Source organism: Mobula birostris, chromosome 19 (genome assembly GCF_030028105.1).
Source record: "Mobula birostris isolate sMobBir1 chromosome 19, sMobBir1.hap1, whole genome shotgun sequence".
In the NCBI taxonomy this organism is placed as follows: Eukaryota; Metazoa; Chordata; class Chondrichthyes; order Myliobatiformes; family Myliobatidae; genus Mobula; species Mobula birostris.
The window spans coordinates 26,488,455-26,632,633 of record NC_092388.1 but is presented as its reverse complement, the minus strand read 5'-3'; positions in this window follow the sequence as shown (position 1 = coordinate 26,632,633).

Here is a 144,179-nt window from a genome sequence, read left to right as displayed (position 1 = left end):
CAATGGTAACGTTTCAGATTAATGATTCACCTGAGTTGGAAATGTGAAGAAACACGGCTGTTGTAAGTTGCAAACAAAAGGACAAGGTGAATGAACAAATCCAATGCTTGTGATAAGATAGAGAATTCAGGTGATATAAAAAATTACGATTGTGCCATCAACGAAGGGAAGATAAAAGATTAAAGATTAGCTTCAATGAGCACAGCCTCAGCACAGAAGGACATTCCTTTAGAACAAAAATGAAGAATTTTGTTACTGGAGGGTGGTGAATCGGTGAAATTCGTTGCCAAAGATGGCTGTGGAGAGCAAGTGATTGGGTATACTTAGAGTGGAGATTGATAGATTTTTAATTAGTAAAGATGTCAAAGAAGGCTGGATAATGGGGGCTGAAAAGGCTAATAAATAGACCCAATGGAATGCTGGAGCAGACTTAATGGGACAAATGCCCTAATCCTCCCATTTTGTCATATGGCTGATGGTCCTTGGTTGTCATATGTACATCAAAGCATCAAAACATACTGTGAAATGTGTCGTTTATGTCGATGACCAACACAGACCAAGGATGTGCTCAAAGCAGCCTGCAAGTGCTGCCTTGCTTCTGGAACCAAATTAGCATATCCACTCACGATCCTTTGCTAACCCGTATACCTTTGGAATGTAGGAGGAAACCGGAGCACACAGAGGAAGCCCGCATGGTCACAGGGAGAATGTACAAACTCCTGACAGCCAGTGATGGGAATTGAACCCTCACCACTGGTGCTGCAGTGCGTTGCACTATCATACCATCTCATGATGAATGCTTTCTGATAGTAGCAGGTCTATCTGGAAGAGAAACAAATAGAAGGAGAGGGATGAGAGCAGAAGAAAGAAAAATAGAAGAAACAGATGCTCTAACCTAAGGTGCAGAGCATAATAGTTGCAGAATAACTGAAATAAAAGAGAAAGCTAAAAACACTCCCTAGGCAAGGTAATACCAGAACTGACTAATTCTGATGTAAGCTTGTCCACAAATAACATTTTATTTTTATTTGGCGATACAGCATGGAATAGGGCCTCCAGGCCCTTAAAGCTGTGCCACCCAGCAACGTCCTACTTAACCGTAGCATAATCACGGGACAATTTACAAAGACTAATTAACCTACTAACCAATATGTCTTTAGACGGCGGGAGGAAAACAGAGTACCCAAAGGAAACCAGAACATTTCGTGAGGAGGACGAGCAGCCTCCTTACGTATGACATTGGAACTGAGCTCTGGTACCCGACTCCCCGAGATGTAATGGCATTGCGATAACCACTATGTTACCACAGATTTTCCTTTCTCTAGAGATGCTACCTGACCTGCTGAGTGCATCACCTCGATTGTTTTGCTTTCTGTCCTGGTATAGACATTCCTTTTGTTGTCATCTCATTCTCTCTTTAGTATGACTTAAAGCACATGTTTCTTACTTTCCTGTTCTTTCCAAAACACTAACAATTGCCGTACAGTTGAACATTCAGACCTTGCATATGATGCTTTAGCTGCTAAAGGCAAGCATGCCATATAATTTCCTCACCTGCTTGTCTACTCCATTGCCATTATCAGGGTATTAGTTTATCCACTAAGGTCTCTGGTCTTTAACACTCACTATAGTCCTGGTAATTATAGCACAGTCCTGTCCCAGTTTAATTTCCCAAAATACATAACTTGGCACTCATCTGAGTTCAACTCCATCTGCCATTTCCTTGCCAACTTTCTCAATTGATCAATGTGTTGCTGGAATCACAGGCAACCTTCTTCCCTATTCACTATACCATCAATTTTGGATCGTTGGCACACCTACTAGCCACACCACTTACATACTCATCCAGAACTCAAGAGATTCTGCAGATGCTGAAAAGTCAGACAAACACAAACAAAATGCTGGAGGAACTTAGCAGGTCAGGTAGCATCTATGGAAAGGAATAAATAGTTGAAGTTTCAGGCTGAGACCATTTATAAGGACTGGAAAGGAATGGAGAAGAAGCCAGAATAAGAAGCTGGGAGAAAGGGAAGAAGTTAGAAGGTGATAGGTGAAGCCAGGTGAGTAGAGGAGAGGGGATGATATGAGACGTTGGGATATGATAGGTAGAAAAGCCAAAGGCTGCAGAATCAGGAATCTGATAGGAGGGGAGAGTGGACCATGTGAGAAAGAGAAGGAGGAGGAGCACCAGGAGAAGATATTGGTAGATGAGAAGCAGAGTGGGGAATGGAAGAAGAGGGGAGAGTGAAGGGTAAGAATTAATACAAGTTGGAGAAATTGATGATCTTGCCATCGGATTGCCGAGATGGAATATGAACTGCTGCTCCTCCAACCTAAGAGTAGCTTCATCGTGACAGTAGAGAAGGCCATGGAACAACTTGTTGGAATGGGAGTGGGGTTTAGAATTAAAATGATTGGCCACGGGAAATCCTGCTTGCTGTGAATAGAGTGAAGGTACTGGACAAAGTGGTCTTCCAATCTACGTTGGGTCTCACCAATGTAGAGGAAGTCACTCATCAAGAACAACTTTAAAGCAACGAATTCTATTTTTTTCTTTCGTCAAATGTCACCTCTGATCCCTTTGCAAATTACTTTATCATGTACCTTCAGGTAATCACTTCCTCCACCATTGGAAAGTTTCCCTTTATTTACTTAATTTAAACCTTTCAAGGTGAATATATTTTTCTCCCCAACAGGCTTCCCCCGTCAGTGTCCTTACACATGGTGCCCAACAGCAGAACTGCTCAGGGGAAATATACTGGATGAGGAGTTCAACTGCAATTCCACTGAATATAATCCTTGCTGACAAGGCACCATGCTGAGAATGTAAAATTTGAATTCAACTCTAATGTTTCATCCCGTTTCTCAATCTTAACCGTGTTACAATTTAAAAGTGCTCGAAACAATTACAATTGTAGAGAACAACCTTCCAGTGATTGCATTGTTTTCCATTCACGGGATTGAGTTAAAATGCACTAAGCTGAAGAATTCACCTGAAGTTAGTCAATACATTTCTTATTGGTTTTGTGAGGTACGCTCTGTCACCCTGCCCATTTTTGCAATATTTTCACTCTCAAGATTAAAACACTATGTTGCCATGAGGCACTCCATCAATTATCCTGTTCATTGCCCTACAAAGTGCAAGGCTGAATACTGATCCATATCTCCCTTCTGGGAAGGCTGTAAGAAAAACATTGGCAATCTGAATGACTGCTCTTGTGTGAAGAACTTGTTTACATCTTTCTAAATCAGTGTCATTGAGCAACTTGCTGAGGTAAAGTTTATGGAGGAGAAAACCAGAAACCTGTATCAGTATTGGTTTTGGTTTATTATTGTCACATGTAACAAGATACAGTAAAAAGCTTGTTGCATACTGTTGAGAAAGATCCAACCGTTATACAGTGCATTGAGCTAAAACAAGGTAAAAACAGTAACAGTGCAGAATAAAGAGTGTTACCAAAAACCTACAGTGCATAAATTAGAATCAGAATATAAATCTGAATCTGATTTGTTAATACAAACACATAGTATATTACAAAATGTGTTGTTTTGCAGCAGCAGTACAAAACAGGACATAAAGATTGTTATAAGTTATAAAAATAAATAAATAATGCAAATATGAATAATGAGGTAGTATTCCACATATAAAACAATGTTTAATGCCAGTATGTCAGTATTGATAATCATGAAACAACTATATTATATATAAAAAAAAACAACTGGCTTAATAATATAGTTTAGGAAAGGAAATCTGCCAATCTTGACTAGTCTGGTCTCCATGTAACTTTAGACCCATACCAATAAGGATAACTCTACAAAGCTTTGAGTGTGAAGCCAATTAGGTTTGAATTTTGAATGCGGACACCTTTAAAATAATTCACTCTGAACTTGCGCCTCTCCATGTCCAAGTATGCCATCCTCATTCAATTCCTTCATCCTTTCATGCCTGATGACCACCTGTATATTTTATTCACCATTTGTCACAGCTTTATAATGTGGTAAAATATATGGATATGGTTCATGCTGGAAATGCACTGAGCTGTAAACAGTGCAATAAAACAAATTCCACACTCTCCTGCTCCCAGGGATGAATTTCCTGCAATTGGAATCAGAATCAGGTTTAGTATCATGGGCATAAATTGTGAAATATGTTGTTTTGCAGCAGAGTACATTGCAATAAATAATAATAATAATTATTATTATAACAACATGTATAAATAAAAAAGTCAATTAAATATACAGTGCTAAAAGAGAGCAAAAAATAGTGAGGTAGTGCTTATGGGTTCATTGTCCACTCAAAAATCAGATGTCAGAAGAATAGAAGATGTTCCTGAAACATTGAGTGTGTGTTTTCAGGCTCCTGTACCTCCTCCTTGATGGTAGAATTGAGAAGAGGGCATGTCCTGGGTGATAGGGATCATGGATGATGAATGCCACATTTTAAAACATCATCGTTTGCAGGTGTCATTGATACTGGACAGGTTAGTTCCCATGATGGAGCTGGCTAGTTTACAAATTTCTGCAGCTTTTTCTGATCCTGTGTAGTGCCCCCTCCAGACCAGATGGCGATGCAACCAGTTAGAATGCTCCCCATGGTTCATCTGTAGAAATTTGTGGGAACCTTTAGTTACATACCAAGTCTCCCCTCAAGCTCCTAATAATATATAGCTGCTGTCGGGACAGTTTTGTAATTGCATCTATACATAGATCTTCAGAGATGTTGTCACCCAAGAAATTGAAACTGCTCACCCTTTCCACTTCTGATTTCGCAATGCGAACTGGTGTGTGTTCCCTTTCCTGAAGTCCATGATCAATTTCTTGGTCTTACTGATTGTTGTGGCACCACCCAACCAGCTGAGGTTCTGCCAACAATAGTTGTGTCATCAGCACGTTTATAGTTGGTGTTTGAGCTCCGCCTAGCCACATAGTCATGGGTGTAGAGAGTAGAGCAGTGGGGCAAAGCACACACCTGTGAGGTGTGCCAGCGTTGATTGTCAATGAAGAGGAGATGTTAGTTCTGATCTGCACTGATTGTGGTCTTCCAGTGAAGAAGTCAAGGATCAGGTTGCAGAGAAAGGTACAGAAGCCCAGGATATGGAGCTTGTTGATTAGAACTGAGGGTATAATTGTGTTAAACACTGAGCTGTAATCAATAAACAGCAGCCTGATGTAGGTGCTTCTATTGTCCAGGTGATCCGAGGCAAAGGGAAGAGCCAATGAGGTTGCCTCTGTTATAGACCTGTTGTGGCAATAGGCAAATTGCAGTGGTTTGCTTAGGCATAAGTTGAATCTGGCCATGACCAATGTCTCAAAGCACTTCATCACAGTAGATGTGAGTGCAACTTGGCAATAATCATTGAGGCAGCTCACCCTGTTCGTCTTGGGCACTGGTATGATTGTCACTCTCTTGAAGCAGATGGGAACCTCTGACTGCAGCAGAGAGAGACTGAAGATGTCCTTGAACACTCCCACAGTTGGTTGGCACAGGTTTTCAGTGGCCTACCAGGTACACCATTAGGGCTTGATGCACTGAGAAAGATGTTCAGATGTCAGCCTCCAAGGCAGAGATCACAAGCTCACTAGATGCTGAAGGGATTCACTCAGGTGTAGCTTAGTTTTTCCTTTCAAAGCATGCGTAAAAGATGTTGAGGTAATCTCAAAGTGAAGCATCACAATTATTCGTTATGTTCTTTTGCTTTGTAGGCAAATGGCCTGCAAACTCTGCCAGAACTGACTTGCATCTGATTTTGTCTCTATCTTCCATCAGAATTGCATTTTCTTTGTTTTTAAAATAGCCTTCTGAGGTCTCACCTGGATTTCTTGTATAGTTTTGGACCACCAGTCTTGAATCCCATCGAACTAGCCTTCAATAGACTGAATCTCCTGGTTCTTTCATGGTTTTTGGTTTGGGTATGTGTTGTATATTCTTGAAGGCACACACTTATCAAGACCTTTGTGGATGAGTGTCCTTCTTCACTGGAGAAGGGATCTGATCTTAAGAAATAAGAATTCAGGGTAACAAGCAGTAATTCGTAAGTGGAGTTATTAAACTTATTTCCAGTATTTGTTGTGACAATAGACTTTGGGTTATATTCAGTGGGTTAATTCAGCCATCCAGTGAGAAGCTCTCTCTCATTGGAAGCATGGGCCAGATAATCAATGAAACTGAAGTGTGGCAACATTATTTTTTAATTGCTTCCAATTTGGTTGTAGCTTTCACATTCTTGGTGTGAGAAGAGGTTTAAGGTGAATTATCCAGAATTACTAGTGAACTCCAGATGCAGAGAAATTTCATCCCATTTAGCTCTTCCATCCCCATTCTCCTCTGTCCTGCAAACTGCAAAGAAGTGGTATTAGTTTTAGAAAGGACTCAGTACCTGTTTTGTATTGCAGAATCTTGAGTACTGCAGGGATATTGCTTTGTATCTAATGAATCTCATGGAATAATTGACTATAATTTCAAGTTAATATAATTTTGTTATCTTCTGTCCAGGTAAACTTTGCAGATCTACTATTGTGCATGAAATTTACCTGCGTGCAGCTTGATAATTACTCCAACTCTGGGCCTTGAAATCAGAATATAGATGTGGTCAGATAACAGCTTTTATCATTTTCTGAATAAAGTGCAAAATAAAAGACCATCTATGAATAGTTCGGCAGATTTTTTTTAAAGTATTTAGTTTTGTTTTAGCATTGTTTTTTGCCAAAGCTTCCATGAGCAATTTCTGAACTAATGAATCTTACTCCAGGTACAATGTGGTTGATTCCAGAATGGAAAAGCAGCCTTTCATTTAGTCCTATTTTATCTTCATCGGAATCCTTAAAATTGAGATTTTCTAAAGAAATTCAAGCACTTTTAGGTTTAAAACTTGGTTTAGAATCACTCTAATATGTTTTCATTAAAGCTCATATTTAATCTTTTACAAGCAAACCTTTATGTGAGCATTAACCAAATAGCTGTAGGAGCACATTCATTTATGCTGAGATGCTAACTGTTATTTTCTTTGCTCTGCAATCAATAATGTTTCACATTTATTCAGTCCTGCTCTGTGCTTGAGATACCGATCAATACAGAATTATTAGAAGGAAATGTTCAAGTCATGCATAAAGTATCTTTAATTCAAAAAGCTATAAACTGTGATCAATTGGTAGTACTAATTTATACTGATAATCACATTCTACACTGAAACAAGTTCTAGCAGTTGTTGTTCTAACTACTAAAGGCATTGACATCAAACAGATTAAGATCTATACTCGTTCTGTTCTGATAAATGCTAGTTATTGTGAATATATTAATAAATTGTTTTATAAATAAATGACAAAGCAAACTTCTAATTTCAGATTAATTATATTACTTTATTTTAAGTTTACTTAACTTTTCTGATGTGATAAATGTGGGGTTGAGACGTTTTATTCCAGTGTGGAAGTGGGAATTCAGACTGAGCAGAGGACATAGACAGTCAGTGATGCTGACACCACTGACCCTCCTTGCTTTCTTCCTCAGAGATTCATTGTATATATTGTTTGAAGTGAACTGCTGGACACAATCAAATACGAAACATTTTGAAGATGAGATAAATACAACTCAACCGCCCAGTGACAAACTGGACTGCAAGCACACTGTTAAAATGGAGAGTTTAACAAATCCACTCATGTCCACAAACCACTGGAATGCTAATTTTTCTGGAACATGGGGCTTCTTCCTAAGCCAAATCTTCATTACATGCAGTTAATGGAAAAGTCATATAAAACTGCTATAAAATATTGATGCAGCCCTCACCTGCATATCCTCCATTTCCTGAATATCTGTTCTTCCCGCCACCTTAAAAGAGTTCCTCTTGTCCTTACCTACAACCCCATGAGCCTCCACATCCAACACATCATTTCCTGCACAATTTGCCATCTCCAAAGGGATCCTACCATCAAACATATCTTTACCTCATCCCACTCTGCTTTCTGCAGGAATCGGTCCCTCCACTATTCCCTTGTCCATTCATCCCTCTCCAATAATCTCTCTCTCGACACTTACAGTATCCCTGCAAGCAGACAAAGAGCTACACCTGCCCACTTACCTTCTCCCCCACCTCCATTCAGGGCCACAGAAAGCCCTTCCATATAAGGCATAACTTCCCCTGAAAATCCATGCCCAATGCTCTCAATGTGGCCTCCTCTACATTGGTAAGACCCGTTGTAAATTGAGGAGCTGCTTCCTCGAGCACCTCCCTCCATCCACCAAAAATGGAACTTCCCCACTCTAGCCCCTTACCTCTCCTCACCTACCAATCACATCCCTACCAGAAACCCTTCTTCTTCCCTTTCTCCTGTGGTCCACTCTTCTCTCCTATCTGAATCCTTCCTCTCTAGCCCTTTACCTTTCTTACCCACCTGCTTCACCTATCACCTTCCAGCTTTCCTTCTTCCTCTCCCACATCTTCTTACTCTGGAATCCTCCCCTTCACTGTACAGTCCTGAAGGGTCCGGCCCGAAATGTCAACCATTTATTCCTTTCCATAGATGCCATCTGACCGGCTGAGTTCCTCAAGCACTTTGTGTGCTTTGTTTTGGATTTCCAGCATCTGTAGAATTTCCTATGCTTATAAATCTACCTGCCAATCTGGTATCAGCGCAATAAATTGAGTTTACATCTGACAATGGCCATATGGCCCTGCACATACATGTCCATATACACTTAGTGACCACTTTATTTGGTACAGGTGGTTATTATATTAATTGGATTATAACTAGTGATTAATTGAAATCTCTTGCTCATACAAGTGGAAATGTTTTTGAAATGACTGTCTTAAAGCTAAATGTGTTTCTTTCAAAGTGCTTACACCATCCCATTTTCCACATTCTGCCATATGTTGTTGTTAATAGACATAGAAACATAGAAAACCTACAGGCCCTTTGCCCACAAAGCTGTGCCAAATATGTCCTTACCTTAGAAACACCTAGGCTTTACCCATAGCCCTCTAATTTTCTAAGCACTATGTAGCCATCCAGGAGTATCTTAAAAGACCCTATTGTTTCCACCTCCTCCACTGTCGCTGGCAGAACATTCCACGCACTCACCACTTTCTGCCTAAATTACTTACGCCTGACATCTCCTCTGTACCTACCTCCATGCACCTTAAAACTATGCCCTCTTGTGCTAGCCATTTCAGCTCTAGAGAAAAGCCTCTGACTATCCACACGATCAATGCCTCTCATTATCCTATAACCTCTATCAGTTCACCTCTCATCCTCTGTCACTCCAAGGAGAAAAGGCCAAGTTCATTCAAACTATTCTCATAAGGCATGCTTCCCAATCCTCGTAAATCTCCTCTGCACTTTTTCTATGGTTTCCACGTCCTTCCTGTAGTGAGGCGACCAGAATTGGGCACAGTACTCCAAGTGGGGTCTGACCAGGGTCCTATATAGCTGCAACATTACCTCTTGGCTTTTAAACTCAATTCCATGATTGATGAAGATCAATGCATCGTATGCCTTCTTAACCACAGAGTCAAACTGTGTAGCAGCTTTGAGTGTCCTATGGACTCGGATCCCAAGATCCCTGTCATCCTCCACACTGCCAAGAGTCTTACCATTAGTACTATATTCTGCCATCATACTTGACCTACCAAAATGAACCACTTCACACTTATCTGGGTTGAACTCCATCTGCCATTTCCCAACCCAGTTTTGCATCCTATCAATGTCCGGTTGTAAACTCTGACAGCCCTCCACACTATCCACAACATCCCTAACCTTTGTGTCATCAGCAAATTTACCAACCCATCCCTCCACTTCCTCATCCAGGTCATTTATAAAAACCACAAAGAGTAGGGGTCCCAGACCAGATCCCTGAGGCACCCTACTGGTGACCAACCGCCATGCAGAATATGACCTGTCTAAAACCACATTCTGCCTTCTGTGGGCAAGCCAATTCTGGATCCACAAAGCAATGTCCCCTTGAATCCCATGCCTCCTGACTTTCTCAATAAGCCTTGCATGGGGTGCCTTATCAAATGCCTTGCTGAAATCCATATACATGACATCTACTGCTCTACCTTCATCACTATGTTTAGTTACATCCTCAAAAAATTCAATCAGGCTTATAAGGCACGATCTGCCTTTGACGAAGCCATGCTGAACATTCTTAATCATATTATGCCTATCGAAATGTTCATAAATCCTGCCTCTCAGGATCTTCTCCATCAACTTACCAACCACTGAAGTAAGACTCACTGGTCTATAATTTCCTGGGCTATCGCTACTCCCTTTCCTGAATACAGGAACAACATCCACAACCCTCTAATCTTCTGGAACTTCTCCCGTCCTGATTGATGATGAAAAGCTCATTGCCAGAGGCTCAGCAATCTCCTCCCTCATCTCCCTGGAGTAGCCTGGGGTACATCTCATCCGGTCCCAGTGACGTGTCCAACTTGATGATGCACATCCTCTTCCTTAATATCTACGTGCTCAAGCTTTTCAGTCCACAGCAAGTCATCCCTACAATCGCCATGATCCTTTTCTGTAGTGAATATTGAAGCAAAGTATTCATTAAGTGCCTCTGCTATCTCCTCCGGTTCCATACACACTTTTCCACTGTCACACTTTTTTGGTCCTATTCTCTCACATCTTCTCTTGCTCTTGTTACGTACCCTGTAACTGGGTTGCCAAACCAGCAGAAGTGGATCACTCAATTGGAGTCTGGATTACTAGAACTAAGAAAGTTTTATTAAAGAAACAAGCAACACAGTAATCAAAAGGATAATAAATGCAACAGTTCAGCAATGATAAACACACATGTGCACAGAATTAAGATAACAGCATCAATCAAGCTCTATCGTTGTCTAGGGGTAAATGACTAATTTCAAAGTGACACAAAGTTCAGTCCAATTTAGTTCAGTTTGCAGTAATCGTTGCCATGGCGATGGACAACGTGGGGGGAGGGAGAGAGAGAACGAGAACGACTGATCATTCAGAACGGCTTCCATTCACAGACCCGCGATATTGCTCACAAGCAGCTTTCGGGCAGGTCCTTTGTGATGTCACCTGAGGTCACCGACCGTGACCCCTCCTCCAGATGCGGTCGATCCTCTGCAGTGAACCCGGCACCCAAGCGAGGGTGGACACACACCGGGTTCCCGCTGATCGTACCTTTCCACCCTGTGCGTTTATGGCCCGGTACTTCCCACCGACTTGTGAGAGACGCACCGCTTCCAGGATCTCGTTACCTCGGGTGTCGTGTGTGTCGCCTTAGCGAACCTGTCCCTTTTTATCCCCCTGCTGGGGTATGCCTGTTCATTACTTCAAACAGTTCAGGGTTCAAAGGGGGAGCCGCTCTAGACAATACCCAGACTGATGGCTCCTTCATTAACATCTCCAAATGCTGCTTCATTGTTCCTTATCTCTCCCTCCCCTGAGGACAGGTGGCAGACCAACTGCTGATGCCACTGGTGCTAGCCCAGGCCAGCAAACATCTTAATTTATGTGTATTCTCGTCACACTCTTCACATACTTGTAGAATGCCTTGCTGTTTTCCTTAATCCTGTCTGCCAAGGCCTTCTCATGGACCCTTCTGGCTCTCCTAATTTCATTCTTAAGCTCCTTTCTGCTAGCCTTATAATTTTCTAGATCCCTATCATTACCAAGTTTTTTGAACCTTTCATAAGCTCTTCTTTTCTTCTTGACTGGATTTACAACAGCCTTTGTACACTACAGATCTTGTACTCTACCATCCTTTCCATGTCTCATTGGAACGTACCTGCTCAGAACCCCACGCAAATATTTTCTGACTATTACCACATTTCTTCCTTACGTTTCCCTGAGGACATCTGTTTCCAATTTATGCTTCCAAGTTCCTGCCCGATAGCCTCATATTTCCCCTTGTTCCAAATAAACGTTTCCCTAACTTGTCTGTTCCTATCCCTCTCCAATGCTATGGTAAAGGAGATAGCATTGTGATCACTATCTCCAAAATTCTCTCCCACTGAGAGATGTGACACTTGACCAGGTTCATTTCCCAATGCCAGATCAAGTACAGCCTCTCCTCTTGTAGGCTTATCTACATATTGTGTCAAGAAACCTTCTTGAACACATCTAACAAGCTCCATCCCATCCAAACCCCTCACTCTAGGGAGAAGCCAATCAATATTTGGGAAATTAAAATCTCCCACCACAACAACCCCGTTATTCTTACTCCTTTAAAAGAATCTGTCTCCTTATCTGGCTCCTCGATGTCCCTGTTACGATTGGGTGGTCTATAAAAAACACCCAGTAGGATTATTGACCCCTTCCTATTCCTACCTTCCACCCACAGAGACTCCGTACACAACACCCCCATGACTTCCTCCTTTTCTGCAGCCGTGACACTATCTCTGATCAACAGTGCCATGCCCCCACCTCTTTTGCCTCCCTCCCTATCCTTTCTGGAACATCTAAAGCCTGGCACTTGAAGTAGCCATTCCTGCCCCTGCACTAACTGAGTCACTGAAATGGCCACAACATCATAGCTTCAAGTGCTGATCCATGCTCTAAGCTCATCCGCTTTATTCATAATACTCCTCGCATTAAAATAGACATACCTCAAAACATCAGTCTGGGTGCGTCCCTTCTCTATCACCTACCTATCCTCCCATTCGCACTGTCTCCAAGCTTTCTCTACTTGTGAGCCAACTACCCTTTCCTCTGTCACTTCAGTTCAGTTCCCACCTCCCAGCAATTCTAGTTTAAACTCTCCCCAATAGCCTTAGCAAACCTTCCTGACAGGATATTGGTCCCCCTCAGATTCAAGTGCAACTCATCCTTTTTGTACAAATCACACCTGCCCCAGAAGAGGACCCAGTGATCTAGAAATCCAAATCCCTGCCCCCTGCTCCAATCCCTCAGCCACACATTTATCCTCCACCTCATTCTATTCCTATACTCACTGTCACGTGTCACAGGCAGTAATTCCAAGATTACTACTTTTGAGGCCCTGCTTCTCAACTTCTTTCCTAACTCCCTGTAGTCTGCTTTCAGGACCTCCTCTCTTTTCCTACCAATGTCATTGGTACCAATATGTACCACAACCTCTGGCTGTTCTCCTTCCCACTTCAACATATCGTGGTCACGATCAGAAACATCCCGGATCCTGGTACCTGGGAAGCAAACTGCCATCCGCATTTCTTTTCTGTGTCCACAGAATCGCCTATCTGACCCCCTAACTATATAGCCCCCTGTGACTGTTGCCAGCCTCTTCCTTTCCTTACCTTTCTGAGCCAGAGTGCTAGGCTCTGTGCCAGAGGTGCGACCACTGTTGCTTCCCCCAGGTAGGCTGTCCCTCCCCAACAGTACTCAAGCAGGAATACTTATTGTTAAGGGGGACAGCCACTGGGGTACTCTCTAGCACCTGTTTCTTGCCCTTCCCTCTACTGACTGTTACCGGTGTGACTACCTGCCTATAGCTCCTCTCTATCACCTCCTCACTCTCCCTGACCAGATGAAGGTCATCGAGCTGCAGCTCCAGTTCCCTAACGCAGTCTCTAAGGAGCTGCAGCTCGACGCACCTGGTACAGATGTGGCTGTCCAGTAGGCCGGGATTCTCCAGGACCTCCCACATCTGAGCACAGAAAACCGGCCTCACGCATACTTTCTGTCTTCATTTTAAACAGTTGTTCAGTTGATTAGATGATTCCGATTCTTCTTGAATTGGGTCCATAAGGTTTTCATGGAGAGATACGGAAGCAGATTGCCAGGCCTTGTCAGGATGCTGATAATAAATATTTGCTCCACATAAAGATTTTGCCTTGAAATCATTAGATCCACTGAGAAGATAGGTAGATCCTTATTTCAATATTACATATAAAATAATAACATCAAGAATCAATTGATGAGAGAGTCTGAAGTAAGAAAATCATAGGTCAGTTCGTCTGACAGTGGTTGGGAAGATGTCGCAGTCGATCGTAAGGGTGTGGTTTCGGGATACTCGAAGGCACAAAGTCAGCATGGTTTCCTCAAGGGAAAACCTTGCCTTACAAATCTGTTGCAATTTTTTGTGGAAATAACAAACAGGATAGACAAAGGAAAATCAATGGATATTGTGTAGTTGGATTTTCAGAAGTCCTCTGACAAGGTGCCACACATGACAATTAAGAGCCTGTGGTATTACAATAAAAATACAACCATGTATAGAGCATTGGCTGATTGGCAGGAGACAAAGAGTGGGAATAAAGGCAGCCTCTTCTGATTTGGCTGCTGGTGACTAGCAGTGTTCCACAGGGGTATGTGCTGGGACCGCTTATTTTTATACGTCAATGATTTGGATAAAGGAATTGATAGCTTGTGGCCAAATTTGTGGATGCTACAAAGATGGATGGAGGGGTATGTAGTTTTGTAAGTAGAGAGGCTACAAAAGGACTTGGACCTCTCATCAAATGTAAATATTTCACCACCTTTTCAATGTGCCTTCAGTTAATTGAATAAACATGTCTTTAAAGGTCAATGCCACAGTCCTGCACAAAACTCATGATCTAAAAGATATCAATAACCCCTGTGTTTCTAAATGCTCCTGACACCTGAACTACGTCAAGACATTTGCAAGATTCCACAAATGCTACCAATCTTCTGGTATATAGTTTATTACTTGTTAATTGATTTGTGATAATACTTCTTTATGTGTTGTTTGTGAGTTGTACAGTAGATACTATGTTGTGCATTTGAAGGAACGTTGTTTCATTTGGCAGTACATTTGTGTACATTGAAGATCAATAAAATTTAACTTGAATTTGAACAAACCTTTCAAGTTCTCTGGAAGGTCTCATGACCAAAATCAGTTTACATCGTAAATCAACAATCCCAGTAATAATTTGTCAGCTCCAAAGAGATTGTATGACCAAATATGTATTCCTCTTCCACCCCTGTCAGCATTTCAAAGCAACATTCTCTTCATAACTCCCTGGTCCATTTTTCCATCCCAACCCACTGTCCTACATGATAGGACACTTTTCCTTATAACTACAGGAAATGCAAAACCTATCCTTTAATTTCTTTCCTTCCCTCCTTTCAGAGACCCAAATAACCCTTCCATCTGATGCTGTAATTTACAAACACTTTTTACGATCTCACGTACTGCAATCATTGTTCAAAAAAGAGATCTACTCCATATTGGAGAAACCCAGCAGAACATGGGCAACCACTATTTGGATCCCCTGCACTCAGTCTCTAGGAGCAAACCTGAGTTTATGGCCACTTTAATTCATCATCATTCCGGTCCTGTCTGCCCTAGATGTGTGCCACGTGGCCAAGTGGTTAGGGTGTTGGACTAGCGATTGGAGGTCGTGAGTTCAATCCTCGGTCGAGGCAGTGTGTGTGTCCTTGAGCAAGGCACGTAACTACACAATGCTCCAGTCTACCCAGCTGAGAATGGGTACCGACAAAAATGCTGGGGGTTAACCTCGCGATAGACTGGCATCCTATCCGGGGTGGGGGGGAGGTCTCGTACTCTCAGTCGCTTCATGTCGTGGAAACCCGCATAAGCACCAGCCTGATGGGCCACAAATCTCGTGGCAGACTTTAATCTGCCCTTGACGTTTGTAGCAACAAGGTCTAATAAAAGTTTGAGGAACAACACCCCATCTTCCATTCTGGGAACATTTATCCCTGGACACAATATTGAATTCTCTAACATTAGGTAGGTCACCTATTTTTCTCAGCGTCAGAACTGTCCATCTCTGCCTATCATCATTTTGTCTCAGTTTTCTATTTCTATGAGTTTAGCCTAGCTCACATTTCCCAGGCTCACTAGTAACACTGACAGAGCAGCATAATGTGCTTTTAGTTTCTATCCGCTCCTATCCACCCCAAGAATCCAATTGTTTTCAATTTATCAGAGATTCTCCCCTTATTCTAGCCATCACATTCTCTACCTTTTCTGCTAATGAAAACCAAATTGTTACACTCACTTTCCTGTACTGATGAAGCATCTGGGGACTGAAGCATTAACTGTTCAATCTTCCACAGATCTGCTGGATCTGTTGAGTGTTTTCATCATTTTTTATTCTTTCTTAATCTATTTTTAATGGCTCCAGTTACTTTCAGTTACCAAACCCGTTTGCAGACTATTGTCATGAGAGGAGATTAGAAGGTGTAAGGAGGAAAAATTTCAAGGATTGAGGTCAACATCTTCCTTCAAGAAATGTAACATTTTTATTGACTCTTGGACCATGACCACTTAAATTGGAGCAGGAACATACAAAATACTTGGGAGTGTCTTGAATCCATGAATGTGGAGCACACAGGAACCTTGTAAGCAGCTGAAGGAGTGCACTCATTAACTATCCACCTACTTGTCTAATCAGACTTGTCCTCTCCCATGTGAGGGAGAGTCCACTTCATTGGTCACCTCAAATCCTACAAAATTGGCATGGAAAAATGCAGTTGTTCCTAAAAAAAAGATGTAGATTCACCATTAGAAAAGTGAGTGGACAACATCATGCATTTTATGGTTATCAGCCTGAAGGATTGCTGCCTTCTATCATTAGTTGGTTTATCAAAAGGAATAAACATCTTGAGAATTCAATGTTCGGGATCTGATGCAATTTTCAAAAGAATTATCAGATAATTGATCTGCTGTAAACACAAATTACCTTGCTTTTCCCATAAACTGATAAAAATCAACTTCTTCCGAAGTGTAACTGTTTTATGAATGTGTGTGTTTAGATAGCTTTCATTAACAAAGCAGATAGTTTGCAGCTTTGAGACTACGCAGACAGGAAAACAATAATTTGAAGCAGGAAAAGTGCAAGTAATATGCAGACAAGGTTATTTTTAACAAAATGCAGGCCCAACTTTGTGACACAAGGGATTCTACTGATACTGGAAATCTTGAGCAGTGCATACCAAAATGCTGAAGGAACACAAAAGATCAAGTAGCATTCAGAAGAAATGATGAAGAATCCTAGCTGAAAACATTAACTGTTTATTTCTTTCCATAGATGCTCTCTGGCTTGTAGAGATCCCCCAGCATTTTGTGTAAGTAGCTTAATTCACTGATTGTTCATTATGGTTCTGTATCTTGACTGCTCCTTTGTTTACCTGCCAGATCCTTCCAGACTGCTCTACCTTTGATCCGGTTATTCAACTTCAAAATCATGTTTCTAACCCTGTAGTGATACCACCTACAAATGTTGCTCTTCCACACCTGCTCTTTGCTTCTGGTATTTGTTCCAAGTCAGTTTCCATTTCCAAGAAAGGCTTTGATACAATGAAGGACCATTAATATTTCATCTCTGGAATAAGTTGTAGCCTTTTTGTTCATGCTTCAAAGTTCTTCAGCAACTCAGAACACTGAAGCATTTGTCTGAAGTCATCATCCTTGTGACCTAATCCCTGGGAGAGGAAGGATCTTCAAAGATAGACTACACCTGGGGATAATTTGAAAAACTGGCCCAGGACAGAGGACTGTGGTGAGCTACTTTCAGTGGCTCATGCTCCTGTAGGGGTGATAGGCTTGATTAAGTAGATAAGTAACATAAGACTATAAAAATAGGTCCAGAAATAAACTACTTGGCCCTTTGAGTTTGTTCTATCATTGTTTAAAATCATAACTCATCTTCGACCTCTTCTCCACTTTCTAGCTCAATCCCATTACTATTTGGTTCTCTTAATGTCCATAAATTTATCAACCTGTACTTTGAATGAACACAATTATTAAGCCCCTGCAGACCTCCAGGTAGAGAATTCCAAAAGCTGACCACCATCTGAGTAAAGAAATATTTCCTTATTTCAGACTGAAATGGCCTATTGCTATTCTGAAACTGAACCTCCAGATACTGGGCTCATCTATCTGGGGAAGCATCTTCTTTGCATCTAATTAACCAAGCACTTAAGAATTTTATATTGCAAATTTTGCTGAGCCTCATTTCTGTGTTTCTGCAGTTTAGCTTCAGCTGCAGATAAAATCCAACCTTGCCTCTTTCTTGGATTTCCCAAATATTCCCTAAGAAGGCAGCTGGCAAAGTCATTAGATTCTCTGTGACTCTATGGTATGAATTTCTCAGATGTTCTTTTTCAGTTCATTGCAATGAAATCCCAATGACAAAATAATCAAAGTGACAGGAAGACTCTGAAATTATCTCAAAACTAGAGCTGCAACAGAGAAAATCTGGGAGAAACAAAGAAGGGCAATTTGCATCTGTGAAGGCAAAGAGATGATTGATGTTTCAGGTTATTAGGACTGTTTTTGCCTCCACAGATGCTGCTCGACCTGCTGAGTTCTTGCAGCAATTTATTGTTATCTCCAGGTTCCAGTGGCTGCAGCCTCTTGTGTCCATAGTTCCACAGACGTGTTGATATATATAAAAATCCAATACATTAAGCATATTATGTACATGCGTTATTGATACAAGCCAAAAGAGAATTGCTTGTAAATATTTAAATTTCTATGCCTGCAATCACTGAAATGCAAGATTGTAATATAATTTAAAAAATCAAAATAGCTTTTTCCTCTGGAGGAATTTGTCTCATCTTGATTTTGAATCATTTTCTGCTGGATTCTAAAGTAGAATGAAATGGCTTGCATTCTTCTAAATGTCCTTTGATAATCTTTGCACATTTTTCACAGTTTGCAACCAATAAATTGCTTTTGAAATTCACTCACTGTTGTTTTGTGGGTAAATGTAGCAGTTGATGTATATGCAGAAGGTCCCAGTGAAAAACAATTCAATCAATCAACCAATAATTGCTGGAAGATTTAGTATGGGCCAAAACACCAGAAAGACTGCCTGTTCTATATTAAAAAATGTCATGGGATCTTCTGCATCAAACTGAGCAAGCACTATGTTCCCTGATTTAATGGGCAAGATCACATGATCACCATAAGAACTTGCCCTCTGGTTGCAGAAAGTTTTACAGGAGTGTAGTTCACAATGTATGCCATTACTGTCATAATAGCTATTCCATGAGCTGCAGAGGGCTGTGAGTGTTAACTGGACCCTGCTCATAGATCACGTTGATGGCCTTCTGTCAGAAGACCTTTTCATTACATCTGAACATCTCTATTTACTCATGCTGCTTGGAAAGAGCTTTAAAGATCCTTAAGATTGCAGTTATATTAATTTTTTTTTAAAAAATGGACACATTCAAAAACTTATGTTGTAAGTTAAAACATAGGTGTGCAGTAAAAGAAGGAAAGATTCCTAGTTAAATTGACCTTTTTGAAGGCAAGTATGTGACCTCACTGAAATGAACTTAAATGTCCTAGATGTATCGGTATAGTGTTGTAATTAAAACTGAACATTCTGCGAACATTCAGTATCAGCAGTCCATTGATTTTCAAAGGTGTGTGTGAATCTGATGGATCGGATCCAATGTGTACTTGCCCCCAACTCAACAATTCACAGGAAGCCCCTGAATTCAAAGGCATATTCATGGAGGGAAAGGATATTGCCACAGTATATCCAACTTCTCATTGCAGTTCCTTACACTCTGCAGGCTTGCTAATTGTCCTCTTTAGAGATGTTGGCTAGCCAACAACATGTCCCCTTAATTACACTTTCTCCACAATGTGTCTAATCATTTTAGACTGTGAAAAGTATTTCTCTGAGCCAATTTCACTCGGTGCCAACTGCGCAAACTTGCTGACAGACCTTCTGCCTGAAGAAAGCATTCTTGGCAAAATAAAAACTAATGTTCCCTTGACAAAACATAGAAAGAAAGCAGTTCATCTTTTCAGTTATGCCGTGCCTTCCATGATCTCAAAGTATTCAAAAATAAGTTGTGCCACAAGTATTGCATTTGAATTAATGTTAGCAATGTGGTTAATGCTTCTATGGAGGGAAATATGACACTAATTTGCTCACAATAATACCACAAACAGTCTGTGACAAAGTCCCACTAACACTGAAGTTGATTGAAGATTAACAATTGGCTAAAATATTGAAAATAACTAAGCTGCTCTTCCCCAAAATATCAGAAGAGCTACCCTATTCTCCTTTGAATGTTGCCATGTTTTAAACTTGAAAAAACACCCAGGACCTTAATACAATGGAATTCCGGATTTTGTGTTCACGAGCCTGGAATGGGGTTTAAAACTTCACAAATCTCTGACTCAGAGGTGAACCACCTCCAAATGAGCTATAGCTAAAGCTTCTTAAATATTTCAAATACAGGAATTCTTCAGTGAATTGATTTATCTGCTACTTGCCAATGGAAATAATAATTACAAGGGGAAGTTCCTTCTCATTAATCCATATCAAAAATTCATGTTCATGTACACAAGGTTTATTAATAGATAGTTTCTTGCCTGCGAATATGCAGCTCACCTGCTTCCACATTTATTTAGACATAAGAAATAGGAACTGTAGTAGCTCTTATGGCCAAGCAGCTGTGCTGCTGTTTGATAATATGGTGGTTGAACTGATTTGATCTCAGTTTCACTTGCATGCCAGTTCCCTATTACTCTTGAATCTCCTGTTGCCAAAGAAAAAAACAGTAGATCTTTTGTCTTTAATGATTCAAGACTTGGCCTTCAGAAGTGTCTGGAATAAAGAATTAAAACAAAGCTTTATGATCTGAGAAGAATTTTCGCCTCATCTAATCCTCAGCACCTGTCTAAACAAACACCCTCAGAATTGTCTGTATTTTAATAAGATGACTTTTCATTCTTCTAGACACCAATGAACATTATCCTAAACTGTTTAACTTACCCTCATAAAATAGTCCTTTCATCCCACAAGCCATACAACTAACCTGCCTCAGAATAGCCTCCAAGGCAACCACATCTCACCTTAAACAAGAAGACTTCTCATTTAAGATGGCATTACTGAATGTGGGCGACAGCTTACTGGTGGTTCTCAAAGCTAAATTTTGACCAAGTCCTCTATAAATCGCACTTTGTATATGGAAAAACAATCACAGCAAACAGTGAGTAAAAGGGAGGCCAATCCGAGGGTCAAGGTGCGCAGGTGCGAGACAGGGCTGGAGTGAGGTCGAGGCATGTTCCAGGGGAAGATGGAGTTGGAGTCAGTATCAGAGATGTAGTTGGAATAAGTGGAGTGGAGAAAAGCTGTTTTTGAGCACGTCCACCTAAACCAGGAACGAGGTTTGATCCATCTAAGGACTGTACTGATTTGGAAAGGTCCAGTATGGGCATATTGATGTGGCAGGGCCGGGGCTCGGGCCCGAGATAAAGAGGTGACCCAGTGCTTGGACAATTTTAACAATGGGTCAGATGGACTGAAAAGCCAACGTGTCGGGAGCGGAAGTGAGAGTTGAGCCGCTCTGCTCCACTACATTTTGCTCTGCTCTCCTCGGCGCAGAGGCTGATGCCATGTTGTGCCCTGGCTTCTCCAGACTTAGTGTCAGCGAGCTTCACGGTGATTTGCCTCTGTGTGACAGACTGAGACTGAGACACACAATGACTTGGCCTTCACAGCTGCATGTGGCAACAGATGCCACAAATTCACCACCCTTTTGACCAAATAAATTTCTCCACATCTCTGTTTTAAAAGGGTACCCCTCTATCCTGAGGCTGTGCCCTCTTGTCCTAGACTCTCCCACCATGGGAAACATCCTTTCCACATCTACTCTGTCTAGGCCTTTCAACATTGAAAAGGTTTCAGGGAGATCTCCCCTCATCCTTCTGAATTCCAGTGATCAAATGTTCCTTGTATGTTAACCCTTTTGTTCCTTGAATCATCTACATGAACCTCCTCTGGACCCTCTTCAATGCCAGCACATCTTTTCCAAGATGAATGGCCCAAAACTGTTCACAATACTCAAGGTGAGGCCTCACCAGTGCCTTATAAAGCCTCAGCATCACATCAGCTCTTGTATTCTAGACCTCTTGAAATGAATGCTAACGTGGCATTTGCCTTGCTCACCACCGGCTCAACCTGCAAGTTAAACTTTAGGGTGTTCTGCACAATGACTCCCAAGTCCCTTTGCATCTCAGATTTTTGGATTTTTACCCCATTTAGAAAATAGTTCGCACTTTTATTTCTACTACCATTTTAACTATATATGACATAGTTAAAATACAATACTGTAATACTGCAGGTGATGTCATAAATAATGTGTACACGGTGGTAGCAGTGTGTTCAGAAGTCCCACAGTTTAGGGAAGAAGCTGTTACCCAGCCTAACAATCCTTGTTTTTATACTGCAGTACTTTCTGCCTGGTGGTAGGAAATCAAATAGTCATTGGCATACTTTATTGATCCCGGGGGAGATTGTTTTTTGTTACAGTTGCACCATAAATAATAAATAGTAATAGAACCATAAATAGTTAAATAGTAATATGTAAATTATGCCAGTAAATTTTGAAATAAGTCCAGCACCAGCCTAATGGGTCAGGGTGTCTGACCCTCCAAGGGAGGAGTTGTAAAGTTTGATGGCCACAGGCAGGAATGACTTCCTATGATGCTCTGTGCTGCATCTCGGTGGAATGAGTCCCTGGATGAATGTACTCCTGTGCCCACCCAGTACATTATGTAGTGGATGGGAGACATTGACCAAGATGACATGCAATTTAGACAGCATCCTCTTTTCAGACACCACCGTCAGAGGGTCCAGTTCCATCCCCACAACATCACTGGCCTTACGAATAAGTTTGTTGATTCTGTTGGAGTCTGCTACCCTCAGCCTGCTGCCCCAGCACACAACAGCAAACATGATAGCACTGGCTACCACAGACTCGTAGAACATCCTCAGCATCGTCCGGCAGATGTTAAAGGACCTCAGTCTCCTCAGGAAATAGAGACGTCTCTGACCCTTCTTGTAGACAGCCTCATTTTTCTTTGACCAGTCCAGTTTATTGTCAATTCGTATCCTCAGGTATTTGTAATCCTCCACCATGTCCACACTGACCCCCTGGATGGAAACAGGGGTCGCCGGTACCTTAGCTCTCCTCAGGTCTACCACCAGCTCCTTAGTCTTTTTCACATTAAGCTGCAGATAATTCTGCTCACACCATGTGACAAAGTTTCCTACCGTAGCCCTGTACTCGCCTCATCTCCCTTGCTGATGCATCCAACTGTGGCAGTGTTACAGGATGGTTGGGAGCAGTCCTTGACAATTCTGAAGCTTAATGCTGCACTTCTGGTATATGTCCTGGATGGGGACAGATACATTTGGCATCTTCATCCTTGTTGTTAATTAGGATCGTAAGTACCTCTAGTATGCGCTACCACCAAATATTAGTTAGCCATTCCAGAGTCCATATTGATCCAAACATCGAGATTTCTTTCCTTGTTTTCCTTTTCGTAAAATGCTGAATGCTCCAGATTCTCCAGTCTTTCTTGTGACTTAGTTCTGACTGATTTTCTAAATGTCACTTTGCCACTTCCTTAGGGATAAATCCTAGCAATTTCTCAATGGCAAATGTAACTTTAAGAGACCTACAGTTCCCATGGCAGGTTTTATGTTAAATAGCCTATAGTTCCCAGCTTTTCATCTCCCTTGTTTCTTGAATAGGATACGTTACATTTGCAGTTTTCTAATTCACTGAGATTACTCCAGAATATAATGAATTTTGATGAACTGTAACTAATGCATCTACCAAAATTGCATTTTTTTAATGCCTGATAATGTAGACTATCAGATTCAGTCTTTAGTCCCATTAGTTTATTAGCTCTTTGTGAGTGATGGTGATATACTTAATTCTCATTTTCCTTCTGCCCCCAGATTTTCTACTAATATTTGGATGATGTTAGTATCTTGTACCATTGCAATAGGTACAAGAAGTGTTTAAATATCCTGCCATGCCTTTGATTTCCATTATTACATCCCCATTCACATCCTCTAATGGACCAACACTTACTTTAGATACCCTTTTCCACATTCACATTCCAATAGAAGCTTTAAATTCCTGTTTCATTCCAAGCTTACATTCCCATTCTATTTTCTCCAGCATTATTAATATTTTAGTCATCCTTTACTGGGTTCTAAATTTTTTCCAATCCTCTGGCCATCCACTAATGTTTGCAATAACGTTTGGCTTTTAAGCACAATATGAATGTAATCATTCATTTCTAATATTCATGAAATTTTATGATATACAGTTTCTGTCATTTTATTCATTCAAGTATTTCTCTGAATTCTGTATTAAGAAACAAAGATAATGATAGTTGGTGTGAAGAGGAGCTAATAATTAGACCATGCCATCTATTTATCTGTCTTCTTCCAAATAGACCATTGAAAATAAGTAAACATTATACGTTTTATGGAGCATATCTTTCAGCATGGAAGATACCAAAGATTTCCAAGGTCTGTTCTGTTCTTGCTGCAATGTTGCTATATTCTAGAAATTAGCCACTATTCTCTGAATTTGTTTTTTTTTATAGCGTTAAATAAATGTGCAAAATAACCTCAGAACTGTAATGGAGGTATTCCATTAATGAACCAGCCTTGTGAACCAAAGGAGACAAGCACAAGTTCTCAACATGAGAACATCCGCAGATGCTGGAAATCAAAAGTAACACAACAAAATCGTGTAGATCGGGTAACATCCATGGAAGTGAATAAACAGTCAATATTCAGAACTGCAAAGGAAGGGGGAAGGCAACAGAATGCACATGTTCTGGCAGCAAAATTCTCTTTTTTGTACAACAGTGTTCAGCAGATATTTCAGCAGGGGAAATTTGATTGGTTTGTTTCTGCACATTTTCAATTCATGTTGTTCACAGCCAATGTCCTATGATCTGCAATTCGGGTCTGTTGATTATTTAATATTTCAGTAATATTTGAGTAATATTGTAAATACATTGTTTGATTAAGCATCCTTTGTTGCTTACATAATTCATTATGGTTATATGTACAAAGTTCGTAATTGGAATATGTCATTATGCTATTGTTTCATAAGTGCTCACCTCACTTGGAGTAAAAATGAATTCAAACATGTTTTCCCAAGCTGCTGTCATTTTCTTGCAATTAGTTTTTGTTCTGGAGTTTTAAAAAAACATAATATGGGCAATGGGAAAATGTTAAACAAACCTGAGATGAATACCTACGATTCGAAGCGCAGCAAGACAATCAAGTTTTTATAAAAGTGCAGAGATTTTTTAGTTTAAAAAAAGCACAGCAAGAAACAATTGAGTTAAAAAAAAACAGTGCAGCATGCTTTCTTCACAAGAAGAGAAGACTTTTGAGTTAAAAAAAGCAGGATATAGACAAATTTATGGGTTCGCAAATAGTGAATCATAAATTTAAAAAAGAGCAGAAATGGCTATCTACATCTGAAAGATAAAGACATTCAATTTCACAAGATATAACTGGAATATGAATGCAAAACAAATTGAGCAGTATTTAGAAGCAAATGAAATAACCAATAAGATGTGAGTATCGATTTTGCCGAGTGCATTGGGTTGAAAAGCATACCATTTCCATAGAAGTTTGACTGCTCCAACCAAACCAGACAAGATGAGCTTGGCTGGTATTGTGAAAGTAACACATGAACATTTAGAACCAAAACTATTGTTCATTGCAGAATCAAAAGGAAGGGGAATCTATTTATGTGTGCGTGGTTGAATTGAAGAGATTGTTTAAGCATTGTCAGTTCCGTAATGCAGTTAATGATGCATTGAAAGATTGCTTAATATGTGGAATCTTACAAAAAAGCATTTTCAGAATGGCTTCGAAGTGAAGCATAACTTGTATTTACATGAGCAGTTGAAATAGCTGTATCAGTGGATACAGCAGGTAGAGATGCAATTGAGTTGCAGTCAGAATAAAAATGAGCATCAACAAAATTGCAGCGTCTAAGCAGAAACCAGCCTGAATGAACAAATTGTATTACTGTTGTGGCAGCGGCTCACATACACCAGACCAATGCAGAGTTTGAGGCAAAGCTTGCAGAAAATGCAACAAGGAAGGAGACATACAAACAGCATGAATGGGCAGACAAGAATAAATAGACTTTACAGGGAAGAGAAGAAAATAAAAAAGTCAAGTCGTGGGTTTAAATAGAGCATTAATCTGCATGCTGTTGATGAAAGATTTGATAATGATGATAGTGATGCTGTTCTGGATAGCCTTGAGATTTACAATAGATAAGCAATATGCTTACAACAGAAGTGAATGGCCAATTAATTACTATTGAATTAGACATTAGCTTGGCTGTTTCAGTTATTCCACAAAATAAGTTTGAACGGTATTTCAAAGATACTGATCTGAAGCCTGAAGATATCCAACTAAGTACTTATATTGAAGGAAAAATATTTTCTGTGGCAATGACATTCGTAAAAGTGACATACAGCAACCAACAACCCACATTCGGCTTGTGTGTGGTGAAAATAGGAGGGCCAGTATCTTAGAGTCATAATTTGATTGGCGATCTATCCATCATTTCCATGCCACATTCCCTGCAATAGAGTCAAATCAAAGTAAATTAAGAAAGGTACTGGCTGATGCTACAACCACCTCCGTTCTGTACACCTTGACCCATTATCCAACCGAGGGCAAACAGGTGCTGGTGCCAACCTCTGTGCCTCTTGTTGGAAAGCATATCGGCTGATCTTATTGTAAACTCAACCACAATTCCTGTCTCTGTGAACCTTTCATTCCCTTGTTGATCAAGAATCTATCTGCATTTCCCTAAAAAGTATATCTCACTCAAGTAAACCTTTTCCGAACTGTTTCCAATATATTAATATCTTTTATTAAAGATATATGCTGCATATCATATGCAGAGCTATATATGTGATCAGAGCAATGATTACCACTCTCTGACTAGTGTATTCGATCCCTCAAATAATAAAGAATACTATTCTATTAGTTTTCCACTTACTTGTTATATCTTCAAATTATCCTTTTACATAACTTGCAGTAAAATGCCAAAATGAAATGACTCTACATTTCCCCACATTATACACATTTGGAGATCTTTATTCAGTCAATTATGTCTTTAACTTCACCCACATAACCTACTTACTATCACTCCTTCCACCTATCTAGTGTCTTTATTCTAGGACATACTTTCTTTAAAATATGTATTATAGAGACAAGTGGTAGATTCCCTCTTATTTGTTCTTCGTCATATTGAACTTAAATTTCTTAAGTTCCTAGGCTTAGTTTTGCATTCCAATGCATACAAAAATAAATTGAGCTACATAGAGTTATCAGATATAATCCATTTCTCTCAGCAAAAAATGAGGATGTGGGGATTAAGGGAAACTAAGAATTTTAATTTCATTTAAAAGGGTGATGGAAACTGGATGTACTTGTTGAATGGATGATGAAGGTAACTATTCTCATTGCATTTAGAAAGTCTTTGTCAATTCCTCAGGATCCACAGGAGCAATGACTTGCTTCTAATGTTCTAAGGTGGGGGTGGGGGGGAGTGGTTGGTGAGACTAATTTGGGAACCACAGGCCCTTTCACAGTGTGCAATAAATGCCAGATGAGGCAAATGCATGAGTAATATTTGAAGAGGGCACTCTTCCCACCAATTAATTTAGAGTTCTTTGTTCTCCCAATACATGTAATCAGCATTCTTAATGTCACCCAGCATTTTCCTTCTTTACTTCACACAGTCTAGCATTGAAGATTCCAAGGAGTTAGTAGGGATGTTGCATTTCTTCTAGAAAGCTTTGAACAGACCCTAGAATATCTTCATCTGTCCAGCTGGTAACCTCTTCCCATGAGAGGACTCAGAAGAGAAAATGTATTTCTGGAATCTAATGTTGGGCATATAAATGACATAGCTTGCCCAAAAGAGCTAATTGAAAGTAGAAAAATATTGTGCTGCTTGCATCTTAAAATACAAACGTAAGATGTCATCTGCAAACTGGAGTTTGAGTACTGAGGCCAAAACAGAAAATACTGGAAGCGCTCAGCAGCTCGGGCAGCACCTTTGGGGAAAAAAATAGAGTTAAAGTCGTAGGGTTTCATAGCCAGATGTACCATTTTCACTTATTTGCTCTATACATTATGATTTTGAGCAACCTCTTCCTTTTTGGCAGGGCTTAAAGGCTGTTAGCTCTTACAAAGTGAAACCAAGTGGCATAGGTGATAACAAGGCTTCACTTCCAGATAAGGTCAATGCTTTCTATCCTTGTTTCGACCATCAAAACGTGGTGGAGCCTTCACAAACTCTCACAGTCCCTGATAACTCTGTGATTTCAGTCTCTGAAGATGAGGTGAGGGCATCCTTTGGAAAGATGAACCCACAGAGAACATCCAGTCCAGATGGTGTACCCGGCCAAGTACAAAAGACTTGTGTGGATCTACTGGCTAAGCGTTCACTGATGTCCTTAATCTCTCATTTCGGCCATCTGATGTACCCATCTGTTTCAAGAAGCCTTCATTTATCCCAGTGCCTAAGAAGAATGTGGTAACCTGCCTCAATGATTATCATCCAGTGGCACTTACATTCACTGTGGTGAAGTGCTTTAAGAGGTTTGTGATGAAACTTATCAACTCCTGCCTGAGAGGTGATTCAAACCTGCTTCAATTTGCCTACTGACACGACAGGTCCACAGCAGATGCCATTTCATTGGCTCTTCACACAGCCCTGGAGCACCTGAACAGCAAAGATGCATACAAAAAGATGCTCTTTATCCATTACAGCTCAGCATCCAATACTATCATTTAGTTAAAACAACTACTACTACTAATAATAACAGTAATAATAATAATAAGTACTTTATTGATCCAGAGTGGGAAATTATTTCAGTAAAAGCTGATCAATAAGCCTCAAGATTTTGGCCTCAATGCGCTCTTGTGCAAGTGGATCCTTGACTTCCTCACTTGCAGACCCCAGTCAGTTCAAGTTGGCAACAACACCATCTCCATCAGCACAGGTGCACAACAAGGCTGTGTGCTTAGCCCCCTGCTCTACTCACTTTATACTTATTACTGTAGGGCTAAGCATAGCGCCCATGCCAAGTTTGTCACTGTCATTGGTGGAATCAAAAGTGGTGACAAATCAGTATATAGGAGGGAGATTAAAGACCTGGCTGCGTGGTGCCAGAACAACAACCTTTCACTCAGTCAGCAAGACCGAGGAGCTAATTATTGACCAGGCAAGGAAACCAAAGGTCCATGAGCCAGTTCTTATTGGAGAATCAGAGTTGGAGAAGATAGGCAAGTTTGGATTCCTCAGTAACACACACAAAATGCTGGAGGAACTCAGCAGGCCAGGCAAGATCTATGGAAAAGAGTACAGTCGACGTTGCGGGTGGAGACACTTCAGCAGAGAAAAGGACATGAGGAATCAGAGTTAGAAGACAGGGGAAAGGGAGGGAGAAACAAAAGGTGGTAAGCGAAATGGTGGGGGAGAGGGGTGAAGTGAAGAGCTGGAAAGTTGATTGGTGAAAGAGATACAGGGCTGCAGAAGGGGGAATCTAATAGAAGAGGCCAGAAGGCCATGGAAATAAAGGCGAGGAGCACCAATGGGAGGTGAAGGGCAGACAAGGAGAATAAGTGAGAGAGGGAAAAGGTGATGAGGAATGGTGAGGGTGGGGGGGGGGGTGCTATTACCAGAAGTTCAAGAAATTGATATTTATGCCATCAGGTTTGAGGCTATCCAGATGCAATATAAGGTGTTGCTCCTCCAACTTGATGGCATGAACATTGATTTCTCGAACTTCCAGTAATTGCTTCCTCTCTTCATTATTCCCATCCCCTTTTCCCTCTCTCACTTTATCTCCTTGCCTGCCCATCACTACCCTGTGGTTGATTGGATAAAGAGATAGGGGGCTGGAGAAGGGGGAATCTAATAGGAGAGGAGAGAAGGCCTTTTTAACTTCGGTAGCCTTCTGTCCTCTTCTGATTCCCCTTTCTCTAGCTCTGTATCTCTTTCTCCAATCAACTACCCAACTCTTTACTCCTTTTCTGTCAGTAGTGCATATTAGTGTTCAAAAAGCAGTTTTTTTTTTGCTGATAGGTGGCAAGAAATAAGCAGTATGATAATTCAGAACTGTTTTGCTCATTGTGATTTCAAGCATTCAGCCTTGGAGTTGCTAGAAACAGCCAGGAGTGAAAATGAAACAATTTCACTATTTCAACAAGGACTATGAAGAAGTTGAAGGTAGTGACAATCTTCTTGAGTGTTACAGTAAAAATGAAGATTTGAAGGATGCATTTGTTGAAGGCATTGTATGAAGGCAGTCCATTAGCTGCTGTAGATGTCTGCACTCATATGTTCACAGTCAATCAAATGAAAGTGGCAGCATACACTGTGGATGAATTCCTCTATCAATAACTATTAGTAACTGCAGTATTATAGTAGTGTTAAGACTTCTAATTTGTACTGCATTTCACTTAAATACTTAACTTGTTACAGTTAAATGTTAGTTTGTCTTTTTGTTTATGCGTTTTTAACTATTTCGCTAACTGGGGCAGCCAAAATGTATTGTTCCCAATGTTTCCCAATTAACTGGAATCCACTGTATCTACTTTAGTGTCTGACAGTCTTAACTTATGAATCTGACTATCTTGCTTGTGCAAACACCACGTCTCTGGCAGCTCACTTCCTTTCACTTTGGAATATTTCTGTGTCTGTGGTTTGACTGGCCATTCTTTTCTCAAGACATTCTGGGTTTCATGATAGTCTGTTCTGCTTGTCTGATAATGCATGTAGAACTGCAAGTTTTAATTATATTTTGGGAACCCTTTCTCTGGACTGAATTCTGAAGGTCACGTTATTTCCAGGAGAAAAGGAAAAACTGAAGATGCCTATATCATGAGATTTCAATAAAAAAGTGCTGATATGATCCTCTCTGATTGGATTACATAAACTACCTAACTTGTTCCCAAAAAGTTGAAACTATCCAAGATGCTTGCCCTTGACAGTGTATTTTTCAGGAACCATTGTTTTTGTTTTTTTTTTTTGCAGCTTAACTATTTGCCTGAAATTGGGTCAGAAACTATCCACTTGGCATGTCAAAATGCTTAAGGGCATACTTATGGTCTTTTACACATGTTCATAATTTGTTATGGAAGAGATGCTTACAACTAGCAGTGATCTAGGTACAAGGCAGATGGACTGAATTTACACACATCCCTCTTTGTCTGTTTGTGAATGAGCTGCATTGTTGGATATGATGGTACTTTTGAATTACATAAATAAAATTTATTTGCTCAGGTTGTCTATTCTGTGAGTGAATGCTGAAAGCTTGTTGGACTGAGATTTGTTTTCTAATGAGATGAGGACCGCCCATTTATAAATGTTAATCTTTCTTATTAATCTGGTTTCTCAGTGGTCCTAAACTGGTGTCAGTTTCAAGTGCTGCTTGCTTTGGTAAACCTGTTTGCAATCGGTTCAATGACTGCAGGATCTATTGATAGTGCACTTCTCAGTAAAGTTGTCAATCATATGGACAAGATGATTAACAATTGATTCATATGTACAAAGAAAAGAAACAAGAGCAGGAATAGCTTCTTTTCTTGCTCTGCCATTCAACAAGACCATGACAGGTCTTCAGCCTCAGCTCTACACTTCCATGTTGTCTCAATATTCACACATTGGCCAATGATTTGTCAGTTTCAATCCTGAATGTACTCATTACCTGAACATCCATTACCCACTTAGGTAAAGAATTCCAAAAATTCACAACCCCACCAATAATAAACTTATTAAAAATAGCATTTCAAAATAAAAGATCTCTTATTCTGACTCTGAAGCCCAGTACTAGATTTTTTTTAAACAAGGACAGTGTCTTGCAGTTCAATTTGCCATCTTACCCAGGATATGCTTATGCTTTATCAAAGGTATCTCTCATTCTTCTCTCCCCAAGGGAATGATGGCCTAGTATACTTAGTCTCTCAGAACAAACAACTCACAGGAAAGGTTAAAATTGTAATCGCTCCTGAATAAATGAGTTGTTCTAATTATGTATCAAAATTTCTTTGGTTGATAAGAAAGCTAAAGCATGAACTTTGAAACTGCTGTCTGTGCAATCATCAAGAAGTTTAATTGGTTGATGGAATCAATTTGCAAAAGCAACAGTTTAGGAATTGATTGCTTGAAGTTACGTTGCAAAAAGCATTCTCACTGTCAATTGTAATAAGGAAGGTCTCTGAGTTGACATTCAAATATTTATCAGAGTTATAAGATGTATTTTATAACAAGCATTCAATCTACAAATAGCCTGTTCACATCTCCTCGAAATGAAACGTAATAGCTCATTATGATGCTCTGGCAAACATGAGCTGAATGGACATTTGACCCCGTGAATATCATTGAAATGCTAAAATCTTTCCATTCAGTTCACAAAAATGATCTAAAATGATTGAATGAGAATAGCACATTATTAGATTCAGTAAGCAGGCCCTTTGACTGTTAAGGTCAGTGTACAGGAATAAGAAAATGGCCTGACAATTTAGTTTTGGAGTTTAGCTCTGAAAATAACAGTACACAGTTTGAGGAGCTCAGTGTTTTTAAAGAATAGCCAGATCTTGAATTCCATTTATATTTAATATCTTCTCATACAATGCACACATGTATAGGAGAAAAACTTAGGCTCATTGTTAAGTCCCTGGGGCCAAATGAGATACCTGGGTTATTACGGAAAGCGAGAGAAGGAAGTACTTTTGGCAATGAACTTTGCGTCCTCACTGGCCACAGGGTAGTACCAGATGTTTGAAGAGTGGCAAATGCTATTCTTTTGTTCAAGAAAGGCAACAGGGATAATCCAGGGAAATTAGACCAGTGAGTCGTACATCAGTGAGGCCCTCTGTTTGTTGGGTTCAACCATAGCTGCTGTGTCCTAGCTGTCTAAGTTGCAGACTAGTAGGCAAGTCAGGACAGTAGATTAGGAGAGCAAGCTGTTGCGATGCAGCAGGCTCCCCCTCTCCATGCAGCTGATGAACCTAAAGGAGTGGCAGTGACTGATACGGCTTGGCATCAAAGGACTCACGGGAGTCGCCAGTCAGATGACTGCCTTAGGGACTCCAGCTCTGGATTTTTCATCAGCGTTTATTCACTAAACCTTCCCCATGAGTGGGTATAGCTACAAGGTAGCAGAGATTTGAGATCAGTGTTTTCCTTCTCCGAGAGGAGCTGCCAACCCTATAACCTACCTTCAGTAGAAATGGTTTCACAAGGCACAGTATCTAAGGGCAGAATAATAGACTTTTTTTTGCCAGAGGCTATTTGAGACATGCACCACTGGGAGCAGATAATAAATTGTAAACTTATCCCCACTAATCCCACCCCCCAAGCAATGACACACGTAAGGAACATCAGTGGCAGGCAAACTATTGAAGAAGATTCTTAGAGATAGGATATATGAGTATTTGGAGAAGCATAGTTTGATTAGGGATAGTCAGCATGGTTTTTTGAGGGGCAGGTTATGTCTCATGAGCCTGATTGAATTCTTTTGATGAAGGAAGAGCAGCGGATGTGGTGTATATGGATTTTAGTAAGGCATTTGACAAGGGTCCCCATGGTAAGCTCATTCACAAAATCAGGACTCATGGGAGTCAAGGACACTTGACTGTGTCATACAGAATTGACTTTCCAATGGAAGTCAGAGGGTAGTAGTAAATGGAGTATATGTGCCTAGAGGTTGGCGACTAGCAGTGTTCGGCAGGGTTTTGTTCTGGGACCCCTGCCCTTTGTGATTTTTATAAATGTCTTGGATAAGGACCTGGAAGAGTGGTTAATATGACACAAAAGTTGATGGTGCGAATAGTGTAGTAGTTTGTCATAGGTTACAACAGGACACTGATAGGATGCAGGGCTGGGCTGAGAAGTGGCAGATAGAGTTCAGTCTGGAAAAGTGTGAAGTGACGCACTTTGGGAAGAAAAAATTGAATCAAAATGCAGGGTTAATTAGGATTCTTCGGAGTGTGAAAGAACAGGGGAATTTGTGGTCTATGTCCATTGATCTCTCTAAAATCTCCCCAAGTTAATAGGGTGGATGAGAAGGCATATGATGTGTTGGCCTTCAGCAGCTGGGAGATTCAGTTCAAGAGCCATGAGATAATGTCACAGCTCTGTAAAACTGTGATTAGACCACACTTGGAGTTCTTTGCCATTTCTACATTAGCACTTTGGTCCATTGTGTGAATCGAGGAGCCTTTGGGTCTGATCATTGTATCTGTATCTATAGCTGTGTAGTGCAGAGTACATTGATATTGACTGGCTGCATCACAGCCTGATATGGAATCCATAATATAATCAATGAAGGACCGCATCAATGAAGGCATTTAACCAGCGTGCAGAAGACAACAACCTGTGCAAATGCAAAAAGAAAGAAATAATAGTATTAAATACTAGAAACATAGAAAATAGGTGCAGGAGTAGGCCATTCGGCCCTTTGAGCCTGCACCGCCATTTATTATGATCATGGCTGATCATCCAACTCAGAACTCCACCCCAGCCTTCCCTCCATACCCCCTGATCCCCGTAGCCACAAGGGCCATATCTAACTCCCTCTTAAATATAGCCAATGAACTGGCCTCAACTGTTTCCTGTGGCAGAGAATTCCACAGATTCACCACTCTCTGTGTGAAGAAGTTTTTCCTAATCTCAGTCCTAAAAGGCTTCCCCTTTATCCTCAAACTGTGACCCCTTGTTCTGGACTTCCCCAACATCGAGAACAATCTTCCTGCATCTAGCCTGTCCAATCCCTTTAGGATTTTATACGTTTCAATCAGATCCCCCCTCAATCTTCTAAATTCCAACGAGTACAAGCCCAGTTCATCCAGTCTTTCTTCATATGAAAGTCCTGCCATCCCAAGAATCAATCTGGTGAACCTTCTTTGTACTCCCCCTATGGCAAGGATGTCTTTCCTCAGATTAGGGGACCAAAACTGCACACAATACTCCAGGTGTGGTCTCACCAAGGCCTTGTACAACTGCAGTAGTACCTCCCTGCTCCTGTACTCAAATCCTCTCGCTATAAATGCCAGCATACCATTCGCCTTTTTCACCGCCTGCTGTACCTGCATGCCCACTTTCAATGACTGGTGTATAATGACACCCAGGTCTCGTTGCACCTCCCCTTTTCCTAATCGGCCACCATTCAGATAATAATCTGTTTTCCTGTTCTTGCCACCAAAGTGGATAACTTCACATTTATCCACATTAAATTGCATCTGCCATGAATTTGCCCACTCATCCAACCTATCCAAGTCACTCTGCATCCTCTTAGCATCCTCCTCACAGCTAACACTGCCATCCAGCTTCGTGTCATCCGCAAACTTGGAGATGTTGCATTTAATTCCCTCATCCAAGTCATTAATATATATTGTAAACAACTGGGGTCCCAGCACTGAGCCTTGCGGTACCCCACTAGTCACCGCCTGCCATTCTGAAAAGGTCCCGTTTATTCCCACTCTTTGCTTCCTGTCTGCTAACCAATTCTCCATCCACATCAATACCTTACCCCCAATACTGTGTGCTTTAAGTTTGCACACTAATCTCCTGTGTGGGACCTTGTCAAAAGCCTTCTGAAAATCCAAATATACCACATCCACTGGTTCTCCCCTATCCACTCTACTAGTTAAATCCTCAAAAAATTTTATGAGATTCGTCAGACATGATTTCCTTTCACAAATCCATGCTGACTTTGTCCGATGATTTCACCGCTTTCCAAATGTGCTGTTATCACATCTTTGATAACTGACTCCAGCAGTTTCCCCACCACCGACGTTAGGCTAACCGGTCTATAATTCCCCGGTTTCTCTCTCCCTCCTTTTTTAAAAAGTGGGGTTACATTAGCCACCCTCCAATCCTCAGGAACTAGTCCAGAATCTAATGAGTTTTGAAAAATTATCACTAATGCATCCACTATTTCTTGGGCTACTTCCTTAAGCACTCTGGGATGCAGACCATCTGGCCCTGGGGATTTATCTGCCTTCAATCCCTTCAAATATTGAGCACATTAGATGAAGAGTCCTTGAATGTGAGTCCATGGGTTGTGAGAGGATTTCAAAGATGTGGAAGTGAAATTGAGTGAAGTTATCCCCTCTGGTTCAGGAGACTGATGGTTCAGTGGTAATAACGGCCCTTGAATGGAAAATCCTGCAAAAGTAGTGGATATGGCCCAGTCCATCACTGGCACACCCTTCCCACCAATGAGCACATCAGGAATCACGGCAACCATTATCAGGGAGCACAACCCCCCACCCCTCCAAAACATGCTCTCTTCTTGCTGCTGCCATCAGAAAGAAGGTAGTGAAGGTTACTCCACCATGTTCAGTAACAGTTATTACCCCTCAGCCATCAGGTTCTTGAACCAAAAGGTGATAGCTTCACTCAACTTCACTTGCCTCATCATTGAAATATTCCCACAAGCTATGGATTAAGTTTTAAGGACTCTTCATTTCATGTTCTTGATATTTATTATTTATTTATTATTAATAAATAAATAAAAAGTACTCAAGAGTACTCCTGAACAGATTGCTACCCATCATTGCAGAAGAACACCTCCCAGAGAGCCAGTGTGGCTTCAGAGCCAACAGGAGCACCACCGATGTGGTATTTGCTCTCAGGCAGCATCGAGAGAAATGTAGGGAACAGAACAAAGGGTTGTATGTGATGTTTGTCAACCTTAACAAAGCGTTCGACACCGTGAGCAGGGAAGGTCTGCGGCAAATCATGGAACGACTGGGATGCCCCCCAAAGTTCGCCAGCATGGTCATCCAGCTACATGAAGATCAGAGTGGCCAAGTCAGACACAACAACAACCTCTCAGAACCCTTCCCAATAGACAACGGAATAAAGCAAGGCTGTATCCTTGCACCGATTCTCCTTACCATCTTCTTCAGCATGATGCTTGAACGGGCCACAGAAAACCTTGATGACGAGGATGGTGTCTACATCCGATACCACAACAATGGCAGCCTGTTCAACCTGAGGCTACTACAGTCCTACACCAAGTCATTGGAGCAACTCATCCGAGAGCTACTCTTCGCCGACGATGCTGCCCTTGTTGCCCACACAGAGACAGCCCTGCAGCATATGACATCCTGCTTCGCAGAGGCTGCTAAGCTCCTCATTCTTCCAGAAGCTCTTCATCAACCGGCACCTCAGGAAGATTACCAACCTCCCCATATCACCATCGGTGAGGTAGAGCTGAAGACAGTCCACCAGCTCAGCTACCTGGGGTGCACCATCTCGTCAGATGCCAAGATCAACAAGGAGATTGACAACAGCCTGCCAAAGGCAAACAGTGCATTCGGTAGGCTGTACAAAAGAGTCTGGAACAACAAGCATTTGAAGAAAGGTACAAAGATCAGCGTGTACACAACCGTTGTACTGACCACCCTCCTGTACGGCTCCAAGTCATGGGTCACCCACCATCACCACCTTGAGCGTTTCCACCAGTGCTGCCTCCGTACCATCCTCAACATCCAATGGAGTGACTTCATCACCAACATCGAAGTCCTCAAACAGGCGGAGGTCACCAGCATAGAGGCCATGCTGTTGAAGATGCAGCTGCGTTGGCCAGGGCTCATCTCCAGGATGGAGGATCATCGCCTGCCCAAGATTGTGTTGTATGGTGAACTCTCCGCTGGCCACCGTGACAGAGGGGCACCAAAGAAGAGGTACAAGGACTCTCTGAAGAAATCCCTTGGTGCCTGTCACATTGACCATCGCCAGAGGTCTAATCTAGCCTCTGATCACAAGGCCTGGCGACACACCATTCACCAGTCTGTCTCCTCCTTCGAGAACGCATGCGGGGCTGGCATTGAGGACAAAAGGAAAAGGAGGAAGAACCGTCACACGGCAGCACCAAACCCAGAACAAAATTTCCCTTGCAGCCGCAGTGGCTGGACCTGCCTGTCCCGTATTGGCCTCGTCAGCCACCAGCGAGCCTGCAGCAGACGTGGGTGGCCCCCTTCCTAAATCTTCGTTCACGAAACCAAACCATGATGATTTATTTTTATTATATATGGTTACACATTATAACTATATAGAGTGACACATATGTATTTTGATAATAAATGTATTTTGAACTTTGAATTCTTGTGAATCCATTTGCTTAACATTCAAGAAATCCTCCTATTAGATTTCAATATTTCTGTATAGAAAACACTTATGTCCATGGTGCATCGTACAAATACATATCTGTCTGAAAATGCGGACACACGTTTTCATGGATGATTGTTTTCAGCAGTCGAGATATTGAATTTATTTTGAACTTTGAACTTTGGAGTGCTATGTTCATTTCTGGCCATCTCATTACAGAAAGGATGAGGAAGGATTAAGACAGGGTAATTTACCAGGCACTGCCTGCCTTATGATGCATTCTCTTATAATGATTGCTTGAGTAAACTAGAGATTTTTAGATGGATGATGAGAGAGGACTAGATAAGGCCATAAGGTATAGGAGCAGAAAAAAGCCATTTGGCCCATCGAGTCTGCTCTGCCACTTCATCATGACTGATGCGATTTTCCTCTCAATCCTAATCTCCTGCTTTCTCCCCGTAACCATTCATGCCCCAACCAATCAAAAATGTATCAAACTCTGCCTTTAATGTACATAAAGACTTGGCCTCCACAGCTGCCTGTGGCAAAGAATTCCACAGATTCACTACTCTCTGGCTAAGGAAATTCCCCTTCACGTGCATTCTAAAATGAAACCCCTTTATTTTGACACTGTGTCCTCTTAGACACACCCATCACATGAATCATCCTCTCCACATCCACTACATAAAGGTCTTTCACCATTCTATAGGTTTCAATGAGGTCACCCCTCATTCTTCTGGATTCTGGTGAATACAGGCCCAGAGTAAAAAAAAAAATCATATGAAAAGCCATACAATCCTGGAAGCATTTTTGTGAGCCCCCTTTAAATCCTCTCCAATTTCAGCACATCCTTTCTAAGACATAGGGCCCAAAACTGCTCGCAATGCTCCAAGTGATTCCTCACCATTGCTTTGTAAGGTCTCAACATTACATCCTTGGTTTTATATTCTAGTCCTCTTGAAATGAATGCTCACCTTTGCCATCCTCACCACAAACTCAACCTGCAAATTAACCTTTAGGGAATCTGTACAAGGACTCCCAAGTCCCTTTGCACCTCAGTTTTTAGTATTTCCTCTCCATTTAGAAAATAGGCAATCTTTTCATTTCTTTTACTAGATTGCATGACCATACCCTTCCCAAAATTGTATTCCATCTACCATCTCTTTGCCCATTCTCCTAATCTATCTAAATCCTTCCACTGTTTCAAAACAATCTGCCGCTCCACCTTTGTATCATCTGCAAACTTTACAACAAAACCATCAATTCCAATGTCCAATCATTGTCATATGATGTAAAAAGAATCAATCCCAACACAGACTCCCATGGATCAACACTGGTCACTGGTAGCCAGCCAGAAAATGCTCCCTTTTTTCTCACTGCTTTAAGCAGCCTCATGTGTAGCACCTTGTCAAAAGCCTTCTGAAAATCCAAGTACACAACAACAACCAATTCCATTTTGTCTATCCTGCCTGTTATTTCTTCAAAGAATTCCAACAGATTTGTCAGGCAAGATTTTCCCTTGAGGAAACTATGCTGACTGAGGCCTATTTTATTATGTACCTCCACGTACCCCAAAACCTGATCCTGAACAATCGACTCCAACATTTTCCCAACCACTGAGGTCAGACTAACTGGCCTATTGTTTCCTTTTTTCTGCTTCTCTCCCTTCTTAAAGTGTGGAGTGACATTTGCAATTTTCTAGTCTTCCAGAGCAATTCCAGAATCTAGTGATTCTTGAAAGATCATTACTAATGTCTCCACAATCTCTTCAGCCACCTCTTTTAGAACTCTGCGGTGTATGCCATCTTGTCCAGGTGATTTATCCACCTTCAGTTTCCCAATAACCTTCTGTCTAGTTATGGTAACTTCACAAAATTCATGTCCTGGGAATTCCACCATACTGCTAGTGTCTTCCAGAGTGAAGATTGATGTAAAATACTTATTCAGTTCATCTGCCATTTTGTTCCCACATTATTACCTCTCCAGCACCATTTTCCAGCAGTCCAATATCCACTCTTGCCTCTCTTTTTCACTTTATATATCTGAAGAAACTTTTAATATCCTCTTTAATAGTATTGCCTCGCTTACTTTTGTATTCTACCTTTACCTTCTTAATTTCTTTTTTAGTTGCCATCTATTGGTTTTTAAAAGCTTCCCAATCTCTAACAACCCAATAATTTTGGCTCTATTATATGTCATGTGTTTGCCTTTTATGTTGGTTTTGACTTTTCTTGTTAACCATGGTTGTGTCATCTTTTCTCTAGAATTCTTCCTCTTTGGGATATATATATCCTGTACCTTCTAAATTGCTTCTGGAAGTTCCAGCCACTGCTGCTCTGCTGTCATCCCTGCCAGTGTTCTTTTCCAGTCGATTCTGGCCAATTCCTCTTTCATGTCTCTATAATTCCCTTTACTACACTGTAATACTGATACATCTGACTTTAGCTTCTCCTTCTCAAATATCAGGGTGAATTCAATCATATTCTGATCACATCCCCGAAGGGATCTTTCACCTTAAGCTCTCTAATCAATTCTGGTTTATTGTGTAGCCCCCCGAGTGACCCTGAGGGTGGCCGGGGGGGGGCTACAATTGCAAAACACCCAATCCAGAATACCTGATCCCCCAGTGGGCTCAACCATGAACTGCTCTAAAAAGCCACCTCATAGCACTCTAGAACTTACCACTCCTAAAATCAGGCACCAACCTGATTTTCCCAATCTACCTGCATATTGAAACCCCCCCATGACTATTGCAACATTGTCCTTTCTGTATGCATTTCCTATCTCCTTTTGTAATTTGTAGGCCACATCCTTAGTACTGTTTTGGGGGATCTGTATACAGCTCCTTTCAGGGTCTTCATACCTTTGCAGTCACTTAGCTCTATCCACAATGATTCAACACCTTCCAACTCCATGTCACCTCTTTCTAATGATTTAATTTGATTTTTTACCCTTTTAGTTTCCTGCCTATCCCTTTGATACAATGTGTATCTTTGGGTATTAAGCTCTCTGCTATAATATTTCAGCCATAATTCAGAGATGCCCACAACCTCATACCTGCCAATCTGAGCAAGTGCCACAAGTTCATCTACCTTATTCCATGTAATGTGTGCATTCAGATGCAACACCTTCAGTCCTGTATTCACCCTTTTTGATTTTGTCCGTTGCATTGCAACTGATCCTGTTGGAATTTTGTCCTGTCACAGCCTCTCCTCACAATAGTGGTGTTTAAAATGACAAGAGGCATAGATTGACTGAACAGCCCAAAACTTTCATCCAGGGTAGAAGTGGATAATATGAGGAACCATAATTTTAGGGTGACTGAGGAAAACATGGGGATAGGTCAAAGGTAGTTTTTTTTATACACAGAAAGTGATTGATGTATAGCATTATCTGCCAGGGGTGGTGGTAGAGGCAGATAAATTAGGAACAGTTAAGAAACCCTTAGATAGGCACATTTATGAAAAATGAATGGAGGGCTAGGTGGGAGGGAAGAGTTAGATTGATCTTAGAGTACATTAAAAGGTCAACACCACATTGTGGGCTGAAGGGCCTGTACTACACTATATATTTTATGTTCTATGTACTATAAACCTGGTTGTTTGAGGTTATTCTGCTATGTGGTGATCCGTTGTTGACTCACGATAAAATATACCTCACAGGCAATAAGCTCCTTATTTTTGGAACACACAGTTACAGCTCAAATTCTTGTCTCCTCTCAAAGCTACAGATATGGTAAGCTGGGAAAATATATATTCCAACATTTCAATGTCTTGTAAGTACAATTCTTCTTTAAGAGGGCAACATTAGTGTTGCATTTAGGTATCAAAAAAGAGGAAATATTCAGTGTAACATGAAAATCATTATTTTTTATTTAATTTGGCTTTTTTTAAGCACAGATCAATGGAAATGGACTCTTTTGTGTCAAAGTGCAAACAGATCTCTCCAAAGTAATCTAAAATAATTACAAAATATAAAACAGAAAGTCATTGATTGCAAAAGTATTCACTCCCTTTAATATGACACACCAAATCATCAATGGTGCATCCAATTGGTTTTAGAAGTTACATGATTAGTTAAATGGAGATCACTTCCACATCTCCAAATGAACAGCCAAGGTGTTTCAATTGATTGTAATAAATTACACCTGTATCTGGAAGATCCAGCTGCTGGTGAGTCAGTATCCTGGTAAAACCTACACCATGAAGACAAAAGAACACTACAACTTCAAGAAAATGTTGTTGACAAGTACACGTCAGAAGATGGATACAAAAAAACTTCCAAGTCACTGAATACCCCTTGGTATACAATTAAGTCAATCATCAAGAAATGGAAAAATATATGGCACAGCTGTAAATTTGCCTAGAGCAGACTGTCCTCAAAAACTGAGTGACCATGTAAGAAGGGGGCTAGTGGGGGATGCCAGCAAGAGACCCATGACAACTCTGAAGGAGTTACAAGCTTCACTGGCTGAGATGGGAGAGACTGCACATACAATAACTGTTGCCCGGGTGCTTCACTAGTCACAGCTTTATGGGAGAGTGGCAAAGAGAAAGTCACTATTGAAAAAGAACTCACATGAAATCTCAGCTAGAGTTTGCCAGAAGACACGTGGGAGAATCTGAATTCAACTAGAAGAAGATTCTATGGTCTGATAAAACCAAAATTGAGCTTTTTAGCCATCAGACTCTATACAATGTTTGGCGTAAGCCAGAACATTACGCATCATCAAAAACACAACATCAAAAACACATCATCCCTACTGTGAATCATGGCGGTGGCTGCATCGTACTGTGGGGATGCTTCACTGCAACAGGCCCTGGAAGACTTGTGAAGGTAGAGGGTAAAATTAATGCACGGAAATCCTGGAGGAAACCCTGATGCAGTCTGCAAGAGAACTGTGACTTGGGAGATGATTTGTTTTCCAGCAAGGCAATGACCCTAAGCATAAATTCAAAGCTACACGGGAATGACTTAAAAACAACAAAGGTAATGTCCTGGAGTGGCCAAGTCAGAGTCCAAATCTCAATCCAATTGAGAATTTGTAGCTGGACATGGATAGAGCTGTTCACTCATGATCCCCATGCAATCTGACAGAACTTAGGCAGTTTTGTAAAGAAGAATGGGGAAAAATTGCTGTGCGCAAAGCTCATAGAAGCTCCTAAATACTGATGAAGGGGGTGAATACTTATGCAATCAGTTATTTTGTGTTTTATTTTTGTAATTCATTTAGATCACTTTGTAGAGATCTGTTTTCATTTTGACACAATAGTTTCTTTTCCAGTTGATCAGTGTCAAAAAAGCCAAATTAAATCCACTGTGTTTCAATGTTGTAAAACAATAAAATATGAAAACTTCCAAAGGTTAGGGGGAGTACTTTTTATAGGCACTGTACTTTACAACTTCAAATAGTTTCAAGATGGCATATCTGCTATCAGCTGCTCTTTTGCTAATACAGTATCACCAGTCTTTTTGATTTCAATTGCATAAATAGAAATCAGTTTTAGAAACAAATGCTCTGCAGACTTTCATAGTGTTTGCCTATAGTCTGCAAAAACAAATATCGTCCCCTGTACTGGCTGAAGTAATTTTCTACAAGTATTTTGATCTATGAAAAGTGACATAAGACATAGGAGCAGAATTAGGCCACTTGGTTCATCAGGTCTGCTCTGCTATTCCATCATGGTTGATTTACTATCCCTTTTACCCCATCCTTCTGCCTTCTCCCCATAACCTTTGCCCCTAACTAAGAACCTATCAATATCCGCTTTAAATATACTCAGTGACTCAGCCTTGACGGCCATCTGTGCTAATGAATTCCACAGATTCACCACATTCTAGGTAAAGAAATTCCTACTCATCTCAGTTCTAAGTGGACACTCAGAATTCTGCAGTTATCCCTCTGGTTCTGGGCTCACTCACTGTAGAAAACATGCTCTCCACATCCACTCTATCTAAGCCTTTCAATATTCAATAGGTTTCAATGAGATCCCCTCCACCTCATTCTTCTAAACTCCAGGGAGTAGAAGCCCAGAGCCATTAAACATTTCTCATTTGTTAAACATTTCATTCTTGGAAGCATTCTCGTGAACCTCCTCTGGACCCTGTCCAATGCCAGCATGTCTTTTCTTTGATGAGATACCCAAAACTGCACACAATATTCCAAATGCAGTCTGAGCAATAGCTTATAAAACCTCAGCATCACATCCTTGCTTTTACAGTCTAATCCTCTCGAAATGAATGCAAAAATTGCATTTGCATTACTTAAGACTGACTCAACCTACAGGTTAAGCTTTACATAGTCCTGCACAAGGACTCTCAATTCTAGTTACACCTCTGATTTCTGAATTTTCTCCTGATTTAGAAAATAGTCTATGCCTTTATTCCTTTCTCCAAAATGCATGACCATTCACTTTATTTCACTATATTCCAACTGCCACTTCTTTGCCCATTGCCCCAATCTGTTTCAGTATTTCTGCTGACTCCCTGCTTTCTCAACCATCCCTGACCTTCCACCTATCTTCGTATCATCTCAAAACTTGGGCAGAAAGCCACCAAATCTGTCATAGAAATCATTGACAGAAAAGAACCTGCCTCAATACTGACCCCTGCAGAATACCATTTGTTACTGGCAGTCAACCAGAATAGGCCCCCTTTATTCCAACTCTTTTCCTTCTGCAAGAAAGCCAATCTTATACTCATGCTAGTATCTTTTCTGTAATACCATGGGCTTTTATATTAAGCAGCCTCATGAACCTTGTTAAAGACCTTCTGATAATTGAAGTAAACAACATCCCTGGACTCTCCATTGTTTATTCTGCCTGTTATTTCTTCAAATTATGTCAACAGATTTGTCAGGCTAGATTTCCTCTTCAGTAAACCATGTGACTTTGGCTTACTTCATCATGCATTTCCAAGTACCCCAAAACATCATTCTTAATAATGGACTCCAAGATCTTCCTAACTAGTAAAGTCAGGATAACTGGCCTATAATTTCCTTTCTTCTGTCTCCATCTCTTCTGAAAATGTGGAGTGATATTTGCAATTTTCCAGTCCTTTGAAATCATTCCAGAATCTAGTGATTCCATAATCTCTCCAGCTACATCTTACAGAACTCTATATTGTAATCCATCTGGTTCCAGGTAACTCATCTATTTTCAGACCTTCCAGATTCCCAAGAACCTTCTCTTTCATTTTATCAACTATACTTCCTTCTGCCCCATGACACTCTCAAATTTCTGGTATACTGCTAGTGTCTTCCACAGTCAAGACTGACAAAAATGCTTCTTATGTTTGGCTGCCATTTCTTTCTTGCCCATTACCACCACTCCAGTGTCATTTTCTGTTTGTCCAATATCCAGTCTTACCTCTCTATCTAGTCTTTATATCTGAAAAAAAAAATCTTTTGGTATCCTCTCTAATATTGTCTTATTTTCTAGTTTACTTTCATATTTCACCTTTTTGTTCCTTATGGTGTTTTAGTTGGGTTTTGTTGTTTTTTTTAAAGCTTCTAAATCATCTAACTTCACACTAATTTTTGTGATGTGATATGTTCTCTCTTTTGCTTTTATTACTGTCTTTGAATTCCTTTGTCACCCATGGTTGTCTCATATTCCTTTGAGAATACTTCTTCACCTTTGGGATGTATCTATCCTGCATTTTCTTAACTTCTCCCGAAAGTTCCAGTCAGTGCTGTTCTGCTATCCCCCGATTATGTCCACTCCCAATCAAATTTGCTCAGCTCCTCCCCCTGCCTCCATAATTCCCTTTACTCCATTGTAATATGGATACGTCTGACTTTATCTTCTCCGACTCAAACTGCAGGGTGAATTCTATCATATTATGATCACTGACTCTTAAGGGTTCCTTTACCTTAAGCTCTCTAAATAAATTTGGTTCATTACACAACACCCAATCCAGAATTTCCTTTCACGGAGTGGCCTAACTACAAGCTGCTCTAAAATACCATCTTTTAAACATTCTATAAATTCCCTCTCTTGGGATCCAGCACCAACCCGGTTTTCCCAATCAACCTACATATTGAAATCCCATGACAATTGCAACATTTTCTGTATTACGTGCCTCTTCTATCTTCTGTTGTAATGTATATCCCACATCCTGGCTACTGTTCGAGGGCCTGTATATCACCCCTATTGGGGTTTTTACCTCTGCAGTTTCTTAACTTGACCCACAAGGATTCTACGTCTTCCAATCTCATGTCACCTCTTCCTAAAGATTTGATTTTTTTTTTTTTTTTTTTTTTTTTTTTTTTTTTAAAACCAACAGAGTCACAGTATCCTCTCTGCCTACCTGCCTCTCTTTTTGATACAATGTGGATCCTTGGATGTTAACGTCCCATTAATTTTCTTTCAGTGATGCTCACAACTGTGCTACAAGATCATTTACCTTATTTTGTAATCTGTAAACTGCAAGCATTCAAATATAACATCTTCAGTCCTGTATTTATCACCCTTTCAATTCCCCCAACTCTTCCCACCTGACTGCAAGTTTGCCCTGTCATCTGCCTGTACCTCCTCAGTCTCAGTACTCACTGCAATGACTTGTATACCAGTTCCCCCATCCTCAGCTTTATCACTCCAATTCCCATCCCCCATCAACTTAGTTTAAATTCTTCCCAATAGTTCTAGAAAACCTGTCCACAGACCCCCTCGGGTTCACGTGTAGCCTGTCCTTTTCATACAGGCCATACCCAGAAGAGATCCCAATGATCCTGAAATCTGAAACCCTGGCCCCTGCAACACTTCTTCAGCCACTCATTCATCTATATTATCATCCTATTCCTGCCCTGATTACCCTGTGATACTGGGAGTAATCCAGCAATTACTACATTAGAGGTGCTGCTTTTCAGCCACTTTCCTAACTCCCTAAACTCATTCTGCTAGACCCCTACCTCCTTTCTACTTATGTCATTGGCACTGTGCACCACGACCTCTGACAGGTTTTAAGTATTCCAGTTTGTTAACTTGAAGCATGATGAATGTAATTTTAGCATTCTAATTGGAAAATGAAATAGTTTGACAAACAGAAGATTTTAGGAGCAAGTATTTATTTCTGGGTGGAAGTTACTTCTTTTGGATAAAAGTAATGAATAACTAAATTCAGATTTTGTTCTCCTAGGCTGTTTCAATCACATTCTCTTCTCTGGTTGTATATTTCATCTCAACAGAGCCCTCTGCTATATGTCTCTGCCTTTCAATTCTATTCTTCTTCTCTTGATTTGAATTAGGTTGAGCTTTAGATTTCCTCAACCTATTTATCCACTGTCCTTAAGTTCCTGTCCTGCTTTCCTGATCTGTATTCTCAACTGTTATACTTTCTGCCTCAGCCTTTATAATTGTGAATCCAAACTTTTAATTTCCAACTTGGTTCTGCCCAATTTGTTTTGGAACTATTTCCCCTCTGGCCTGGGTCTCTGCTTACAAAGCATTCTGGGTTCAAGATTCTGGATTTTTTTTTGTTATTCCTCACTACACAAGCATGAAAGAGAACAAAGTGCTTGTTACTCCAGATCTGATACATAAAAAACACAATAACATTGAGAATACATCAGAAGCATGTAAGATAAATATAAATACATTATATAGTTTACTGTATATACATATACCAAATGTCACTATGTACATACAATTGGTCTAGGAATATCTATACATAAGGTGACTCTGACAGGGAATGATAAAATAGTGGAGGTGGGAGTATGGTGGTTTCGGTTAGTGGGTGAAGGTGTTAATCAGCCTTACAACTTGGGGAAAGAAACTGTTTTTGAGTCCATCGGTCCTGGTGTGGACGTTGTATGGCCTCTTCCCTGCTGGGAGTGAGACAAACCATGCATGAGCAGGGTGGGTGAGATCCCTCATGATATTCCTGGCATTTATCCAGTACCTTCCTCTATATCTGTCCTTGATGCCAGGTAGGCTAGTTTTAACTACCCATTGAAGAGCCCTCTTATCCGCTGCAGTTCTCCAGCATGTTAGCATTCTCTCCACTACACATCAGTAGAAGTTTTGTGAGTAATTCAGCTTGGTATGCTGCAATAAGGAGCTTGTAGGTAGAAATTGAAATGTTATAATATACATCAGAGTGTGGACGACGAGAAGTTTAAACAAAAGGTGATGCAGCTAATGAAAGTGTTGACTGGTGTCAGCAATTACTCATTTTAAAAGATTTTTAATTCCCTTTATATTATGTCAATCATGTATAGATCTAGTGACTGTTTCTTGTTTAGAACTCCATTAGCTATAAAACACCATGAATATCCAGAAATCAAGAAAGGTTTACATAAGGGAGTATCTATAACTTCCACCACCCAGACCAAAATTTTTCAAAGTAAGATGAAAAGTCAAGCAAAGAATAGTACTTAATTATTACATTTCAATTATATGTTCTGAGATAGGTATATTCACCAATGATTACAAAATGTTGAATTTTATTTGAATTTCATTTCAATCTGGCAGGGAGGAGAAGATGGCAACGCGATGCAGCATGCTGCCACTCCGAAATGATATCAGTATTTGTTAAGTAGGTACCGTGCACCATCCTGATTTGATGAAGACAGACGTGAGGAGCATGGAGGAACATCTGGAGAAACCTCTGAAATGCCTGCTTCGCTGCTGCTGTGCAGTCGAGAATCTCCAGAGCGGAAGGCCCCAAATCCTCGGCTTTGCCTATTGCTGGGGCTGGGGTCAAAGCGCTCGGCAGAGATGGTGCTCGGTGTCGGAGGCTCGAAGTTTTCGGACAGACTCAAGAGTCGGCTGTGGTCGGGTGCTTCCAGGTTGCTGCATCGGCAAGTTTGCAGCGCTGGAGGTTCATGGCAGGGAGAGTTTCTCCCTTCTACCGTCTGCATGAGATGATGGGACTTTCGAGACATTGAGACTTCTTTTTACTGTGCCCATGGTCTTTTCTTTATCAAATTACGGTATTGCTTTGCACTGTTGTAACTATGTTATAATAATGTGTTTCTTGTCAGTTGTTTTTTTTAAGTCTTGGTTTGTCTTGTGTTTCTGTGATATCATACTGGAGGAACTTTGTCATTTAGTAATGCATGCATTAAGAAATGATACAATAAAAGAGGACTGTGTGTCCTCAATCTAATCATCTAAACTGATTTGTCTTATCTATTGAAATATTCCATATGCACATGTAGCAGTGATATTCAGGACTTGGCTGAGTGAAATTTTTATGCCATTTAATTTTTGTCATTAAAATTCCAGCCAACTATCTTCTCTAATAAGACAAAGTCTAACATCTATTTTTGATATTCAGTGACATCTACCATTGCCAAATACCCCACCATAGTCTTATTTAGTGATCACTACTGACCAGAAACTCAACTGGACCAGTCACCCAAATATGCAAACAGATCAAAGGTAGGGTATCCTGCACATTCTTTTCATCATTGTCAAATGACTCTTCAGCAGCGTGATAGAATATTCTCCACTTGCCAGGGTGAAACTAACTCAGACTTCTCAAAGATATCAACAACATCCAGGGAAAGCTCTCCTCTTAACTGATGGACTTTCCAGCAGTCTTAACATTTATTTTCAACATGAATTGTGCACATTGGCTCCAGAGTGTACCACTCATAGCAGTTATTACAGTTCTTAAATTGATTGCTCCAACAACACATTCCAAACCATGTCTGAGTCTTTGAACTTCATGGATGTATATTGCAATGAACGGCTTTATTGTTATTCAGTCTAAATCCTGAAACTACTTCTCTAGCAAAATACAATGGAAGAACCTTCACTGGAAGAACTGCAGTGGCTAGAGTCATGGCAAGGAAAAGAGGCCTTTTGACCCAACTCATCAATGCCAACCAAGATTCTCATCCAAGATTGTCCCATTGGACTCAGATGCCACTAAACCTTTCCTATTCATGGACCTGTCCTATAGTCTTCTAAATCTTGTCATTGTACCTATATTAATCACTTCCCCTGGCAGCTCATTCTGTAAATCTAACCCCTTTCACATTAGAAGGCAATACACCATCACCTTCTCACGAGCAATAAGGAATGAATAATAAATGCTAATCATGTGAGCCACATCCAAATCCTGTAAAATAAATAAATTATCCCAGTGAAAGTTATCATCTGTCAAAAGTATGAAGCAATATACCAGCACTAAATATGCAATTAACTGCAGAAGCGATTTTCCCTCTTTATATGATTACACAGTAAGTAATGCAAATACAATTGTTTTTAAAGGATAGATTTTTTTTTTACCTTTTGCTTTCTGTGCTTGTTGATTTTATTCTTACCTTGTCACATTACAAGGCAAAAACAATCTTTGTTTCAGGTCATTTCTCCTTAATGATTTGCCTTTTACTTAACATTTTTTTTAATACTATGTGTAGGGAATTTTTCAACAGTTAAGATAATATTTCTAAATCAGGAGTGTACACATTCATATATGTTCATATTGCAGTATACTTATAATGTAATACACAACCAGCAGTGTATTTGCCCAATGGTGAGTAGCAATGTTTAGGGATTTATACAGGTAAATAATCTGTATACATACAAGGGGTGATTGATAAGTTCATGGCCTAAGGTAGAAGGAGTCAATTTTAGAAAACCCAGCACATTTATTTTTCCAACATAATCTCCTCCTACGTGTACACACTTAGTTCAGCAGTCATGGAGCATATGGATCCTTTCTTTGTCAAAGTGGTCCACAACAGGGGTGATTGATAAGTTTGTGGCCTGAGGTAGAAGGAGATGAGTTATTAACTTCAAACTTTCTGCATTATGACTCAAAGTTGAACTGCACGTGCATGTAACAAGAGTGTCTTGGACCTCCAGGTGGTCCATAGTAGGGGCGATTGATACATTTGTGGCCTAAGGTAGAAGGAGACGAGTTACACCACTGTCGTTACATGCACATGCAGTTCAACCCTGAGTGATAATGCCAAAAGTTTGAACTTAATAACTCATCTTCATCTTCTTCTAACTAAGGCCACAAACTTAGTTTCCCCTGCTGTGGACCACTTCTGGAGGTCCAAGATGCCGACTTCTACAAAGAAGGGATCTGTATGCTTCACGACCACTGGACTAAGTGAGCAAATGTATGAAAAATAAACATGCTAGGTTTTCTAAAATTGGCTCCTTCTACCTTAGGCCATGAACTTATCAATCACCCCTCATTGTCACAGAGGGGGTGCTGGTAATGGACTCAAATGCGAGACAGAGACATTGAAGTACAAGGAACAGGACTTGACAGGATTCAGGCAAGGAGCAGGGACAAGAACGCAGACTTGGGCTATGGAAAGCAGGACCAGGGACTAGGAGACAAGGCTTAGACTCCGAGCCCGAGACTGGACAAGGACCCAGAACCTCAGTCTTGCCTCGGGCTTGGACCCCAGAACCAGGCAAGGACATGACATGGCTGGGGGCTAGAGGCCTAAGCTTGGAGACAGGTTGGGGTCTTTGCCCTTGAGCTTAGGTTCTTGAGTCTGGAGTCTGGAGCTTGGCTGCGGGATCCTCAAGGCTTGGGTTCTTGGAGCTCAGAGACAGACTGGGAACCAAAAATCAACATAGAGCCAGGACTTATCCTTCGACAAGCCGGGACTCATCTTTGACACAACACTAACATGAGACAAGACAGGACATAAGACAAGCCAGGACTCAACTTCTCCACAGCAAGGTGGGACAGGTCCACCTGTTGGGTAATGGCAGGACAGCCAGACTTACCCAACAGAGCCAATGATAAGACATGTCCCCCCACAAGGCAACAGCAAGACAGCCTGACTTACTCCACAGAGGCAAGGACAAGACAAGACATGACACACCCTCCCCCCCCCCCCCACAGGGCAACAACAAAACAGCCTGACTTACCCCATGGAGGCAAGGACAAGAAGAGACAAATACCAAAGAATAACAGACAGTTCCATCTCTGCTTCAGGGTAGCTACAAGTCTCAGTTCCGCCAGCAACCTCAGCTGGCTATGGAAACAGCCAAATTCCTACCTAGCTCAGAGGGGCTGGCAGCCACTCAGCTAGCCCAGGAAACATCCAAATCCATACCACAAAGACTACTCCAACAAGTGGCAACAAGGCTCTATGAAGCAGTGGTCCTCCAACCAGGCCTAGAGATCATGAATGGTTTCACTAGCCTTCCATTGCAGGTTGCTCCAATGGGGACTGATATTGCAAGCCCAAAGATGGGAATCAGGTGCCAATGATTAACTCAAACAAGGGACATCTGGAAGACCCAGAGTCCTGAGTCCATGGACTGGACTGTGAACTGAAATGCGGACTCACGGACCGGACCATGACACATAGAGGTATTCAAAGACAATTGTACCATCCTGATATTTACAGGATTGCAATGAAACACGATTTAAAATCAGTCTATCAAGTTATTCAAGGAAAAGACAAAAAAAAACTGGTTTGATAATAGAATTTATGAGGCATCTCATTGTAGATGCGCAGAATTGAAAGGCTATAGGTCTCGAGAAGGACTTTCTGAGTTGAGACTCTTGACAATTTAAGAAAATGTCCTCAGTTTATCTTTGCACACTTAAATTCAAAATGAACTAATACAGCATGCTCAAAGGAATGCAGATATCCCATAAACCTTTCAGAAAATAACACATGCTTAGTGGCTACTCTATTAAATATACCTGTACATCTGCTTGTTAATGCAAATATCTAATCACCCAATCATGTGGCACCAACTCAATGCATAAAGGCATACAGGCATGGTCAAGAGATTCAGTTGTCATTCAGACCAAACATCCAAGTGGGGGAAGAAATGTGATCTGGTGCCAGACGGAGTGGTCCAAGTATCTCAGAAACTGCTGATCTCCTGGGATTTTCACGCACAATAACTTCTAGAGTTTACAGAGATGTTGCAAAAAACAAACAAAAAAATGCAGTGAATGGCAGATCTGTGGGTGAAAATATTTCATTAATGAGTGAGGTCGGAAGAGAATGGTTAGACTGACTCAAGCCGACAGTAAGGTGACAGTAACTCATATAACAATGCGTTACAACAGTGGTGTGGAGAATAGCATCTCTGAATGCTCAACTCATTGAACCTTGAAGCCGATGGCCTTCAACGGCAGAAGACTACAAACATACACTCAGTGGCTACTTTATTAGGTACATGAAGTACTACCCAATTAAAGTTGCCAGTGATCGTAATTCTATGATTACATCCCTACAGATTTAAAGATGAAGGATGTTATTGCCAGTATACCTCTGCAACAATTCCATTGTTTCCACAGATGCTTCTTGAGCCACTGATTACTTCTACCAATTTATGTTTCTGCTCCAGATTTTGCTGCATCTCATGTAGTCTCTTGTACCTCATTCTTTTCCCTGCAGTTGCACATCAGTTAATCTATGTCATTATGTTGCTAATCCTTGACTTGAATCTGCAATCTTATAGTAAGGTCAGAATCAAGAAGTGAACAATTCCAATCATACCCAGCACTGGTGAGAACTGGCATTTCCTGAAGTATTAGTAGGAAGATTAGATCCAGACAGAAAAAATGACTTTGACACTCAGCCAACTCTTGAAGAATTGTAGAGGAGCTTTCTTTCCATCTGTGGGGACAAGGAAATGGAATGGGGAACTCAGAATTTTCCTTGTTGTAAAATCAAGGGAAGTATTCCTGCTTTGCCTTATCTCCTATGGTAATTTGAATGCAATTTGCCCAACTCCAAGTCTTTATTCTCTACTTGGTTCATCATCAAGCAACATTCTGCACAAGCCAATAGTAAGAACAAAGATTCAGTCCCAAATGACACATTTGGAATCCAATATATGTACTTATTTAAAGATCCCTGGTACCTATAGTAAAAAAAATTGAAATTCAAAAGGGAGAAGGCATCAAGGTATTTTTTTTTTTCCCAGAGTGAATGCTATTGCTTGATCACTTTCCACTCTGTGGACAGCTTTAAAATAAACCCTTGAGCAATTCAAAAGCAGGTGTTGGAAATCTGAAAAAGAACTGAAAATGCTGGAAGCAATCAGAAATCTGCACAAAGGAGAGACAAATTTTCCTAACCTTGTTCATTATATAAAGATTCAAAGATTAGTAACAAGCATTTATTTGTTTATACTTACTGTTTTTTAGTTTGTGTTGTTATTACTTCACCTGTTTGAGCTACTTTGTATACTAACTTGGAGTCAGTATCAATGCAGGGATTCAAGTTTGTACATTTTCCACTGACAACTCAGTGCCAAGAGAGTGCAAAATGTTGGAGCATAAAGCCTGACCAAATCTGCCTAATCCTGGAGCTTTAATGAGAAGATATTGAAATAAGCATGTTAATTATTTGTCTCTCCACAAAACCTGCCTATCCTGTTGAATATTTGCAGTATTTTGGAATTTCATTTTAGATTTCCAGCTTCTGTAGAATTTTGTATCTATTCTCATGCTCCATAAGGATACTTAAGAATTTACCACACTCTTTGAAGAAAAGCTTTAGTTGATACTTCCTTTTCAATTGACAGATTCATTAAGAGATCAACAATTTATTGATTGCTTTGCTTGTGATGTATTTCCTTTATGAAATGGATGTCAATGGAGGTAAAGTCTGAGGGAATGCAACACAGGAATACTACTATCTTGCTTGTTTAATGCATGCTACTAAGAATGTTTTTTCTTCACTTCATTGACTTCATTTGAAATTAATTGGTTATGACACATTTTAGAATATTGTTGTGGTAAGGTGCAATTCAGATGCAAATCTTTATCAAAAATTGTGTATTGTGATACAACCGTATTTAGTAGTGATAAATAAATACTCTTTCAACCAGGGAATTTTATACAGAAAATCCACTTTAATTTCAAGATAATTCAAGCTGTTGAATGTATTGACTATGAGATTGACTTTAGGATTACTGAGCAACAGCCACAACCTGAAAATTGCAGCATCTTGAGCATTTCCTCTAATTTTAATACTCAATAATGAAGTAAAAGATGTTACCGATGTCCTGTAGTAATACTGTGACTGAAATGTGATTCAACAATACAAGTATAACATCCACAGTGAACTCCAACAGAGATATTTCATATAGTGATAAAAATGAGACTACAGATTTAAGCATGCGGTGGTATTTAACTAACTTATTAGACTGAGGGGGTTATAACTGGCATTTGCATGAGATAGAGATGATAATCCATTGAAATTTAGTATTCATTTGTAAAAGAGATAGCTTGCATTTTCTTCAGGATACAAAAAAAAAACTTCTGAAGAATACTAAATCATGTAAGAAAAGAAACTGCTGTGCTCCACCTGAAGCTATGCATTTTGAACTTCAGGTGGAGTTTTAAATCAAGTGGAATTTAATTGCTTTCTGTCAGGGGTAGTATTTGCTTTATGGCAGAAGTGAGTCATTACTACTAGTGTGACATTATGTAGGTCATATACAATAATAAATCATTGCTGTTGGCAAACAAATAGTCATTTAACACATTGCCTAAGTTTGTATTTCAATGACGATTCACCTCTACCATTTGTATAGACTAGAGCTGGTGATGCGTTGGACAGTTTTAACTACTTGTAGTGGTGCTCTCCTGTTCACTGTAGTGCAGTTTCGGTACCAGACAGTGATGCAGCAAACTGCTCAGTGCAGAACAGGTGGGCTCAGCAGATAATTCAAAATACTCAATGCAGCACGGGCACCATTTTGCCATCAAGGGCATATACAGAAAGGTGCTACAAAAAGGGCAGCAATACCATGAAGGATGCCACCCACCCAGGTCATAGACTCTTTGTCCTACTCCCATCAGGGAAGAGGCTACATATCATCCATGCTAGGACCTGTAGACCCAAAAACAGTTACTTCTCCCAAGCCTTCAGGATGATCAACACCTCCATCTATTAACCCAGCACTCCAGACTCGCTAACACCACTACTTTATCATTTCCCATCAGTCATCTTATGTACAGATACTCCTGAACCACTTCATGTACCTACAGTAAGTCTATGTTAATATGCTAATCTTATTTATTTATATTTATTGTTTTGAATGAGTTTTATTTTATGCTTCATTGGATCCAGAGCAGCAATCATTTTGATCTCCTTCATACTTCTATACAGATAAATGACAATTAACCATGTCAATTTTGAATCCACCATCTAAAGGCAACGTCATTTCATTTACATTTAGGTTGGTTGGTTGCATCAGGCATATGAAATAATCAGAATAAATAGACCTATTAAGTCACTAGGATTCCCCTATTGAGTCATAAGGAGTGAAACAAGGAGAAAAGACCTGTACCCAGCTATACAAGTCAGCATACCAAATCCCCAAGCAAAAAAAAAATTAGAAGTTAAAGAGGAAAGATGGGTCCCCATTGTTCAATCAAGTGTGAGTGTTTCTTGACAACCATGGATGTCAAAATGTACTGAAAAGACTGAGATGTTCAAAAAACAGTTCAGGTGATTAGGAGGAGATGATCAAATAGTCAGCAATATCCTGCAAAATCTTTCATATATTTTTCTTTAGGCGTTTAACAAACGACTGAAATCTAAGCAGAATATTTTACATCTATCTTACTACTTTCAATGTTAAAGTCTTGAAAGCAGGCTACCATATGGACTCGGCAACTAGCCAAAATGAAAATCAGTTCTGAAGAGAATAGTGAGCACTCATTTTATTCACAGGAAGCACACAAATGTATTAACTGCTTTTTAAAGCAGATGCTCAGTTATGCATGAATGTCTGTTGCACTTACAGACTTCTATCAAGCTCACACACTCATAAAATCTTTTGAATAGTTCTATTGTACTTCACCAATACCATCTGTACAGTAACATCCAATTGTGTATGAAGCATAGTGATTTTATGAATTGATATTCCCGTGGAGGTTTACAAAATGATAGTGCCATTTGGCTATCTGGTGCACAGATTAGCATGACACTTCGACATTAGTCATTCCAAATAGAATCTTGGCCTGTCTAGCCAAGTACCCAATACAGATGCCCTCACTGTAATCCATCCTATCTCTGTACATCTAATCTTGTAACATAAGCATTAAAACACATATGAAGACAGCATCTATAATGTATCAATTTTATTTTGTGAAGTTCTGGAAAGCACAAGTACAGTCACCATCAAACCTGCAGATAATGGGGGTGCTGTAGTAGTCTGCCGGGCTGACCTCTGCCTTGCTGAGGCCCAGTGACAACTCTCAGACATTATTTAGCCCTCGAACAGGATCCCACTAAGGAGCACCAGAACATTGTCTCCTACACCATCCTTATTAGCTTTGGCGATCTCTCATCTACAGTCAGCAAACTTATAGTTCCCACACCCTGCACTTCTCATTTCTACCTCCTACCCAAGATCCACAAAACTGATTGTCCACATAGACCCATTGTTTCAGCTTGTTCCTGCATCACTGAACTCATATCTGTATACCTCTACTCTGTCCTATCCCCCTGACTTCATCCCTTCCTACCCAACCAGTTCCCCTTGCCACCGCACTCCTCCATCTCATGGACCTTGTCCTCATTCTCAATAATTTCTCCTTTGGCTCCTCCCACTTCTTCAAACAAAAGGTGTAGCCATGGATACTCGCATGGGTCCTAGGTATGCCTGCACGTTTGTCGGCTATGTAGACCTGCCCGTGTTCCAGACCTATACTAGTGTCTGTCCCCCACTTTTCCTATGCTACATCAATGACTGAGTTGGTGTTGCTTCCTGCACCCATGCTGAGCTCGTTGACTTCATAAACTTTGCACTCCAACTTTCACCCTGCTCTCTAATTTACCTGGTCCATTTTCGACACCTCCTTCCCCTTTCTCGATCTCACTGTCTCTATCTCTGGAGACAGCTTATAAACTAATGTCTATTATAAACACACAGACTCTCACAGCTACCTGGACTATACCACTTTTCACCCTGTTACTTGTGAAAATGACATCCCCTTCTCTGAATTCCTCGGTTTCAGCCGCATCTGCTCTCAGGTTAAGGCTTTTAATTCTAGAAGGAAGGAGATGTCCTCCCTTTTCAAAAAAGGGGCTTCCCTTTCTCCACCATCAACGCTGCCCTCAACTGCATCTCTTCCATTTCACACACGTCTGCTCCTACCCCATCCTCCTGACACCCTATCAAGGATAGGGTTCCTCTTGTCCTTACCTACCACCCCACCAGCCTCCGAATCCAGCATATAATTCTCCAGAACTTCTGGCATCTCCAACAGGATCCCACTGCCAAGCACATCTTTCCCTTGTGATTGAATCTTAAGTTTCGTTCGTTATGGACTGTCACTTTAAAATGCCCAGAGAATGAGACTCACTTTTGGTTTTCTACTGACTGCAAAATTGCCTGGTTACTATGGTGAGAGAGGTGGAGTTACTTGATGGACAATGAATGCTTATGGTTTCTCGCCGTTTGTTTCGAATAAGCAAGGTCGGATGATTGTCTTACAGACAGACACACAGACACACAGTTCAGAATCAAGATGGATCCGGTCATTGGAAGGCACCAGTGAGTCAGTGGCTGGTTTAAATGTTCAGTAACCCAAAAGGAGTGAGTTGAGATCGACCCAGAGTATTGATAATTGACTCTCACGAGTGAAACAACTAGAAGAAGTTTGCAGAGAGGAGAGGAGAGGAAGGTTTGAAGCAGAAGAAACCTAGTGACAAAGAGATCACTGTTTGGACTCTCTCTCCAAGTAGACCGTAAGGGGTGAGTTTGATTCCATTCGAATACAAGACTGTGATTGTCACATAGTTAAGCTACAGGAGTGGGTTCTCTGGTGAGGGGAAAACCTTTGTGAATACCACATGTGTGTTTACCCTTTGTCTGGGTGTGGTAGTTCACTGGAAGACGGTATCCCTGTGGCAAATCACTGTTGGAGTTATTTCACATGTCGTGGAACTAGATAAGTGGCTATCACGTTGTGTGTTTGGAGTAATCGTGTGGAATCTATCGGTGTGCCAACCCTTGCCTGGGTGGTGGTTCCCTTGAGGATGGCCCCCTTTGTGATAAGCTACTGTTGGTGATACCTCGTGTGTGGAGTGGAACAACTTTGGGGTTAAAACCTACTACTATTGTTATTTTGTATTGTTGTCATGGAATCTGTGGAATATCGACGTAATTGCCTTCTCACAACATTTGCTTTTGGATTACAAATATCTGGCATTAATTAACCTGAGGATTGAACTGAACTTTCTTACATACCATCGTAAGACTGTAACTCTTGCCACCTGATTTCGAATGAGTTTGAGAACTCTGTCTATACACTTAAATATGCATAACCCTTAACTCTTGATTGATCTGGTTTAAGTTACTCATAAAATAGTGTTTTGTTAACAGCAAAACCAGACTCCAGGTGTGTTAATTTGCTGCCGATACTTTTACAGGGTTGCGTGTACATGATACCCTCCCCCCACCACTTCTGCTTTCGGCAGGGACCGCTCTCTACGCGACTCTCTTGTCCATTCGTCCCTCCCCACTGATCTCCCTCCTGGCACTTATCCTTGCAAGTGGAACAAATGCTACACCTGCCCCTATACCTCCTTCCTCACTACCATTCAGGGCCGCAAACAGTACTTACAGGTGACATGACACTTCACCTGTGAACCTGTTGGGGTTATATACTGTGTCCTGTGCTCCCAGTGTGGTCTCCTTATATTCCAGCTAGGTAGCTTTCAACCTGATGGCACGAACATCGATTTCTCAAACTTCCAGTAGTGCCCCCCTCCTCCCTCAACTTCACCAGTCTCCATCTCCTTTTCCCTCTCTCACCTTATCTCCTTGCCTGCCCATCACCTCCCTCTGGTGCTCCTCCCCCCTTTTCTTTCTTCCATGGCCTTCTCTCCTCACCTATCAGTCTCCTCCTTCTACAGCCCTGTACCTCTTTCATCAATCAACTTCCCAGCTATTTACTTCATCCCCCCCCTTCCTGGTTTCACCTATCCCCTTGTGTTTATTTCTCCCCTCCCACACCTTTTTAAATCTACTTCTCATGTTTTTTTTCCCCCTCCAGTCCTGCTGAAGGGTCTCAGCCTGAAACATCGACTATACTTTTTTTCCCGTAGATCCTGCTTGGTCTGCTGTGTTCCCACAGCTTTTTGTGTGTTTTGCTTAGATTTCCAGCATCGTTGAGGTCCATGAGCTATCCATAAAGTAACAGTTGAAGTGAAATTGTGAACTAGTTCTATTTCATGAAGTCTGTGTGTTGAACAAACTTGTAGCTGTTACACTTTATTTTGCATTGTTATTGTTTCACCTTATTCAACCTCACTTGACTGATCTATATGAACAACATGAAGAGATGTTTTGCACTGTATCTTGCCTCATTTGATAAAAATGAACCAATTCCAAAAATTAATATTCATTAGCAATAACTTCACAATTCCAGAAGAAACCCAAGCAATATGTATCTGAACTTACACAAAATGCTAGAGGAATTCAGCAGGTTAGGCAGCATCCATGGAAATTAAAATGCAGTTAAAGTTTTGGACTGCGACCCTTCAGGACTGGAAAGAAAGGCTAGGAGGGAAGACCCCAGAATTTAAAATATGGAGGAAGGGAAGGAGGATAACTAGAAGGTGATAGATGAAGCCGGGTGGGTAGGAAAGATAAAGGGCTGGAGAGGAAGGAATCTGATTGGAGAGGAGTGAGTATGATAGGAGGAAGGGTAGGAGGAGGGGCACCAGATAAGGCAATAGGCAAGTGAAAAATAGTGGAGGGGGAAGGTAATTTTCTTCTACTGGAGGGAGAAATTGACATTCATGCCGTCAGGTTGGAGGCTACCCAAATGGAAGATAAGGCGTTGCTTCTCCACCCTGAGGGTGGCCTCATCATGGCACAAGAGGTAGCCCTGGATTGACATCTCCGAACAGTAATGGGAATCATAATTAAAATATTTGGCCGCTGGGAAGTTCCACTTTTGATGGATGGTGGAGCAGAGATGCCCGACAAAGCAGTCTTCCAATTTACGACGGGTCTCACTAATGTAGAGGCCACCTCGAGAGTTCTGGACACAATAGACAATCCTGGCAAAATGCCTCACCTGGAAGGACTGTTTGGGATCAGGAATGGAGGTGAGGGAGGATTTGAGTGAAAATGTGTAGCACTTTGGCTGCTTGCAGGAATAAGTGCCGGGAGAGAGATTAGTAGGGAGGACTAATGGACAAAGGAATCATGGAGGGAGCAATCCCTGCAGAAGCCGAGAGAGTAGGTAAAGGTGTGTTCGGTGGTAGGATCCCATTGAAAATGGCAGAAATTGCACAGAATAATCTGTTGGATACAAAGGCTCTTGAAGTCTTATATCACTCGGAAAGTGCAACTAATTACTGCACTGAGCACTAAAGTTTTGGCATAAGACCTGCATGAGAAAGGCTGACACAAGAGAGACTGCGGATGGAGCAAAAACACAGTCTGCTGGAGGAACTCAGTGGGTCAGCTGTTATGGAGGGAAATGAACAGTCAATGGTTCAGGTCGAGAGTCTTCATTGGGGCTCGAAAGAAAGGGAAAAGATAGCCAGTGCAAAAGGGTGGGGGGAGGGCTGGAGTGAAGGGTGGCAGTGAATAGGTGTATTCATTTGAGAGAAGGGTGACAAGTAGGTGAAGGAGGGGAGAAGTGAGAATGATGCAAAAATCTGATTGGTAGAAGTGAAATAACAGTGAAGAAGATGGAATATGATAGGAGAGGACAGTGGACCATGGAATAAAGTGAAGGAGGTGAGGACGGATACAAGAGGGAGGAAGTTGTGGGTGTTGGGTATATTGAGGGGGCTGGGGAGTGGAAAAAGTAAGGATATAGACACTAGTCGGATAAAGGAAAAATGAGAGGGGACAAAGGGGAGTGGTTACCTGATGTCAGAGAAATCAATTTTCATGCCCTTAGGTTAGCGTCTATCAAAGTAGAATAAAGGATGCTGTTTCTTTAATGGACATCTAGCCTCAACTTGGCTATGGACAGACATTTTAGTTTGGGAACGAGAAGTGGAATTAAAATGGCTAACTACTCAAAGATCATGGTGGTTACAGAGGATAAAATGAAAGTGCTTGATGAAGTGATCCCCCAGTCTGCCTCGGGTCTCATGAAAGTAGAACATGCTGCACTAACAACACTGAATAAAATAAATTACACCAATGGATTTAGATGTGAACTCCCTCTCCTGAGAGGACTATTTAGGGCCCTGAATGGTTGTGAGGATGGAGGTGCAGGGGCAAGAGCAGGATGGTTGTAGGGAAGTGTGGCTGGAGAAGGATTTATTGAGAGGGACAAGAAAGCAAGAGAGTCACTGAGAGAGCTTTATCCATAGAAAGCAGAGATATAAGGGACGGGAAGATGTGCCTGGTGGTGAGATTCTATCCAAGACGGCAGAAGTTGTGGAGGATAATATGTTCGAAGCTTAGGCTCAGAGGGTGATTGCTGAAGACAAGGGGAACTTAGTCCCTGCTGTGTCTGAGGTGGTGAGATGGGAGATAGAAGATTTGCAGGTCAGGGCTGCATCGATGGCAGTGGGGTGGGGGGAGCCTTGTTATCTGAAAAATCAGGACATCTTGGAAGTCTTGCTTTTCATCATAAGAACAGATGTAGTAGAGACAGAGGAATTAAAATAAGGGATTTGATTCCTTCCATGTGACAGATTGGGAAGAAGTGTAGTCAGAGTAACTGTGTAGAAGATGTCAGTGGATAATCTGTCTCCCAGAAGACGGAGAGATCAAACAACATGAGAGAATTGTTGGAGATGGACCAAATGAATGTAAGGGCAGCTTGCACATCGATAGCAAAGTTGATGAACTTGGTGAGCTTAGTACGGTTACAGGAAGCAGCATTAATGCAGTCATCAGTGTAGCAGATAAAGTTTTGCGGAGAGGGACGGAAAATGGATTGCTCCACATGCATTAGAAAATTTAAGATCAGACAACAATACATTCCACCTACTTTGCAAACTAAGTAATTTAGTAAAATCCTCAAATTAACCAGCTGTTGGATGCAAGCTCAAAGCATTTGGACAGATGTAGCTTAATGTTTACTGTTCACTATGTACAGTAGTTGAATGTTTTGCAGCAAACGAATGAAAAGAATATCATCATGGCATTACTGAATAGGCGAAAAAATAGTGCAGGCTCTACCAGCGACACCTCCCTCCCCGACACCCTGAACAACATTAATGTATGCTTCGAGGCGTGCAGCACATTGCCAGCCACGAAAGCTGTCCCCTTCCAGGAGCAGCCAATATCTGTAACAGCAGCATGCATGAGAAGGACTCTGCCGAGAGTCAACCCTGTAAGGCTGCTGGGCCAGCAAACATCCCAGGCCGAGTACTCAGGGTGTGTGCACACCAGGTCACTGATGTCTACATGGTCACCTTTAACACTTCACTTATCCAGGCATTTGTCCGCACGTTTCTCATCAGTCACCATCACCCCGGCACCAAAAAAAAATCCATAGCTTCAGGACTAAGTGACTACCATCCGGTGGCACTGACACCAATCATCATATGAGGGGGGATTGATAAGGTAGAAGGAGTCAATTTCAGAAAACCTAGCACATTTATTTTTCAACATAGTCCCCCCCTACATGTACACACTTAGTCCAGCGGTCGTGGAGCATACGGATCCCTTCTTTGTAGAAGTGGTCCATAGCAGATGTGATTGACAAGTTTGTGGCCTTAGGCAGAAGGAGATGAGTATACAGCTCTCGTTACATGCACGTGCAAGTCAACTCTTTGAATGAAAATGCAGGAAGTTTGAAGTTAATAGCTCATCTCCTTCTACCTTAGGCCATGAACTTATCAATCACCCCTGCTGTGGACCACTTCTGGAGATCCAAGACGCCAACTTCTACAAAGAAGGGATCAGTATGCTCCACGACCGCTGGACTACGTGTGTAAATGTAGGAAGACAGTATGTACTGTTTGAACAGTAGGTAATGGCACATATCAAAAACTCCATTCCTGCAATACTGGACACTCACCAGCAGACAGAACCGGTTTAAGACAAATGCCATAGCATCTGACATCTACCTTCTCCTAACACACATAGAAAGCAAGGTCACCTACTGTATGTCAGAGTGCTGTTTATGGATTGTCTAAATGCACCACTGTGAAACTGAGTGTTAGACGTCCTCACTAGCAGACCTCACACTCCTCGTTCCCCATCATCCTCTGCACGTTTGCTGAGCCCACCGCTGTACACTCTGCTTATAAATGACTGTAACGTAAATACTCAAGGAAACACATTGTCAAGTTCGCTGATGGCACAACAGTAATGGGGCTCATCACCAACAATAATGAAACAGCCTACAGAAAGAAGGTGGAAGAGCTTAACTCCTGGTGCTAACCTTATAACTCCTTCCTCGATGTCAACAAGACTAAGGAGATGGGTATTGACTTCAGAAGAACTTGTACCTTTCGCGCCCCCCTTTACACCACCAGCACTGCAATGGAAACTGTAAGCAGTTTCAAACTCCTGGGATCATACATATCACATAAACTTTCATAGTCCTGGTACACATGCTACACAATCAAGAAAGCTCACCATTGCCTCTACATTTTGAGGAGGCTGAAGAGACCTGCACTATGCATATCAACATTCACGACTTTCTACATTCGTACAGTAGAGAGCATCCTGACATGCTACATCATTGCACGGTAAGGAACCTGCACTGCAAAGGAAAGGAAGGCTCTACAACAGGTAGTCAAAACTGCTCGATGCATCATGGACACTATCTTATATACCATCAAGAAGATACGTACAGAAACGTGCAAGAAAAGTGATCAGCAAAATGATGAAGGGTGCCACGCTCCACACTCATGGACTGTTTGTCCTACTCCCATCAAGGAGGAGGCTATGTAGGATCCACACCAGTACCACTAGACTCAAAAAACATTTACTCTCCCCAAGCAGTAAGGCTGATGGACACCTACACCCACCAACCCCTCCACCACACCCCCAGCATCACTACTTAATCATTTCCCATCAGACTCATCTTATGTATGCACACTCCTGTACTTAGCACCAGTTTATGCATGTACACTCAGTCTATGTAAATTAGCTGTCTAATGTATTTAAATTTATTGTGTATTCTATTATTGTGCAATTTATCTTATTGTGTTTTTTATGCTGTATTGGATTTGGAGTAGCATTTTATTATCCTTTACAGTTGCGTATTGTGTGACGGGGTCCTGAATTACCCTTATGAACTGTGTTTTTGGAAAGAGAGAGAGAGAGAGAGGTGTCCAACACAGACACTTTGTTTAAAGAGAGAGAGGCGAAGACTGCTTTGAGATGGTGTTATGGTTTTTCGGCAGCCGGTTTACACTTTTGCAAGGACACTAGCAGCTTCCAAGCTCTTACCGAGAGAGGAGGGAGGAGCTGCTTGATGGACAGTTGGTGTTCAGCACGGTGAGATAAATAGAAGGTCAGCTGTTAGACCTACAGACACATGGTTTTGGACACTGAATGAGCTTTGTTGTGCCCACAGAAGAGGTGGGTTTTGGAGGATCGATCAGGCGGATCAATCAGTGGCTCTCGCAGTGTGAAAAGTGTGTGGCCGGTGGGGAGTTTTTCGTGTGTCCGACCCTCGCCTGGGTTGATAATTCCACTACAGAAGAACGGTCCCCTTTGTTGTGGTCACAGTTGGTGACTTCTAAAGGATTTCGGAGGACAACGGGAAGATCGATGGCGTCAGCTCACCCGAAGGCTCAAATCTCTCCCTCTCTCTCTCCATCACTACTCAACTCAGTACCACGAACTGAACTGAACTTTACTCATCATTGTAAGACTATCTATTTACCCCTAGACTCGAAGAAGCTTGGTTTTCATATATATTTCCACACTTACTTATATATAATCATTGCTAACCCATTTTATAATTCTGATTTTATATTAGTGTATTGCGTAGTTACTAATAAATACAATTAGTTAATAGCAATACTGGACTCCAAAATGTTTTCCATTTCTGCTGGTTCTTTAACCCGTCATGAGGTACATGACAACTGGAAGTGATATTAAACAATCTTGAATCTTGAACCTTGATTCTTGAAACAACTTGCTTCCTATAAATAGCATAGGCTATATAAATTCTTAACATAGGAAGTTCAATGCAAGGCAGCAATGTAAATTATAAAATATAATGATTTCCACATCTATGCAAATCAGCATTTTTTTAATGGACTATACTTTCCCGGTTGTTATTAGCACGAAGCATCACAACATCCGACTTCATGGAGTCCCGAGTGAAAACTGAAATGCAGTCAAATGCACCTAAGCCTTGCATTTATCAGACTACTACAATGTTGAGTGAAATGTTCAATTTTTGGGATAGAGTTTACCATGGGATGGTGAGGAAAGGGTGATAGGTTATAGGAGAAATTCTACAATGAGGCTAATACTCCGCTTGTGTATGGACAACTTTTCCAACTATGACACGGAATGAATAAATGCACAAAGCTGAAATAAAAAAAGAAATTCTGGTAATGCGCATCAGAAAGCTTAACACCTGAAATATAAAGATAACTTAGTACAGTGAATGTGCCTGAGAGCCAAAAGCATGGTTTTGCCTGAAACGTTAATATTTTCTTACAGCTTCTGATAAATTTAACGTGCATCTCTTTCATTCAGTTTTCTTATTTATAATCTGCTGTTGGGATTCTGTCTAACAATTTTCTGTTCTTTTATAATCAGAAATACTGGCAGTTTCTCATTGATGCCGTTAATTGGAATATTTTTGTGACAGTTTGCAAATCTCTGTCCTTCAGCACCAACGTTAGAATTGTTCAAGATGAAAGCTCACTCTGAAAATGCTAATGTCCTCCATCCATTTTTCTTTTCGTTAATGAAACTGCTTGTTTTGTTTAGAAATGTTTAGTGTGTACCAGCTGATACTTGCTAGCTGAATGTTCAGTCTAGTTTTGGATAGTTAATCTTTTGGCTGGAAGGTCTTAGATAGTTTCTACAGAGAAAAAAATATTATCTCGTGTCTGCAGATAATCGATGAAGGTCTACCTCTAGCCAATGGGCATATTTCTCCAGCTGACTACTCAGCTTGTACTTGTTTCCCCAGAGCACTGTGTTCCTCCTATTTGTGAAAGGAATTGAACGATGTTGTTAAACCTGTATAGATGGTGATTGATCATAGATGGTTTCTCAAGAAATAACTCTGTGAAGCATCCGAAGCAGCAATGGGTGATTGATCATGATTATCAAGGACTAAGGACTATGAACTAAACACCTGCAGCACAAAATGGTTTGAGTTCCATTTTTCATTCCAATACAACCCTTGTAGAGCCACAATGTTGTGATGTCAACAACACTGATGGTGGCAGCAGCTATCAGTATTAACTCAATAAGCAGGAGAGTATCTTGGTCTGTCATGAAGGATAATCATACAATTTTGTGGCCAAAATCCAACCATTGAATATACCCCATATTTCTTTTATGTTATGACTTGCGAAACAACTTCTTGCATCACTATAAATTGTACTAGAGCCTCTTTGTATTCTCTTCCCGGATTCCACCTTTCCAAAGATTGATATCATTTGCAAACTTATAAATGTTACACCCAGAATAATTTCTCCAGGGCTTTCCTATAATTTTTCTTCAAATTGGTTTAAATTTGTAACTGTAAGTCCAAGGGGGATGGAAGAAATCTCATTAAAACCTTTCGGATACTGAACAGACTGGAGAGCAGAATTGGATAGGTACAGAGGGTAGCGTCCGAGAGCACAGCTTCTGAAGAGTCGGATGTCCCCTTAAAAATGAGATGAGGAGGAATTTCTTCAACTAGATGGCGGTGAAGCTGTGGATTGCACAGCTACAGACGGATGAGGAGGCCAAGTTCTTCTTATTTTGAAGTCCTTCATCCCTATTGGGGCATAGACCACCAACGGTATTTCCCCAGAGTCCTCTGTCCTGGCCAGTCTTTCAGATTGTCTCCAGGTGTAGCCCATCTTTGAAGATCCTTCCTCTCCCACGGATGAGGTCTTTAAAGCTTCTGTTGGCATTTTTGTTGCTCTGGGTTTCTAGGGAAAGGTATTGCTAGCCCCAGACCAACCCTACTCATTGCACAGCTGGATTTGGCACCATCCATGGCAGAGTTGAAGAGACCAAGTCACTGAGTACATTTAAGGCTGGGATTGATAGGTTATTGACTAGTTAAAGAGATGAAGGATTACCAGGTGAAGGCAGGTGAATGGGGTTGAAAGGAAAAAAAGATCAGCCATGATTGAATGGCTGGGAAAATCCATGGGTTGAGTAGCCTAATTCTGCACTTACTCTATATCTTATGGTAACATGGTAACCTCAGTTTGTTGTCCTCTTGGTTAAGACATTGGGTAGAAATTTATTCTCAGGTTACTTGGGCTAAATATCCAAGCAGTAATGGATGCATATTGTACTTTGTTTATTAAATATAGTCAGACCATGAAACACAATATTACACATTGAAGACCTGTCATTCTGCCCAGCCATTCATCTTTTTATATGCCTTGATTAAATCTCATATCAGCTATGTCTTCTACACAGAAATTATCTCTAGTCTCTCAAATCTTTTCTCTTGAGTACAGTTTGGAGTTTCAGCTAAAGGTATAGGTGGAGAAATTAAATGACTGTGATACAATAACATAGTTATTAAGTTACTAGACTAGCAACCAGAGCTCCAGGCCACAGATCCAGAACATAAGCTGATTCCTATCATGGCAACTGGAAAATGTAAATTCAAATAAATAAATCTAAAAATACAAAGAAGAAGAGTTTGTCCCAGTAATGGTAGCATTAAAACCATTGGATTTATATAAAGGCCCATCCTATCCTATCTGACAGGTATGAGAGTCAAACCCCAATGACATGGTTGATTTTATGCAGTCTAAAAGCAACTTGAAATGGACAATAAATACACAATTTCTGGAAATCTAGCCCCACATCCCCCAACACATTGCATACCCATACTCATTCCTGCACACTGAACAAAATAATAAAGTAAAAACAAGCTGAGATTGGACCATTTATTATTTGTTTCATTTGTTACATAGCCAAAGCTGGCTTTGCTTGGTGTGATTCTGGGATTGAATAAAACGGGAAATTGGAAAAGAAGTATGCTGCTTCAAATTTTTTTTAAGTGTGTACAAATAATTGTACTGATGGCTTTGTTGAAAGGTTTCAACCTACTAGATCCAGGTAATGAATAAAAAGGAAAATAGAAATATGTGAACAATATCAGGGGCATTTGTGGGGCAGTTAGTTGCAGGTCTTGCTTCAGAGTTTTAGCATTTCAAGTTCTGCTGAAGAAACTTGGGATACCTTACATTGTAGCCAAGAGAAAATGTTTATTTAACACCTTTGATATTATATCCTATGCTCTGAATGTTTAGGTGAAGCAGCCTTGGTTAAAGTATGAAATTTAAGATATAGTAGACATTTATACAAACGTGAACCAATCTTCACAGCTATCTCATAATGTAAACGACGTGCAGCAATCAATTGAAAAATTAAAAGCACAACCTAATGGATAAACACAGCCATTTGAAGAGGCTGACAATTGGCTGACAACAGGAACTGCTTGAGAGGCGCACTCAGTGGCCTTTTCATTAGGTGTTGGAGGTATCTGCAGTATACCTAAGTGGCTAGTGAGTATATTTCTATATATTCATGGTCTTCTGCTATTGCAGCCCATCCACTTCAAGGTTTGCCATGTTTTGCATTCAAAATGGTTTTCTGTACACAACTGTCGTAACACGTGTTTATTTGAATCACCGTTGATTTCCTGTCAGCTTGAACTATTCTAGCCATTCTTCCCTGACCTCTCTTATTAATGAAGAATTTTTGCCCACAGAACTGATGCTCACTGTTTTTTATTTGTTTTTTTTTACATTCTCTGTAAACTCTAGAGTTGTTTGTGTGTCAAAATCCCAGAAGATCAGAAGTTTTTGAGATACTCAAACCACCCTGTCTGACACCAACGATGATTCCACGGTCAAAACCACTTGGATCATATTTCTTCCCCAATCTGATGTTTGGACTGAGTAACAACTGACCCTCTTGACTATGTCTGCATGATATTAGTCATTGATTTGCTGCCACATGATTGGCTGATTAGATATTTGCATTAATGAGCAGCGGTTCAGATTTACCTTATAAAGTAACCACTGAGTGTATGTCTTGTAAGGTGACTTTGCAATAAGACATTCTTTGCATTGTATGCATTAGCTGAACTTACAGACAATTGGACCATGTTAATTTGTCTATATCAAATCAGGCATCAAACAACTTCATCTAAGTGACCAGTAACTGGGGGTACTTCTGTTTCCACATCCCCTCAACCCTCATTTCCAAGTGTCTGTGGTTTATGTCTTCAGAAGCTTTTAGAACAACCATATAAATTATTTTTTTCCCAGCTACTGTGTTTGAATATTCAGAAATGTTTTGTTAATTGTGATACATTCCTATTGTAAATATATAATCTGATGGAAGCACTCATCTGCACTCAAAGTGCTGAACTAAATTATGCATTTGTAACTTTTCAAACTGTATTCAACCACCTTCTATTATCTTTGTTCTTAAAAGTGTAAAAACTCAAAGTGCTTTGAGTTCAAGAAGATTCTTCTAAGAGGTTGTCCCTGGACAGAGCCTTTCATCAAATGTTCTGAATATCTACTTGTGCTGTAAAAAGATCTTTTTGCATCTACAACTGCAGTATCAGTGTGGCATATTCAAAGTCACTACACTTCCTTATGAGCCTAGAATTGCATTGCAAACACCTTCATTACCATCCTATCCACCTGTGCTGCTACTTTCATAGACCTTGCGATTTGCACTCCAAGCTCCCTCCCAAAGGCCCTACCATTCATTGTATACGCCCTATCCTTGTCTGAACTCTCAGAATATATCACTCCACATTTTATTTATTTATCGCGATACAGTGTGGAACCAGCCCTTCTGGCACTTTGAGCTGTGATGCCCAGAAACCCCCCAATTTAATCCTAGCCTAATCACAGATCACTTTGCAATGACCAATTAATCTACCAATCAGTAGGTCTTTTGGGCTGTGGCAGGAGACTGGAGCACCAGGAGGAACCCATGAAGTCATGGGGAGAGTGTACAAACTCCTTACAGACAGCAGTGGGAATTGAACCCATGTTGTTGGTACTGTAAAGCTTTTTGCTGACTACTGCACTACCATGCTACCCTAAATTTATCCTGCAATGCAAAGCAGTACATCAAAAGAACAGGCTGTTCAGCCCACCATATCGCCACTAACCATATGCCAATCTAAACTAATGCTACCTGTCTGCATGTGGTCAAAATTGCGCTATTCTCTGACTGTCCATGTTTCAGTATAAATGTCTATTAAATGTTGTGATCATATCTGCTTCCCCACCTGCCTCCCACATCCAAAGCGCCTCTCACACTTTTAATTAAAACAAAAACTTGCCTTGAAAATCTTCTTTAAGATTCCTCCCTCATCTTAAATCCATGTTCTCTTATAATTAACATTTTCACATTGGAGAAAAATGATGCTGATGAATTACCCCATCTCTTTCTCTGATAATATTATATATTTTTATTAGATCACTCTTCATCTTCTGACAGTCCTGAAAAAAACTAAGTATGTTTATCCAATCTTTGCTTACAGCTAATGCCCATCAATCCTGTCAACACCATGGTGAATCTCTTCTGCACTCTCTCCAATACCTACACATCCTTCCTGTAGTGTAGTGAGTAAAACTATATAATATAGATGAAGTCTTGCCAGCTGCAATGTGACTTCAAAATACTGTAGGGTCCAGGCAGGAGGTTTCCTCAGCACAGGCATCCGAGCCGTGACTGAGGGACTATTACTATGATCTCCAGACACACTGTGGCTCTGCACCCTGGAATAGTCTTGGTTCTTTCCCTCTCACTGAGCCCCACAACCTGTGCCACATCCCTGGGGAGCTTTCTGCTGATGAGCAAATGTGCTGGCACCATGTCTGTGATGCATGCACATTATGGGCACCACGGTGGATAGATAGGTCTCTCATTCGTGGGAGTTTCTGGGTAAGGAGGCAACCATGGGTGACACTAACAGCACTTTCCCAGCTAGTCCGTAGGGCATATGGTGAGGTAGGTGCTAATGTAAGTTAAAGAGAAAGACCTCAGGTGTTGTGATATCAAGATTGCTGGTGGTGCCTTGTGTGCTGGTGAGGCCAGAAATAGGAAGATTACGGTTTAGTGCATGGCTAAATAGTTGGTGTAGGAGAGACGGAGAAACAGATCGAAAGGCTGCAAAATCAACTCTCAGCTCATAGAGGGGTGATATGTACATTCAGTGTGAGGACTGTCAATGATGGTGATGTGGGTCAGAGTGGTTTAGCTTATGAGAAGACACACTATAATAGTGAGGATGATTGGGGAAGTCACCTCCCTATGGATTTTTCCAGGAGGGAGATTCTTGATTGGTCAGCTTATGAACGGATACGGGCAGGAGTTTGTGTCTGAGTGGGAAAATGGATCAGCCGTGATGAAATGGTAAAGCAGACTCAATGGGCCAAATGGCTTAATGATGCTCCTATATCTTACGGTCTTATTATTATCAGTTCTCTAAATGAAGAAGGCGAATGTACTATCCACCTTCATTACCACCCAATTCCTGATACTCTGTCCGATTTCCCAGCAGATCAATATCTTTCTGTAGCCTGTGACTATCATATTCACTATTCAAAACACCACTCATTTTTAAGTGATGGGCAAAATACTGACTTTATCTCCGGATACCAATAAATAGGTTTATACAGATCATGGTATTCATGCTATACTCATGACCATCAGTGAAGAACAAACAATGATTCAGCAAATTGACTTTGGAGGCACAGATATCACTGGCTCATCACATTCTGTGTGAACAGTATATGTCTGACTTATATGACATAAAATTTGTTGTTTCGTAGCAGCATGAAAGAGCAAAGATATAAAATTACAAATAAACTACAAAATATGTCGGCAGTGGTAAAAAAAAGAATAATGAGGCAGCATTCTTTGGTTTATGGACGGCTCTCGATACTGACAGCCAGAAACTTGAAGCTCTTCACCTTTTCTGTTACTGACCCCCTTAATGAGGGCATGTTTTCCTAACTTACTCTTCCTGAAGTTCACAATCAATTCCTTGTTCTGGCTGACACTGAGCGTAAGGTTATTGTTGCGACGCCTCTCAAAGAGCTAATCTTTCTTTGTCCTGTATGCTTTATCATTGCTTTCTGAAATTTTACAAACTGTGGTCATCTGCAAGTTTAAGGATGGAGATTGAGCTTTGCTTAACCACACAGTCATGAGAGTAGAGAGAGTACAACATAGCTAAGCATACATCCTGAAGATGCACTTGATTTGATTATCAGCAAGGAGATGTAACCACATTACTAATTGCACCCAATTGATCCGCACTGTTTAATTCTATTCAAGAAATACTAGGTATGAGACAATGGAGACTAATTTTGTATTGTAAGAGATCATATCACTTTCTTAAAAAAAACTAAATCTGTACTTTTCAGATCTCAGGATGTCTTAAATTGTTTTACAGGTAATGAAGTATTTCAGAATTACAGGGAGCACCATGATTTCAGAAATAAACTGGCACATTGGCATGGACTAGATGGGTCGAAGGGCCTGTTTCTGCGCTTTACTCTATGACTCTATATGTATGTGAACATCATGTACACACAATCCACAATGTGAAAATAACTAAATCACTCTTTTGTAGCATTGAATAATGAATGAATATCACAGGTAATTTCCGATGATCTTCTTCAAAACGCTATCAATAGAAGATTGTCCAGATGCCTTATTTCCGTATCCTTTAAAATGTGATTTATATGCTGCCCCATCATAGAACTTAGATCACATTTTACCTGCTTCTGGCCATTAATCAGGCTTTAGTGGTGCTAGCATTGGAAATTGGCTCCAATGAACAGACTATAGACTGGAATTGGCACAATACCAGTTGCTGGCATTGGGTAAGTGCCAACATCCTCACCGAGTAAGAGCACAAGTAACCCTGATTTTGAAGGGAAGAACCTGATGACACTGGGACAAAAGAGACTTCTCTTGTACAATGTATCATCTGGCAGCTCCTGTCACACATTGTTTGAGTTTTCTATCATGCTTGTCCCAAGAGTGCTCAAATTTTTTGTGTCCTAAATTCACACCGTTTAGTCAGAAGTAGACTCCTAACTAGCAAAGAATTCTTTCATAAATTAAGCTATTTTAAGGAAGAAAAGGTATTACCCCATTTTGCACTTCACAGTCATTTCTCTCATCTTCTGGTGATGTAAATCTTTTTGTCAACCTTTGGTGTGCTCCTGAAATTAGAACATATTTCCTTTTGTATAGTAATTAAAACTATCTGGATGATCAAATTCTGGATATCCTAAATAAATTTAGAATTCACAGATAATCAAATAGGCATTACTTACATAATCCCATTAAATAAACTGTAAGGAAACAAACGTCGGCCCATCAAGAAATTGCCATTATTCATGCTAACTCATTTCCCCCTCTCAACCCATTAAAATTTCTTTCTGTTCTGTATTCTGCTGGCGTGTATCAAGAGTATCCATGGTATTTGCCCAACTACTACTTGTGGTAATACAGTTGTTTGTATTGATGCTTCTGTTTGTATGGATTATTAGTAGCCATCTTACATTTATAACTTCTAACTCACGTCTTCATTTCAACTGGAACTTTTCTACCTATGTCTAGCCCATCAAATCCTTTCATAATATGACTATTAAATCATAAGACATACAGTAGGAGCAGAATTTGGCCATTCAGACCATCGTTCTGCTTTGCCATTCCATCATGGCTGATTTATTATCCCCCTCATTACCTTTGACACTCTTATTAATTAAGAAACTGTCAACCTCCACTTTAAATATACCCAATGCCTTGGCTTCCACAGCCATCTTTGGCAGTGAATTCTACACATTCACCACCCTCTGCCTAAAGAAATTCCTCCTCTACTCTGTTCTAAAGGGACATTTTTCTATTCCGAAGTTGTAACCCTCTGGTCTTAGACTCTGCCACTATAGGAAACATCCTTCCCATGTTCGATAGATTTCAATGAGACCCCATGCCCCATTCTTCTAAACTCTAGTGAGTACAGGTCCAGAGCCATTAAATGTCCCTCATATGTTTGCCTTTCGTTCCTGGATTATTCCCGTGAACCTCCTCTGGACCTTTTCCAACGCCTGCACATTCTTTCTTAGATAAAGGGCTCAAAACCACTCATAATATTGCAAGAGGAGTCTGATCAATGCCTCATAAAGCCTCAGAAATGTTATAATGTTAAAGACATCTCTCTGGTTTACTGAAGAAAGGTTTGACATCCACCTGAGCACACTTTAAAGGGGACAGACTTCTCTGGCTTGGAAAATCTAGAATAGGAGAGTCATTAAGACCAGTATTTATTGTTCAGCAATAATGGAACTTGAGAAGGAGCCACTTAAACTGCTGCAATCCTTCTGGTGACGTACTCTGGAGGATCTATTGGCGAGAGAGTTCCCAGATACTAACTCAGCGATAATGAAGCAACAATCAGGGTGCAGTCAGACCTGGAGAGGAATTTGCAGGTGGTGACGTGCTCCTAAATGTAATCTTTTTTTGTTGTTTTGGTAAGAGCCTTCTGTGATTTGCAAATGGCACAGACTGGCAGAATTGTGGACCAGTGCCAGTGAAAACAAATGTTTAGAAGCATGGTTCAGATGCTGAAAAATTAGCTCTTTGTCCTGAAAGATGTCGAGCTTCTTGAGAGTTGCTAGAGTATAATCATCCAGGCAGTTTAGGCTAAGATAAATGGAAAGTGTTCACACCAAGGACTTAAAACCTTTGGAAATTTCTAATCAGGTATGGTGTTGTTGAGGTTGGGTGGATGCAGATGCCCAACTATTACCTACATATGTACTATATTTTTGGTGTAAGAGTAATTAAGTTATTGGGCTGAAAGAGCACTTATAGTATTAGCATAGCTAGAGTAGACAGTCAGAACCTATCCGGTAGAATTGTCTGATAGTAGAGAACAATCATTTAAAGTGAGATGGGTCAAGTTTAATGGAGGTTGCAAGTAAAGTGGGGTGTGCTTGAAGAAATTATTCTAGATGGTGGTGGAGGCAGACGTTATAGCAATATTTGAGAGGCTGTTTGATAGAATATTAATATGCAGGGAATGGAGAAATATGCATAATGTACACGCAGAAGAGTTTTAGTTTAATTCGGTATCATGCTCAGCACAGACATTATGGGCTAAAGAGCCTGTTCCTGTACTGTACTATCCTAATTTCTATTGATGAATGCTAGAATGGGCCATAGGGGCTGAACTGCCTTCTCCTCCTTTAGTTCTGTACATCTATGTTTTTAGCAAATAATAGAATTTAGAAATTCCACCCTGAATTGATGCCTGAATTGGATGCTGTGTTTAGCAACAGTGTTGACTCTCTTTGCTAAAAGTGTTGCAATTGAAAAAAAACATTAAAATATGAATGGTGTGTTTCAACCCAAAAACAACCTTACAAGCTGTATGGTCCTTAATGGCAAATGCCAGCCGGAGTCAGTGCTACTGGGAATCATGACAAAAGAGTCACAGCCTTAAAAGATCCCTTCATGGCAGCAACAACAGAATAAAAGACCAAAATGAACATAAAAAAATGACTTCATTCTGCCCACAGCACCCCATCCAGCGATCATCCTTCCAGACTGATTGCTATGTCATGAGTGTCCTCAGGCCTCTTCAAGGCAGCATGGAGTCAATACCATGACAAAGATCACAGCATGCCCGTGTAGTGCATTGCTTTGAATATGAACAGTAAGTGCTATATTTCCTCAAGATAAAATGAGCATGCACACAACAGTAAACTCAGCCAAGCACATGCAGATGCAGAGGAAAATACTTATGTCACAGTCAAAACCTTTCATTCGCATGTCTCATCAAATTGCTGCATGCTTTGCTCAGCGTTATGACATGTACTTATAAATCAAGGTTTAATCTTGTACATTATTGTTCCAATTTTTGAAAGTAATTTAGTGATGAGAATAGAAGTTAATAATTATGTCATCATAGAGTTACAGAAAACTACAGCACAGAAACAGGCCCTTTGGCCCATCTATTTCATGCTGAACCATTTAAACAACTGAATCTGATTGATCTGCACCTGGATCATAGCCCTTCATACCCCTCCCATCCATGTACCTACCCAAATTTTTCTTAAATGTTGAATCGTAAATGCATCTACCACTTGCTTGTTCCACACCCTAAGTGAAGAATTTTCTCCTCATGTTTCCCTTAAACATTCCATCTTTCACCCTTGACCCATGGCCTCCAGCTATAGTCTCACCCAGCTTCAGTGGAAAAAGCCTGCTTGCATTTACCATATCTATACCCCTTATAATTTTGTATAATTCTATCAAATCTCTCCTCAATATTCTATGTTCTAGGGAATAAAGTTCCAACTTATTCAATCTTTCCTTATACCTTAGGTCCTCCAGTCCTGGCAACATCCTTGTAAATTTTCTCTGTCCTCTTTCTCAATTTTGTTAAAGTCAGAGGACCAAAACTGCACACAACACTCCTAATTAGGCCTCGCCAATGTCTTATGCAACTTCATGTGTGCAAACAACACTGTAAAACCCATCAGTCAGGCTAAATTGACTAATGTTTTAATACAGCCTGGCCCAATTTACCAAGATACAGTTCACCTTAAAATGTATGTGAAACATCTTTTGTGTGAATTGCAAATTAAAACCGGTGCAAATGAAACCAATTTCTTTGCAGATGTGTCATGCTCTTCAAACTTTAATTTATTCTTTCTAATTGGAGATTCCTTTTTATCTGACAGAATGACAGCCAAAAGATTTGTATCCTCTAAATGATGCAAATTATTTCCACTGAGGTAAAAATTTTAGAGGAGCTGCTCTTGTGTAACATTAGGTCTACAGAGAAGTCCATTAGTGAAAATTCAAGATCTACTTCCATTGAAATAAAGCTCAAAATCAACTCACTATCTTCCGAAATATCACTTCCCCCAATTATACAGCATATGAACAGTTTGTGAACCCCCTCATGAAACAGAAAGAGAATCCTCACGAGCAATAATTTTCATAACTATCTTAAATCATTTGAGACAGTGGAGAAAATAAATTACATCCTCATCAAACTGAATAAAATACCTGTTTGCATATCCTTTTTAAAACAAAGCAAGTTTTTGCATTTGAAGTACGTAGCTGAGAGTTCAAGACGGAAAATGAATTGTCAACTCTCCTCAGAGAAACCATTCATCTCTGTACATTTTTGGGTTGATGATATATGCTGGCTGCAAGGAAAACTGTTTTTAATCATTGATTTTGTTTCCACCAAGCTGCAAATGAACATTGTTTATGAGAAGCCAACCATATCCCTTGGTCTTTCAGAGGGTACTGGAATGAAACGATTCATAAGCCACACTCAATTCTGTTTGCATAACACTTACAGCTGGCATAGAGCTCAGGGAGGGAAAGGAAAGAGGGTGAACTATGCAAGGAATCTGTTTATAAGGATCAACAATAAAGGCTACAAAATTCCTATAAGCTATATCCTGCATTTTGGGGAATAATGCCCCAAGGTTTCAAACATGTAGTTGTAATGTCTGCTTCGATTTATTGCAATTCTGGTAGATTTTGCTCAGCTCTTGGGGAGAAATCACCATGGAAATGTGTCCATGATTTATTTATCTCCATTTCTTGTGTGACAATAAGCTATTACAATCAGGGAGAGCCATAGCGTTTTGGGGAATCTGATATATCAAAATCATTGGCAAGGATTGGACTGGATTAGTTAGCTTAGCTGTGAAAATCTCAAGAATTTCAGAAACCTCCATCATAACAGAAAATATTACCGTTGCCATTTCATAAGAATGATTTTGTACAACACTTTACAAAACTCCCTGAAGTATTCTATAGGCAAATAAGAACTTTGAACATATATCTATTGTCATAACACAAAACAATACAGAGGGAATTTGCACAAAGCAAGATCCTGCAAATGGTAACATGATAATAAAAATCAAAAAGCAAGTTCAAGATTCAGGATTCATATTCATGATTCAAGGATGTTTATTGTCATTGTTCAGTGCACGTGTAAAAGGAGAACAAAATGATTGTTACCCTCCAGCTCTGCTGCAGTACAATAAGGACAATAAAAAAACCACAATAAATAGAAATATAAAAGCAATCCTATAAAATGCAATGTACAACTGTTTTTATAAAATACATATATATGTACTGTATGTATAAACTGATTGTATGTATATAAATCAATACTAGGTGACGTGTATGATGTAATGGTGGAATTTGCACTAATTAAATGGTCAAATATGACAAAAAACAAAAGATACCAGAGATATTTTGCAAATGAGGCAACATATGCTCTATAGTATGTGCAGAAAGAAGGAAGGACTAACGTTTCAGGTGATGTCACAAATGTTATATCTGCTTCTTTCTCCATCGATGCTGTCTGATCAGCAATATGAGAATGACCAGATCAACTTAGTTTAATAATATTCTATGAGAGTTATCTATTAACCTGTGTACCACATAACCTGCCCCTGCTTCTCCTCTAGAAAACAGCATGGAATCTCTTACATCAGCAAGAGCCTTTTGTGTAATCCCTAATTGAAAGACAGAGCCCTGACAGTGTGGCAGTCCCTTAATGCTTGCTTAATGGGCCACCCTTTATGTTCAAGCTCAAATCTGTGTAGTATAATTTGAAATCACAACCATCTGACTCAGTGATAAGATGTTTCCAATTATGTCACCACTGACACTAAAAAAAACAGGAGGAAAGTCTGGAACAAATTTAAGAGACTCTCCAACCAGAATGAAATCCTGCCCTACACCCTTCAATTGGCTGATGCAGTAGTGATGGAAACATATCACTACTATTTCTACTGCACATGAGCAAAACTAACCATTATGATACAGAGCATGGTGAACAATATCCTAGGAAACATTGGATCTGTGATCAAAGCAAATAATTCTATTTTCAGAAATATCATGAATCAGAAGACATTGTCTATACTGCTATGTTCCTTCATATTTTGTACACTAAGTGTTTCATGATCAGGCAGCTGGAAGTTCTATTTAAAGTGGTAAGAGAGGCTGGAAGATGCACAGTCGTTGTGGAAGAATCAAGGATTATTTATTTGATAGCACCAGAGCTGCTAAAAATTTTCCAATACGACCCTTAAAATTATGAAGATAATAAACTTCCCTATTCTTCTGGTGTTGCCAAAATTTTGCATGTAGTTAGCCATAAACTCAGTCCAGACTAGCTGATTGAAGTGATAGCAAAAGGATTAATGGACTAAGTGGTTAACTTGCGTTTTTCTCTTTGAACTTTGCAACCTAATAACCCACTGACCTAAATTTAGACTTACAGCAGACAGTCTTTCACAATCAGGATGCAGCTCTAAGTGTGGAAAAGAGGAACATACATTCATATGACTTAGTTGCTGTCTATTCCATGATAAAAAATACCTTCAGCTATGGGCATACCTATTTTCTGTGTGGTTAAAGACTAAAATTATGAACATCTTGAGTCTGCACTGTATAAAAGAAGGAACATTCCACTGGTTATTTGGAATCCAGGATGCCCGGATTGTGTGGTGGACTCCTCGTGATATATCTCAAAAATAAAGTGGGTTTGATTCTAGTCTTCTTGGAGTCCGCACTTATTTGTCTGATCAAAATAATTTGTTTTGCTAACAGTAGTGAATGCACTTTGATAGTCATGAGCTTATAAAGAAATACAAAAATATTCAGTGTTTCATTGTGTATTCACCATACTTAAGCAGTTGTCTTGATAATCAACATTAATAAATGCTGGCTCTTCATGGACAGCTTCCTTGCCCCAGATGGATTTGGAGTATGGCCTTGTAGCACTACATCAGCCAATTAAATGGGAGTTGGCAGGATATTGGATTGAAAACAATCATGCTATTTTACAGCAAATAATGTTAAATTAAAAAGAAAACATTTAAAAGAAATTAGAGCAACTTCTGCTAATTTCAGGAAATTTCACCAGAAGGAAAATGTGCCTGAAGGATAGCTCCTCAAAAGTTTCATGCATAATATCAACCTCAATCACTACAGTGACTGAGAGCGTTATACACATTCCCTGATTGACAAGAGGATCACCCAACATTCTTCACCCTGGGGGAGATATTATTTTCTCTTTTTTCCCTTCTGGTAACCATAGGGAAAGGTTAGGCTTCCCCACTTGCACATGGTCTCCTGAGTCCTTATCACAGGCTACAAAGCATCACCTGCAGTTCTTCCAATCTCTGGCGAAATCCTCCACATTGGAGAAACCAAAAACAGACTGGGTGATTGCCTTGTGGAATGACTACCTGTTTTCATTCTATAGAAGTGATTTTGAATATTTGGTGCCCTGCCACTTAAATTCACCATCCCACTCTAACAAAGTAACTTATGACCTCCTGTACAAGGCCTCGTGGAAATTTGAGGAAGACATCTCATTGTCCTTTTGAGCATGTCACAGTCTTTCAGGTCTAATGTTGAATTCTTTAAACTTAAGTAACTCACTTTAAAAAAAATTTTTGGCTGTGTCAGAATTTGTCTCTTCTGCTAATCATCTATTTGTATCTTTGTTTTTTTTTAATGTTTGTTTCTTCTGTGTTGGCTGGGCTACTGACAAAGTCTCACAATCCTGCTATGGACAAAACAAGAAAACAGACAAAAAACAACATCTATTGTTAATTGCTACACTTGCTATGCATCTTTTTTGCTACTAAAACAATTACTTTCTCTGTTTCCAGGTTCTGATGAAAAGCCTTGTAATCAAAACCCTAACCTTGTGTCTCTTTCCACAATTGTTGCCCGACCTTTTGAATGTTTCCAGCACTTTCTGTTTCTGCTCAGATTTGGTTTAATTTTATGTATAGCAGCACCAACAGCTTAGAACACCATTTGTGATATTCCAGTCCTATCTGTGCGTTACTTTGGAAGACTGAGAAGGGAAATATCTCATGGACCTTGAGTTAAAACCACCCCTTCCTCTTGCCATGAAAACTAGATGGTTTTCTTCAGTCCCTGACATAATAATTAATAACTCTGGTTAAACAACAGGAATTCTGCAGATGCTGGAAATTCAAGCAACACGCATCAAAGTTGCTGGTGAATGCAGCAGGCCAAGCAGCATCTGTAGGAAGAGGTGCAGTCGACGTTTCAGGCCGAGACCCTTCGTCAGGACTAACTGAAGGAAGAGTGAGTAAGGGATTTGAAAGTTGGAGGGGGAGGGGGAGATCCAAAATGATAGGAGAAGACAGGAGGGGGAGGGATAGAGCCAAGAGCTGGACAGGTGATAGGCAAAAGGGGATACGAGAGGATCATGAGACAGGAGGTCCGGGAAGAAAGACAAGGGGGGGGGACCCAGAGGATGGGCAAGAGGTATATTCAGAGGGACAGAGGGAGAAAAAGGAGAGTGAGAGAAAGAATGTGTGCATAAAAACGAGTAACAGATGGGGTACGAGGGGGAGGTGGGGCCTAGCGGAATTTAGAGAAGTCGATGTTCATGCCATCAGGTTGGAGGCTACCCAGACGGAATATAAGGTGTTGTTCCTCCAACCTGAGTGTGGCTTCATCTTTACAGTAGAGGAGGCCGTGGATGGACATGTCAGAATGGGAATGGGATGTGGAATTAAAATGTGTGGCCACTGGGAGATCCTGCTTTCTCTGGTGGACAGAGCGTAGATGTTCAGCAAAGCGGTCTCCCAGTCTGCGTCGGGTCTCCTTCACCTTCACAGCGATTGCGCAACCACCAACTGTGACGCCAGCCTTGAACTCCAGGCCGGGTCTTTATGTGCTGCTGTTGTGACTCTCGTCTCCCTTTCCCCCACCAATACTCTGCGATCCCGTCGTCTTCAGATCCCACCGTCAGCTCCTGGGTACTCAGAGGCTCCATCTTCCTCTCACCCCAACCCTCCCCTCTCCACTGACACCCCCAGCCTCCCCCCTCCCCCCTCTGATCCCAGCTCTCATCCGTGCCGGGTCTTTACCGTCCTCTCCGACCTTCAACTGTCGGAGGCAGAACGCTCTGTTCTCAGTAAGGGCCTCACCTTTGTCCTCCTTCGCCCACACCTCAGCGAGTTCCGTGTTCACCATGATGCGGAACTTTTCTTCCGCTGTCTCCGTCTCCGAGCCTACTTCTTCGGCAAGGACCCTTCCACCCCCACCGATGACCCCTTCTCCCGTCTTCAACCCTCCTCTTCTTCATGGACACCCCGCTCTGGTCTTCTGCCTGCTCTGGATCTCTTTATCGCTAATTGCCGACGGAACATCAACCGTCTCGACTTCACTGCACCTTGTCCCCATTCCAACCTCACTCCTTCGGAACGCTCTGCTCTCCACTCCCTCAGCACTAATCCTAACCTTATTATTAAACCCGCCGATAAGAGGGGTGCTGTTGTAGTCTGGCGTACTGACCTCTACCTTGCCGAGGCACAGCGACAACTCGCGGATACCTCCTCTTATTTACCCCTCGATCGTGACCCTACTAAGGAGCACCAGGCCATTGTCTCCCACACCATCACCGACTTTATCCGCTCAGGGGATCTCCCATCCACTGCTACCAACCTTATAGTTCCCACACCCCACACTTCCCGTTTCTACCTCCTACCCAAGATCCACAAACCTGCCTGTCCTGGCCGACCTATTGTCTCAGCTTGCTCCTGCCTCACCAAACTCATTTCTGCATACCTCGACACTGTTTTATCACCCCTTGTTCAATCCCTTCCAACCTATGTTCGTGACACTTCTCACGCTCTTAAATTTTTCAATGATTTTAAGTTCCCTGGCCCCCACCGCTTTATTTTCACCATGGATATCCAGTCCTTATATACTTCCATCCCCCATCAGGAAGGTCTTAAAGCTCTACGCTTCTTTTTGGATTCCAGACCTAATCAGTTCCCCTCTACCACCACTCTGCTCCGTCTAGCGGAATTAGTCCTTACTCTTAATAGTTTCTCCTTTGGCTCCTCCCACTTCCTCCAAACTAAAGGTGTAGCTATGGGTACCCGTATGGGTCCTAGCTATGCCTGCCTTTTTGTTGGGTTTGTGGAACAATCTATGTTCCGTGCCTATTCTGGTATCTGTCCCCCACTTTTCATTCGCTACATCGATGACTGCATTGGCGCTGCTTCCTGCACGCATGCAGGACTCGTTGACTTTATTAACTTTGCCTCCAACTTTCACCCTGCCCTCAAGTTTACCTGGTCCATTTCTGACACCTCCCTCCCCTTTCTAGATCTTTCTGTCTCTGTCTCTGGAGACAGCTTATCCACTGATGTTTACTATAAGCCTACTGACTCTCACAGCTATCTGGACTATTCCTCTTCTCACCCTGTCTCTTGCAAAAACGCCACCCCCTTCTCGCAATTCCTCCGTCTCCGCCGCATCTGCTCTCAGGGTGAGGCTTTTCATTCTAGGACGAGGGAGATGTCTTCCTTTTTTAAAGAAAGGGGCTTCTCTTCCTCCACTATCAACTCTGCTCTTAAACGCATCTTCCCCACTTCACGTACATCTGCTCTCACTCCATCCTTCCGCCACCCCACTAGGAATAGGGTTCCCCTGGTCCTCACCTACCACCCCACCAGCCTCCGGGTCCAACATATTATTCTCCGTAACTTCCGCCACCTCCAACGGGATCCCACCACTAAGCACATCTTTCCCTCCCCCCCTCTCTCTGCATTCCGCAGGGATTGCTCCCTACACAACTTCCTTGTCCATTCGTCCCCCCCATCCCTCCCCACTGATCTCCCTCCTGGCACTTATCCATGTAAGCGGAACAAGTGCTACACATGCCCTTACACTTCCTCCCTTACCACCATTCAGAGCCCCAAACAGTCCTTCCAGGTGAGGCAACACTTCACCTGTGAGTCGACTGGTGTGATATACTGCGTCCGGTGCTCCCGATGTGGCCTTTTATATATTGGCGAGACCTGACGCAGACTGGGAGACCGCTTTGCTGAACATCTATGCTCTGTCCGCCAGAGAAAGCAGGATCTCCCAGTGGCCACACATTTTAATTCCACATCCCATTCCCATTCTGACATGTCCATCCACGGCCTCCTCTACTGTAAAGATGAAGCCACACTCAGGTTGGAGGAACAACACCTTGTATTCCGTCTGGGTAGCCTCCAACCTGATGGCATGAACATTGACTTCTCTAACTTCCGCTGAGGCCCCACCTCCCCCTCGTACCCCATCTGTTACTCGTTTTTATGCACACATTCTTTCTCTCACTCTCCTTTTTCTCCCTCTGTCCCTCTGAATATACCTCTTGCCCATCCTCTGGGTCCCCACCCCCCTTGTCTTTCTTCGCGGACCTCCTGTCCCATGATCCTCTCGTATCCCCTTTTGCCTATCACCTGTCCAGCTCTTGGCTCTATCTCTCCCTCTCCTGTCTTCTCCTATCATTTTGGATCTCCCCCTCCCCCTCCAACTTTCAAATCCCTTACTCACTCTTCCTTCAGTTAGTCCTGACGAAGGGTCTCGGCCTGAAACGTCGACTGCACCTCTTCCTACAATAACTCTGGTTACCTTGGTCTCAAAGGTGCAGATGGAAAGAAGTAAAACAAAGTCTAGGACTTTTTTCAGACTAAACTTTTACAGTTAACGGTTAAAGGGAAGTCACTCTTTCTAGAACGAGTATTTCTGTATCCAAAGTTTCCATAATTCTTACATAATTTCTTATCTGTTTTGTAGCCTGGGGAAAATACACTTGCAGGACAACAAATACTTGTTGGGTCTTAAATCTTAAATTCCTTTATCTGTTTTAGATGTTTTATTGCAGAAAGAGGGTACCAAAATAAAAATGCTGGCTTTGGCCTATCTTGTCATGTGCCTCCAGATATTCTGTAATCTCATCCCTACTAATTGATTCCAACAACTTCCCAACCACTGATGTCAGGATAACTGGTCTATAGTTTCCTTTCTGCTGCCTCTTACCCTTCTTAAAAAACGGAGTAACATTTGAAATTTTCCAGTCATCCAGTGCAATGCCAGAATCTATCGATTCTTGAAAGATCATTGTTAATACCTCCGCAATCTCTCCAGCTACTTCCTTCAGAACTCAAGGGTGCATTCCATCAGGTCCAGGAGAAATATCCACCCACAGACCATTAAACTTCCTGAGCATCTTCTCAGTCGTAATTTTCACTGCACATACTTCACTTCCCTGGCACTCTTGAATGTCCGATATACTGCAGATGTCTTCGACTATGAAGACAGATGCAAAATACACATTGAGTTCCTATGTCATCTCTGCGTCTCTCATTACAATATCTCCAGCATCATTTTCTATTGGTCCTATATCTACCTCGATCTCTCTTTTACCCTTTATATACTTAAAAAGCTTTTAGTATCTTCTTTGATATTAGTTGCCAGCTCCTTTTCATCGTTTGTCTTTTCCTTCCTAATGACCTTCTTACTTTCCTTCTGTAAGTTTTTAAAAGCTTCCCAATCCTCTATCTTCCCAGTAGCTTTGGCTTCCTTGTATGCCTTCTCTTTTGTTTTTACTTTGGCTCTGACTTCACTTGTCAGCCACGGTAGTGTCTTTCTTCAATTTGAAAATTTCTTCTTATTTGGAATATATCTGTCTTGCACTTCCCTCATTTTTCGCAGAAACTCTAGCTATTGCTGCTCTGCTGTCCTTCCTGCTATTGTCCCTTTCCAGTCAACCCTGTCCAGTTCCCCTCTTCTGCCATTATAATTTCCTTTATTCCACTGAAATAATGACACATTGGAATTTAATTTCTCCTTCTCAAATTTCAAAGTGAACTCGATCATATTGTGATCACTGTTCCCTAAGGGTTCCCTAAACTGAAGCTCTCTTATCACCTCTGGATCATTGCACGGCACCAAATCCAGCACAGCCAATCCTCTAGTGGGCTCAACAACAAGCTGTTCTAAAAAGCCATCTCTTAGTTATTCTACAAATTCTCTCTCTTGAGGTCCAGTACTGGTCTCGTTTTCCCAATCCACTTTCATGTTAAAATCCCCAATGATTATTATGACATTGCCCTTCTGACACACCTTTTCTATTTCCTGTTGTAATTTGTAATCCACATTCTGACTGCTGTTTGCAGGCCTGTATACAACTGCCATTATGGTCCTTTTACTCTTGCTATTTCTTAACTCAACCCATAGAGACTACACCTTCTGATTCTATGTCATCACTTTCTAATAATTTAATATTATTTCTTATACACAGGGCCACACCACCCCTTCTGCCTAATAACCTATCTTTCCGATGCACCGTATAACCTTTGACATTCAACACCCAATGGCAGCCATCCTTTAGCCAAGTTTCAGGAATGGGCACAACATCATACTTGCCAATCTGTATCTGAATTTCAAGATCGTACATTTCTTATGCTGCGTGCATTCAAATATAACACTTCTAGTCCAGTATTTGTTACTTTCAGTTTTAACTGCACTGCACCTCTATTGCCCCATTACTCATCCCACTGGCTGTAATTATGCCTCATCTCCTACCTGTCCTTTCTATCTTTTCTGTTGTGCGCTATCTATGATTTATTTTTGTTCTCCCCTTCCTCAGCCCTATCACTCCAGTTCCCGTCCCCCTGCTAAATTAGTTTAAGCCCTCCCTAACAGCTCTATTAATCCTGCCTACTAGGATATTGGACCCCTTTAGGTTCAGGTGTAACTCATCCTTTTTGCACAGGCCATACCTCCCTCAGCAGATGCCCCAGTGATCCAGGAACCTGAAGCCCTGCCCCCTACACCAGTCTCTCAGCCATGCATTAATATGCCCAATCATGCTATTCTTGCTCTTGTTAGCACGTGACACATGCAGCAATCCTGAGATTACTACCCTGGAGGTCCTGCTTTTCGGCTTCCTACCCAACTCCCAGAATTGTCTCTTTAGGACCTCCTCCCCTTTTTCTACCTATGTTATTGGTACCAATGTGTACCGAGACTTCTCGCTGTTCACCCTCTCCCTTCAGAATACTCTGCACCCGATCGGAGACATCATATACCCCGGTACCTGGGAGGCAACACACCATGCGGGTATCTCTATCAGGCCAATAGAACCTTCTGTCTGTTCCCCTCACTATAGAATCCCCTATGACTACCGCATTACTCATCTGCTTCTCTCCCTTCTGCACCACAGAACCAGGCTCTGTGCCAGAGACCTGATCGCCATGGTCGTCCTCTGTCTGGTCACCCCCCTCAACTGCATCCAAAATGAGATAACGATTACTGAGGGGGATGGCCACAGGGGTGCTCTCTACTATCTGAGCTCTTCCCATCCCTTCCCTGACAGTCACCCACTTATCTAACTCCTGCAACCTCGGGGTGACTAACTCCTTGTACCTCCTATCTATCTCCTGCTCACTTTCCCCAATAAGCTGTAGGTCATCAAGCCGCAGCTCTAGATCCCTAACACAGTCTTTCAGGAGCTGCATCTCAGTGCTCCTGGTGCAGATGTGGCCATCTGGGAGACTGGAAGTTTCCCAGGATTCCCAGATTTGACACCCAGAACAAAGCACTGACCCTACAGACATGCTCTTTATTCCATTATTTTAAAAAATGGAAAGAGAAAAAAAACAAAGTCCAAAATGACATCACCTTTTTCTCTTAAAGGCACGGGCAGCAATTTTAGCATTACCAAGATGAAGACATAAGTGTACTTTAACAATAAAAAAATTATATTCAACCCTCACCTGGTTACATCTGCTTCACCAAACACATCAATCCCACTATCTGTACTCTGCATGTGCTGTGTATAAGTAGAGAGAGTTCCAATATGAAGCTTCAGAGCCAGTATGTTATGTAAGCCTTCAAGCTTGGGCACTTAGTATTCTACATAAGCCATGAGCAGTTCTGTCTTTATCTTATACCTACAATGGTAAGCTTCCATCCTAGAGTTTATGGGATTGTTATAAGGCTGATAATGAGGAATAAAGTTGAATCAGATTAATTATCATGGATATATTTTGTGATTTATCCTTTGTTTTGTGACAGCAGTATAATACAAGGCATTTACTATCCAGCTTCAATAAATCAATCAATCAATCAATCAATAAATAAACGGTGCAAATGAAGAAGAGTAAATGTTCGTGGTTTCATGGACCATTCAAAAGTCTGATGGCGGCGGGGAAAAAGTTCTTCCTAAAATCTTGAGTGTGGGTCTTTAGGCTCCACACATCCTCAGTGATGGTAGTAATGAGACGAAGTCATGCACTGAATGGTGAGGATACTTAATGATGGATGCTGCTGTCTTGAGGCACCACCTTTAGAAGATGTCCTCAGGGGTGGTCTGTGGCAAGATGGAGTCCTCTGCATCCTCTTTCGATCCTATGCATCCTGCGCTCCTCACCAGTTATTGATGCAATCAGGTTTTGCTCTCAGATGAGCTTAATGCTTTTTATGCTCGCCTTGACTGATAGAACATGGAAGCACCTTCATGAACTCCCACAGCCCTCATCAACCCTGTGATTTCAGTCGCTGAGGCCAATGTGAGAGCATCCTTCAGGAGGAGAAACCCATGGGAAGTATCTGGCCCAAATCTGGTCACCCTTTCCACCATTGATGCCTCAATGAGGACTGATGTGTGTACTCCAGGCTTCCCCTTACTGAAGTCCACAATTAATTCCTTGGTCTTGCTGATAGTGAGTGCAAGGTTCTTGTTGAGACACTAAGCAACTGATCCAGCTCACTCTTGTACACCAGCTTATCACCATCTGAGATACTGTCAAAAACATGGGGGTCATGAGCAAATTTAGAGATGGCATTTAGGATATACATAGCCACACATTCATGCAGTGGGGTTCATGCGTCCTTGAGTTGTACCTGTGTTCATTATCAGCAAAGAAGAGATATTATTATTGATTGACACCAACTCTGGTCTCCTGATGAGCAAGTCAAGGACCCAATTGCATAGGGAGATACAAAGGGCCAACTTTTGATGCTTGTTATAGTGAGGGGACGATGATGTTGCATGCGAACTGTAACTGGTGAACAGCAGCCTAATGCATGTACAATACCTATAAAAAGTATTCACCGCTTCCCCTTTGAAGTGTTCATGGTTTATTGTTTTAAAGCATTGAATCACATTGGGTTTAATTTTGCTTTTTTGCCACTGATCAACAGAAAAAGACTCTTTCATGTCAAAGTGAAAACAGATCTCTGCAAAGTGATGTAAATTAATTACAAATATAAAACTCAAAGTAAGTATTAACCCGCTTTTATTATGACACACCAAATCATCACTGATGCAGCCAATTGGTTAAATGGAGATCACCTGTGTGCAGTCAAGGTGTTTCAATGGATTGTAGTAAAAATACACCTGTGTCTGGAAGGTGTACCTGTTAGATCTGCACTTGATTTGAAATTATATGATCAAACTCTTGAAGGAGTGAAAGTGGTAAGATTTCTCAGCATGTAGCAGAATAACAAACTGACATGGAAGTACCATATCAGTAAAATAAATGATAAATGTAAAGGGGCATTAAATATCCTCAGGTGTTTGTGTGGGTATTCTTAGAGTGCTACACAAAAATCTTTGTTGACCATTTATATTTGATTAATTAGATCTGTACTTGATTATGGTTGTGTGGCTTATGTATCAGCTTGATCTTCAAAATTGAAATGTTTGGTTGTGATACAAGCATAGGCTTTAAGACTGTGCTGTGGTGCAGTAAGGTCATCTCCTGTTTCAGTTTTACAGGTTGAAATGGGGTAATTACCCTTACAGTTGCAGAGGTTGAAATTGATGTTAACATACTGGATTAATATGAGGAGGCAGACAAAAGATGACCCTGTTAAAAGTATATTGAGAGCCTGTTGGGAACATCACAAAGAGTGTTATTAGTTTAGGTGGATGAATTCCTATCGAACTAGGAATTTGGGTTTGTTGTAATATGCAAGATGTCCCAATGTAGCTTTATAGGTATTTGCACCTTTTTTTTCCCAATGACTTTAGTTGATTTTAGGTTACATGATTTAACGAAGTCCAAGGACCCTTCTATGCTTGTGGGTCTGTTGGTTTATCAATATGTTTATCCGCTCAGGGGATCTCCCATCCACTTCTACCAACCTTTTAGTTCCCACACCCCGCACTTCCTGTTTCTACCTCCTACCCAAGATCCACAAACCTGCCTGTCCTGGCCGACCTATTGTCTCAGCTTGCTCCTGCCCCACCGAACTCATCTCTGCATACCTCGACACTGTTTTATCACCCCTTGTTCAATCCCTTCCGACCTATGTTCGTGACACTTCTCACGCTCTTAAACTTTTTGATGATTTTAAGTTCCCTGGCCCCCACCGCTTTATTTTCACCATGGATGTCCAGTCCTTATATACTTCCATCCCCCATCAGGAAGGTCTTAAAGCTCTACGCTTCTTTTTGGATTTCAGACCTAATCAGTTCCCCTCTACCACCACTCTGCTCCGTCTAGCGGAATTAGTCCTTACTCTTAATAATTTCTCCTTTGGCTCCTCCCACTTCCTCCAAACTAAAGGTGTAGCTATGGGCACCCATATGGGTCCTAGCTATGCCTGCCTTTTTGTTGGGTTTGTGGAACAATCTATGTTCCGTGCCTATTCTGGTACCTGTCCCCCACTTTTCCTTCGCTACATCGATGACTGCATTGGCGCTGCTTCCTGCACGCATGCAGAACTCGTTGACTTTATTAACTTTGCCTCCAACTTTCACCCTGCCCTCAAGTTTACCTGGTCCATTTCCGACACCTCCCTCCCCTTTCTAGATCTTTTTGTCTCTGTCTCTGGAGACAGCTTATCCACTGATATCTATTATAAGCCTACTGACTCTCACAGCTATCTGGACTATTCCTCTTCTCACCCTGTCTCTTGCAAAAACGCCATCCCCTTCTCGCAATTCCTCCGTCTCCGCCGCATCTGTTCTCAGGATGAGGCTTTTCATTCTAGGACGAAGGAGATGTCTTCCTTTTTTAAAGAAAGGGGCTTCCCTTCCTCCACTATCAACTCTGCTCTTAAACGCATCTCTCCCATTTCACATACATCTGCTCTCACTCCATCCTCTCGCCACCCCACTGGGAATAGGATTCCCCTGGTCCTCACCTACCACCCCACCAGCCTCCGGGTCCAACATATTATTCTCCGTAACTTCCGCCACCTCCAACGGGATCCCACCTGCATTCCGCAGGGATCGCTCCCTACGCAACTCCCTTGTCCATTCGTCCCCCCCATCCCTCCCCACTGATCTCCCTCCTGGCACTTATCCGTGTAAGCGGAACAAGTGCTACACATGCCCTTACACTTCCTCCCTTACCACCATTCAGGGCCCCAAACAGTCCTTCCAGGTGAGGCAACACTTCACCTGTGAGTCGACTGGGGTGATATACTGCGTCCGGTGCTCCCGATGTGGCCTTTTATATATTGGCGAGACCCGACGCAGACTGGGAGACCGCTTTTCTGAACATCTATGCTCTGTCCGCCAGAGAAAGCAGGATCTCCCAGTGGCCACACATTTTAATGCCACATCCCATTCCCATTCTGACATGTCTATCCATGGCCTCCTCTACTGTAAAGATGAAGCCACACTCAGGTTGGAGGAACAACACCTTATATTCCATCTGGGTAGCCTCCAACCTGATGGCATGAACATCGACTTCTCTAACTTCCGCTAAGGCCCCACTTCCCCCTCGTATCCCATCTGTTACTCATTTTTATGCACACATTCTTTCTCTCACTCTCCTTTTTCTCCCTCTGTCCCTCTGAATATACCTCTTGCCCATTCTCTGGGTCCCCCCCCCCGCCCCTTGTCTTTCTTCCCAGACCTCCTGTCCCATGATCCTCTCGTATCCCCTTTTGCCTATCACCTGTCCAGCTCTTGGCTCCATCCCTCCCCCTCCTGTCTTCTCCTATCATTTTGGATCTCCCCCTCCCCCTCCCACTTTCAAATCCCTTACTCACTCTTCCTTCAGTTAGTCCTGACGAAGGGTCTCGGCCTGAAACGTCGACTGCACCTCTTCCTACAGATGCTGCCTGGCCTGCTGCGTTCACCAGCAACTTTGATGTGTGTTGCGATATTTTAACCATTTTTACTGATGGCTCAGAAGATAATTTAACTGGGAATGTTGGTGTGGCTGTTTTTGTACCCGAATTACAGGTAACAATAAAGAAACACCTTAGTAACCATTTTTCAGTGTATATACAGCACAGCTGGTTGCCATCGTTTTAAGTTTAGTGTGTTGAGGAAATTTGTCCTTAGATTATTTTTGGGTTTTGAATAGTCTTAAAACAGGTCATTCTAGCAGTAGGTCGAATTTACTGTTGGATACTTTTCAAACTGTATTTCATATTCAAAGTATTGGTTTATATGCCTTCTTCTTAAGGGTTCCTGCACATAGAGGTTTTGAGGGGAATGAGTGGATTGATTGTTTGGCCAAAAAAGCTGTGAACAGTTTAACAGTGAATATGGACCTTACACTTAGCAAATCATTAGTTAAAGGGTTGGTGGGGCTAAGAATTAGGGGATTATGGCAAGTCTTGAGAAATAATGGGCATAAGAGGAGACCCCTTTACAGAATAAATAAAACTGTTCGATTGATGGGAGAAGGGGCTAAAACAAGAGGGGGAGGAATTGTATTGTCTAGACTTGTGCTTAGTTATTCCTGAACTCTTGTTGGAAAACATCACTGTGGAGTGTATGGGTCTTGTTATCATAATAAAACAGATGTACACATTCTTTTACAATGTGAAGCATATAAGGTTGAAAGAAGTAAATGCAAGCTGCACTATTACATTTGGGGGTTGATATTTTTCAATTTAATACTTTAGGTTATAGAAGTGACTTTAGTTTAATTCACAATATTGTCTTTCAATATTTACAATCTCTATTGCTTTTTAGCTTAATTTAGTTTTCATTAATTAAAGAACCAGCAGATGTTTATTTCCCAGTTCTCTCCACCACACTCCAGTCCAGTTGGTGGTGGTAATGCACCTTTAAGTTGGAAAGAAGAAGAAGATTAAGATTCATCGCTGGTGAGTCTGTATCCTGGCAAAAACTACTCCATGAGGACAAAAGCACAAACCAAGCAACTCCATGGAAAGGTTATTGAAAAGCACAAGTCGGGTGATGGATACAAGAAAATTTCCAAGTCACTGAATATCTCTTGGAGTACAGTTAAGTCCATCATCAAGAAATGGAAAGTATATGACACAGCTGTAAATCTGCCCAGTGTTGGCCATCCTCAAAAACTGACTGACCTTGCAAGAAAGGGAATAGTAGGAAGGCTACTAAGAGACCCATGACTACTTTGGAGGAGTTATAAGCTTCAGTGGTTGAACTGGGACAGACTGCGCAAACAGCAGCTGAATGTGGCAAAATACAGGAAAATTTTGGAGAAAAATCTGATGCAGTCTGCAAGAGAACTGCAACTTGGGAGAAGCTTTGTTTTCCAGCAAGACACTGACACCAAGCATAACACAAAAGCGACACAGGAATGGCTTAAAACCAATGAAGTTAATGTCCTGGAGTGGCCAAGGTAGAGTCCAGACCTCAATGAAATTGAAAATTTGCAGTTGGACTTGAAGAGGGCTGTTCACTCACAATTCCCATGCAACTTGACAGAGCTTGAGCAGTTTTGTAAAGAATGGGGATAAATTGCAGTGTCCAGATGTGCAAAGCTGATAAAGACCTATCCACACAGACTCAAGGCTGTAATTGCTGCCAAAGGTGCATCTACTAAATACTGACTTGAAGGGGATGAGCAATTATGCAATCAATTACATTGTGTTTAATAATTGTAATACATTTAGACCAATTTGTAGAAATTTGTTTTCACTTTGATATGAAAGCGTCTTTTCTGTTGATCAGTATCAAAAAAGCCAAATTAAATCCACTATGATTCAATATTGTAAAAGAATAAAACATGAAAACTTACAAAGGGAGATGGAGGCATACTTATAGGCACTGTATTTCTGTTGAGCAATTGTTACAAAGCCAAGAGAAGACTCCACGCGATTGTGTCTGTTGTAGACCTGTTGTTGCAATATGCAAATTGCAGCATGTCTTTGCTCAGGCACAAATTAATTCTAGGTATGTCCTACCTCTCAAAGCACTTTATCGTACTAGATGTGAATGATACCAGGTGATAGCTATTGAGGCATTTCACCCTGTGCTTCTTGGGCACTGGTACAATTGATGCCCTTTTGAAGCAGGTGCAACAGTGAGAGATTGAAGATGTCCTTGAACATACCACCCAACTGGTCAATACAGGTATTTTGGACCTTGCCAGGTACATCATTACGTCCTGTCACCTTGCATTCACCTTCTTCAAAGATGTGTTGACATGATTCTCCAAGATTGGCATCACATGGTCATCAGATATGTAGGGATTCAGAGAGTTGTTGTTTTATTCTCCATTTTAAAGTGTGTATAAGTGTTGAGCTCATCAAAGAATGAAACATCACAACCATTTGTGCAATTAGGTTTCACCTTGTAGGAAATAATAGCATGCAAACCCTGCCATAGGTGTTATACATCTGATTTTGTCTCTAACTTCGCATGGAATTGTTTTTGTGCTCTCACAATGACCTTCCTTAGGTTGTACTTGGACTTTTATAGAACTCTGCATCACCAATTTTGAATGCCAGAGATCAAGCCTTCAGCAGACTACAAATTCCCTAGCTTATCCAGGGCTTCTGGTTTGGGTATGTTTGGAATGATCTTGAAAGCACTCACTCAACCACACAGGTCTTGATGAAGTCAATGATGACTGTAGCATATTCATTCAGGTCTGAAGGTGAATCACTGAATATAGTCTGGTTCACTGATTCTAAGCAACCCTGCAAGTGTCCTCCCACCTCCCTTGAGCACACCTTTGTGGGCTTCACTGCTGGTGCTGTGGTCTTTACCTATAAGCCGGGAGTAAAATTACAGTCAGATGATCAGACTTGCCAAAGTGTGGGCACGGGGTGGAACGGTAAGCACCCTTGATGGTGGTGTGACAGTGAGCTGTTGTGTTGGCTACTACGATTCCACAGGTGACATACTGGTGATAGTCTGTCAGAGACTTCAACAAGTTGGTTTGGTTGACGTCCCCCTTGATGATTGGGAAGGCATCAGGACGTGTTGTCTTATGACTATTAATCCAGCAAAAACGTGACACTTGCAGGTGACGGAAGTATTTTACTATACTTCACTTCAACCAGCAGTTTGACGTTCAGGCCAGTTTGAACCATTTGAAGTGTTTCTCTGCCTTCTAGCAACCCTGCAGCATCCTCCTTTATTTCTCTGTGCTGCATGATCATCCTATTTTCTCTGCTACAAAGCCATTTCATTGTTCTGTCCTACAAAGCAATCCAAAGGTATTGTTCCAACTGATTTAAACCATTTCAGTGATAATAATGCTTGAATCAATGTTTAGTATACAGCTCTTCCAATTTACTGAAATTGTCTGTAAACCTCCCATTCAAAAATATAACTATTCTAATACTTAATTTCCCAAAAGCAAAGAAAGACATCTTTTTCTGAATGCAGTCAGACCGCAACTGAAGCCCATTCATGGCAAAAAGGATCAAAGCTTAAATGTCAGATCTTCATAACGTAGCAAGGTTCTCCATTCTATAAGCTTGAGGACCGATGAGTAGATAAATATTAAGAATTATGGAAGACAATTCCTCTTCAGATGGCTATCACCATTAATTATTCACGTTACCATATCATTGAATGTAGTCTGGAAGACCAGATTGATAAGTTTTGGGTTATAATCAGTTGCCACAAAGTAGTTTAGCTCTATGCCAAGACCTACTTACTTTAAATAATTTAGCAACAAGCAAGTGCTATCTGTACAAAATTGAACGCAGAACTTCGAAGAAGACCGCACAGTGAAAGGTCCTTCAGCCGACAATGTCAGTGCCAAACATGATGTCAATTTATACTGTTCGTCTGTCTGCCCATGCTCTATATCCCTTACTTCCTTGGCTGTTCAAGCAAAGCATGGACTAGGCCTATAAGTGACCTAATATAGTGTAGGCACAATCATGTTTAAGCAGTGAATAAGAAGTTTATTAAAAATGATGCCATTATTTATGTGCTTATGTTCACATTGTCTGGGGCACATGGCAGGAGATTCCACCTGCAAACACACACACAATTTTCAGATACATATTTGCAGACTAAAATTGTCCCCCATGCATTGTCACTTACCATTATTCTCTGCAGGAAGCAGTGCAAAACTAATGCTAGCATATTAAATTTAAAAACAATTAGAGATAAATTAATTGAATGAGCATAATCTTTAAAAGTAGGAGGACTACTTGTTCCTTCATTATTCCACATGTCATTGTGGATCCCCATGGTCCCTGAGTTGAAATGGCATTAGTGCAGCATTGTTGTAATAGCCCTGGTATCACTCAGTGATATTGAAGTTGACATGATTATAAGAATGTAGGTTCCAATCTGTATTACCCTAATTCTCCTCCATGTACCCAGTAACAAACCTAAAGCTATGGATGCACAAGAGACAATCTCAGGATTAACACAGGCGATCTGTTCATATTCTATACCTTCACAGTACGGTCCGGATCAATTTTGACCTGGCCCAAGAATCCCCTCATAACAAGTGTCTATACCAAATTTTGAACCACAGATCTATTTAGAATGTATAAATAGCCTATCTGACATTAATAAATGGGTGATTAATCCTTAATTAATGTTGCAGAGATCTAAAATCCATTTCAATAGATACAGGTCAAATTTGACCTGGAACAGCCACAATGTACAAAAATTTGTAGCACCTGTACAAAAGTATAACATTTTAAAATATTTTCATTTTGGCGCATTTTGGGTCACTTTAGGAAAAGTCATAAAATTTCGGCTTTAAAAAAATGGCATTTAGGGTGATTTTACTGCTGTCAAATGTCAAAAGGGGTCAAATTTGACCCGAACAGTACGTAAGGGTTAAGGACCAGCCACTCAGCATTCAGATGAGAAAAAAACTTTCTACTGTAAACGCAGTGGAATACAGATCTCTGGAATTTTCTGCTTCAGAAGGCTGCAGTTACTCAGTTACCGAAGATTTGCAAAGGCTGAGTTTGATAAGACTTTGAAGCTGAGCAAATCAATTTCAATGGGGATAGTTTTGAAGGAACAGGTTCCAGAATATTGTTTTACCTCCTCTAACTTCCACTTCTAACCTTGTTTTTATGACTGACAGACTTTACAAGATGAGCAAGTTGCGTACAAGGTATAAATCGGGCAAACTGCTGATTAGTTTATCACAGTTCTTATGCTACCAGCTGTTGCTCAGTGGGTAGCGCACTCAATGAGTCAGAGGGGTTGAGGGTTCAACTCTTGCTTGAGAGACTCAAGCATAAAGAACTAGGCTAGCATTTGTGCGCTTGATAGCAAAAGTGCCAGCCTGTGAGAATTGCCATCATTAAGTTGATTCTTTCCTCTCTGAAGGGTGTAATACTATACATGGCACTATTTCATCCATAATAGGAGAGCTATTCCTGCTCTTCTGTGGAACATTTAACTCTCACTCAATCTTAAAAACAACAGATTGGCAAAGAAATTCTATGACATAGCATTATGTTTATTTGTAATTTGTAAGAGAACTTCCTCAGAAAATTTCCCACACAGACTATAAATTTAATATATTTCCTATGTGTGTTACTCAAGATTTCCAACATCTTAAGAGTTTCTTGTATGTGGCTGAAGACCTTTTCTATTGTGGGTGACTCATTGTCCTGCCATACACTATATTTTTAACACATCTTGATATGTATAATTCATTGCAATACTTTAGAAATACTTCATTGGGTAGGATATAGTGCTTTCCCAGTGTATATGATGAATAAACTCTTCTCAGACTTCCAGCAGGGTACAGGTATCAATTTTAACTGACATTCCAATGACAAACACTGCCTCCTTCATCAGGGATGATGCCTAGGCACATTAAGTCTGGTGGCATACTGTATATACCTCTGTCGTCCATCCCTCTTGAATGGTTAGTCCTCAACCAATTGGGTTTTCCCTGTCCACCTAGTTTACAATCATATTCCAGTTCTTACTTAGAGCGAGACCATCGTCTTTGTTGAAACTCTTATTCTCTAGTCTTATTTCAGTGGCTTCAAATCCCTGCATATGTGGGTCAAAGATGACCTTGGCCCCAAGGCAGCTGATGCTAATAGAATTCCCCGTGAATGTGGAGCAGTATATATTGGCCGGAAACCCACATCAAGGGGTATAGGAGGTGTACCCATTTGGTTACTCGGAGAACATATTGTACACAATGGCCGTAGGATTGACTTCAATGACACAGAACTACTGTGCTATGCCAGTGGCTTTTGGGACCGCCTGGTAAGGTAAGCCATTGAAATAAGACTAGAGAATCTGAATTTCAATAAAGGTGATGGTCTCCCTCTAAGTAAGAACTGGAATATGATTGTAAACAAGCTGGGACAGCAGGAACATGATTGGTTGTGGAGTAACCATTCAGGAGGGACGGATGGCAGGGTATTTATACCACCAGACCAGCCATACCTAGGCAACATCCTTGATGAAGATGGTGGAGTTTGTCATCAAAACATTGGTTAAAATCGATGCGTGTGTCCACCTGGAAGCTTGAGAAGAGTTTATTTGTTTTGGAAACGCAAGTAAAGGGAGTAAGATATGTTTTACATGGGCAGATAGGGCTGGAAAGAAGCAGTTCTGAAATCATGTTGTTATTGAACTTGCTGCTACCATTCTACCATGAGAGAGAGAGGGAAAAAAAACAAAATTCAGAAGACACTTAGGTTAGTACATAGATAATAACGGTCTAGAGGGATATGGACCAATTGCTGGAAAATGGGACTAGCTTGATGGGAAACATAGTATGGTAAAGTTGGGCTGAATGGCCTGTTTCCCTCTATGACTATAACTTAACCACAAGCTACAGTGACCGATGTGAAAACCATATTTGGATACTATATTTAAAAAAAAATCTTATAACCTCCAGGAAGTGCAGCAAACTATTGCACATATAAGGAGAAAGCAGAAATACATCCGGCTCATACAACATGCTGGGTACTGAAGCTTTGCATTGAAAAGCAATTATCTTGTTCTTTGAATTTATCGGGCATGTGTGGTAGAGCTATGGGGGAGATAGGAAAGAAATTTGTTGTTATTGAAAATTTGTGTTACCCATGCACATGCACAGTATATCCAATCCATTACCAAATTCACATTATATCAGTTTGCTTTCAGTCAGTAAAAGCTAGGTTATTTTTAGAAGACTCTGTGGAGGTGAGACGCAGTGGATATCTAGTGTGATGAAACTACTGAAGCAATAATATATGCATTTTTGAAAGTAGGTTGGATGATCCAGTTGCACTTGCTATCATCAAATTGAAAGTGAAAAGAAACCTGCATTTAAATGGCGGCTTTCAGGTCTTCTGTATGGAATTTACAGCAAATGAATTACTATCTTAAGTGTAGTCACTGTTGTGAGAAAGACAATACGACAGCCAATTTGACCACAGTAAGCTCTCACAGACAAAAATGCAATAATACAAGAATCTGCTTTGGTATAGCTGGTTGAAAAATAAACATTGACCAATAAAAAGATTATTGTTCTTAAGAGTTCTGCATAAAACTTTATTTCTATCTGAAAAAATTATAATATCTATTCTAGTATTTTGTCTGAAAGAAGTTATCCGCAAGATTGTAACATTCCTCCTATATCACACTAATGCTTCAATCTTGCATGTTTTTTGCTTGGTTTTTATGATTTTATTAATTTTGCTTACTATTCAAGTGGTGGGTCCCATCTCCCTCCCCAGGAGAAGATACTTCCAGTTAACAAAGTAGTTCATTTATTTTCAGTGATGCATATTTAAATCCAAACAATGTCCAAAAAACACATTTAAAACTCAGAGGATTGCTCTCTTATAAAACATTTCCAAATTAAAAATTATTTCTAAAACACGAAGGATTTCTGAAAACACAAAGCACAAAGGATTTTCAAAACACAGGTACAATTCCTAGTGTTTCTTACTTAGTCAACTTAGTCAAATTTGACTGTTTTGAAACAAGCCAAATTAAACAGCTCATTGACCTATGCTGCCTCTTTCAAGCAAATATAAACCAGGTGTAGTGAGTTATATCTGGTTGACTCTGTGGTTAAGAAGGCATATGGTTATTGGCCTTCATTAATTGTGGAATTGAATTTAGGAGCAGAGAGGTAATGTTGCAGCTATATTGATCCCTGGTCAGACCCCACTTGGAATACTGTGCTCAGTTCTGGTCGCCTCACTACAGGAAGGATGTGGAAGCCATAGAAATGATGCAGAGGAGATTTACAAGGATGTTGCCTGGATTAGGGAGCATGCCTTATGAAAACAGGTTAAGTGAACTTGACCTTTTCTCCTTGGAGTGACGGAGGATGAGAGGTGATCTGATAAAGGTATATAAGGTGATGAGAGTCATTGATCATGTGGATAGACAGAGGCTTTTTCCCAGGGCTGAAATGGTTGCCACAAGAGGATACAGGTTTAAAGTGCTGGGGGGTAGGTACAGAGGAGATGTCGGGGTAAGTTTTTTATACAGAGAGTGGTGAGTGCGTGGAATGGGCTGCCGGCAACGATGGTGGAGGCAGATATGATAGGGTCTTTTAAGAGACTTTTGGATAGGTACATGGAGCTTAGAAAAACAGAGGGCTGTGAGTAAGTTTAGTAATTTCTAAGGTAGGGACATGATCGGCACAACTTTGTGGGCCGAAGGGCCTGTATTGTGCTGTAGGTTTTCTATGTTTCTTCCTGTTTTGATTAGACAGCATCTGTAAGGTTGCTTTATAGAAAACTCTTTGCTTTGACTTCAAACCAATTACTGCCTTCAATTTACATTTCAAAAAATGAAGACTGACCCCATTTACAAATCAGGATCTAAACAAAGCATATTAGTTGGAGGTTTACATGCAACTGTTTGTGATTGAACTAGTGGCAGCTGCTGTGCTTAGAAAGAGAACTAGGAAGTGAATATCCATCACACTTGCTGGAACTGAACTTATGTTCATGTTATCTGGACACAGAGCTGAGAGTGTTGCCTACTGTGGCTTGGAGGACAATGAATTGCTGCGCTCCAGAAGTTGATTGCTGACCTTGAAAATTCCCTTAATACAATACAATACCTATTTTAGTCTAAAGGTCCATGTGTTCTGTATCAAGCAACTAAATAAGAGAAAGGTTCTGATGGGTGATCTTGAGATGAAATAGTGCTTAGCTCCAACTGCACAAACTCTTTCTGCCATATATAATACATAAGTTAGGACTCTGATTCAAGTTCTTTGTTTGCTTGGGGAAATCCAGCTCCAATAAAACTCAAGAAGCAAAATATCACCTGGGAGAAAATAGGCATCTGAATACTTGCCTATATATACATTCCCTCTGTTTGCAGTACACTATGTCAATGTATCCACTGTCCACAAAATTAATTGCAGTTGCTTCCTGAAGCTATTTCAATAGTATTCCCAAATCAAAGACCTCTACCAACAAAAATGTGCAAGGGCATCAGGCACAGACAAACAAGATAACTACAGCTTTTCTAAAGTCAAATTCCTAAATTGAGAACATATCACTGTGTCTAAATCCTGGAACTTAATTCTTAACAGCTTTGTAGGAGTATCCTGACCAGAAGGACTACAGAAATCTATGTCAGTCACTCACCACTATGTTCGAGAGCAAAAGCTCACCAATACCTCTACCTCCACTGGTGGCTAAAAGATTTGTAATGTTGTTGTCACTTCTGACCAATTTTTATCAATGCATCATGGAAATCATTCTGTCTGGATGCATAATTGCTTAGTACGGCAAGTGCTCGGCATGTGACTGCAGGAAACTGTAGAGAGTTGTGGACACAGCTCAGAACATCACAGGAACTGGCCTACCTTCTATGGACTTTGCTTATACTTCTCATTGCCTCATTAAAGTAGCTGCATAATCAAAAATCCTATCCACACCAGACATTCTGTTCTTCCTTCTCCCATCGGGCAGAAGATAAACAGAAATATCCTGAAAGTACGTACCCACTAGGCTCAAGGTCAGTTTCTATCCTACTGTTATTAGATACTTGAATGGACTTCTTAAGTGATAAGAAGGACTCTTGGTCTGACAATCTACCTCATTATAATCTTTCACTTTGTCATTTACCTTCACTGCATTTTTTTCTGTAGCTTTTACACTTTAGAATAGAATAGAATATCTTTATTGTCATTGTTGTGGAGCAATGAAACACAGTTTAGCAGCTCAACGTTTTGCAGCATGACAAAGAATATATACATAAAATAAACTCTAAAACCTCAGGAGTGCAGTCCAAAATTAATAATATATGGGGGGGGGGGGGGGTAGGACTATTGCACACCTGCCATTGCTGGATGCATTTAGCTGTCGCCGTCTTAGGAGAGGGGCAGGAGAAGGGAAGGGGGTGTTATACATTGCACTGCTTGTGGGTAGAAGCTGTTAGGAGTCTCTTTGTTTTCGTCCTTAATGCTCTGTATCTCTTCCCAGAAGGTACAGGGGAAAACAGATGATGTCCAGGATGAGTAGGATCCTTTGAAATACAAGTAGCCTTCTTTTGAAGTCTGCCAGTATAAATGCCTCTGAGGGAGGGTAATGTTGTGCCAATAACCCGCTCTGCTACCCTCACCAGCCGCTGCAAGTCCTTCCTGTTCTGTTCTGTGCAGCTGACAAACCACACTGCCCAGCAATATGTCCAGAGGCTCTCTATAGCTGTCCAATAGAAGTTGATCAGCAAGTGATGAGGGAGGAGAGCGTGCTTTAGCTTCCTTAGGAAGTAGAGCCTCTGTTGGGCCTTCCCCACCTGGTAAGAGATATGGGCAGTCCAGGTGAGGTCAACCGAGATGTGGCCGCCGAGGAACTTGAAACTTTCTACTCTCTCCATCTCTTTCCCGTATATGTGCAGAGCAGAGTGCTCAACGCACTTTGATTTCCTGAAGTCCACTATCAGCTCCTTGGTTTTTGTGATGTTTAAGTCCAGGTTATTATGACAACATCATTCTGTCAAATGCTGTACCTCCTCCTTATAGGCTGTCTCATCACAGTCTGATATGATACCTATTAGGGTGGCATCGTCAGCAAATTTGACAATGGTGTTGGTGGAGTGACTGGTAGAGCAGTCATGGGTGAAAAGAGAATAGAGGATGGGGCTGAGAACACACCCCTGTGGTGTACCGGTGTTCAGGATGAGAGTAGATGATGTGTGTTCTCCTATCCTGACACTTTGGGGTTTGTTACTCAGAAAATCCAGTATCCATGAGCACAGTGAACTGCCAAGGCCCAGGATGCTCAATTTCTGCACCAGTTTGCAGGGGATGACCGTATTAAAAGACTATTTTATTCTGCATTGCTATTGTTTTACTTTATTCAGGTTGAATGCACTGTGTGATGATTGATCTGTATAAACGGTTTGCAAGGCAATCTTTTTCACTGTGTTTTGGTACATTTGACAGTAATAAACCAATATCAACAATACTAATGCAATGACTTTGCCTGCATCACCCAGCCCCCAATGAATACAAATGGAATGAAGTGTTGCCAGACTATGAGAATCAAGTTACTTTCAGAACTAGCAGCAGCATTCTTCTCCAATATGTGATTTGAAGAATGGAACATCAAGTTTTGTGAGCAATTGCGGAAAATAACGGGAAGGGAAGTGGATAATGTGTGGATGGAGGTATTTGACGTTACTACAATATCAACCTTTAATGAAGTAAACAAGTTTCATAGCAGCATAATCCAATAAAACTGGCAGGAGGCACAAAAGGTAGTATCAGGACACATTACAAATGCCATAGTTGAAGGGGTTATAGGCTTTAGAGGAAGGGTGATGTAGGTCATAGTGAGAAGGTATGATGGAGGATTTTAAAATTGAGGAAGGTGATAGACTGCTTCAAAACATTCTGTGTAAGATTAATGATGTAATGCAAAAATGTCATTGAAATGTAATTGCTCAGGTCACATCTACACTGCTCCCACCCTCTAGGATGATGGAGAGTTGAAGACAGGTATCCAAGAAGGATCCAAGAGCAAGTAAACTGCTTTACAGCAAACAATAAGCAAATAAATTCAGTCACTGTATCTTAAGATAATACTTAATAAAGGTCATCACAATCTCCCAATGAAACAGGAAATATTGTGAGCTCTATTAAAACCACTGTATTCATAACTATCTGGACCAGAAAGGTAGCATTGTGATTTCTGATCCTGATTTCCTCTGTCCAAGTGGGAAAAAGAATTAGATGTTTTGTTTGGTATAAACAGATCTTGTGACCTTCCTGATGTCTTACCCTCTTCCTCAGCTTGCCATTAAATTTTATTTGGTAATGTACCAGTAGGGTATGTTTATATGGAAAAGGTATCATATTAATACAAGCTGTTGTTAATGTCTTTGTGAAATATGAACCGTAAAATGTCACTGGTGAGACCTTTAGTAGCTCAGAGTAGGTTAAATTCCATAGTGACCTGAGAATGTTGCCAACATCTTGGTTTGAGTCCAGACTGGGACAGAAATTCGTGCACTGTGGCCTTGTCCTCAGGTCGAGGTGAAGTCAGCAGAGCTGAACATGAGAAGCAGAGTACAGTGTGCAGATTGCACACAGAAAAGAATGCAGAATTTAGTTCAAACAATAAAGGAAGAATTTCAACCACAGCAGATTTCAGATCTGCTGTGGGCATGGCCTCCAGCATATGATGCTTCTAACCCTTCCTTACATTCTAGCTATTCCTTCTTCTTGTTTTACAGATGGATCTCCCTCATTGTCTTGCCCCGAAGTAATTTTTAAACAGAACATAGCTGACAATATTTGCTGGTAACTTGAATAACCCTGGACAGTCTATGGTGAAGTGAAGGCAGGTTTGACCTCATAGATTCATAAAGCAAACTTTCTCTCACTAGATTTTCTATTTTTATTTCAGATTTCCAACTTCTGCAGTATGTTATTTTGTGCTTTGATGAAAAATAAACAGACAAATGTTCCCGTTCTGTTGGCTAGATTTTATCATTTGTCACAAGAAATTTAACCAAGATCATATGACAGTGAGAGTAATATAGAAAAAATCACATAAAAGCACAGTATACTGAAGACAGAATAGATTCATCTGGGGTTGTATTCCAAAAGCATTACATGACAGCCTGCTACTAGTCACCACCCTGGGTTTTCTCACAAAGAATAGACAATACAACTGGATCTTACAATGTAAACAGGATCTGTAAACATCAGGAACTGTAAACTGTAAACAAACTGTGCAAGTGCAGATAATAAATAATTAGCGATAAATAATGAGCATGAAATAACAAGATAAAAGAGTCCTTGAACGAGTGTAGTTATCCCCTTTTGTTCAAGAGCATGATGGTTGAGGGATATTAACTGCTCTTGAACCTGGTGGTGTGAGTCCTAAGGCATTTGTACCTTCTACCTGATGGCAGCAGCAAGAAAAGAGCATGGCCTGGGTGGTGAGGATCTTTGATGATGAATGTTGCTTTTCTATGGCAACGTAGATGTGCTTAATGGTTGAGAGGGTTTTACCTGTGATGTACTGAGCTGAATCCATTATTTCTTGTTGAATTTTCCACTCAAAGGCATCAATGTTCCTATATTAGGCTGTAATGCAGCCAGTCAGCACACTTTCCACCACTCACCTATTGAAGTTTGCCAAGGTTTTCGATGACATGCTGAATCTCAACAAACTCCTGAGGAAGTAGAAATGCTTTTTCCATAATTATATTTATATGATGGCTCCAAGACAGGCCCTCTGAAATAGTGACACTCAGGAATTTAAGTTTCTGACCCTCTACATCTCTGATCCTCTGATAATACTGGCTCATGGAAATCTGGTTTCCCTCTCTTAAAGTATACAATTAGTTCCTTGTTCTTGCTCACACTGAGTGAGAGGCTATTGTTATTACACCACTCAGCCAAATTTTCAATCTCCTTCCTGTATGCTGATTCATCTCCACATTTGATACAGCCCACAACAGCAAATTTGTTTACGATGTTGGTGCTGGTCTTAGCCGCACTGTAGGGGTAAAGCGAGTAGAGCAGGGGCTAAATACACATCCCTGTGATGCTCCTGTGTTGATGGAGATAGTGGAGGAGATATTTTTGCTAATCCGACCAGACTGGGGTCTACAAGTGAATATGGTATTTCAATATAAAAGAAACATTAAATTGAAGCTTCAAAGGGTATTCTAAATTTCTTCAAGTCATACTATAATGTTGACACAGCAAATAGATTTTGGAAATCAGAAAAATAGAGGATTAGATACTCCTAATGAGCTCCAAAGTCTAATAACTATCTTAATTTGTATTTCTTACATCATAAATGATAATGCACTGCTTTTGTATCGAGAATTAACTTGGAAATGCAATCTATTAATAACATCACTAAAACCCTCTGTTGTCAGGAGTAATTATTTTCTAGTCAATAATGAGCTGACAGTAACAGTTTTACTGATCCAAAAATAGTTTGCTACACTCCATCCCTACTGCCTGCTCCCGGCCTTTGATACAACTGCTGTATGTTGTTGACTGCTCAATTACAGTACAATTAAAATCTGGATAAGTCCACATTTGTACTTTTGCTTAAAGGCAGATAAAAATCAGAAACATATTTCATGGGCTGGTACATGCTTACTCAGACGACGTCTGTTATCTGGCTGATTGAAGCTTCGTAAAGGTAGGAGGTCAAAAGAAAAAAAATATATATACCTTTTCTATTTCCAAAAAAAAACAAAATATAATTTAGTTTGTCTACGAAGCAGCTTTGAGAAAAGACAAATCATAAACACAAAAGATTCTGCAGCTGATGAAAATCTTGAGCAACATATATAATGTGCTGGAAGAACTCAACCAGTCAGGCAGCATCTATGGAGGGGAATAAACAGATGACATTTTGATCTAAGACCCTTCATGAGTCCTGATGAAAGGTCTAAGCCCAAGATCTTGAGTGTTTATTCCCCTTTATAAATGCTGCCTGACTTGCTGAATTCCCCCAGGATTTTGTGCGTTGCTTAAAAAACAAATCAGGATCTTAGCAACCCTTAGTTACCCTTAGCAACTTTTGAAACTAATTTATAACCAAGGTGGCCTAAATAACTTTGGGAATGAAGTCAGCTAAAATTTAGATTTGATTGAACCATTAGCCCCCAAGAGGCACTGGTAATCCAATAAATGGGATTGCAAAGGGAACTGGCATGTGATAAGGGCAATGATACAATTGTAACTGGGGATTTCAATATGCAAGGGGATTGGGAGAATCAGATTGGTGTCGGATTGCATGAGGGAATTTGCTGAATGCCTACGAGATAACTTTTTAGAGCAGCTTGTGTTTGAGCCTGCTCGGGGAAAGGCTATCTCAGATTGGGTGCTGTGTAATAACCCAGATCTCATCAGGGAGCTTAAGGTAAGATTTTAACTCCAAAGTTGGACAGGAAGGGGTCGATAACATCATAGGACCTTTTGGATTAGGGGAGAAAAATGAAAATGGAGAAAGGTTTACTGATTGGTGTATCAGAAACAACCAAGTGACCAGCAATACTGGGTATAAAAAACATCCACATAGATTGTGTACTTGGATTAACCCTGAAGACAGAACAAGGAATCAAATAGATTTCCTTACCATGTATGAATGCTTTAGAAATGATCACAAATTCTAAAGCCTACCCAGGAGCAGTCTGTGGTTCAGATCACCGCCCAGTAATAGCTACCATCAAAACAAATTTAAAGAAACTGAAACGTGGAAAAAAGAGAGAGAAGTATATGTTGGGAGAACTTAAAAATGATAGCATACTTAAGCAACAATTCAAAACAGCTGTAGAAGAACACCTCAATGAAAATGAAACAACACCTATTTGGGACAGATTTAAATATGCTGTACAACAATCAGCAGAGGAGATAATCCCAGTACAAGAAATCCAACACACCAACAAGGGGTGGATAACCCAAGAAATTTTAGATCTGATGGAACAAATATGGTTAGTGAATAATGAAGTACAATACAGAGAGCTAGACAGACAGACCAGACAACTGTGCAATATTGCAAAGGAAGAATGGCTGAATCAAAAATGCGATGAAGTAGAAGGCCATATTGACAACAGCAAAGAAATACACAAGAAAATTACTGGAATTAAGAAAACCTCCTCTACAGGATGCATAAGATCAGCAGACCGATCCATACTTACAGATCCAGATAAAGTATGTGAGAGGTGGATTCAGTATATAGAGCAGCTTTTTGAAGATAATAGAGGGGAACCCCCAGATATTAAACACCCTAATTCTGGCCCACCTATTACCAAAGAAGAAATAACTAAAGCAATGAAAAGCATGAAACATGGTAAAGCCACTGGACCTGATGAAATTTCAGTGGAAATGATACAAGCCCTAGAAGATCTGGGCATAGATATTCTTTTTGAAATGTCTGATGGCATATATGAGTCTGGCGTATTGCCTGATGATTTCCTGAAATCAGTATTTATAAGTCTGCCAAAAATTCCTGGAACTATTGACTGTGAAAATTATAGAACAATCGGAAACCACATTTCTGTTGCTTCTAAGTTTCTTTGGAGTTCTGGTGTTATAGTCCATGTTTCGGAAGCATACAGCAAGATTGAGCAGATGTATCATTATAGTAGCCCAAGCCATGTTATCATAGAAATGTGTCTGTTGGTAAGAATGGGTTTCAATTTTTGGAAGTTGGTTTTGGCAATGACAATTCTTCTTTTTATTTTTACTTTAATTCCAGCATCTTGTGATATAGAGCTACCAAGGTAATTAAAGCTGGTCTTTTGTTCAATCTCATGGTTACCAATGTACAATTGGCAGTTGGGAGTATCCTGCTGTGTTGATATTACCATACATTTGGTTTTTTTACAGTTGATGGTTAGACCAAAATCTGCACTTGTTTGTACTAACTTTGTCTGGGAGGACTTGTAGGTCTTCTGTAGCACTTGCTATTAAGGTGGTATCCTCTGCATATCTTATATCGTTGATGTTAACACCTCCAATTTTTTTCCCATAGTTATTAACTTCAAACTTTCTGCATAATCACTCAAAGAGTTGAACTGCATGTGCATGTAACGAGAACTGTATAACTCATTTCCTTCTGCCTTAGGCCACAAACTTATCAATCACCCCTGCTGTGGACCACTTTCTGGAGGTCCAAGAAACCGACTTCTACAAAGAAGGGATCCGTATGCTCCACGACCGCTGGACTAAGTGTGTAAATGTAGGATGGGATAATATTGAAAAATAAATGTGCTAGGTTTTCTAAAATTGACTCCTTCTACCTTAGGCCACAAGTGTACCAATCACCCCTCGCATTATCTATCTAACCATCCATCTATCTATTTATTCATTTATTATTACTATTACTTGTTTTTCTTAGTATTTGCAATTTGCTTTTTTTGTGCATTAATTATTTGTCCATCTTTCTGAGTAGTTTCTCAGTGATTCTATTGTGCTTCTTTATACTGTATCCACTGTGAATGCCCACAGGAAATTAATTTCAGGGTAGTATATGATGACACATACATACTTTGATAATAAGTTTATTTGGAACTTTAAACTTTGAGTTCCATGTATTTACCTGAAATATTAATCTCTTCTATTATCACATTAATAAAGCCTGGTCATTGTAGGTGTGATAACTGCTTTTAATTAATGGTCACTTTCTGAACAACAATTAACAATTTACTGCCTGATAATCCAATGGGGAACTTCTGTATACACCTGCATCATTATCTTGCATCACAGGATCGGTGCAAGAGTAAAAAACAATCACATTTCGTGTGTAGTGCTAAAGATAAAGGCATGGCAATTTCAATTTAGTCATTTACTGATCTATGTTGGACCTAGTTGTGCTGGAAAGAAACAGCATGACAACATCAAAAGTCTTGCTTATTATATTCTTTCCATCTCAGACCTATTTTAAAGATTGCATGAGTGTTTTTGAAGAGAGTCTGAGTTATCCCCAGTGTTCTGACCAATATTTATTTCTCAATAGACAATATTAAGCAGTTTATCTGGTCATTATTATGGATTCATTTGATTCCTCTCTGTGTGCAAATGGACTGCTGTCTTTCTAAAATTAGAACAGGGGTCATAATTCAAAAATATTAATTGGCTGTAAAGTGTTAAGTGATTCCCTTGAGACCCTGAAGAGGCAACAGATCAATGCAAGATCTTACTTTCTATATCAGGTACAAAATCTTACAAATTAATGACAGAGCAGGATTGCCTCCCAGAATTTTCCTTTCCACATATGAAGCACTTTGCCTCTATGTAGTAGGTAATTGGCCAAACAGGGAATTGAGAAAAACACATTCAAGTCAAGTGAACATCAGGGACTTAAATTGCCTGACTTGTGATTGAACTACTTCAGTAGCTGGTTCTTCTGATTCAGGTCTTCTTTCCTCAAATTTTACTGAATGGTTTTCTTGTGTATGTCATACATCAAACCCTGTACTGAGTCCAGGGTCAAAAGTGGATGAAATACAGTAGATTAACCTAACTAATCAGGATCAGTGAACTGTCACACACTGCTTGACTTGTTTAAAATAATATGCTAGCTGGAAAAGTAAGTCAAGTCAGTCAAAGTACAGTAAATTTCATTGGTCTATGATCAAAAATATAAACAAGAATTATGCTAAACTCCTTTAGTTTCTGCTCATACAAGTAGGAAGAGAACAATCAAAATTTGAAAGCAAATAAATAAATTTTAGTTACATTAAAGTTCAAATTTCAGAATTCAAAGTAAATTCATGATCAAAGTACATATATGTCACCGTATACTACCTGGTGATTCATTTTTCTTGCAGGCATTGACAGTAGATAAAAATAAGCATAAAATCAGTGAAAACTACACACAACAAAGACAAACAAACACCAATGAACAAAAGACAACAAACTCGTCAAATACAAAAGAAAAGAAAATAATAATAATAAATAATTGAGTAACAAATATGGAGAAAATGTGTTGCAGAGTCTTTAAGAGTGGAATCAGTTCAATGTTGGAGTGAGTAAAGCTATTCCCTCTGTTCAAGAAACTTATGGTTGTGGGGCAATAACTGTTCCTGAACCTGGTGGTATGGGACATGAAGCACATATACCTCCTTCCTGAAGGCAGCAGCGAAAACAGAGCATGGCCTGGATAGTGGGGATCTTTGATGATAGATTCTGCTTTCCTGCCACAGCATTCCTTATATATGTGCTGAATAGTGGGGAGGGCTTTGCCGGTGTTGGACTGGCGATATCCACTACTTTTTGCAATTTTTTTTTTCTCTCTGTTCATGTACAATGGTGTTCACAAAACAGGCTGTGATGCTAATAGTCAGTATACTCTCTACCATACATCTGTAGAAATTTGTCAACATTTTAGACGGTGTGCCAAATCTGCACAAACTTGTAAGAAAATAGAGGCATAGCTGTACCTTCTTTGTAATGGCAGTTATATGCTGGACTCAAGGCAGATCCTCTGAAATGATAATGCTGAGGAATTTAAAGTTGCTGACGCTCTTAATTTCTAATCCCCTGAGGAGAACTAGCTCATTGACCTCCAGTTTTGTCCTCCTGTAGTCAGTTGTTTGGTTTTGCTTACATGAAGTGAGAGGTCCTTGTTGTGGCTCCAGTCAGCCAGATTTTCAGTCCCCTCCTATATGCTGAGTTATAACCACCCTTGATTCAGCCCACAACAGTAGTGTCATCAACAAACTTAAATATGGTATTGGAGCTGTACTTATCCTCACAGTCATAACTCTAAAGTGAGTAGAGCAGGGGAGCTAAGCACAGCCTTGTGGTGCACCTGTGCTAAGGGTGATTGTGGAGGAAATGTCATCGCTAATCCAAACTGCCTGGGGTGTGCAAGTGAGGAAACCTAGGATCCACTTGCACAAGGAGGTATTGAGGCTCAGGTCTTGGAGCTTACTGGTTAGTTTTGAGGGGATAATAATTTTGGATGTAGAGCTGTAGTCAATGTAAGCATCTTTATGTTTGTATTTTCACGGTCCACATGTTCCAGGGTTGAGCGAAGAGCTGATAAAATGGCATCTGCTGTTGACCTTTTGTGATGGCAGGCAAATTGGAATGGATCCAGACCACTTTTCAGTCAGGAGTTGATGTGCTTCATCAGCAACCTTTCAATACACTTCATCACAGTGGATGTACATGTTACTGGAAGATAGTCAAATGCGATTGGTAGGTCATAGAGAGCTGATTTGCAGTCACTACGATATTTTGCATTGTCATAAGTTAGCTAAATTATTTCTTCATAATTGTTCCAATTTCAGCATACTTTATGTGTGGCAAGTTTCAAAACATGCCCACATAACAGTGAAGTATCCTCGCCACTTATCTTTTCTCATGAACTTTGTCCCCTCTCGTGTTGGGTATAATTCCGTAATCACTCTCTGATCTTCTGTTCAGTTGCCACATGTGACCACAAAGAGCAGTTGTTAGCAGACAAACCAAAGGAGGACACAGGTTCAAGTCCCAGTCTGGAGACGCAAACACAAAAATCTGGCCTGGCACTTCAGAGCAGTACTGAGACAGAGCTGGCTTCTTTCAAACAAAATGCTAAACTAAGGTTTTATCTGATCTCTCCAGTGGCTGTGTTTTTTTTAAAGTTACATGACTCTATTTTAAAAAAAATAGACACTGAGTTATTCCCAGTGTCTTGGCCATTACTTGGTCCTTGATCAACATCATTAAAGCAAATCTTTCTGTTAGTATCACCCTGTTATCAGTAAAATCTTGGTCTGCATGTATTTGCTTCCCTAATTAAAACAATAACTACATTTTAGAAAAATACTCCGTTGGCTGCAAAGAATTTTATGATATTATGGGGTCACAAAAAAGCATGTAGAATCATAGTTCTTTCTCTTTGAAGACTGATTTTGTCCTTTTGTATATTTAGCTGTAAGTCAGATGCACTTTATGTCAACTTGAACACCTATAGACTTTTCTATTACCTGTTAATATTATTGTGTTGATATTATTTTCAGTGCTGCATGTGATATATGTACTGTGTTTTACAACTTGGTCCTGGAAGAATGGTGTTTCATTTAGCTGTATACACGTGTACAGTTGAATGACAATAATGTTGAACTTAAACTAATCTCAATATTTATTGAATCATAGAAAACAAGACTATTCATCTTATTATTTCTGTACTGATTAAGAAAGTGTTACCAGCCTAATCCTATCTTCACCACTTAGTCTATAGCAGGAGTCGGCAACCGTTTTGCTTCGGTGGGCTGGATCACATATTAATGAGCGGACGGTGGGCCAGATGCATGCCATAAAAAGCTTGAAATATGGGAATTATCCATTTGAATACATCTAGGTATGTCTGGACTCAAACTAACGAATAACGCATGCTAGAAAATCATTTGTGCTTAAGGTTGCCTACCCCTGGTCTATAGCTAAGGAGACAAAAGCTGATCAAGTACATATAAGTTAGATATGGCCCTTGTGGCTACGGGGGTCAGGGGGTATGGAGGGAAGGCTGGGGCGGGGTTCTGAGTTGGATGATCAGCCATGATCATAATAAATGGCGGTGCAGGCTCGAAGGGCCGAATGGCCTACTGCACCTATTTTCTATGTTTCTATGTTTCTATATTCATGTAAGATTCAAGGCAAAGAGATCAGAAGTGAAACCTGTGCTTAGTTTTATTGTTGTGCTGAGTTGAAGCAACTTCGTTGCTGCCTCGCTCAACTCAGAGTAAACAGTATACAGGATCGGTGAGCCTGCATATTCTACAGCTCAGCTCCTCTCTGTTACAGCCTGCTGAGCCATTGGAAGAACTATGCAATGCCTAGCTCATTTCATAGTCACAGAACTGTTCAGCATAACCAATCAATTTGGTTAAATATGGTTATAATATGTTTAAAGCAGTGGAATGATAACATTCTAGTGGGAATAATCCAGTGAGGCTTTATGTGTACAACTTAGAAACAGGAATGGGAGGGTCACTGTAGAGGAGATGTAATATGGACTTCCCAATAGTCAATGGGAACATGAGGAGTAGTTGTTTATAGAAATTGCTCATAGTAGTGAAAAAACTCAGATTGTCTTAATGAGAGATTTTAATTTCCTGACCATTGACTGGGACACCCAAGTTGCTAACCACCTGGGCGAGAGGAATTTGTGAAACATGACCAGGAAAATTTCCAGAGTTAACGCATAGAAGGCCCTACTTCGGAGGGTACAGTACTAAACCTTCTCTTAGGGAACGAGGCAGGGCAGGTAACTGAAATTCCAATCAGGTAGCTTTTCCCCTCTAATGACCATAATTCTATTAGATTTACAGTAGTAATGGAAAAGGAGAGGGCTAATTTTCTGGAAATTTGACAGGACCTAGCAGAAATCAATTCAGATAACCTGTTTGAAGGGAAAGGATAGAAAAAGCATGCGGAAGGCTTTTAAATGTGTGGCATCGAGAGTCCAGGAGCAGATTGTTCTGTTTAGCATGGGGGTAAACGTGGCAAGTTTATGAATCTTGGCCAATGAAAGGTATTGAGAAAAAGAAGGAAGCATACATTGAGTTCAGGAGGTCAGGGTCAAGTGAAAATAACTGGGTTTTCTCTGGAATGGTGGAGGCTGAGGGTAGATCTGATGGAAGTTTGATAAGATTATGAGAGGCACAGATAAAATAGACAGACAGTATCCTTTCCCAGAGTTGAAAGGACTAATAACAGAAGGCATGGATTCAAGGTGTGAGGGGGTAATTTCAAGGAAATATGAGGGACAAGTTTTTTTACACAGAGTGGTGGGTGCCTGGAATATGCTGCCTGGGGTGGTGGTAGAGGCAAATACTTTAGGGACTTTTAAGAAACACTTAGATAGGCACATGAATGTGACAAAAATGAAGGGATATGGACGTTGTGTAGGCATAAAGGATTGTTTAGTTGGCCGTTTGATTGCTAATTTAATTGGTTTGGCACAACATTGTGGGCTGAAGAGCCTTTTTCTGTGCTCTGCTGTTTTATGTTCTGTTCTATGAATCCCATGTTGACTATGAAACGATTAGAAATACTCGTAAGAGGGAAATCAGGTGGGCAAAAAGTGGCATGAGATGGATCTGGCCAGTTGGTCACATAGCTATATTAAGAGTAGAAAGGTGACTAAGGAGAGAGTAGATGTCATAACCATGGACTCTGCCATGGAGTCCCCTCTCTTCTTGAGAAATAGGCCCCGTGGCTGGCTGACTCAAGTTGTGAAGGACCCTAGCAGGGTAAATCCATGTGAAGCTGCAGGGCTGGACAACATACCTGGTCAGTTACCAAGGGACTATGCAGCCCAGCTAACAGAGATCTTAATGGACATTGTTAATATCTCTTTGAAATTGTCCACTGGCCCTGCAGATTTCACAACAGCCACCATCATTCCAGTGCCCAAGAGAGCAACAGTAACTAGTCTAACTGATTACTGCCCAGTGGCACTGACTTCAATAATTATGAAATTCTTTGAGAGGCTGGTAATGAATCATAAAAAATTCCACATTCCAGCCACGTTGGACCCTTTCCAGTTTGCTTGCTGCTCAAACCAGTCCAGTGATGATACCATAGCCTCAGCTCTCCACTCCATCCAATGTCTCAAAAATTATGGCTCATATGCCAGGATGTTGTTCATCGACCAGCTCAGCGTTTAACATGATCACCCCTCAGAGGCTGGCGGGTAAACCATCCTCGTTGGGACACAACTCCCCTCTCTGTAACTAGATCTTGCACTTCTTGAAGTGAAGAACCCAGCCAGTCCAAGTTGGCAGCAACATTTCAAGCTCATTGTGTTGAGCATTGGTACCGCCCAGGGTTGTGTGCTCATTCAGCTGCTGTTCACGCTGCTGGCTCACGGCTGCACTACCAGATCCAGCTCAGACCGCATCATCAAGTTCACTGATGATACTACAGCGGCTGACCTAATCAGCAACAATGATGAGTCGGCATGCAGAGATGAGGTATTGAAGGGCTTGTTCGAAAGATACGAGAACAGCAACCTGAGTTTCAATGTGGAGAAGACAAAAGAGATGATTGTGCACTTCATGAAGGTATAGTTTGATCCACCGCACACCAATGGAGAGAGTGAAGAGCACATAACAGATGATCTTGGTATGCACATAACAGATGATCAAACTTGGACCACAACACCTCCTTACTAATCAAGAAGCCACAGCAGCATCTGCGCTTTGAGGGGAATGAGGTATGCAAGGCTCCCTACCACCTCCCCATTTTAACAACTTTTCACAGGAACATTATTGAGAGTGTAATGTTCTGCCTGGCTGCATCATTGTCTGGTACTGAAGCTGCAAGGCATCAGTGTGCAAAACCCTACCTATAAAAACCACTGAGAGGATTATTGGAGTGTCTCTCCACACCAAATGTGAAATTACGCAATGTGTTGATAAAGGACCCAAAGCATTGTTGAGGATCCCTACCATCCATCCCACAATCTCTTTGACCCACTCCAGTCAGGAAGGAGGTACAGAGGTATCAAGACTAAGACTGCCAGACTGGGTACACTTCTTTCCGCAGGAATACCCTATCACCATCGAGATTTTGTCAGTGGTACGGCGAGTTGTTCACTGTGCTGTTTACTGTTTTCCTGTGCCGTGGTTTACTACATGCATTTTGACTTGTATTTATTAACTTATTTATAGTAAAATACTTTGATTAATGAGCTGTATGTGATATATGTTGGGCTGATGCACCATAGTTTGGAGGATCATTGTTTTATTTACATTGGTTGTATATATGTACAGTCAGATGACATGAACTTGAGTCTGGCTATCCTTGTAAGTGGGCAGCTGCGTGGGATCAGCAATCACAGTCATAAGGATGCATGTTCCAGCTATTTAGTGTTTCATTCTGGTTGCATTTAACCCCACTCCTTTCACATCAGTCTTGTTGAATCTTAACCAAAACACAATGACACAACACTCCCTGCTTACCTTAGTCCTCATTCCAACTAAGAAGTCTACATTCTAGATCAACACTGTAAAGGAGTGGAATTCATTCAGAATTAAGTTACTGCTGCTGAGCGGCAGTGTTGGTGTAGCTTTCAGTTTGAGAGTTTTAGTTAATGGCCCTTTAGTTTAGTTAGTTTAAGGCTGATCATTTTCCTTTTGTGCTGCGCAGTTCTTGTTAAAATTCAGTGAACTGTTGATCCACTTTTGTGCCTCTCCCTTTGCCCTTAGATCGTCATCGCACATTCTTGTCAGCAAGACTCAACCAATAAAATGGAAGCCAGTGGAGAGAGAACAGCTGACCAAAGCCCTGATGTTTATTGGTCAGATAGGAGAGAAGTCACAGTCAGAGGAGGCTGGGTTGGGAGAGGTGTCTCATACCTGCATTGCAGGGAAACAGGTCATACAGGTGTCTCAGGCAGTTGCTCACGGAATGATAAGACCAGCCCATACCGAAGTTCATGGAGGAAAATTTAAAGTCAGTAGAGACTGGGTTGGCAGAAGTATCTTTCACACAGTGCGAAAACTACTCCCAGTCCAAGCAGGGAAAACAGGTGTCAGCACTTGCAGCAACAGTTCAGTCACTCACCATTGACAGGTACTAGTTATTACTGCTCTTACTGTCATGGTTCTGCAGCTTAAGACTGACAGCGAAAATCTGGTGGTGGCAATTACCACCCTCACTTCTGCAATTCAGCCAGGTTAGCCCCACTCCCAGCATCTCCCACATCCTTTTTAACAGTCTCATCAGCCTCTGCCACTAATGCTCTGATTCTCTAGGCAGTTTCTGGATCAGAACTGAATATTCCTCTATTAAGCAGGTACTCCGGTAACCTCGACGGCTGGAGAAACTTCATTTCCCAATGTGGCCTGACCTTCCAAGCCCAGCCAGGTCAGTTGAATGAAGATGCACTTAAACTGGCTTAGAAGGGCCCCCACTCAGCCAGTTCAACACTATGTGAGAATGAAGTTCCCCTGCAGCCCAGTCTTTCGAGAAATTCAGAGTTGAGTTCAAAAGAGTGTTTGATCTTCCAGTACAGGGTCAGGAGGCTGACACCAACTCTTGGACCCGCACCAAGGGAAAGGGACTGTGAAAGATGACACAATAAAGTTCTTCATGCTTTCAGTTGAGACAGAGTATAAATAGGCATCCCTCTTCACCGTTATCCAGCATAAGCTGAGCACAGGAGTCTGGCATGAGAACACAGTGCATGATGAACAGAACAGCTTGGACAACCTGATAATTCTGGCCATTATAATTGACAACAGGGCAACTGAGTGGTGCAGAGTAAGAATGCCCAAGCCTCCCACCCTTTAGATCAGCATTTGTCTTCACGTTCTCACTCATCACCTAGTATGCAATCCACAAAGGAGCCTATGCACCTATACCAGGAGGAATGAGATTAGCACAGGAGAACAGCTTGCTGCCCCTTAGCCAGTCCACGATACTTTTGGGCATCATGTCCTAAGCGCCTGGTAAAAGAGGATACACATCAACAGCAAGGGGAATTCTAACAGGTTGATTCTCCCTGCAAGAAAATCACATAATACTGTCAGTTTCCTTGTCATGGGGTCTCAGACCCCATGTACTTCAGGCATCTGTTGACTCCAGGGCAGCCTGGATATCACTCTGGCTCAAAAATGGGGAGTTCCAGTGCAACAAATGAGAGAGAAGACTGATGTCAAGGCTCTAGATGGTCAGCCTCTGGGCACCAGCAAGATCCACCTTTCCACAGTATCCCTCCAACTTGTGCTAGAAAACAACCACCAGGAACATTTCTCATTCCATTTTATTGATTCACCTGAAATGACACTGGTTATTGGCCTTTCCTGGCTATCTCGACATAACCCATGGTTTGATTGGTCCCTGAAAGGCCCTCCAAGAGTGGCAGCCAGAATACCTATCTACCTGTCTGAGTCCAAATCTAGCCCTTGTCAGCATACCCCCTCCTGTGATAACTGCTACTGAGGACCTGTCTGGTGTTCCAGCTGAATATACTGATCTCGAAGTCTTCTGTAAGGAAAAGGCCAACTTCCTGCTTCCACACTTCATATGACTGTGCCAATGACATTACCCAGTAGGTCGGATCTCTTCCCTCTCTTATCCTGAAACGGTGGCCATGAAAGAATACATCAAGGAAGCACTGGCCTTAGAATTTATTCATCCGTCAACATTGCTGGCAGGGGCAGGCTTCTGTTTTGTCAGCGAGAAGGATGGCATGCTCCACCCCTACATTGATTACCAGCCCCTCAACAACATCACAATGAAAAACTGTTAACTCTTGCCTTGGCACTTCAACATCTCCCAGGGAGCAACCATATTCTCCAAGCCAAGTCTATGCAAGACATACAACTAGGTTAGCATCTGAGAAGGGAACAAATGGAGGAGACCATTCAACACCTCCATTGGTGTGTCTGAGTACTATGTGATGCTCTTTGGTTTGACCATTGCTCTAGTTTTTTTTTCAGGCTCTGGTCAACAATGTGCTCTGGGAAACGTTGAATGAGTTTGATTTTGTATACTTGTTCAGCATTCTTATCTATTCCCGTTTTTGCCAGGAACCAGTCCAGCATGTCCGGAGTGTTCTCAGATGGCTCCTCGAGAACAACCTTCAGTGTTCTTCTGCAGTATTCCTATGGACAAATGAAGCAGACCACACAGTCTCGGAAGTAAAACAATATTTCACCACTGCCCCAGTGCTACAATGTCCCCCAGACCCATCCCTTCCATTCGTCTTCAAGGTTGATGCATCAGATGAATGGCATTGGAACTGTACTCTCCCACCACTCTTCTGTAGATAATCAGCTGGATCTGTCTGCTTTTCTTTCTCATCACTTGACTCCTGCAGAGTTTAACTGTGATCATGAGGACTGAGAACTCCTGACTGTCAAGGAGGCCCTGAGGGAATGGCGACACTGGTAAGAGGGGGCAGAGCACCCTTTCTGGTATGGACAATTTTCGGAACCTCTCCTACATCCATGACACCAAGAGAAAAAACTCCCATCAAGCACGTTGAGCTCTCTTTCTAACCGGTTTTAGTTTCATTCTTATCTACCATCCTGGCAGCAAGAATACTAAGGCTGATGTTCTCTCTTGCCAGTTTGACATCACTGAAGACATGCCCACTCTAGATCCCATTGTCGCTCATGCATTGCTGTCCCAGTGATTTGTGAGTAGAAGCAGAGGTGAGAGTTGCCTAGCAGTTGGATTGAGGCCCAGGTGGGGGACCTCCCAACCAGCTGTTTGTCCCTGTCATTGTGTGATGCAGACTGTTGGAGTGTGGTCACTCTTCCCAACTGGGAGGGCACCTGCAGATTCAAAGTACCCTGGAATTGATTAATTATTTTTGTGGCTGTCTAAGTCCCAGGAGGTCCACATGTTCATCTCAGCCTGCCCCACATGCCTGGATCTGCTGGTGTGCTCTGCACACTACTCGTGCCTTCGTGTCCCTGGTCCCACCTTGGTGGATTTCATCACTGGCCTGCCTCCATCAGATAGAAACACAACCATTCTGTTGGTTGTAGACTCATTCTCCAAAGCTTCCCATTTCATTGTTCTTCCCAAACTCCTGTCGGCTCATGAAACTGCCACCCTCATAGTTCAATACATGTTCAGGCTGCACAGCTTCCCTCAAGTCACAGCGTCTGATCGAGAACCTCAGTTCTCGTCCCATTTTTTTTTAAGGCTTTCTGTTCTCCTTTGTGAAGCGCAGCCAGCCTCTCATCAGATTTCCACCCCCAATGTAGTGGGCAGTCTGAGAGAGTGAATCAGGCGGTGGAGCCAACCTTGCACTGCCTGGACCCTTCCAACCCAAAGACCTGGAGCTCTCTACTGGTTTGGGCAGCGATTGCCCACAATAATCTCCAGGCACCCTCCGCTGGGATCTCCCCATTTGAATCCTAATAGAGTTTTCAGCCACCACTCATCCCTAATCAAGAGACTGGCATGGGAATTCTCACTGGTGAGCAACTGGTCCAAAACTACAAGCACACGTGGAGCTGAGCCAGGGTTTCTCTCCTGTGAACTCAGGAACAATATGCCTGGCATTCTGATAGGCTCCGTTGACAGGTGTGGCCACTTAAGCTGGGGAAGTAAGTTTGGATGTAGTCCAGAGATTTTGCTTTGACAGCCGCAAGTTGGCCCCGTGTTACATTGGTCCACTCGTAGTGGGGAAAGCAATCAACAGAGCCTCATGTAGGTGCATCATTGAAGATTCACTCAGCAATGCATGTTTACCAGCTCAGGCTCGGGGCTTACTACCTGCTTGGGCCAGTTCTCTTCCCTCCCCCTCCTCCCAGCTTGGAGGATGGATGTCTGGTGCATTCTGTGCTGGGTCCCCTGGCATCTCACTGGGTGCGGGCAGGGTCCAGTATCTTGTGGATTGTGATGGGTATGACCCTAAGGTGTGTTCTTTGGTTCCAGCTCATGACGTTGTGGACAAATCTCTTATCCTGGACTTCCAGCGGGTTGAGGTCTCTGGCACCTTGGAAGGTGCACCTAGAGAGAAGGACCCAGTCACAACTATGGACTCTGCCACAGAGCCTGGGTACCCTTGCAGGTGGGCAGCTGAATGGGGGTTGACAATCACACTCATGAGAATACATGTTCCAGCCATTTCATTATGGTTGTATTTGATTCCATAACTTTCATTTCAGTCTTGTTGAGTCTGGACCAAAGCACACAACAGCGATGCTTCCTGCTTACCAAGGTCCTCGTTCAAGGAAAGAAGACTACATTTTAGACTGACACAGTAAAGGGTAGTGCAGTGGAGATACATCTCTAACAAAGAAGGTGTAAGGTGCTCGTGCCTTCCACTAGCCTAAAGGTCACCCTTGGGCAACATGTAGCCCCCTGATCATGGATAAGTGAAGCCATGGGATCAGGTGGTGGATGATTGTATGAGCAGCTTGTGCACATCACAAGTGCTTGTAATGTGACCACTGATGCTGGGCATAAAATCTCTGAAGAGTATTGACCATGGCTGGGGTCATCAATTTTGTAAAGACACTGCCCAGTAGAAGGCAGTGGCAAATCACTTCTGTAGAAATATTTGCCAAGAACAACTATGGTCACAGAACGATCATGATCACCTATATCACATGACACAGAACATAATGAAAGAGTGAACAAACGGTAAAGGAGTGGAATTTATTTAGTATTATGTTACTTCTCCTGAGCTGCAAAATGCCGGCATTAGCTTTCAGTTTGAGGGTTTTAGTTAATGGCCCAGTTAGCTTAGTGTTTATTATTTTCCTTTTGTTCTGAACAGTTCTCATTAAAATTCAGTGAACTGTTCAATCTGCTTCAGTGTCTCTCCCTCTGCACTGAAGCCATCACCACATATTTTTGTCAGTCGTTCCCATTAGAGATCAGTAAGGCCAATTATGTCTCAAGCAACATAAGATGTTTCAGATTTTTAATAGATATTTCTCTTCATTGTTTACTGGGGAGAAAATAATTATTGCTCAAGAGGTAAGGGAGTCAAGTGCAGATGCACTGGAGAACGTTCATATTATCGGGGAGGAGGAATTTACAGTCTTATAACACATTAAGTGGATAAATCCCCAAGCATGAGTCAGTGCATTCTTGAACTTTGTGAGAGTCTAGAGAAGAAATTGTGGATATCCTTGCAGAGATATTTGCTTCAACATTAGCCACTGGTGAAGCTGCCGTACACTGGAAGGTGCCTACTGTTCCATTATTTAAGAAACATAGAAACATAGAAAATAGGTGCAGGAGTAGGCCATTCGGCCCTTCGAGCCTGCACCGCCATTTATTATGAACATGGCTGATCATCCAACTCAGAACCCCGCCCCAGCCTTCCCTCCATACCCCCTGACCCCCGTAGCCACAAGGGCCATATCTAACTCCCTCTTAAATATAGCCAATGAACTGGCCTCAACTGTTTCCTGTGGCAGAGAATTCCACAGATTCACCACCCTCTGCGTGAAGAAGTTTTTCCTAATCTCGGTCCTAAAAGGCTTCCCTTCTATCCTCAAACTGTGGCCCCTCTTTCTGGACTTCCCCAACATCGGGAACAATCTTCCTGCATCTAGCCTGTCCAATCCCTTTAGGATCTTATACGTTTCAATCAGATCCCCCCTCAATCTTCTAAATTCCAACGAGTACAAGTCCAGTTCATCCAGTCTTTCTTCATATGAAAGTCCTGCCATCCCAGGAATCAATCTGGTGAACCTTCTCTGTACTCCCTCTATGGCAAGGATGTCTTTCCTCAGATTAGGGGACCAAAACTGCACACAATACTCCAGGTGTGGTCTCACCAAGGCCTTGTACAACTGCAGTAGTACCTCCCTGCTCCTGTACTCAAATCCTCTCGCTATAAATGCCAGCATACCATTCGCCTTTTTCACCGCCTGCTGTACCTGCATGCCCACTTTCAATGACTGGTGTATAATGACACCCAGGTCTCGTTGCACCTCCCCTTTTCCTAATCGGCCACCGTTCAGATAATAATCTGTTTTCCTATTTTTGCCACCAAAGTGGATAACTTCACATTTATCCACATTAAATTGCATCTGCCATGAATTTGCCCACTCACCCAACCTATCCAAGTCACTCTGCATCCTCTAAGCATCCTCCTCACAGCTAACACTGCCACCCAGCTTTGTGTCATCTGCAAACTTGGAGATGCTGCATTTAATTCCCTCATCCAAGTCATTAATATATATTGTAAACAACTGGGGTCCCAGCACTGAGCCTTGCGGTACCCCACTAGTCACCGCCTGCCATTCTGAAAAGGTCCCGTTTATTCCCACTCTTTGCTTCCTGTCTGCTAACCAATTTTCCACCCACACCAATACCTTACCCCCAATACCGTGTGCTTTAAGTTTGCACACAAATCTCCTGTGTGGGACCTTGTCAAAAGCCTTCTGAAAATCCAAATATACCACATCCACTGGTTCTCCCCTATCCACTCTACTAGTTACATCCTCAAAAAATTCTATGAGATTCGTCAGACATGATTTTCCTTTCACAAATCCATACTGACTGTGTCCAATCATTTCACCGCTTTCCAAATGTGCTGTTATCACATCCTTGATAACTGACTCCAGCAGTTTCCCCACCACCGACGTTAGGCTAACCGGTCTATAATTCCCCGGTTTCTCTCTCCCTCCTTTTTTAAAAAGTGGAGTTACATTAACCACCCTCCAATCCTCAGGAACTAGTCCAGAATCTAACGAGTTTTGAAAAATTATCACTAATGCATCCACTATTTCTTGGGCTACTTCCTTAAGCACCCTGGGATGCAGACCATCTGGCCCTGAGGATTTATCTGCCTTCAATCCCTTCAATTTACCTAACACCACTTCCCTACTAACATGTATTTCGCTCAGTTCCTCCATCTCACTGGACCTTCTGTCCCCTACTATTTCTGGAAGATTATTTATGTCCTCCTTAGTAAAGACAGAACCAAAGTAATTATTCAATTGGTCTGCCATGTCCTTGCTCCCCATAATCAATTCACCTGTTTCTGTCTGCAGGGGACCTACATTTGTCTTTACCAGTCTTTTCCTTTTTACATATCTATAAAAGCTTTTACAGTCTGTTTTTATGTTGCCTGCCAGTTTTCTCTCATAATCTTTTTTCCCCTTCCTAATTAAGCCCTTTGTCCTCCTCTGCTGAACTCTGAATTTCTCCCAGTCCTCAGGTGAGCCACTTTCTCTGGCTAATTTGTATTCTTCTTCTTTGGAATTGATACTATCCCTAATTTCTCTTGTCAGCCACGGGTGCACTACCTTCCTTGATTTATTCTTTTGCCAAACTGGGATGAACATTTGTTGCAGTTCATCCATGCAACCTTTAAATGCTTGCCATTGCATATCCACCGTCAATCCTTTAAGTGTCATTTACCAGTCTATCTTAGCTAATTCACGTCTCATACCTTCAAAGTTACCCCTCTTTAAGTTCAGAACCTTTGTTTCTGAATTAACTATGTCACTCTCCATCTTAATGAAGAATTCCACCATATTATGGTCACTCTTACCCAAGGGGCCTCTTACGACAAGACTGCTAATTAACCCTTCCTCATTGCTCAAAACCCAGTCCAGAATAGCCTGCTCTCTAGTCAGTTCCTCAACATGTTGGTTCAAAAAACCATCCCGCACACATTCCAAGAAATCCTCTTCCTCAGCACCTTTACCAATTTGGTTCACCCAATCTACATGTAGATTGAAGTCACCCATTATAACTGCCATTCCTTTATTGAACACATTTCTAATTTCCTGTTTAATACCATCTCCGACCTCACTACTACTGTTAGGTGGCCTGTACACAACTCCCACCAGCGTCTTCTGCCCCTTAGTGTTACGCAGCTCTACCCATATCGATTCCACATCTTCCCGGCTTATGTCCTTCCTTTCTATTGCGTTAATCTCTTCTTTAACCAGCAACGCCACCCCACCTCCCCTTCCTTCATGTCTATCCCTCCTGAATATTGAATATCCCTGAACGTTGAGCTCCCATCCCTGGTCACCCTGGAGCCATGTCTCTGTGATCCCAACTATATCATAATCATTAATAACAATCTGCACTTTCAATTCATCCACCTTATTACGAATGCTCCTTGCATTGACACACAAAGCCTTCAGGCGCTCTTTTACAACTCTCTTAGCCCTTATACAATTATGCTGAAAAGTGGCCCTTTTTAATGCTTGCCCTGGATTTGTCGGCCTGCCACTTTTACTTTTCTCCATAGTACTTTTTGTTTCTACCCTCACTTTACACCCCTTTGCATCTCTGCACTGGTTCCCATCCCCCTGTAGTGAACTAACCTCCTCACGCCTAGCCTCTTTAATTTGATTCCCACCCCCCAACCATTCTAGTTTAAAGTCACCTCAGTAGCCCCCGCTAATCTCCCTGCCAGGATATTGGTACCCCTAGGATTCAAGTGCAACCCGTCCTTTTTGTACAGGTCACGCCTGCGCCAAAAGAGGTCCCAATGATCCAAAAACTTGTATCCCTGCCCCCTGCTCCAATCCCTCAGCCACGCATTTATCCTCCACCTCATCGCATTCCTACTCTCACTGTCGCGTGACACAGGCAGTAATCCTGAGATTACTACCTTTGCGGTCCTTTTTCTCAACTCCCTTCCTAGCTCCCTATATTCTCCTTTCAGGACCTCATCCTGAAGAAGAATGACAAAGACAAGCCATGTAACTACAACTCAGTTAGCCTGACATCACTGGCAGGGAATTTAGTGAGTGAGTTCTGAGGGATGGGATCTACCAGCATTTGGATAGGCAGAATCTGATTGGGAGGAGTCAGCATGGCTTGATTCATGGAAAGCAAATCAATTTGTAATTTTCTGGAGAGGTAATCTAAAAGATAGGTGAGGGTGGAGTAGTGGATGTTATCTATTTGGGCAATAGCAAGGTCCCACATGGTAGTCTTTACTGGAAGGCTAGATCCCATGGAAATGAAGGAGAGACAGTAATGCACAGAGGGTGGTGGGAAAGACTGTTTATCACAATGGAAGACTAGTGGTGTGCTACATGGCTAGTGTTAGTCACTGATCTTTTGTTATTTCAACAAATGATTTGGATGCAAATGCTAAAATGTGATCAATAAGCACGTGGATGACACAAAATTAGGAGGTGTCATTGACAGTGAAGGAAGTGTGATGGTATTAAGTTGCCAACCACGAAGTTCTAAACTCAAATGAAGATTTAAGCCCTATCTGATATAAATAACCACGAGTACTCTCACTGATGTGAGATTATACTTTAACTACCCAATCTTCAAAGATTAGTTCACTTCCCTGTATATTCTCCATTCAAGTTTAGCTACCAATACCCACTATTTGACTGGTGGGTCAACTCTCTCTACCAAGGAGAAGATACTTCCAATTAACAAATTTGTTTAAAACATGGTTCATTTATTTTCATTGATACACATTTAAATCTACACATTCTCAAAAAAGTTTAAAACTCATAGAGAATTTCTATATTAAACATTACAAACAATTTTGAAAACACAAACCATGTCCTAAAAATAAAATATTTCCTAAACATAAAGTGTAAAGGATTAAGCACAAAGGACTTCAAAAACACAGATACAATTTCTATAAACTAAAACAACAATAAATTGTTGGTAGCAGAAATCAAAGCTGGAGGAATAGATTCTTGTTCATCTTGTGCTTCTTGCAGCCTTTTTTTTTAGTTTCTTTTTTACCCATTCCTAATAATCCTGAACTGCTTGTTATTTTTATACCCCTTTTCTCCCACTTGAGTGGCTTCACACACAGATGATATTTCCTCAGATATCCTTTTCACATAAATGGACTAATTGCATCTTTTGTAAACATAAACCTTAACTCAGGGCCTAAATACTACAAAGCAAACTTCCTTGAGCACAAAAAACCTTCCAAACCATAAACACATAACTTATTGATATGCTAAATGATATGATTATTCCATTCTTCAAGCTTCCAAGAACTAAGAAACTTAAGAGTCAGCTTATCTTTTTGAAACAACCCAAATTAAACAATCTACTGTCTTATACTCTACTTTTGAGCAGTAATAAAGCAGGTGCAGTGACTAGTATCTGCTTCTACACAGAGTCTTTTATCAATAAAGCTTGTTTGCAAAGCTGTTCAAAAGACAGTGCTTTTAACTTCAAGCTGATTACTACTTCCCACTTGCATTTTAAGAACTGATGACTGTAGTCCAAGTTCAATTCAAGTTCAGATTTAATTGGATTCAGCCATACACAGGAATATAGCCAAATGAAACAGGAGTTCTCTAGGGTAATGATACAAAACACAGTACCAACATCCATACATAGCACCCAGCACATTTAATTATGATACCAGAAAAACATACAGTTGCAACAAAAATAATATTTTAAAATGATAATAATATAACCCAAGTCCCTAAGTGTAATGGCCTGTAGATCAATGGTGTATGGATGTTCTCCAGGAGCCATGTTTCTGCTCAAACAAGCCACAGCAGCTCCTCATCTTGCCAAAGTGCAGCTATAGAATAATGAAATCCAATAGGATTGAACACTGGACAGAAGCACTGATGGGAGTGTCCAGCGTCCCATTCTAGAACAGAATCCAGTGACACATAGCCAGATCTGACACCTCCTTCACTGACGGCTGCATCCAGTGACCCTGAGACCTTGTCTGCACAACAGCTGAGGCAACCCAGCTTACCTGCTATTGGTCTCACCAATGAACCAGTGAATCAGACTTACAGTATTCTATATTGCCAATATCCAACAGGGTCTTGTGATAATAAGAAAAACATCCAAGCCACTATATGTTGGATTGTGCACTGCATTTGACTCCTTCTTGCCTGGATAGCAGAAGCAGGATTCAACATGGTCTCCAATAAGGCCAACTCCATCGCTACCCAGCAACTCGCTATTGGGGTAGACCTCGCTCTACTTGATGTTCTTAATATCCAGCAGTGTCTTGTAATTGTAAAAATGATGTAAAGAACAAACAATTGCACCTTTGTTTTGACCCAGAGAGGCCACTGCATCTGAGCGTGCTGCCATCTTACTGGAAGTTCTCTGACTCTTTTTTTGGAACCAGAATCTGAACAGACTGTTAGCTGGAAGTTTAACTTACAATTGTTTTTTTTTATCTTCCCTGTGGCAGCTATGTTTAGAAAACAGGCTTAGAAAACATGAGGAAGGAGGCTTAGGGCAGTGAATATCCATAAAAAAGTTACAGTAAATTGCAGGGGGATCTTGATCATTTAAGGAAGTGGACTGAGGAGAGGGTAATTGATTTCAATACAGATATGTAGAGTGATTTTGGAAAGTCAGATCAGTGTAAGACTTATGCTATGAATAGAAGGTTACTAGGAGGTATAATGGAACAGAGGGACTGTGAAGTACAAGTGGAAGGTCCATTGAATGGCAGGGTGGTGATAAAGGCATTTAGCAGTCGGTCTTTATTCGTCAGGACATTGAGTATTGGAGTTGGACATCATGCTGCAATTGTTTAAGAGTTGATGAAGTCACACTTGAAGAACTGCATACAGTTTTGTGCACCCTGTTGCAGGAAAACATGGTTAAACCTGAAAGAGTGGGAAAAAAAAGATTTATATGGATGTTGTCAGGATCAGAGTGATTGATTTGTTGGGAGTGGTTGGCCAGGTCTCTATTCCTTGGAGTATAGGAGAATGAGGAGTGACCTTATGGGGTTTTATATTATCACGAGGGCATATAGATAAAGAAGATGGTAGCAGTCTTTTCTCTTAGGTAGGAGAATTCCCAAACTAAAGGGTATAGACTTAAGTAGAGTGGAAAGTTTTACAAGGAACTTGGGGGCATCTTTTATGAATATATGGAATGAGCTGCCAGAGGGAGTGGTTGAGGCAGCCACAGACGTGCCAGGTGATAGAATTTGTACATGCAGGGACAGGCATGAAGACCAAATACAAGAAGTTGGGACTAGCTCACTGGACTGATTGGGCCAAAAGACCTATATCCATGCTGTATTTCTCTCTGACTCTTTGACTCTGTGCAGATGTAGAATTTTACTCTTGACAGGCAATAGATAATGGATCAAATCTTATATGTGTGAGTATTAAACAGACCATCACAGGAAAAGATTACTGAAGCATTCGCAAATAATATAGCTGAGTGGACATCAGATTGCACTCATTTTCATTTTAGTATTGAGTGGTCTTATTGAGCTCAAAACAGTTAACAGAAAATATTCTTTAGGCAAGGTTCTGCAAAGTAAATCTAAAGAAAAATCACAAAGTAGAAAATTAGTTCAGGTTGAAGAATATCTCGCATTTGTTTCTTGCTTTCTTTGTAATGAAATCTATCACCTTCTCTTTCAAGTATTTAGCTACATTATAAATGCACCTAGGGTTCAAGCTTCAAATATCTAAAATAACATACCATGTCAACTGATAAACTGTGTTAAGAAACTCTCTATAATTTCATTTTTAAATATGCCCTTGAGAACATTGAATTTGGGTCATCTTGAATTATTGCCATAGCATATCTGAAAGTAGGTTTGTTTTTGGGGCACTTTCTTAGACAATGTTTAGAAAAAAATGCAGATCACTTTAGGCATTATTCTGGCAAACTTTCTAAAAGCAGCATCTAAAATACTTACATCCATACTTAAACAAGGAACCCACAATGTACACAGTACCCCTGATGTGGTCTCAACAAACCCAATAACATTGAAGCATGACCTCACTACATCTGTACACTTGCCTTTTGCTAATCCTGCATTTAGGTACCCCTCCATCTTACCTCTCACCATTTTTTAAGATAAAATGCCCCATTGTTTATATTATCTTACCAAGTAGAAAATAAAATAATGACCTGTGGAATTACACAGTCTTTGTCAAATTTTTACTACATCACTTCAACCTATCTACCTTCCTTTCAGTCTCCTGAGAAACTCTACAAAACCATGTAGTGACCAAGCAAACACCAAATAGCATGTATGGTCAGCTCCCTGAGGCTGTGTGGCAACAGTTGAATCTGTTGTAGGGGTATGCCACCTGTCAATGGGGATGATTACTCCTCAGTCAGTTTTAGGCCTAGGGAAGTGTCAATCATATACAGTAATTGTTCCCATTAGTCTAGGGCACATATATATATATAAGCATCCGTTGGTCTCATGAGACCATGGATTTGCGCCTTGGAAAGTTTCCAGGGCGCAGGCCTGGGCAAGGTTGTATGGAAGACCAGCAGTTGTCCATACTGCAAGTCTCCCCTCTCCATGCCACCGATGTTGTCCAAGGGAAGGGCATTAGGACCCATACAGCTTGGCACCGGTGTCGTCGCAGAGCAATGTGTGGTTAAGTGCCTTGCTCAAGGACACAACACGCTGCCTCAGCCAAGGCTTGAACTAGCAACCTTCAAATCACTAGACGAACGCCTTAACCACTTGGCCACGTGCCAACACAGGGCACATATAACCTGGTGAATAATGATACATCAGGATCTCTGGTGAATAAAGACTAGTTCTAACCTTACCATTTCACTTTATAGGCTCTGGCCCAATATACCTCATGTGGCTGTCCATGAAACTTTCTGAGCTATCATTTTTTGTTGCTACGTTACCCCTGTCTTAGTGGTTGCAATTGAAGCCCAAGTCCTGTTTTTACTCCTAAAGCTCCAGTTTTTCATACAAAAGTAAAACACTTTCCATTAGTCATTCCAGATGGTTATTCTGCACAGTGGCTTACTAACGTCCAAATTGACCTGGGAGTTTCTATGATTAATGTGCATCCCGTGTGTCACAATTCATATACAATTGCACATCTTTTGTTGAGAACTGACTCGTAATCTGAAAGTATGCATTCTTTATGTTCCTTCTAACATCATTCTGTATGAGCAAATGTATTCTGATAAATATTTCTGGTTAGTGTTATAAATTAAATTATAGCAGATGAAAATACAGCAGGGAAGTACAGATGAGACAGTAACCTTTATGTAGCAGAGAATAGACTAAGTGACCACTTTATTAGGTACACTTCCTTGTTAATGCAAATATCTAATCAGCCAATCATGTGGCAGCAACTCAATTCATAAAAGCATGCAGACATGGTCAGGAGGTTCAATCGGTATTCAGACCAAACATCGCAATAGGGAATAGGGAAGAAATATGTTTTAAGTGACTTTGACTGTGCGATAAATATTGGTGCCAGATGGGGTAGTTAGAGTATCTCAGAGCATGCTGATCCCCTGGGATGTTCATGCACAATAATTTCTGGAGCCGGGATACTCAATCTGGAGTTCACAGACCCCTTGCTTAATGGTATTGTTCCATGGCATAAAAAGGGTTGGGAACCCCTGCTCTAGAGTTTACAGAGAATGAACAAGCAAATAAACATCCACTGAGTGGAATTTCTGTGGGCAAAATCACTTGGTTAATAAGAGAGATCAGAGTGACTAGACCGTTTCAAGCTGACTAGAAAGATGATAGTAATTCAAACGTGCATGCATTACAACAGTGGTGTGCAGAAGAGTATCTCAAAATGCAGAACACCTTGAACCTTGAAGTGGAAGACCACGGACAGACATTCAAGAGGTACCAAATAAAGTAGCCACTGTGTATAAACACTCCACATAGGAACATTAAACGGTTCCCTTAAATAGAACAGGAGGTTCTTTTCATCTTCCTTGTGCTAGCAATGTACTCCTCCTTTCCTTTACCCTTTTTCTCCTTTAATAGGTCTGGTTTTTCATCTTAGCTACTTCATATGAAAGCAAGTTGCACATGCTAAAATAAAGAGGTTTCTTTTAAACTCTCATGTGGGTCTATTAATGACTGCTTCTATTCACAGTCCTGTTTAGCATCGTGGACAGTAGTGAACATTACCTTTACTTCAACCTATTCAAACATTTTGATAATCTTAAAAACTACCATCAAGTCAACCTTCACAACTAAGAGAGAGAGGGAAGCTGGTGAACTGCCAAAGGTCAATGAAGGACATTCAAGAGACCAGTTTTGTTTAGAAAATTTCCCAGCACAGAAAAGGCTAATATGAGATGGCATGATTTTAAGGTGAATGGAGGAAAGTATAGAGGGGGTGTTAGAGGTATTTTTTTACATGGAGTCATGAGTGTGTGGCATGTGCTGCCAGAGGTGGTGGTAGAGGCAGATGAGGAGCACTTAGATAGGCACATGGATGATAGAAAATTAAAGCACTATGTGGGAGCACAAGGTTAAATTGATCTTAAAGTAGGTTAAGAGGTTGGCACAACATTGTGGGCCAAAGGACCTGTACTGTGCTGTAGTCCCTATCTTCCATGTAGACCAGAACTTTACTGGAGCAGGCCATTGGGGTGGTGGGTTGGGAAATGGGACACATATGGTAGAGAAAGATAAAAAAAAAATGTAAAATACTGGATACAATCATGTATATGTCACTGAGCATGGAAATTATAAAGACACTTATATAATTGAATATGACAACTATGGCTCCTGAATTACTGTGGCATTGCAGAGTTTGCAAATGTCCCTCTGGTTTTCTTTTCTCTTTCTTTCCCACCATTGCTTCAAGTTACATAAAGGGATAACACCACTGTTATTTCCTTTAGACTTTGTCATTGTGTCATATAACATGTAACATGTCTAACACAAATAGGAAATGATCTTGATAACTGGGTGAATTGATAATTTCAACCTGCAGCACAGATTTCACACCATGTTAAAATCACATCAGACAATGACAACTGGCATTAAAGCTCCGAGAATGCAATGGAACGATTAGAGTTAGAGAAGAAACTACCCCACATTTTTGTATAACAATTATTTTGAACACAGAAGTGAATACTTTGCAATGAAGCATAATCAGAACCAATAACATTGCAATCACTTAAAATAAGCCTGTTCTCTCACAGTTATATCAACATTCATGTAAATGTAAGAATATAAGAAATAAAAGAAGGCTGTCCTGCCCTTCTTTCCTTCTTCAGCAATTGTTAACAATTGGTTTTCTAATGGCCTGTTTGTGGATGGAAAGACAATAGGTGCATCAGCTTCAAAAATCCATGTGCTGAAAGGATTTAAAAGAAAATTGGCCTTGTTCAACTCATCACTTTTTATTTTCTTCTCATAACCTGAGCAACAATGCACGGCACATCGCTGGAGAATTTCAAGTAATTTCTCAATTATCCCCATGTAGGGTGTAGATTGGTTTATTTGCTTGCAATTTATGGGAGTCTGTTGGGGGAGCTGATATAGCATGACCTAGCAGATGTGGGGTCATTAGCATTGCACGCAGTGAGGCCGTTTAAGACAGAAGCTTTTTATTTTGTGTATTTTGTCTTGGTGCTTCACACAGTGATTGTGTCAGTCTTCAATACATCCTCCACACTCCACACACCACAGGAATCTGATTCTTAGTTGTTTTCCTCTCTGGACTCACACAGTGAAGTAAAGAAAAACAAACAAAAAAAACTTAGTTAAACACCTTTTTAATGAAAATCAGTGAACCCATTTAAATAAATAGGATTGCCATATAGGGTTGTGAATATAGCTCATATAGGGTTGTTAATATATATTGTGAATATACATGAATAGGGTTCTAAGCCACTGCATAAAAATATGAAGACCACTAATTGATTTCCACTCAGCTTTATTCCCTCAAGAGAAACAATATCCAGACTGTTCATTTTTTTCTTGCTCATCGCTTTGAAGTGTCATTGTCTCTTGCCACCTCCTTATCTCTTCCCCTTCCATGTAATCCCTATGACTCCACAAAGCATCTGATCAACGGCCAAGGGTCGAGGATCAGTCAAGGCTACGTTTTAGGTCAAGGTGGTTATTAAATATCCCATGATACTACCCTAAGGAAGACCAAGAAACATATTCTTGATGGCTTTACTAACATTTGCTTCTCACACTCCATCAAACAGTTTAGATGGACTTCATGGGATTGTTGTAGATAGGGATTTGATAGTCACTGTGGATATGGTGGGCTGATGGGCATGTCTGAATGACACATACTGTGCTCTGATTATCACATGCATGGTAGTGTAGTGGTTAACACAAAACTTTATGATATAGGAGAACTGGGTTCAGTTCCCACCACTGCCTGTTAGGAGTTTGTATGTTCTCCCTGTGCCTGTGTGGGTTTCCTCTAGGTGTTCCAGTTTCCTGCCAAAGACCTACGGTTGTAGGTTAATTGATCATTGTAAATTGTCCTGTGATTAGGCTAGGATTAAGTTGGGGGATTGCTGGGCAATGTGGCTCGAATATAATGGATATACTCCATGCTGTATATATAAATAATAAAAACATAGAAAAACATTCTGTAGAGACTGGGCACCTTGATCAACACACACAAAATGCTGGAAGAACTCAATACGTGAGTGCATCTATGGAAAAGAATGATATGACATGTGGGAGGCTATTTCAAGAGCATGTCGACAATTCCGAGTGAGGTTGGAGGCGAATTGGAGGTACTTGAACTCTGGCAGGTGTTGCAGGACATTACTTCCTATCAAGGGAAACCCAACAGCATGAACGGCAGCTTAAAAAGCAAAACTCTATGGCATGAATAGTAATGATGATTCACTACAGGATGAGCTCAATGCCTTCTATGCCAACTGTAAAGATCCCTGGTGCATTGGGTGACCCTGTGATCTCTGTCTTGGAGGCTGATGTCATGCTGTCTTTCAGGAGGGTGAGCCCACGTAAGGCAGCAGTCTACAATGCAGTACCTGGTAAGGGTGTGAAAAGTTGTGCCAACTAACTGGTCGGAGTATTCAAAGACATTTTCAACCTCTTACTGGTTCCTACCTGCTTCAGTGCCCAAGAAGAGAGGTGTAACAAAGTCAAAAAAATCCGCAGATGCTGGAAATCCAAACAACACACACAAGATCTTAGAGGAACTCACTAGGCCGGGCAACATCTACAGAAAAGAGTAAATAGTTGATGTTTCGGGCCGAGAACCTTCATCAGGACTGGAAGGAAGATGAGACATTAGAGCAAGAAGGTAGGGGGAGTGGAAGAAGAAGTATGAGGTGGTGGGTGACAGGTGAAACTGGGAGGGGAGGTTGAGCAGTAAAGAGCTGAAAAGTTGATAAGTGAAAGAGTTGAAGGGCAGGAGAAGCTGATAGGAGGGGGTCGAAGTCCATGGAAGAAAGGAAAGGAGGAGCACCAGAGGGAGGTGATGGGAAGGTAAGGAAATAAGGTGAGGGAGGAAACGGGAATGGGAATGTTGAAGCGTCAATTACTAGAAGTTTGAGAAATCTATGTTCATGCCATCTGGAAGGCAGCAGGCAGAATATAAGGTGTTGCTCTTTCAACCTGAGTGTGGCCTTATCGTGGCAGTAGAGGAGGCCATGGACTGACATAGTGGAATGGAAATGGGAAGTAGAACTGAAATGGGTGGCCACCAGGAGAACCTGCTTTTCTAGTGGACGGAGCATAGTGAGGTTGTTTCCCAGTCTACGCCAAGTCTCAGCGATATACAGGACTCCACAGTGGGAGCATCAAATAGCGTAGATGACCCCAACAGACTCACAGGTGAATTGTCACCTCTCCTGGCAGGACTGTTTAGAGCCCTGAATGGTAGTGAGGGAGGAAGTGTAGGGTGGGTGTAGTACTTATTCCACTCGCAAGGGTAAGTGCCAAGAGGGAGGGAGATTAATGGGGATGGATTAATGGAGAAAGGAATTGTGTGGTGGAATGCAGAAAGCAGGTGGGGGGGAGGGAAAGATGTTCTTAGTGGTGGGATCACGTTGGATATGACTGGAGTAACGGGGAATTATTTGCTGGACACGAAGGCTAGTGGGATGGCAGGTGAGGAGAAGGGCAGCCCTATCCTTGGTGGGGTGGCGGGAGGATGGGGTGAGGGCAGATATGCATGAAATGGAAGAGATGTGGTTGAGGACAGATGTGGCAGTGATGGAGGAACAGAGAGAAAGAGATGGCATTTTTACAAGTGTCAATGTGAGAAGAGGTATATAGCAGGTTGCTGTGAGAATCAGTGGAATTGTAAAATATATAAACAAGAGTAGTAGTGCCTTAATGACTATCATCCAGTAGCACTCAGACCTATGGTGATGAAATGCTTTGAGAGGTTGGTCATGGCTAGACTGAACTCCTGCCTCAGCAAGGAACTGGACCCACTGCAATTTGCCTATCGCCACAATAGGTCTATGGCAGATGCAATCTCAATGGCTCTTCACACAGCCTTAGGTCACCTGGACAATGCAAACACCTATGTCAGGATGCTGTTCATTGACTATAGCTCAAAGTTTAGTGCCATCAATCCCACAGTCTTGATCAATAAGCTCCAGAGCCTGTACTTCCCTCAGAAATTGGATCCTCATCTTCCTAACCAGAAGACTACTATTTGTGTGGATTGGTAATAATATCTCCTCACTGACGGTCAACACTGGTGCATCTCAAGGATGTGTGCTTAGCCCACTGATCTACTCTCTCAAAACTCATGACGGTGTAGCTAGGTATAGCTCAAAAGCCAACTACAAATTTGCTGATGATACAACTATTGTTGGCAGAATCTCAGATGATGAGAGGGCATACAGGAACGAGATATACCAGCTAGCTGAGTGGTGTCACAGGAACAACCTTGCATTTAATGTCGGTAGAATTATAGAGTTGATAGTAGACTTCAGGAAGGTAAGATGAGGGTACCTGATCCAATCCTTATAGAGGGACCAGAAGTGGAGAGAGTGGGTATCAAGATCTCTGTGGATCTAACCTGGCTCCACATTTCAATGCAGCTATAAAGAAGGCAAGACAGTAGCTATATTTCATTTGGAGTTTGAAGAGATTTTGTTTGTCACCTAAAACTCTCAAAAACCTCTACAGATGTACAATGGAGAGCATTCGACAGGATACGTAGCTGTCCGGTATGGGGTGGAGGGGGGGCAATGAGCATGACTGAAAGAAGCTATGGAAAGTTGAAAAATTACTCAGGTTTATCTTGGGTACTAGCCTCCATAGTATCCAAGACACCTCCAAGGAACGTTACCTCAGAAAGGTGGCGTCCATTATTAAGGACCTCCATCATCCAGGACATGCCGTCTTCTCATTGTTACTAATAGGAAGGAGGTACAGAAGCCTGAAGGCACACACTTAGCGATTAAGGAACAGCTTCTTCCCCCCTGCCATCCGATTGCTCAATGGACGTTGAACCCTTGTACACTAACACACTTTTTAATATTATTTCTGTTTTTGCATGATTTTTAATTTAACTATTACATACATATATTTACTGTAACTGATTTACTTATTTACCTGTTTCTATATTTTCATGTTTTCACAAATTTCATGACGTTCTGGTGATATTAAACCTGATACTGATTCTGATCTTGAATAAACTGATGAGGCCCTTCATCAGGAGGACTAGAAAGGAAGGCGGTGGAAGCCAGTATATGAAGGTGGGGGTAGGGGGTGGAATATAAGATGGCAGATGATAGGTGAGATCACGTGAAGGGGAAAGGCTAAAATTTCTCTAACTTATGGTAATTTCTCCCTGTTGCTCCTTGTTCTTTTTCCATTTCTTTTTCTTGTTATCCTCTCCCCCATTCCCTTCTATCCTGCCTATCCTTTCCCAGCTCTTTCCATTTCTTTAATGGTCCATTTTCCTCTCCTATTAGGTTCCTTCTTCTTTAGCCCTACAACACTTCTACCTATCCTCTCCCAGTTTCTTACTTCATACTCCTCCCCAACTCTGCCATCATCCCCCTCATCTGGTTTCACCTTTCACCTGCCAGCTTATATTCCTTCCCCTCCGCCACCTTGTCATACTGGCCTCTGCCCTCTTCCTTTCCAGTCCTGGTGAAGAGCATTGTTCCAAAATGTTGACTGTTTCTTCCTCTCTATAGATGCTGCCAGGCTTACTGAGTTCCTCCAACATTTTATGTACATATGTTCCTCTGAGTATCACATAAGTGCTTGTGGAAACTTACTGTGTATACAAGGATACCGCATTTCCTAATCTTAAATTGATTGAAACTACATTTCCAAAGACTTTCATAGCTGAAAATCTGTTTTATAAATTTTATAAATTGATGTCTTTCTTGGCTTCAAACTTCTTAGCAACTTTCACATAATGAGTTGTTCTATTGAATGTGGTGTCATCATTTGAATCCAAACATAATTTTAAATTGGAACCCATCACAAAAATGTCATCAAGTTGAAGCAAAGAAGACTCTGCTGGGAATAGATAAGAATGCCTGCAAGTGAATGCAAAATAAAAAATGTTTTTTTGAGAAAGCAAGAGAAGGGGCATGAGTTCTCTGGCCATATAATGAAGACAATGGCATCCTCTGTCCAGAGGATAACATCCCCACCCCTGTGAGAAACTCCAAGTATCACTGCACTATCTTTAAGTCAGAGGGAGAACATCTTTCCCTTGGCAATAGCTTTCTAATATCTTGTTGTCTGTTTTCAACCTGAAAGTTTGATCAGTTTCTTTTGGTACTCACTACTTCCTGCATTCCCAAAACCCCTCTGTTTTAAATTTAACCCACATATTTTAAATGCTCTGGGCACACGATAGGTTTTTTTTATAAACCTCTGAAAAGAGTTGGTAAAATGTCTGTGCTTTGAAGATTGCCACTCAATATGGCACTTGAATTCCATTAAAAGCAATAGCCTTCGGAAGGTGAAGAGGTAAAGAGACCACACACTCAATTAGTGGCTAAGTAGGTCATGCTTTAGATTAGAAGTGTTGCTTCAGGCATGAAACGACTTACAGTATATAGTTTTAAGTAGCAGAGTGATCTTCTATTCACCTTTTCACTTGGTGAATATTTTCTAATGCACAGCAACACATCTGTGAATAGATGTGTACACTGTCCTCATGTATGCATTTAATAAAATGTCAAAACCAAGACATCTAATCCCATATCTACAGACTCTTCAACTCTACAGCTCCAAATTTAATTGAGGGTGAGAAAGGAATGATAGGTTTCCATTCATACAATGACATTCCTGTCATTCTAAAATGCCATTGATTCGAATACTTCTGAAATGTAGTTATTGAATTTCTTGTAACTTTGAATGAGCCATATAGCGACTGGAGCCAAGGATATAAAAGGTCTTTATTCAACACAAGTAGACCTAGAAGACCTCTTCCAGGGAGAATTCCTCAATAGGATCTCAGCCAATGGCCACTTTATTAAGTACAGGAGTGAAACCCGAGGCCGCCTTCTGCTGCTGCAGCACATCCACTTCAATATTCGATGTGCTGTATGTTCAGAGAAGTTGTTATGCACACCAGTGTTATAACACATGACTGAGTTACTGTTGCTCTCCTGTCAGCTTGAAACAGTCTGGCCATTCCCTTTTGACTTCTCTCATTAACAAGACATTTTTACCCACAGTACACTCACTAGATTTTTTTAAAATCGCGTTTTTCCTCTATTCTGATGTTTGATATGAACCACAAATGAACATCCTGACCATGCCTGGATGATTTTATTCATTGAGTTTCTGCCAAATGATTGATTGATTAGATATTTGAATTAATGAGCAGGTGTACAGGTGTACCTAATTAAGTAGCCACTGAGTGCGTATTTCCAAGAACTAAGATAACAGCAACAAATTGAATGCATTTCAATAGTTCCAATTGTCCGGTTCACTTCAATATTTTGAGTACTGACAAATAGTTCAATTGAATTATATAATTACGATGGGAGTACGTCAATACTGACAAGCCCATCAAGTATTATTGTCAAGATACAGTAGCTTATATTAATTGTCCTAAAGCAGTTACCTTAAAGATGCTGGGAACAGAAATCCAAAACACTCAAAATCAGCATTGTGAGGGCTGGTCAGCCAGTACCTCAATTATTCATTGATAAATCAAAAATGCTAATGATTATGTTCGATATGCTAAGCGATAAAGTAATCAGTCTGATCTTAAACTTTCCTTGATCTCCAACACAATGGCGTAAAATAACTGAACTGAAGATGCCTGATGCTTGATTTGAGGTTGGCTTATTAACAGCTTCATTGTCTATGAGTTTGAAGTACCTATGACAATGTCTCTTAGTCATGTCAGATTACAAACCACATCTCTTGAACAGCTACTTTCTGTGGGGAAGTAGCCTTGCTCTCTAAACCAGTACTTTACAAAGCTGAACTATTAATTTTGAGACTGTTACATTTTAAAGCAGTTCATGAAGGTAACTTCTCCTTTATATTAATGGCCAATTTTTCTTTAACTTCTTTTGTTGTATCAGCACATTCTGAGTGAAGAGTACTATTACCACTCGTGTAACTTTCTGACTCAATATTAACTTCAGCATCCAGTGGCAGAAACATGTTGGACAGGAACATGTTAGATTGCAGCCCTTCACCATAAAGCCTTTGTGTTGACCACACCAAATTTCAGAGCATCTCTCAATATATACTCCTGTAATCTGCAATGTGTTGGTCAACAGCTTTCTCTTTTGAATACAACAACGTACCGGAAGTCCAACAAGTTTTGATGAGACAAAAGTGAACCTTTCACTGAGCTGATGATCTTCCAACAGCACTGGATATTCATCACTTTCTGAATCTCTAGGAACAGTACAAAGGTCAACACGTCTTCTGTTACAAGCTGCTCCAGGTATACCTCAACAAGGACCCCTGCATCTTTCTCCAGACTACCTTTGCAAATCTCTTTCCAACAAGCAGGGTGGGGTGATCATCTTGCCTCGTAACATCACCCCTCTTATGTTCACATCCTTTCTGATGAATATGTCAAAGGGTTGTTTGTGGCACACAAACAAGACAGGCAAGAGTGAAGAACCCTGCCGTACTGCAGCAGCTATCTGTTTCCCAACTGTTGATTGGCACTGCACAAGCTGACACCTATGCAGGGCAGTTACAATTCTTGATTCCCTCCCAAAGACCAATGTCAAAAGCAAGTCCTTCATGGATGTATGTGATATGCTATCAAAGGCCTTCTCCTGGTCCATGCTAACCAAGCCGCTGCCCAACCCACTGTCTTGCATATAGGTGTAGCAAGAGCTGCCAGAGATCTTCCTGCTTAGTAGAGCAGAGATTTTGTGTGGTGGATCACTGACTGAGAACAAATTAATTTGATCTGCAAAACCTTTGACAGTACTTTGTATTCAACATTCCATAGTGATGTGGGTCTCCAATTACTTTTGTTTATGGTGATAATTTCCACAGAGATTTAGTGTTGTGTATCACTGACCAATAGCAGACTTGATTTGATTGGCAATTACCTTGGAGAGGGTCCTATGATCCACATTCCATTGTGATAAAAAGTGGGTCTCCACCTTCTGCTTATGGATGATGGTGATAATGCCCATTCTCGTGGACACTGACAAGTTGCCAGCCAGGTGCTCAGGGTTGTACATTTCCAGCAGATGCAGTCCCATCCAGTTTAATGTAGCCAAGTACAACTACTCTTCAAGAAGGGAGGGAGGTAAAAGAAAAGAAATTATAGGCCAGTTGTTCTGACCTCAATGTGTGGGAAAATGTTAGAGTCAATGGTTAAGCATACGGTCTCAGGATAATTAGAGGCACATAATAAAATAGGCCAAAGTCAGTATGGTTTCCTTAAGGGAAAACCTTGCCTGACAAATCAGTTGGAATTCTTTGAGAAAATAACAAGTAGGATAGACAAAGAAAAATTAGTGGATGTTGTGTACTTGGATTTTCAGAAGGCCTTTGACAAGGTGCCACACATGAGGCTGCTTAACAAGATAAGAGCCCATGGTATTATAGGAAATATACTAGTATGGATAAAGGATCGGCTGATTGGCAGGAAGCAAAGTGTAGAAATAAAAGGAGCCTTTTCTGGTTTGCTGCTGGTGACTAGTGGTATTCTGCAGGGATCAGTATTAGAACTGCTTCTTGTTATATCATATATCAATAATTTGGGTGACAGAATTGTTGGCTTTATGGCCGAGTTTGTGGATGATAGAAAAAAAGGTGGAGAGGCAGGCAGTGTTCAAGAAGTAGGGAAGATGCAGGAGGACTTAGATTAGGAGAATGGGCAAAGAAGCGGTATTTGGAATAAGTTGTCAGGAAGAGTATGGTATGCTGTTTGTTAGAAGGAACTAAAGCATAGACTATTTTCTAAATGGATAGAAAATTCAAAAATCTGAGGTGCAAAGGGACTTGGGAGTCCTCGTGTAGAGTTTTCAAAAGGTTAACTTGCAGGGTGAGAAATTGGTAAAAATGATAAATGTAATGTCAGCAGCCATTTCCAGAGGACTAGAATATAAATGCAGAGATGTGCTGCTGTGGCTATATAGGGCACTGCTGAGGTCTCACTTGAAGTATTGTGAGTAGTCCTGGCCTATTTATCTAAGAAAGGGTGTGCTAACATTGGAGAGAGTTCAGAGGAAGTTCACAAGATTGATTTTGGGAATGAAAGGGCTATTGTTTGAGGAGCATTTGATGGCTCTCTGCCTGTGCTCACTGGAATTTAGAAGAATGAGGGGGATCTCACTGAAACATACCAAATGTTGAAAAGCCTCGATTGAGTGGAAGTGGAGAGAGTGTATCCTATAGTAGGAGAGTCTAGGACGAAAGGGCAGAGCCTCAGAATGGAGAGATGTCCATTTAGAACAGAAATGAGTAGCAATTTCTTTAGTCAGACAGTGGTGAATCTGTGGAATTTATTGCCACAGGTGGCTGTGCAGGCCAGGTAACTGGGTATATTTAAGGCAGAGATTGGTAGGTTCATGATTAGTCAGGGTGGGAAACGTTTTGGAGGAAAAGGCAGGAGAATGGGTTGAGAGGAAAACAGTTCATCCATGATGAAATGGTGGAGCAACTTGATGGGCAAATGGCCTAATATCTCTTTGGGTTTCTTGGTGGGAACCGAACTGAAGAGACAGGGAAGAGGCA